We start from the raw sequence: 125,999 nt of genomic DNA on the forward strand, positions 1-125,999 counted from the left end.
AGCTTCTCTTGAGCCCAGCCCTGCTCTTTGTCTTCCTCTGCACTCCCTTCCATCACCAATATCTGGAGATGGAAGTTAATTGGGAGAGGCGAAGCAGGAGCAGAGGTAGGCAGAATTTCCCAGAGAGTGTGTGCTATAATTTGCAGCTGGTTCCTGCTGGGCTGCAGCTTGCAAGCTTTGTGCACGGTCTCCTTATTTTTATAGATTCAAGCTCTCTACCTGCTACCTGGAGGGGGCTAGGCAAACCTGCAGACTTCAAATCAGCCCTGGAAGTCCAGCAGCCCTTGCTGTATTACTGCAGAAGCAGTCAGGGTCCCAGGTACAAATCTGAGGCCTTATCTACACTATATATTTAAAGCATTAACAAACCACTTTAAAGAGTCATGGTTTCCACCCAAAAAATCCTGGGAATTATAGTTTGTTAAGGATGCTGAGAGTTGAGAGGAGACCCCTGCTCCTCTCACTTGGCCTGTTTTTGTTTTAGAGGAGCAGAGAGGAAATCAATTTTGTGGACAAGAAATACCATCCTTTTTGACAAATGCCTTATAATTTAGATACTTCTGTTTCATTCCCTGGCCTTTGAACCTCAGTCCTCCTTGCATGGGGGGGGGGGAGCAGGCTATTTTTCTGGTTTTCTTGAAGACATAATTGCTTCCTCTGTGACACAAAATCAGTACTTATCGAGTTGTCCTCAAAAAGCCAAGTATTAAATATTGGTTTAATAGCTGTGATAATGTTTTCATGGGAAACCTATCCTTAAAAAGCCACTTCTTTCCTTCCCCTCAACAACTGCAAAAACCAGGGGCCGAAAAAGTTCCCAAAATACACCTGACGTTTAGGCCTTCAGACAGCAAACATCGATTTCTGATTGGACTCAGCAGAGGTCCATGCGACAGAAGTGACAGAAAGGCTTCCAAAAATTCCATGTCAGAGCTAATCCATCAAAGCTGGTGCGTTGTTAAGAGGTTATTGTCTGCTTGGATCGATTGAGCCATTTTGCAAATGAAACTTTAATATTGATAGTAACTAGAATTTTAATACTGGCCCAGCATGACACTATTGATTGGGAGGCTGGGAGGAAAGTTTTTGGTTTTGCTGCAAAATAAATCCTGCTATTATCTCTGATGCCTTCCTCTTGGACAGGTAAATTACGGTACTTTCATCCCTGCAAAATGGGAAGAAGGCTGCAGTGATCTCCATCGTCCGATCTTCCACATGTCTTGATTCACCTGGCTGAGTTTTCTGTAGCAGTTTATTGCAGTGTCCAGTCTGAGCTCCTTTTAAATGCTCCTTGTTTACAGAGGACATTTTGGATGAAGTGGATTCTAGTCCATGAAAGTTTATGTAACAATAAATTTGTTAGTCTTTATGGTGCCACAAGACTCTCTGGGCCCCTGCGGACTGGCGTTTTATGGCAGGTGTTTTCTGCAAAATATTCTTGGCTCAATAATAGTGCATTGGTGGTGTATTTATTCTGCTTTAGTTTGTTTTGTGATGCTTCCCCAGTGCTACCACATTATTAATGTCCAAAAGTCCTATAGCACAACAAAAATGTAACCAGAACATTTGTTGTATAGTTACAAGATTTCAGTAGGACGTTACGGGGCATGCACTGATTGGAAATGAAACAGTGCAACCACCCAATAAAATGGATGTCTGGAGAGGTCCTCTGTTGATTTTGCTACAACAGACTAAGGCCACATTTGCACCATATGGTCACAGCACTATCATGACTTTCCCCAAGAATTCTGGGGGCTGTAGTTTGTTAAGAATTTTGAACGTTATTAAGAGACCTTCCATTCTCCCCACAGAGCTATGATTCCCAGAGTTCCCTGTGAATAGGGATTGATTGTAATAATAATAATATTTTTTATTATTTATACGCCGTCCATCTGGCTGGGTTTCCCCAGCCACTCTGGGCATCTCCCAACAGAAAATTAAAAGCACAATAAAACGTCAAACATTAAAAACTTCTCTAAACAGGGCTGCCTTCAGATGTCTTCTAAAAGTCAGAAAGTTGTTTACAGTGGTACCTCGGGTTAAGTACTTAATTCGGTCTGGAGGTCTGTTCTTAACCTGAAACTGTTCTTAACCTGAAGCACCACTTTAGCTAATGGGGCCTCCTGCTGCCGCCGGGCCACCAGAGCACGATTTCTGTTCTCATCCTGAAGCAAAGTTATTAACCTGAGGTACTATTTCTGGGTTAGCGGAGTCTGTAACCTGAAGTGTATGTGATCCGAGGTACCACTGTATTTCCTTGACATCTGATGGGAGGGCAATCCACAGGGTGGGTGCCACTACCAAGAAGGCACTCTGCCTGGTTTCCTGTAACCTCATTTCTTGCAGTGAGGGAACCATCAAAAGGCCCTCGGTGCTGGACCTCAGTGTCAGGGCTGAAAGATGGGGGTGGAGACGCTCCTTCGGGTATACTGGGCTGAGGCCTTTTAGGGCTTTAAAGATCAGCAGCAACACTTTGAATTGTGCTTGGAAACGTTCTGGGAGCCAATGTAGGTCTTTCAGGACCAGTATTATATGGCCTCAGTGACCACTCCCAGTTACCAGTCTAGCTGCTGCATTCTGGATTAGTTGTTCTACTACCCTGAGAATTGTAGCTCTGTGAGGAGAAATAGGGGTCCCCTAACAACTTTCAGCACCCTTAACAAACCACAGAATTCTTTGTGGAAACAGTTTAAAGTGGTTTCACAGTGCTTGAAATGTGTACTGTGAATGTGGCATAATACAGCTACAGAGCACAAAGAATAACCTCTGGAAATGGCTAGTTTTGTCTCTTAGGGATGCCTTGTTAAACGTTTATTAGTTCAAGTTGCTAGAGTTGCCACCTCAACTGACCCTTGTGAAGAACACCTGCAAGTAGTTCTGACCCCAGCTGGAGAATAAGGATGCCCTCTGAATGTTTTGGACTACAACTCCCATCAGCCGAATGATATAATGTCTTCTTGAGATCAGTGAACTGCCCACCAGCACAGGTGAAAAGTAATTAATCAGCAAAGTGCCTTGGTGTTGTGTTCCTTCTCTTGATATGTGTTGTGGCTGTGTGATTGTACTTGTTTACCTTTGGATAAAAGAATAAACTTGTTGTGGCATTCGTATGGAGCCCCTGGTCGTCTCATGGACTATTGACCCGTACACCACTAATCCGCTGCCACCAACCAGGTTCTCCCTGGTAAATCACTTAGCCTCAGTCAGGTTCTCAAGTTAACAATGAAGTTTGTAGTTTATTGCAAACACAAATAAACTTTAAATGCATTTGAAACGCTGTTACCCTTTACCCTCTTAGTCTTATTTTATCCTGTCTCTAACTCTTCTACCTCCCCTCACACAAGAACCAACTGCCCTGTCTCTCTATTTCCATCTGTCTTCCAACTGCTCTTTCCCCCAACTGCTTTTTCCCAACTGTCTAAACCTCTGGCTAAGCCTTTTAAAAACAGGTAGGCTCCGCCTCTGGTTTTCTATTGGTCTACCTATTAACTCATTCTCTCTCCCTGTACAGACATTTCCAAAAGAACAGGCAAACGCCACACTTGTATGCTGTATGCGGGGTTTGAGCAACATTGAGTTTGTTCCACAGAACCTTTGAGAACCAGATATTACCATTACTAGCCAGCACAGCTGTGCTGCCTGGAGCCGTTGGGAGTTTTAGCCAAGAAAATAATGGAAGGCAGCTTTGGGATTTACAAAACACAAGACGTTTTGCAGCCTTGGAGTGGGTGGTAAATGGCTTGCAGGGGTGGATAGTGGGGGAGGTGGACAATAGGGATAAAATACAACACTTTTTTTCAGCCACAATTCACCAGAACCCAGTTCTGGCACCTCTCAGAACATTTGGTGCCATTGCCATCCTAAGAGAATGAGGGAAGTGTTTTTGGTGAGTTCTGGCACCCCTTTTTCTAGAAAAACAGCACTGGTAAAAGAGAATTTGGTCTGATATGACTATTGAAATTGTAGTCTGCCTATATTTTCCTTTCAACCTATCCATATTTGGGGTTGGTTTAGAAGGCATCTCTTATCACTGGAAAGGTAAGTGTTTGGCTTATTGCACTGAACATACATAGCTTTGCCTTTCATTGCCAGAGTCCACATCTCTTCAATTTAGGTGAGGTGTGTGTTCTCTGGACAAGCAGCAACTGTGTTTTTTTTGGGGGGGGTAACGTGCAGCATGTTTTAACCCAGTCTTTCCCAACCTGGCAGCCTCCAGATGTTTGGAAATACAATGGAGATGCAGGTTGGCACTGATGGGGATTGTATTCCAAAACATCTGTAGGGCATGGAGAAAGCTGCCTTAAACCATGCCATATTACCTGTGTTGACAGGCCACACTTCAAGATTAAATAGTCTCAGTTCTAAACATACTTACACACACTTGTTTGCAGTCACTTTAAAATTAATGGGACTCACTTTCAAGCAAAGGTGGTTAGTCTTTCCGTTTACATTCTGTGGGAGTTTGTTTGCTGCTTGTTTTTAAGTGGAAGGAGGTGGAACAAACCAAGTGTGACATTTAACCAGCACTTCTGGACTCATCACTTCTGCAGGCCTCAGTTTTAAATAGCCTTGCATCATGCTGTTAAATGTTTAATTTCTCGTGGATAGGCAATCATGTTTGTTTGCCGTTGACTTCATTTCCCTGAAGGTGCTTTGTTGTTCTTTAAAAGCCCATCTCCAATATTAAAGATCTTTGTTTTCTTCATGTAGAACAGGCTTTCTGTACACTGAGAAGGATTTTAATGGCATCGGCTGAGCTGGCGTCCTCTGGAGGCAGCCTCAATGAAGGAAGTGTCTTTTGATGCTGGCTACCATCTTGGAGTAGGTTTGGTTATGTCAATGCTACAAAAGCAAGCAGGTGTACTTGTAGAAGGTCACCTGTGTAGCATCTGGCCCCACAGACATGGAATCTGTTGTTACCGTCTTGAAGAAAATGTACTGGGAGACTGTTGTCAAGACAAGCTGATAATATTGAACCAACTCAAGGTATGCTGATAAAAGAGTGTAAGAAGAGCCTTGCTAGCTATGAACAGGTTTCTTGGATCATACCAAAGGTCCATTTAGTGCAGCTCATAATGATCAATAAGATTCATCTGAGAAGCTCAAAAGCAGGGGACAGTGGGGGTTTTTTGTTTAAAAAAACCCAGAAGCTTTTTTATTAGGAATTGTAGGTACCAATATTCCAAAGGAGCAGAAAAGACTTGTTATGTATGTGACAACAGCCACACGGATGCTACTAACCCAGAGATGGAAAGAAGGCAAAGTCCCCACCAGAGAGGAATGACAAACAAAGCTGATGGACTACACCGAAATGGCAAAACTGACAAGAAAACTCAGGAACCAAGAAGTCAAAAGCTTCAAGAAAGAATGGGGAAAATGTGTAATTTGTTTAGGAGACCACTGTAAACAGATGAAAACTTTAGCAGGATTTTAATAACACTTGCAATGTAACAAACAATATGGACAATATGGACAGATACAAAATATAGATCATAAAATAATATGCAGTTGAAAATGTTGACAAAAAGACCCATGGAGGGGATGGTGGGAAGTCTCGAGAATTAGATAAATCTCTACATGGATATGTATTTGGTACTGTTATAACTTTGTAAAATGAAATAAAAATGATCCCCTCCCCTCCCAAAAAGCAGGGGACAGAGCTAACCGTCCTCCTGCTGGTATTCAGAGGCATTCTGCTTCTGAGGTTCCATATAACTGTTGTGGTTATTAAGAGTGTGGATGAATCACTCTGCTTTTTTTAAAAAAAATATTCAAAATTAAAACAAAACATATCATCCTTATCCCCCCCCATTTTTCCTTCCTCCCTCCCCCCACCCTCCCACACAAAACCCACCCACCCCCATCCCCCAGCTTCCCTCAGTTCCAGTCTTTGATTTCTCTAAGAATGCTGTTTTCTGCATGATACACAGTTGTATAGATCCTCAAACTATTTAGCCGATTATTATCAATAAAAAGTTTGTGAATGTTTATTCAAAGCCAGCCGAGTCCAGTTCGCTTTGTTGCATCTTCAAATACTTTGTATTGAAGGGTTCCCATTCATCTTTAAAGTCACAGTTATCCTTGTCTCGTGAATCACTCTGCTTTGAGCCCTTTTCCTATTTACATCTGTTCAGATATAAGTCCTTCTCCATATTAATCTGCTAAAAAGAAAATACGCGCAACTACTTCCATTTAAATACATACGTTTTAAAGCAGGATTCGGGATTTGACCTCCTTGAAGAATCATTGCGCTATCATTGGCCTCAGCACCTATGGAGTTGAAGATGGAACCTATGGAGATGGAGTTGTTACAGAAATTACGGGGGGGGGGCACATCTTTAAAGTTAAATATTACAAATATTATGCCTGAATGTATCCTTTCAACTTGACAGCTCAGGGAAGTTACCTAGCTTTAAAAATAATATAAAATCATCTCCTTTCCCAGTTTCCTCCATTCCAAAGCTATTTTCCCCTTGAAAAAGGACTCCAGGAAGTTCCCAGAGGTGACAATTGCTGGGCTCATTGTTAGCCAAAGGAAGCCAAATCTCATCACCTGACTCGCCTCAGGCTCCAGACATGCAAAGGAACTTCTATTGTACTTTTGGGTGGTGGGTACATAAGACATATTTGTCTATGCTAATCTTATACCTGAGTCTTGCCCTGCCATGTCTGCTTATGCTAATCTTGTACCAAGGACTTGTCTGGACATGTTTGCCAAGGTTAACCCCTCCCCTTTTGTGACATGTCAGTGATGTAGCAATGATACTGTACAAACTGTATTCTGGGATATGGTGGGAAAGTTTTAAAAGTCTTTGTCACCCCATCCTTGGGGTTCAAATTTGCTCTTTGAACCTATTGCGCAATAAACTTTGGTCTACAGCTCTTTGCTCCGGTTGGCTGGACTCCTTCCTTTATTCCACAGGGACCCGCGGGCTCTGCCCGACAAGCTGGGTGACTGAGCAGCCTCACACCTAGATTTTTCCTTAACAGAGTGGAACCTGGGAAATCCCCCAAGGAACACCATTCCAGGAGATGCCCCATTCAAGAATGCAAAGATGTGGTGCACCCTGACTCATCTCACCTCATTCCGGTGAAGGATACTTCTTCACACAGCACATAGTTAAACTTGGAACTCGCTCCCACAGGAGGCAGAAATGGCCTCCATCATTGAGGAGAAAGCTCTCAATAGCTACTAGCCATGCCTTGTGTTATGTATTCAGTGGTCTGTGTTTGCCCGAGGTTGAGTCTGGACTAATGATTCTGTGCTCCTGTGTTCTGATTTGATACATGATGTCCCATCACAGAACATTTCAGGATTTGGGCCTCTGCCATTGGCCCTTGAACTCTGATTCGCAGTTTGGAAGTTTAGACAGCCAATCACATTGGGATTGGGAGCAGCCCAGGCTTTCAGGAATGTATATAAGCAGTTGCTTTGCCCCTGTTTCCCAGTTCTGTAGTTCAATAAAGGTTCTTGCTCTTATCTCTGTGTCTTGCCTCATGGGAACCCACCTACACTTCACTTTGCCTCCATGATCAGAAGCAGTATGTCCAAGAGACTCAGTGGTTTAGACCACAAGGCCACCCACACCCTAGCTGCTGAAAACTACAAGTAGCAAGATTACTCTTGTGGTTAGATCCTGTTTGCAGGTTTCCCATGGGTATTTGGGTCATACTGTGAGAACAAGTTACTTGACTACATGGACAATATTGGTCTGATCCAGCAGGATCTTCTTATGCTCTTAATGAAGGGGACTCATCTTCTGCCGTATGATCTGACTCAGCAGAAACAATTCCCGGAGGGCGCTGAGTGCCAGTTTGTTCCCCTGGTTGCCTTTGATGTTCTGACTTAAGAAGTTTGTGGAAGCCAATAAAACTGGTCCTAAGCGATGGCAACAACACTTACCAAAGTGGGCTTGATTCCAAGCTATTGTCCTCTAGCTAAGCAGCTTATCTTAACTTTAGTGCCGCAATTAATCATTTGTGTTGCTCTTGTTAAAGTCCCTATTTAGTTTGTTCTTACAAGGACTCTGGTTAGCTCATTACCGTCCTTCCCATTTTTTATTTTTTATTTTTGCAATGTAGAGCTCAAGTTCAGACTCAGCATTTGCTGCCAAAAACCACTTGAAAAACATTGGGCACTTGCTACTTTTGCTTTCATGCCTAGTTCAGGGAACAAGTACATAAGAACATATGAACTACTACCCCTCCCCTAACACCCCATACAACATGACCATATCATTGGCTCTGGGTTGTATCCAACTAAAAAAAAAAAGGTAAATGACAACTGGACGGTTAAGTCCAGTCAATGGCGACTATGGGGTTGCGGCACTCATCTCGCTTCCACGGCAAGGGAGCTGACATTTGTCCACAGACAGCTTTCCAGGTCATGTGGCCAGCATGACTACACTGCTTCTAGCACAATGGAACACCATGGCAGGAACCAGCATGCACAGAAACGGTGTTTACCTTCCTGCCACAGCGGTACCTATTTATCTACTTGCACTGGCATGCTTTCGAACTGCTAGGTGGGCAGAAGCTGGGACAGAGCAACGGGAGCTCACCACCATCGCATGGATTCAAACCACCAACCTTCTGATTGGCAAGCCCAAGAGGTTCAGGGGTTTAGACCGCAGCGCCACCCGCATCCCTTTACCTGTATCCAACTAAGCTGTACTCAAGCAGACATACTGAAATGAATGCATCCAAGTGACACATGTTCATTCACTTCAATGGATTTACTTTGAGTAAGCAACATTGGCTACAACCCTCTTTTTTTTTCTAAGGCAAGGATGGAGGACCTGTGGCTTTCTAGATGTTGTTTGACTCCAGCTTCCATCATCCATGGGCAATACTGGCTGGGCCAGTGGGAGATAGAATCCAAGAGCGGTTCTCTCTCCCTGTTCTAGTGAATTTAAATCCATAATAATATTGATATTGTTTATAAGTCAAGAACATAAGAACGGCTCAGGGCCCTCCCTGTGGAACGCCCTCCCTTCTGATGTCAAGGAGATAAAGAATTACACAACTTTTAGAAGACATCTGAAGGCAGCCCTGTATTGGAAACTTTTTAATGCTTGAAGTTTTTATTATATTTTTTGATATGCTGTAAGCCACCCAGAGTGTCTGGGGAAACACAGCCAGATGGGTGGGGTATAATAATAAAATTATTATTATTATTATTATTATTATTATTATTATTATTATTAGCCTCAAGGACTGCCTCTCCCCATATGAACCAATGTAGACCCTGCAATCATCATCTGATGCCGTTCTGTGAGAGGTCTAAAGGGTGGCAGGATGAGAAAGGGCCTTTTCTGTGGTGGCTCCCTGCTTGTGGAATGCTCTCCCCAGGGAGCTTCACCTGGCACCTTCATTATACATCTTTAGGCACCAGGCAAAAACGTTCCTCTTCTCCCAGGCCTTTGGCTAATTATAAGATCTATGGCCTTTTAAACTGTGGGGAAGCATTGTTTTGTTTGTTACTATGGTGTGTATTTTTGTCTTTTTGTATTGTAAGTTGGTCGACATTGCCTCCTGTAGGAGTATGTTCCATAGTTTTGACTGCACCATCAGAGGTGAGTTAGTGGCTCCTGATCTTGCAAAGGATTTGCTAATTCTCCTTTGCCTGCTTTAACTTCTAATTTCTCCCTGGAATAAGTCAACAAATAAGAAGATGGAGTGGCTTCAGTTGTAGAGGGTATTATCCCAGGACCACTGGGATTGCATCAATAACTCTAGACAGGCAATGCTAAATATCCTGAAGATTCCTATTTATCATTACTAAGCATCCAGTTCTCCGACAGGGAGGAGGGGGAACCTATGAAAATGCTTTGGCAAGCCGCACAAAGGAGCTACAATTCAATTTTGTTTCCCTTTATTTCTTTTGATTCTCATCTAACGAGATATTAGATTAGCTGCTTTTGCAATTAGGAGAAGAAAAACGAAAAAAGAGAAATCTTATTACTAGGGGGGAAATTGTCCTTCTGTGGAGAGACAGCTCTGGTTTCTGGCAGCTGACCAACACATGTTACTGGGTCCTTCTTTCCCCCCCTTTTAGAAAGCTATCCTTTTGACATCTCATTGCAGCTGTTCTCCAAGTAGGCTTATGAAATTGCCCTAATATGGACACCTGTTCATGGGGCAGCTGTGCTGCCAAGCCTTAGGGTCAGCAATGACCAACATTTTCCAAGTAGTAGCTAACAGCAGAGGGCATAGAAGAACTTGTTAAGCTGATGTTGACACATCGTTCCACATTTGTAAGAAATCAGTCTTTCAGTGAGGCAGCACCATTCCTTGGGAACTCCCTCCCTATTGACATTAGGTCAGCGATTTCACTGTACCCATTTTGAGACCCACTAAAAACATTCTTTTTCTTTTGGCAGGCCTGTCCAGACAAATAGGATATTGACATGTGTTTTAATCCAGTTCATCATATATATATATATATATATATATATATATATATATATATTCGTTGATTTTAATTATTTTTGAACACCACTAGAGCATGAGACTCTTAATCACAGAGTCATAGGTTTGAGCCCCATCTTTGGCAAAACTAAACCCTGAATTGCAGGAAGTTGGAAATAATAATAATAAAAAAATGACGTATGTGGGCCCTTCCAATTCTATGATTCTATGAAATAGTTTTGTTGCTTTTTTGACAATCATTTTTATTAGTTTTCAATTACGATACAGTGGTACCTCGGGTTACAAATACCTCGGGTTACAAACATTTCGGGTTACAGACTCCACTAACCCAGAAGTAGTACCTCAGGTTAAGAACTTTACCTCAGGATGAGAACAGAAATCGTGCGGTGGCGGTGTGGTGGCAATGGGAGGCCCCATTAGCTAAAGTTGTACCTCAGGTTAAGAGCGGTTTCAGGTTAAGAACAGACCTCCAGAACGAATTAAGTTTGTAACGAGAGGTACCACTGTAATCCATTGGTAGCCTCATTATAACAGTGCCAAATTATATTACAATTACTAATCCCAATCATTCAAATGCCAAATTATATAATTTAGGTGGCCTCATGCATGCTAGAATTGATGGTTTACTTTGTTTCTGCATTTCAAAATCTTATTCATCCTCAATTACATTCCAGTCATAATAATAAACCCTTATACAACAACTGCAATATTAACGACATCCATTCATCTTGACATGTTGAATGATTTATAAACCCATAGCGAAGCATTCCTTATTCCTCCTGTGTGTGACAATTATTCTGTCCATGGTGTTTCTTCCTGTCCTTGTAAAATGTTACATCTATCTATTCCCAGCCGTTGCTGCTCTCCATCACGCCTTGGGAGGAGCTAATATCCCATTGTGGTTTCAGAAGTTCTCCATTGCTCTTAAATACCGTATTTTTCGCACGATTGGACGCACCGGACCATAGGACGCACGTAGTTTTCAGGGGGGGAAATCAAGGAAAAAATATGATTCCCCCCCCCAGCTCTGGGAGCAGTGGACAGGCTGCACGCAGCCTGTGCGCTACTCCAAGACCTTCTCCCTGCTTTTGCGGGAGGTGGCAGAATTCCCCCACCTCCCGCAAAAGCCCACAGGAGCCCCGCGTGACTCCTGCGGGCTTTTCGACCAGGAGGGAGAAGGGACTGAAACGGCCCGTCAGTCCCTTCTCCCTCCTTGGGGAAAAGCCCCCAAGAACCGCTCGCTCTTTAAAGGCTGTGCGGCTCCTGCGGGCTTTTCTAGGAGGTGGGGGAATTCCTAGAAAAGCCAGCAAAGCCGTGCAGCCCCTTTAAAGAGCGCACGGCTTTTGCCTGCTTTTGCGGGAGGTGGGGGAATCCCCCCATCTCCCGCAAAAGCCCGCAGGAGGGAGAAGGGACTGACTCGGCCAGTCAGTCCCTTCTCCCTCCTTGGGGAAAAGCCCCCAAGAGCCGCTCGCTCTTTAAAGGGTGCGCGGCTCCTGCGGGCTTTTCTAGGAGGTGGGGGAATTCCCCCACCTCCTAGAAAAGCCAGCAGAAGCCACCGAGCCCCTTTAAAGAGCGCCTGGCTTTTGCCTGCTTTTGCGGGAGGTGGGGGAATTCCCCCATCTCCCCCAAAAGCCCACAGGAGGGGTGGAGAGTAGCGGGAAGGCGTCGCACGCCTTCCCGCTGCCCCCCAATCTCTGGGGCTGGCGATGGGGGAAGCGCTTTTTCCCCCACCGCCAGCCTCGAAGCCGGGTTGGAGAGTAGCGGGAAGGCGTTGCACGCCTTCCTGCTGCCCCCCATCCTCTGGGGCTGGCGATGGGGGAAGCGCTGCTTTCCCCACCGCCAGCCTCCAACCCGGGTTGGAGAGTAGCGGGAAGGCATCGCTGCCTTCCCGCTGCCCCCCAATCTCTGGGGCTGGCGATGGGGGAAGCGCTGCTTTCCCCACCGCCAGCCTCCAACCCGGGTTGGAGAGTAGCGGGAAGGCATCGCTGCCTTCCCGCTGCCCCCCAATCTCTGGGGCTGGCGATGGGGGAAGCGCTGCTTTCCCCACCGCCAGCCTCCAACCCGGGTTGGAGAGTAGCGGGAAGGCATCGCTGCCTTCCCGCTGCCCCCCAATCTCTGGGGCTGGCGATGGGGGAAGCGCTGCTTTCCCCACCGCCAGCCTCAAACCCGGGTTGGAGAGTAGCGGGAAGGCGTCGCACGCCTTCCTGCTGCCCCCCATCCTCTGGGGCTGGCGATGGGGGAAGCGCTGCTTTCCCCACCGCCAGCCTCGAAGCCGGGTTGGAGAGTAGCGGGAAGGCGTTGCGCGCCTTCCTGCTGCCCCCCATCCTCTGGGGCTGGCGATGGGGGAAGCGCTGCTTTCCCCACCGCCAGCCTCGAAGAGCAGACTCTCCTGGCTTCAGCGGAAGCAACGCAAAGCCTCCGGAGCGCAGGCTTCGGAGGCTTTGCCTTGCTATCGCTGAAGCCAGGGAGCCTGCATTCGCTCCATAGGACGCACACACATTTCCCCTTCATTTTTGGAGGGGAAAAAGTGCGTCCTATAGAGCGAAAAATACGGTAGTTGTTTTTATCTGATTATTTCATTGCTTTGTTCTTTTTTGTATACAGCTTGGAGGTTTTTATTGCAGTCAAGTGGTATATAAATCTTGAGAGATAAAGTGAAAAATAAATAAATATTAATGTGGAAGAATCAGGGGTAGTAATCTTAACAACCTGGGCTCCACCCTTTCCGCCCACCTCTGTACCAGCAGCAACCTGTTTCCACCGCAAATCCAGTAGTCTGGCTTCTGTGCTTTGCAGATGCTGTTTAGGCTGCAATACCAACCCCATCACCTGAGTCAGCTGACGAGAAGAGCCGATCCCTGATCCTCAGACACTATAAAGTACCTTAAATGTCTACCTGTATTTCACTCTTGTGAAAGCAGTCTCAGTTGTGCTTCTTGAACTCGTCTTTGACCGTAATAATAAATTATTACTATTACTAAAGTACCACCAAAGTGTTTGGTTTGTTTGGGATGGCGATGAGTTTGACGCTTTTAACGAAATCTTTATGTTTGTCTCCAGTGTTAATCTTTCCCAGAGTAGGCCTATTGACGTCAATGGAAGCAACTGGTTTAGATCCATTGATTTCCACGGGTCCACAATGCATATGTTAGTTGGATGCAACCTTTTGCAAGCTCGGGAGGAAATGCTTTTGCACTGTAGGGTAGGAATTCATAAAACGAAGCAAACCAGGGGAAGCATATACATTGCTTTCAGTAGCCTGCATCTCAACCTGACTATAGTGGGTTCTGCCAAGGGATTTGTGGAAAAAGTCAGCACACATGGGATGTCAAATGTGTAAATGCATTTAATATATCCATTTTTGCCTTTTGTACAAGGAGGAGTCTTAACACCCTTGCCTTCCCACCTACCCCCATCCCACAATACTGTGGTCCCAATGAAAACTGCCCTACCATGTTGAAGTTGGTATTAGGCCCAGGATGGAAACTTCCATTAGCAGGGGTTTTTGGGGGGTGGAAGGATTTTCAGTGGCCTCAGTGGTGGTAAAAGTTGTTACGATATTGAAGCAATGCTGCTGCAAAGTCCTAGCATGAAAAGTAAACATGATGGGAATGTTGGGACTGTCCGTGGGAAACAGAGGGACAGTCAATTCACAGTGCGTAGCACCGGAATTAGCTCAGAGTGTAATATGAGCTCTTCCGTTTATTCCTGTCCTGGAAGTACAGGAAGTGTTTGTCACTACACTGCTGGAGTTTGAAGAGAGCAGTCATGTTTTTTGTAACGCTGCAAAGACAGAAATAAAGGCATGTAAATACATTTCTGTCTATCTCTTTCCCCTGCCTGGGGGGGGGGGCAGGAAAGAGGGGGGGTGTTCTTCCCACGTTTGAGAAGAATCGCCGATCGAGACCTTGCCTGCGCTTGCTGGGGAATGCAGCTAGGGAGGTCAACAGGGAATCAAGCCGGGTGCCTGGGATTGTTGCCAGTTTCTGCTGATATGGGCTTGAATTTCCCGACATAAGTTACCCCCTCCCATCCCTGTGTACCATGGTCCTGAACGGCCAAGCCCTCCACCACCCTTGGGCTCTTATTTTGAGAAAGTCAGAAAACAGGCATGCTAATTGCATTCCCACATACAGTCGTACTTTGGTTGTCGAAAGGAATCTGTTCCGGAAGTCCATTCGACTTCTGAAAACCTTCGAGAACCAAGGCATGTCTTCCAATTGGCTGCAGGAGTTTCCTGCACACAATCGGGAGCCGCGGGAGCTGCGTCGGATGTTCGGCTTCCAAAGAACGTTCGCAAACCAGAACACTCACTTCTGGGTTTGCGGTGTTCGGAAGCCAAAATGGAGCATGACTTCAATAAACAAAAACACCCACCGCAGATTTGTTTTCAGTGCATCCATTCCCAGAGCTTGTTGCCCAACAAGTTCCCTGGATGTCGGAAATCAATTGGCCCTCGGCCTCCCCTAAGGTGATATTTTATCAAAGCTCAGGGGGTTAAAAGCAACCGCTTCGTTTCCTGTTAAAGAGGCATGCCTTTCTCAGCCTGCCATCCAAAAGTTGCAATTTCACAGCGGAACATTAAATATTGATTTGAGGTAGGAATAGTGCAGAGCAGTGCCATAAGCGCAGAAAAGGGTTTCTCTGGAACAGATGCCAAGAAAGGCAATGGAGCCGCGATGCATATCCGGTGTCAAGAGAGGCTTTTAATCACCTGGTGTTGTGGGTTTATGACAGACCCCTCCAGGCGTTTCTGAACCCTCCACCTTTCTGTGGTTTCCTTGCGGTTTTATGAGCCTTTCTTACCAGACTGAAATGTGTACGACGGTTGACTTTGGGGTACTGTGATCTGTCAGGTGTCAAGCGAATCTGCAAAAGGGTGAAGTTGATATGCCAAGGGATTTCTACTGCTCTGAAGGAAAGGCTCCTTCTTGGGTTTCAAAGGCAAAGCCATCCCTTTTCCCAACTGGAGGGTATATGACATCCGCATATGGCATTAGCATCTCTTCCATTGTTTAAGCCAGGCATAGGCAACCTCGGCCCTCCAGGTGTTTTGAGACTACAGTTCCCATCATCCCTGACCACTGGTCCTGTTAGCTAGGGATCATGGGAGTTGTAGTCCCAAAACATCTGGAGGGCCAAGGTTGCCTATGTCTGATTTAAGCCATCAGAATACAGTGGTACCTCGGGTTAAGTACTTAATTCGTTCTGGAGGTCCGTTCTTAACCTGAAACTGTTCTTAACCTGAAGCACCACTTTAGCTAATGGGGTCTCCTGCTGCCACCACACCGCTGGAGCACGATTTCTGTTCTTATCCTGAAGCAAAGTTCTTAACCCAAGGTAATATTTCTGGGTTAGCAGAGTCTGTAACCTGAAGCGTATGTAACCCGAGGTACCACTGTAGCTCATATCCCTCCCCTCCACATAGTATTTTGCATTCATTTTTAGCCTAAATGTTAAAGCCCATTAACGAATAAAAGTTCTAATAAACATTGCAGCAGAGGAAGTAATTGCTCTTCCATTGTTTCAGCAGTATTTATACTCACTCTTTTCTTCCCAAATGACAGCCACGGAGGTTTTCTGACACTTTCTCATCAAGCCTTATTAGCATCTCATTATGCCAGCCCCTGAGTGATGGGAGACCATCGTAGCAAGGAGAATAGCCTAATCCAGCAAAGATTGGCTTGAGAAGACTGGGAGGCCAAGGGAAGGGGAGGGTCAGGTGTCTGTGGCATGGTGGGCATGCCGAACTTCCCCTGGATAATGACAGCCATAGCTGTCAAATCATCCTGCTGATCTACCCTTCACACCAGCTCATTACATTCTCCTAGGAAAATATGAGCGACGACTGGCAGGTGCTTAAAGGGAATCGATCAGAGGTTTGGCACTTGAGGTTCTCTTCTCGGATTGAACAGAATTCACCCGCCCCTCAAAGATCCGGAGGGTGGAGGGAAGGCAGAGAAGGTGCTGCTTTATTCATCAAGGGGAGGCAGGTTGCTCCCTTTGTGCAGGTTCAAAGTGGGTGCTCTCGGCCTCTTGTGCCGTCCTGTGCATTAGTTGACAGACAGCAGCCTTTCACTGTGAAATGTAAAAAGGCAACGGTAAATGAACCCTGGACAGTTAAGTCCAGTCAAAGGCGACTATGGGGTTATGGAGCTCATCTCGCTTTCAGGCCGAGGGAGCCAGCGTTTGTCCACAGACAGCTTTCTGGGTCATGTGGCCAGCATAACTAAACCGCTTCTGGAGCCACAGAACACCGTGTTGGAAAGCAGAGCAAGCTGATCGGGCACCTGGGGCGACATGCATTCCCTGCACCCAGGGGTGGGGCCAGCTGGGGCAGGATGCTCCATGGGGCCTCCAAGGAGTACGCCTGCCTCTTCCCACTCAGCTGCCCTATGGCTGAAGGGGAGGCAGTGGGAGGACTGTTTGGGGCAGCACAGAGCCTGCAGGCACCCAAGCCACAGTGTCACTCCCAGGAGAGACGCGTGGCTCAGGCGTGCTGCAGGCCCCGCAGTGAGTGCCACCCAGCATTTTGTTACCCTCCTCAGTGGTGACACCCTGGGCAGCCCACTCCCACTGCACCCCCTTCCTCTGCCCCTGCAGAGCACATGGAAATGCCTTTTACCTTCCTGCCATAGCGGCACCTGTTTATCTAGAGTGGAACCTCGGGTTGCGAACGTGATCTGTGCTGGAGGCACTTTTGCAACCCGCAGCATTCGCAACCTGCAGTGCCATGCCTGTGCATGCACGGGTCACAATTCGGCACTTCTGCGCATGTGCAAAGCATGATTTAGCGCTTCTGCGCATGAGCGAACGCAGAAACCAGAAGTAACCCGTTCTGGTACTTCCAGGTTCGGCGCAGTGCGCAACCCGAAAACACGTAACCTGAAGCGTCTGTACCCCGAGGTACCACTGTACTTGCACTGGTGTGCTTTCGAGCTGCTAGGTTGGCAGAAGCTGCGACAGAGCAATGGGAGCTCACCCTGTCGCAGGGATTTGAACCGCCAACCTTCTGATCGGCAATCCCGAGAGGCTCAGTGGTTTAGACTACAGCGCTACCTGCATCCCAAGTGAAATGTAATTGCCTCCATTTATTTGTTTCCAGGCAACACCCACAACGTGCCTTCACAAAGTAGAAGAGGACATAAGAGCCTGCTGCATCAGCCAAGGGGAAGTCATCTAGTCCAATATCATTTTTCTTATAGTGACCAATCACATGCGTCTGGGCATGCCCGAGGATTAAGGCTTTCTGGGAGATGATTTATAATGAAATGAAAAAGGTATTTAAGTATACTTTCGTGAAGAAACCAGAGGCCTTTCTCCTGGGCATAGTCGGCCAATTGGTGTTAAAGAAGGATAGAACTTTTTTTATGTATGCTACAGCAGCAGCAAGAATACTCATTGCAAAGTATTGGAAGACACAAGAATTACCCACCTTGGAAGAATGGCAGATGCAAGTAATCGACTATATGGAAATGGCTGAGATGACTGGCAGAATCCGAGACCAGGGAGAAGAGTTGATGGAAGAAGATTGGAGGAAATTTAAAATTTATTTACAGAAGTATTGTAAAATGTATGAATGCTGATGACATTGAAATAAAATGAAGGGGTTCTAGTAATAAGAGATAAAAATTTGAAATTTGGGAGGTAAAATATATAAGGATAAAGTAGTAGGATACGAATTTGCTGAACTAATTGTTAAAAAGGGATATAAAAAAGGGAGGCGTGAGGAAGTCAGGAAAATAAGTTAATTGAAGATGAATAATTAGAAAAGAGCGATTTGTGTTTTTCTTATTCTATTTTTTGTGTGTTGATTGTTCTTTTTTCCCTCTTCTTAAATGTTTGTATTTTATGTATTGTGAAAGTTTGTATTGTTGTGTTTTATATTTTTTTGTGTTTTTATTGTCCTATTTTTCTATTGTTAAACTTAATAAAATATTATTTAAAAAAAAAAGCAATCACATGCGTCTGGGAAGCCTGCAGCCAGGAACAGAGCACAACAGTACTCTCTCCTCTTGCAATTTCCAGCAATTAGTATTCAGAAGCATGTTGCCTTCAATGGGGTGTATGGGGTGTTAGGGGAGGGGTGATACCTCTGGTGTGGGACACGTCACGCTCCTTCTGAGGTAGTTGGCCCACCTTTGGTCCCCACCCTGCACTCACCTGTGGCTCCTAGAAGCTGTCACCTTGTGACAGTGACCACACCTCAGAAACAGCTTCGACTGGCTGGCTAAACCAGGTGAGGCTTGCAGGAAGTGCAATAAATAATTGGGGGGGGGGATATAGGGGGAGGAAGAACTCTAAAACTGCTCAAAGGGGCTTGAATATGGTCACATCCACCCCACACATTTCAAGCATTCTTATACCACTCTAGCAGTCATGACTTCCCTAAAATAAATCCTGGGAAATGTAGTTTGTTAAGGGTGCTGAGAATTGCAGTTCTGTGGAGGGGTCTCCTAACAACAAATGATTTCTTGGGGAAAACCATGAGTGTTAAAGTGGTAAAAGAATGCTTTAAATTTATGGGGGGGGGCTGACTTTAGTGGCTACAAAATGCTGACTCTGGGCAAGGGGGAATGGAAATCTGCAGCAAAATGCAATGGAATATCCTGCCTGAAGGCATAGCTGGCTGGAGCATGGAACAGAACAGAAGTCTTGCAAAGTGAAGCATTTTACTGCCAGTGCCATATGTCTTGACTATAACGTGAATCGGACTTCCAATCTCAGTCCAGTTTCCCTCTCAATCCAATCCAATTCCAACCTCAATCCAAAACAGTGCCTCTGTTTGGAAATACCTGGTTTCATTTTTGCAGGAACCTCACCTAAAGTTACCTAGTATTTTTCATGAGGTACTATCTATCCTGGTGCAGGAAAGTACAACTCCTGTTTCTGGTTGCAGAAGTGTTTTGACGTGGAAACCATATCCCTTTCTGTGTGCACTTGTGTGTATGTCCAGCCATCAGACTTTTGGTCCTGCTCTGCCATCAAATGGCAGTGGTACAGCAATTCACCCTGGGGGCCAGGACATCTTTCAGGACAGGAAGATATGGGAGTGTACTATTCCATCCAGAGACTGAAAGCTTTTCTTGCATTGCATTGCCTAACAGACCCGGGAGGATTCCTTGCATTTCAAGTGCCACTTTTCTGCATTGGCAAGGACTTCATAGCTGCATGAACAACAAAATGCACTGAAAAAACACCTCTGCAAATGAGGTGCTATTAATAGCAAAGCCATACCATCCAAAATAGGGACGTCCTATTCCGTTGTTGTTGTTGTTGTTGCTGCTGTTGCTGTTTACACCCCGTCCATCTGACTGGGTTTTCCCAGCCACTCTGGTCAGCTTCCAACATATATAAAAACATGATAAAACATTTAACAACTTCCCTAGACAGGGCTGCCTTCAGATGTCTTCTAAAGGTTGTATAGTTACTTATTTCCTTGGCTTGGTGGGTTGCACAACTCCATGCCTTCTAACGTTTCTCCAACAAAAATAGGGATATTCTAAGCAAAAGCAGGACATTCCGGAATCAAATTAAAACTGGGACAGCGACCATAAATCTGGGACTGTCCCTAGAAAATAGGGACACAGAGTCATAGGGACACTGAGTCATGATGGCTTTCCTGTTATAGCTTCTGGGCTTGATGTGGCATGTGAGCCTCCCCTGAGCCTTCTCCAGCTGAGGAATCACACACCTCCTCCCCAAACTAGCGAGCCCCACCTGGGCTGTGGGTCCTTGCCTGCCTTCCCTTAGAACTGACAGCTGGAGGTTCTGGAATCCTGAGATCAGGGAGGGTACGTCCTATTTCACCACTTAAGGCAAAACAGGAAGTGCCACCCTGCTCTGCCACACTACCACCACCAGTGGGGCACTCACCACCACTGAGCCACCTGCCAGTGCTACTGCGGCTGTACCGCCAGCTGTGCCACCACTGCCACTTGTGGAGAAGCAGTGGTGGCATTGGTCCTCGAAAAAGCTTGCAAGATCTCTCCCAAATCTCAAGAGATATTTTGCTCTTCTAGACATCTTGCAAGACTTTGATGAAAACTCACAAGATCTTGCAGGAAATCAGCAGGAAATCAGCAGGAAATCACCTATCTGTTTCCCTGCAAGCGCACACCTTTATTTATTTATAATACAAGTTTCTCAATCCACCAGATCTGCACAAAACAGCAGACTGTGTGTGTGTGTGTGTGTGTGTGTGTGTGTGTGTGTTGCTCCAAGCCAGGAAAGCTGAGATCCATGGGTATTTGTTTACATGTGCCCATACGCCTTTTGTGATCTACCATGCTTGCACAAAAGAGCAGTCCAAGAATAAAAATAAGTGATGTCTCACTCCAGACAAGGTAAGGATTTGGAGTTGCTCACATGAACAACCTTTTGCTTCATATTCTCACGCAGGCCTGGCCAGGATGCAGGCCATCTTGCAAGACTTTGATGAGATCTATCAAGATCTTGTAGGAAATCTGCAGGAAATCAGCACCTATCCTGGCACCACTTCTCGGCCAGGATGCAGGCCTGGTGTCAGGGTACTGTCAGCGGCTCCCAGCTGTTTGCCTAGGAAAGTATAAATACAAGGGGCAGTTTCTTAGTCCTTTTTTATTTCAAACTTTACAAAGAGAGACTATAGAACCCAGCCTCTTGGATAATGGTGTCGTCCCAAGTGAATCTCCACCCTCCCATCTCTTCCACATCCTCATTTGTCATCATCATCATCACCTCCTCTATGGGTGCCGCTAAGTGTCCTCTGACTTTGAGCTCTTTGCTCTCCTACTTTTAAGGCTCGCCGGGTTCTGGGAGATGGAGGGTCTGGAATGCTTTCTAGTGACAATGTGTCAGCCAGCTGCTGCTCCGGTTCTGTCTGCTCCTCCTCTCCCATTATTTCCCCACTTTCTCCCTCATTTGTCTCTGAGCTGTGACCTCCTGCAAACCACTGTTGTAGATCTATACTGTCTTCTTCTTCCTCCTCCCTGGAAGGGTCAGGATGAGGAGATGGTCTCCACAATTCCTCCTCCTCTGCCTAGCCCCTGACAACACAGTTTCATTGAAAACCCGTCATCATCCAGTGAAAACACTACGTTTCACTGCCTTTCCACAAAATGAGCTGAGCCTTTGGTGCCCTAAACTGCCGGGTTGTGGTTTTACCAAAAACCCAACATTGTCTGATTCTCTCCCAAGTGGCACCAAACACCAGCAAAAGGATTCCTACAACGTTTGCTGGTGAAAATGCTGCGTTTCACAGTGCCCGACAAAATCAGCCTTTGGCACCCTAATTCAAAGGTATCCCATACAAGGGTTGTTTGTGTCCATGGGGAGACAAAGTAGCTGAACTGCTGTGCCATGCCTTCTTTGAATGTGACCTTCAGAGAGAGGAACACAATAAATTGCTTTGTGCCCTTATGAGGAAATACCCTGGAAGGACACTGGAATGTTCCCTGGAATATTTATTGGCCGATACAAACAAGCTAATAGCAAATCTAGTGCCCATGTTCTCTGTTCAAAGGTGTTGCAAGATGATGATCTCATTTTTACCTTTTGCAGCATGTGATATTCTAAAGACATGTGTTATATCCTTTGTATTACAGTGGCATCTTGGGTTACAGACACTTCAGGTTGCAGACTCCACTAACCCAGAAATAGTACCTCGGGTTAAGAACTTTGCTTCAGGATGAGAACAGAAATTGTGCTCCGGTCATGGCGGCAGTGGGAGGCCGCATTAGCTAAAGTGGTACCTCAGGTTAAGAACAGTTTCAGGTTAAGAACAGACCTCCAGAATGAATTAAGTTCTTAACCCAAGGTATCACTGTATATTACCACTGTATATTGGATTTTAACCAAGCATATATTTTAATGCTCATGCTTTTATTCTTTGTATGCTGTGTTTTCGTGGTTCTGTGACCTTATAATAAGAGATTTGATTGATGCTTCTCAAATTTAAATTATCAGGCATCGGGGACAAATAACAGCAGAGACCCATTTTGTTCCTAGCTTGCTTCTGTTAAGCTGCTCAGCACTGCCTGGCTAATCACAAGGGTCCTTGGTGCAATCCAGCAGAACTCATCTTATGTTCTACCTGCTCTGTAGTTAGCTCATCCCAGGACTTTGACATAGGGCTGTCGTTCAGGGGCAAAGTGCCTGCCTTGGGTGCAGAAGGACCCAGGTTCAATCCTTGAATGTCTCCTGTGTAAAAAGCCTGGAGAGACATTGCAGGCCTGTGCAGACAACACTGAGTTAAATGATCTGGTGGTCTGACTTGATGTAAGCAGCTATGTATAATTGTTGCCTTGCATACTTAATGCACAAGCTGCTCACCCGAAACTTATGAGTGGAACCTGAACGCATCTAACCCAGCTACAATTTCTACAGCTGTTGTAAGGGGGGGGGGCTTTTGCAACCCACAATTGTTCTTAATTTTCCAACTAACTGAACCTGATCGAATGGAACTCTTGCCTTCTGCGAGTTCCTCCGCCTTGCAAAGGTTTGAAGGACTGTAAAGAGTCTAACAGGTTCCCCCAATTTCATACCACAATAGTTCACTTGCAGCTCTGGAGCTATAGAGGGGTTTCCACAATCCACAACCACTTTTCTGTAAAACAATTTGCTGGGAATTTGCCATAAACCTATTCCCAGAGGAATTACAGTGGGGTTCCTCAACAGTTCAGGTAAGACTACAGGTGATTTGAGAAAGGGGGATCTTGGTGCTTTTCAGCACCATCTTTTAAAGTTTGTGGCTTATTATACTTTCTATCACCTTCCCTTCATGCTCTCCAAATCAGCTAAATTCTATCCCTTTACTAAACTTTTTTTTTGAAATAGTAATAATCATAAATAAATAAGAATAAAAATGTGCACCCCACCACCAAGACCATTCCATTGTAACTATCCAACCTCCCAAAATTTCAACTCCTCTTGTGATGGTTTGACCCCTTTCCGTTTTAACAGTACAAATTCTACAAACACCCTCCATATCTCCTCAAAATCATTTTTCCTGCATATGCCCTGTCTTACCTTAATGACACATGTTAATTTATCATTAATAGCTATACCCCACACCTCTTTATACCATTCTTCTATTTTATGTTTTGCTTGCCCCTTCCAATTCCTAGCTATCATAATTCAGGCAGTAGTCAATAAATTTGTGAGCAAGTCCTTCATCGCCTGTGAACCTTCCACCCCATTGTAAATTGATAATAATGCTGCCTGTGGACTTTCGGTCAGCTTTAACCCCGTGATTTCTGATATCTCCTTAAACACCCTTTGCCAAAATGATTGTACGTATTTACACCCCCACCACATGTGAACATATACTAAACTTAAGATTTTTATGGGGAGACTTCCCTCTCCACAGTCTGTGTACACATCAGTATATACACTTTCACACAACCAGTTGTGCATGGGTAGAGTCAGCTTGTACCCATATTCAGTTAATGTGTGAACCAGCCTATAGCTAACCATTCTCGGTTCTGCCTTAAGTAAATGTTTTTGTGAAGGTGCATAAATCAACAACATGAAAAATGCTTTGTCCTTAGATGCTGTGAGCTTAGTTCCTCAGCCTTCTCACTCAGTACTCCCTCCTCCTCTTTAACTCCCTCTCTTTACCTATAATTAATCATGATAAAGTTACATTCGGTAGAGAAAACGTCCCTTTGAGAAATGGCAGTTCATAATCAGTATGATCGCAAATAATTAAAGGCACCTGTGGCGAAGCAAAGAAAGGATGGAGCAAAATTTGCCAGCTCGATATTAGTTTCCAAAATGAAGAAATACCTGCCCGTTTGCATTCAAAACTATTCCCAATTAAAATTGGTTAGTTTTGTTAAATCTGGCCCTAGCCAAAGTTTCCATTAGATTTCTATTTTTGTTGGACCGTCTGGTGTTTTCCCATCATCCTTCAATCTTCCCTCTTAGTGTTATTATATTTAAAATCCATTTGACATCTTCTTTAGCTCTCCCACATCCCAGCAATAAATGCAAAGGCTCCAGAGGGATATTGTATACAGTCATTATTAATGCCTGAGCCCCACCACCAGCAATATATAAAACCAGAGTTTAAATGTACCATATTACCAATAAGACCAAATTAGAATGATAAATCTTATTCAAGTATCATCTGTAATAGACTTTCAAAGAAGCTTATTTTACATTAGATGCTAATATAAAGATTTTATATTAGCAGTTATTTTTCTTTATAATCCTAAAACTCATTCTGAGTGAAATAAGAATAGAAACTGGGGGGCAGGAATTAACAGCATGTCATATATTTCTCTTAGAAGTTCTTTAGGTTGTTAGTTAGAACTACAACACAGTGCCTCTCTAGCCATGTGAGTAGTCCCTTAATATTTTATCTTTCTCACTGAACAAATCTCTATGGTAGTGGTGGGGAACCTCAGTGCCAAGCCTGGATGACCCTACTTCTCCAGAAGTTTCACCACATGAGCAACTCATCACCTCCATGGCCTGTGCAGCCATCTGGGGACTCCAGTCCAGAAACCACCAAGGAACCGCAGTCTCCTAAACAGCACAGGAACCAACATTTGCTAAATCAGCCAAGGTTCGTTTAACTACAAGAGACACTTCCCAGCCTGAGTGGCTGCTTTATTTAAGCGTGACTGCCTTATTTAAGTCTAGTGCTATCTGCTGCTGAAACAACATCCAAGCCTACTTGTGACAGAAGCCAGCCTGAGTGTCATTTGAAGCTGCCCAAGGTGCTGCCTTGAACTGGAACTCTTGCCTTGCCTCTATCCCTCAAAGCTGTGTTGTATTTATTCAGGGCTTCCAGCTTTTGTGGGCTGTAATCCACGAAAAAGATGTGCTTAGAATTAAATAATTCTTATCCAATAAATAATTTTTGAGCACCAGAATTAGACATATCTCACAGTCCTTCCATACATCAAAAACACACAAATGGTTACCACGACGTTGCTGTTAAACAATTGGGAGCTTGTGTTGATCTACTGCAAGCCACCCAGAGATCCACTAGTACAATGTTCTTGTGGGATGTAATCCATTGGAGTAGTCAAATACAACATTCCTTGTTTCCCTAGAGTGGGCACAAGCAGGGGGATGTTACTCCATTTTAATAAAATTTTTATTGGTTTTTCAACATATAATATAAAACAATACAGAAGACAAACACAAACAAACAAACATATAAACATGTATAATTTCATAAATTTTTTCATGTACCCAATTTCAGCGACTTCCCCATGCCTCCCTTTTCTGCATCCCTATTTTAAACTTTTTTTCAGCAACCCCTGGTCCAAATTAATTATTAATTCCTTTCTGTAACCTCTTTCTTTCCTCTTATCCAATCATTTATCGCTGCAAATCTGTTATGCTTTACCCATGACATTTTAACACTCAATAATTTTACATGAATTTTTAAGATAAAGTTTAAATTTCTTCCAATCTTCTTCCGCCGTCTCTTTCCCTTGGTCATGGATTCTGCTCGTCATCTCTGCTAGTCCCATATACTCGATCACCTTCGTCTGCCACTCTTCCAGTGTGGGTAGTTCTTGTGTCTTCCAATACTTTGCTAGTAGAACTCTTGCTGCTGTTGTAGCATACATAAAAAACATCCTATCTTTCTTTGACACCGATTGGCCTACCATGCCCAGGAGAAAAGCCTCTGGTTTTTTGTGAAAGGTACACTTAAGCACCTTCTTAATTTCATTATATATCATTTCCCAGAAGGCCTTAATCCTTGGGCACGTCCACCAAAGGTGATAGAAAGTACCTTCAGTTTCATTACATTTCCAACATTTATTATTGGGCAAATGATAAATTTTTGCAAGCTTGACTGGGGTCATGTACCACCTATAAATCATTTTCATAATATTCTCTCTTAAGGCATTACATGCCGTAAATTTTATACCGGTGGTCCATAACTGTTCCCAGTCAGCAAACATAATGTCATGACCAATGTCCTGTGCCCATTTAATCATAGCTGATTTAACCATTTCATCCTGTGTATTCCATTTCAGCAGCAAGTTATACATTCTAGACAGGTTCTTCGTATTGGGTTCTAACAATTCTGTTTCTAACTTTGACTTCTCCACCTGGAAGCCGATTTTCCTGTCCTGTTTGAAGACTTCATTTATCTGGTAATAATGTAGCCAATCTCTTACTTTAAACTTCAGTTTCTCATAACTCTGTAATTTCACATTTCCACCTTCTTGTTCTACAATTTCCCAATATTTTGGCCATTTAGATTCCATATTAAGTTTTTTAACTTCCTTAGCCTCCATTGGTGACAGCCACCTAGGGGTTTTATTTTCCAACAAATCTTTATAACGAATCCAAACATTATATAATGCTTTCCTAACAATATGGTTTTTGAAGCTTTTATGAATTTTTACCTTGTCATACCATATATATGCATGCCAACCAAATCTATTATTGAACCCTTCTAGGTCCAAAATGTCTGTGTTCTCAAGAAGTAGCCAGTCTTTCAACCAGCAAAAAGCTGCTGCTTCATAGTAAAGTTTTAAGTCCGGCAGGGCAAACCCCCCTCTTTCTTTTGCATCAGTTAATATCTTAAATTTTATTCTGGGCTTTTTGCCCTGCCAGACAAATTTCGATATATCTTTCTGCCACTTCTTGAAACAGTCCATTCTGTCCACAATCTGCAATGTTTGAAACAAAAACAACATTCTTGGCAAAACATTCATCTTAATAACAGCAATTCTGCCTAACAAGGAAAGTCTCAAATTTGACCATATTTCCAAATCTTTCTTAATTTCTGTCCAGCATTTCTCATAGTTGTCTTTAAATAAGTTCACATTCTTAGTTGTTAGATTAACCCCTAGATATTTCACCTTATTTGCTACCATTAATCCAGTTTCACTCTGAAACTTCTCTCTTTCTTCCACCGTTAAGTTCTTTCCCAATACCTTTGTTTTTTGTTTATTTAGCTTAAAACCTGCCACTCGACCAAAAACTTGTATTATCTCCAAAACTTTTTTCGTACTAGTGTCTGGCTCTTGCAAAGTTAAAACTAGGTCATCTGCAAACGCTTTCAACAGGGGGATGTTACTCCAGTCAGTATTACTTCCTCTTCCACTGGTCTGGAGTGTCCGCCCCCTGTATGTGACCAGGGAGATGGGTGTGACCCTGGCTGACTCCATAAAAGAGCCGAGTCATGCAACCATCTCTCTCTCTTGATGCCATGCTGCTCTCCTGCAGCCATTTTGTTTGCTTGATGCTGTTCTCTGAATGTATTTTGCTGTCTGCTGGCTCTCAGCCAGCAGCACATGGGCTCAATCCCCATAAGGGATGAACTCACACAATGTTCTGTAACTACAAGCTAAAGTCTGCCTTCAGAGATTGTACTGTGAACTGAATGTGAGTAAACTTTTTGTTACTTTTAAGGAAGGACTCTTGTGTCTTGATTCTTTTAAGAGGGATCAAAGGGGATGCCAGGAATAATCTTAACTAAAGAGATTCAAACAAATCTGCAAACTAGCTTCCTGCTATGTTGAGGGGGATCTGCTCTGCTACTGTACATGACTCACTAGCGTGAATGAAGGAAGGATAATCTTTAGTCAATATATCCTCTCCTACTATCCTTAACATTCCCACAGCATTTAGCAAATGCAAGCAGGGCAAGCAGGCAGGGATTTGCATCTGGTTTAATTGCAACCTGCTTTCATAGTTGCAATTCTTAATTATCTACTTTTTTGTTTTGGTTTTTTTGCAATTCATCTTTATTGATTTCTTCTAACAAACATTCATAAAATCACATTGTAACATTACAATTTTTCTTGTCATTAAACATGTGATTGTGAAACATAATAAAGAAAAAATATACTCTTAATCATTTAATTCATTTGTACTCCATTTGCGCTTGACGTCCCTCCCCTTCTTACTTGGGTCCTCTATTTTACTTAGTTGAAAGCCCGTCTATATATTTGGTAACCTACTTTTCCACTATATTTTAATATATCTCCTTACAAGATTTAAACTAGTAAAAAAAATTACTTCTCCATAATGGTCTTTCAGATACTGTTGAAATATATTCCAATCATTTCTAAATGTTTGTTTCGTTTGATCTCTTATCTGCCCTGTCAGCTTATCCATTTCAGTGTACTCCATCAATTTAATCAGCCACGCTTTCTTTGTTGGTAAGATCTCTGTTTTCCAATTCTGAGCATAATTATCTACTTTTAGTGTATTTGTTTACAAAAACATGTCCTGTGATTCCATTGACATTAAAAGGTGTCATTACATCTTAAGAGCTGTAAATGAATGGTACAATATTATTTTCCTTCACAAGTCTGTGTCGAATTCCCTGTAGTTGCTCCAGGTGGGTATGCATTCCTGCTTCTACAGTTCTCACTGCGGGTGGTGCTGTGGTCTAAACCACTCAGCCTCCTAGGCTTGCTGATCGGAAGGTCAGCAGTTCGAATCCCTGTGACGGAATGAGCTCCCATTGCTCTGTCCCAGCCCCTGCCAACCTACCAGTTCGAAGGCACACCAGTGCAAGTACATAAATAGGTACCACTGTGGCGGGAAGGTAAATGCCATTTCCTTGCACCCTGGCTTTCATCATGGTGTTCTGTTGCGCCAGAAACAGTTTAGTCATGCTGGCTACATGACCTGGAAAGTTGTCTGTAGACAAACATTGGCTCACTCAGCCTGAAAGTGAGATGAGCACTGCAGCCCCATAGTCACCTTTGACTGGACTTAACCATTCAGGGGTCCTTTACCTTTACCTTTACCTTACATCACTGTTTCTACAGTTCTCAATGCCCACCTGCCCCCAGTTTTGCACACCTTGGCAAAGCTAAGGAAGACCTATGAGCATCTTCTCTCTTCCAAGCAGTGGTCTGAGGTTAAGCAAAGTTCAAGTCCCAGCAAGGCAAGGTCATGGAAACCATAAGCTAAGTCCAGAAAAGCAAGCTCCACGTCTCAAAGGCAAACAAGCAATGTGAGTAGCACCCCGGACAGTTCCAAGTAGAACAAACACAGACTGAGTCTTGAATGGAACTGCAGCTTCTTTTGAACAGATAGCCCCAGCCCTGATGAGTGGGTCTTTTATTTATTGACTCCAAATATGTTTCTGAGCACAATTCAAAGTGTTGGTGCTGACCTTTAAAGCCCTAAACGGCCTCGGCCCAGTATACCTGGGAAGGAGCGTCTCCACACCCATCGTTCAGCCCTGACACTGAGGTCCAGCTCCGAGGGCCTTCAGGCAGTTCCCTCCCTGAGAGAAGTGAGGCTTCAAGGAACCAGGCAGAGGGCCTTTTCGGTAGTGGCACCAGCCCTGTGGAACGCCCTCCCATCAGATGACAAGGAAATAAACAACTACCTGATTTTTAGAAAGCATCTGAAGGTAGCCCTGTTTAAGGAAGTTTTTAATGTTTGATGGTTTATCTCTTCCAATTATTATTATTATTATTAGTAGTAGTAGTAGTAGTATTTTCAAAGGGGCCCAACCTCTTTTATGAGCCTTGGACTCTGGTGGTGCAGTGAAGGCCATAGTTCTACTATGGACCCCAAAGCTAGAGCCACTGGAGTCTGAAGACAGCCATGTACCCTCTTCAAGCCATAAAGGCACTGGAACCACCAGTTCTTCTAATGCTGAGACGTCTGAGGTAGTGGGTACATCAAAGGCTGGTTCTGAGAGCAAATGCTTCTGGTCACACACACACACAACACCCATATCATGTGATATTAAGGACAGAGGGAAAGTAAATGGTTTTGACATATAAAGTCTTAAATGGCTCAGGACCACAGTACCTGAGCCTCTTTCCATATGAGCCTACCCAGACCCTGAGATCATCTTCTGAGGCCCTCCTTTGTGTGCCCCCTCCTCGAGAGGTCAGGAGGGTGGGAACACAAGAATGGGCCTTCTCTGCAGTGGCTTCCCATCTATGGGATGCTCTCCCCAGGGAAGTTCACCTGGCGCCTTCATTATACACCTTCAGGCGCTAGGCTGATCTGATTTACATCCTATGCCCTTTTAAAATGTGGTTGGGGGGGGGCTATTGAGTTGTTTTTATTTTTATTAGGTATATTGTGGTTTTATACCTTGATTTTATTCTGTGAACCGCCCTGAGGCCCCCGGGTATAGGGCGGTATATAAATTCAGTCAATCAATCAATATTGAGTGTCAGTTCCTGTTCTTTTAAAAATATAACATTGCATACTCTACAAATTTAATGCAGAAATTAACAATGAGGCATAAGAGTACACCTTGGAAAGGGCCAGAAATTAAACACTCGTGTCTGAATGATGTCGAAGAGCATTCCTCTATATAAACTTTTCCAGCACTGTGCAGGAGTGCACGAGGCTTAATGGCAATTTCTATTCCCCTTTTGCCCATTTTCAGAGAGGACCACAGAGGCAGCATCTGCAGCTGCCTTTCTCCCCCAGAAGGGAACAGCCGAGCACAGCTAAAGTTTTCTGCTCAGAAGTTTCCTAAGGGATGCTTGAAATCCCCAAATGAGTCAGCAGCAGCATCTTGGCAGAAGCCCCAGGCGAGAGAGAGAAAGAGGGATAAGCAGGAAGTTGATCAAATTGTTCTCATTTCCCAAGATGGATGGCACACCATCAGCTTGTCAGGGAAACTGACGGGTTTTGACTTGCAGCAATTGAAACACATGCTGTTGAGCAGATAAGAAGCATTTAATGGAAACACATGTCTCAAAGAGTGAAATTCCCAGAAGATGCTATATAAATGAAGCCCTGTTTTCCTTGCACAAAAGCACACACACTTGGCAGGGGGAGTTCACAGGAAAGGTGGGGGGAGCTACTCGGAAGATAAAGCACTTCTCTACCTTCTGATGGTGGCTTCTGGGCATGTGACCATCTTTAGGGACCCCCCAGGGGTAACTAACATAGGATCCCTTTGAATGAGGAAGCACAAATCTGTGACAAGGGATCCAAATTCCTGGAGTCAGCAGGATTCAAGCCTGAAATGGAACAAATAGGCAAATCTTAGTGGCTGCCCCAGAAACCCAACTAGGAAGAGTAAACAACTTCTGGTCTCAGCATATATTAAAGTCTAAAGGAGTGCTCTCTTCCTCTTCCAACGATGTGTCATATGGCTCAGGAGTTGAGAACCCTCCACCACTTCCCCACTCAGTGCATGGGATGTTGTGAAGAGATGTTTGCTGAGATGACTCTCTCTCTCTCTCTCTCTCTCTCTCTCTCTCTCTCTCTCTCTCTCTCTCTCTGGCTCCAGAGGATGCAGAAAGTCCCAGAAGCCCTTCAAGCAACAAAGTTGCATCAGCTCCTTTAAAAGCTAGTTAATGTTCCTCCACTAAAATGGTGATAACTGATGTCCCAAAGAGTGGCACAAATGGTTTTTAATTAGGAGACTGTTGCAGCACATTAGGCTCAATGAGGCTTTAAAAGTCGATCTCTTGGCCAGCTTCACTTCATCACAAAAACCTATTCCTTGCCATGAGCATTGAGGGAAGGATGATTCGGGTGTCGTTTGATGGGTCACATTTTCCTGGAGCAATCCTCCTCCCAACCGTAGACCCCATTAAGTATGCAAATACTTCATCCTCTGAATTGTCTGGAGCTCTAGTGTGGTTCTGCATGATAACACCTTTGTAGCAGATCTCAGGAAAGCACAAAAAGGAACAGGGCTCTGATCCAGCACTCTATTCTGGGTGGAGGAAAGCCCAGATCTTGCACTGTGCTCCCTGTCTCCACAATGGCACCCACGTGCATTTCAGTGATGAAGTTGCCAGCTGTCAATCTATCTCCCTTTGAGAAGCATTGGGTTGCCTGTTGAGAGCCCCTCTTGTGTCTTTACCACAGAAGCCTGGCAGGCTGCAAAGCATTCTGGGCAAGAGTTCAAGGATGCACACACAGTTCATTCAAGGTGCTGCTGACCAAGCCTGTTGGCTCACCATCCCCACTGTGATTTTTTTTTGGGGGGGGGGATTTTAAAATACTGTAAGCTGCTTCAAGTACAGTGGTACCTTGGTTCTCAAACACCTTGGTACTCAAACAACTTGGAACCCAAACACTGCAAACCCGGAAGTGTATGTTCCAGTTTGCGAACTTTTTTCGGAAGCCGAACGTGCTCCATTTTGAGTGTTACACTTCCTTTTTTAAAAAAAATAGATTTTTATTAACTTTCTTTTCTGTCATTACAAACATCTCATATCACTAACATACATATTACACATCTTCACCCCTCCCCTCCCAGGCTTCCCTCAGCTTCCATTTCTGGTTTGTTACCCTCTTATTGCATACTGCTGTTTCTTACAATCCACTTTCTGAGTGTTACACTTCCAATTTGAGTGCCACACTTCCATTTTGAGTGTTACGCTGAGGTCTGACTGTTTCTGTCATTTACGGTATTTTGCGTTTTTGTTTTTGCAGCTCTTTTTTGTTTTGTTTTTGTGACTATGTGGAACCCAGTTCAGCTACTGATTGATTGATTGTGTGACTGCAGTACATTGTTTATTGCTTTCATTTTATGGATCAATTGTCTTGTTAGATAATAAAATTCATGTTAAATTGCTGTTTTAGGGGTTGTTTTTAAAAGTCTGGAATGGATTAATCCATTTTGCACTACTTTCTATGGGAAAGCGTGCCTTGGTTTTGGAACGCTTTGGTTTTGGAAAGGACTTCAGGAACGGATTAATTTTGAGAATCAAGGTACCACTGTACTTCAGTTAGTAGCCATTATATAAATATGTCAAATAAATAAATACCTCTTCTAGAGATGATTGATCTTCTCCCTGAAGAAACCTGAGGCAGAGAGATTGAGAGGTCTTGCATTGGAGCAATGGCACCCTGTCTGGTGCTGCTGCTGCTGGTGGTGGTGATGTGCTGTCATTTGATGCTGATTTACACCATCTCCTATGTCAGAGGGAGGGAACCTTCTTTGGCTCAGTGGACCAGAGCTTTATCTGCCTCTTCCCCACAGACCAAACTGACAAGTAGGCGAGGCTACCAATTTGTCAGTCACCTGACATCACAATGCCATAGGACCCATGCTCTATCATAATGCCATGGGCGAGCAGCTTCTGAAACTCTTTCCCCTCTCATCTTAGTATATAAATCCATGAATAAAGTTACATTCCATACACACAAAGCTGTGGGTCGGGGGATATCTATGGTGTTAAAGCGACTTTGCTCTGTTGCTAGGCCAGGTTCCAAAATGACAAAATTGTCTGCCTGTTGGCATCACTGCCTTTTTCAATCAGATACTTTTGGAACGGCTTACTAGGCAGAGGGAAAAGCATAAACGTGGAACTCTTACATGTGCTTGGGATTTTCCCTTTCTGCCTTTTACAATAATATGCCTCTTTGTGGAATGCTTGTTAAGGCAGGGACGAGGAGATTTGCTGTAGGGGTGGGGAATGTTGAAACAATATAAAGATCTCCCCCCGCCAATGTGTCCTCAAGTTTGGTGACCTTTTGCTAGTAAATCAATAATAAATTGCATATTTTTTATATGAGCATGGCAAGCTTAACTTTTCCCATCAAAAGAATGCTATCAAAAGGATAGTTTAGTTAGCTATTAATTTCCCAGCTACAAACCCATTATTGCTTAACATTACCCACAAAAGGCAATTCAAAGCTCCCCCCATAATCTATGAAAATGACACTGCTGTTAATTAATACATGCTTAAGTACTGCAAATGCAATTATGTGCACATCCTCAAACCTCCTAAATCCATATTGTGAAAATTTTGAAATATGAGCATTAAGATAAGTTTAAGTTTCCTGCAAATGAATTCAAGTCAAGAGAAGTTGCTTGGGAATGGTTGGTTGCTCCTAATCTGTTTAGCAAGCCTGGTACAATTTGTATTTTTTCCAGGATACTCTCTTCAAGGACGGGGTCCAAATTCTATTCTTGGCCTGCTCTCACCCTCATTCACTTCCCTTCTTCTGCCATTGTCACCCAGTTGACACTTCACAGGATGCCATTTTATGTCACCATTTCCACATCCATTTTCACAAGGGAGCTGTCACGGATGTGTGAAAAATGTACATACCAAGGCACTCCCCAGGGTGAAATAGTAGGAACTCAGGGATGGTGAGTGCTTCATCTTCTACAAAGGTCACCAAGATTCTGTGCCTGATATACTCCAGAGACCACCAACATTATTCCATCCATGTGATCGACTCAGAAACTCTTAACACCATATTAGTGTTTGCTCAATAAACAATGGTGAAGTGACCTAAGATTGGTTAGAAGAGTTCACCATTCAGAACGTCTTCAAAAAAATAAATTCAGAAATTGTACTTGAAGGAACTCTTAGTGATGATTTGACAAGGAACCTTGAGAGCTGTTTTCTGGGAGTGTTGAAGATCATCTCACTGCCAAGGGGATACGGATATGTCTCTGTCCTAAGGAAATATGAAAAATCCATTCTGGATCCCTGGCAGAGCATCATCAAAGCCAGTGACCATTCTGGTCTAGGTGATGGATGCAATAGATGGAGGGATGAGGGAAGGCATTTGGGATGGACAGCTCCATGTGGTGCTCAACTTGGAACAAGTTTGGGATGTTGCTTCAGCAACAAATAACCCTAGCTCAGAGTTTATCTGCATTTACCTTTTGTTCACTCTTTCCAGGCACAGCCTTTTCTTTAAAGTGAATCAATGCAAGTTTAGACCAGAGAGGTGTTGGCAGAATGACTTCCTATTGTGCTGGAACTTCTGGGTGCAGTGGAGTCCATTATGGCCAATTGTAAGGGACTGAGCAGAGGAGGAATGGTGGAGACCGCCTGCCCAGTCTGTCCCTTCCAGAAAAGAAGAAGACAGTTCAGAATTACAATAGGGGTTTGAGGAAGGTCACAGCTCAGAGGAAGATGAGAGGGAAAGCTGGAAAATAATGGGAGAGAAGGAGGAGGAGGAAGCACCAGGAGAGCAACAGCTGGTGGACACAGTGTCTTTAGAAAGCATACCAGATCACCCCTCTCCCAGAACCCGCCGAGCCTTGAAAGCAGTAGAGCAAAGGGTTCAAAGGCAGAGGGCCTTCAGTGCCACCCATAGAAGAGATGATGAATGAGGAAGTGGGAGGAAAAGGGGGTGGAGAGTCACTCAGGGAAATGCCATTATTCAAAGAGACTGCATTCCCAAGCCTCTCTCTGTGAATATTGAATAAAAGCAGATGGTAAGGACTTTTCCTTGTCTCATCCTTTCCTGGCAACCTACCAGGGGGGTTGGATCCTGTGCCGCCTGACACTGATGGTGTCAGAGCCTGAGGTCTTTAGAGTGGCATGGAAAACTGAACATTGATTCTGGAGAAGACTTTCAACGAGAGGCTGGCAGCTGAGACAGCATGTACAAGCCCATGGCTCCTTCTTCCCATACATCTTTCACTCCATCTGACCTGGGCTGAGTTCATTGTCACAAAGTTCCATCTTTGCAGCCTTGTTTCACTCTGAATAAGGAAGAGTTAAGTGAAAACTTCTTCAGAAAGCATTTGGAGGGCATGCAACTACTCTTCTCCCCCATACACCCTTCCTTTGTGTACAGTAATTATATAAGTCTGCCCAGAGATGAGATGAGCACTCTCCATTACCCGAGAAGGACCTGATTGGGAATGACATTTTGCCAATAAATTCGTTTTCTTAAGAAAGCCAGAACTCCTGAGCACCCAGCCTTGCTCATCTGCTTCTGTTTGCCTGTTTAGTCAACTGTCTAATCTTTTTTATGAGAAATGGGATGAGCAGGGAAGATCAGGGGGGAACTACTTTGGGAGTTGAAAACCAGATTTCTTGGACAACTTCTCTGTTATTTGCATTATTATATAGAAAGCTGATAAAGGGTGCCCCTAGACTGTCATTGTTTTGCAGGAAGGACTCAAACACTGCAATTAAAGTGGGTTAAGGAGCTCTGATGCCTTTTTGCACACAAAAAAATAAATCTACTTTTTAATATAAAAGCTGACTTTTTGCAGTTTGGAAAGCAATGATGAAAAGCATTGGAAAGTGTGTAATGAACAAATGGGGAAATGTAGAAAAAACATCCTGCAAACAGATCAGGAGGAATTCAAGATGAGAGCTCATTATTGTATCAGACTGAAGAGATTGTCTGGAGGGGCCCTGAGTGTGTGACCAGTATATTCTTACGTTCCTTTATGCAAAATGCTATTCTTGTTTCAGACAATTCCAGTGATCAGTGGGATAGGACAATTCAAAGAATGGCAGAGAGTATTGTCAAGCTTTATCTGGCAAGGGAAGAAACCTAGAATAAAGTATAAACTTCTTACAGATAAGAAAGAAAGAGGAGGATTCTCATTGCCAGATTTAAAGATATTTCATGAGGCGTCCTGTCTGACCTGGCTAAGAGATTGGATGAAACTAGAAAACACAGATATATTGTATTTGGAAGGTTATGGAAACAGGTTTGGGTGGCATGCATATTTGTGGTACAATAAAGTCAAAGTAGATAGAAGTTTCTTGAATCATGCTATAAGAAAGCCATTATACAAGATATGGTGTAGATATAAGGATTTTCTCGAGCACAAAACACCATGGTGGATTTCACCAGAAGAAGCAATATCAGTAAAAAGGTTAAATATGAAAACTGATTGGCCTACATATAGAGAGTTGCTAACAGAAAGTGACAAGGGGTTAAATTTGAAACCATATGATCAAATCTGTGAAAGGTTAATAGGATGGCTTCAGTACCACCAGATAAATGATATATTTAATAAAGATAAAGCCAAGAATGGCTTTGAGACTTCTAGAACGAAGCTGGAAACCGAATTGTTAGAAAGCAAAACAAAAACCTTATCAAAAATGTATGATGTACTTTTAGAATGGCATACAAAAGATGAGGAAATCAAAGAAGTAATGATAAAATGGGCAATAGACATCGGGCATAATATTCAATTTGATACATGGTCTCTATGGAATGGTGGTATGAAATTCACTGCATGCATGACACTAAAAGAAAAATTGTTGAAAATGATGTATAGATGGTATTTGACTCCAACTAAATTAGCAAAAATGTACAGAATAAGAAATAAGAGTTATTGGAAATGTAATGTCAAAGAAGGGGATTTCTACCACATGTGGTGGATGTGTGATAAAGTGAAAGGTTTTTGGGACTGTATTTATAATGAATTTTAAAAAAATGTTTAGATATACTTTCCCAAAGAAACCAGAAGCATTTCTGTTGGGAATGGTAGGAGTGGAAATACCAAGAATAGACCTATTAAACTGTTTATGCATGCGACGACAGCAGCCAGAATTTTATTAGCCCAAAAATGGAAACAGCAGGAGTTACCGACTATTGAAGAATGGCAGATGAAGATGATGGAGTATGCGGAAATGGCCAAGCTGACCAGGACAATCCAGAACCAGGCTGACCAAGTGTTCCAAAGAGAATGGAGTAAATTTATAACATATTTGGAGAATCACTGTCTGCATATAAAGACACTAGCAGGACTGAGATAAGACTCACAACGTTTAAAATTAAGGAGCGTTCTATTTGTGATTAAAGTGTACAATAAGTAAAGCGAGATATAGGGTGAGGACGATATAAATGTGCAGAAATAAAATGGAGATTTAAGGAAATCAGAAGAGGGAGGGAGGGAAGTTGAAAGCTCAGCAGAGCAGAAAGATATTATGATGTTATATTATGATGTAATATAATTGTTAAAATTCGGGAAATCATACACACACACACACACACACACACACACACATATATATTTATATATATATATATACACACATACAGTGGTACCTTGGGTTACATACGCTTCAAGTTACAGACACTTCAGGTTACAGACTCCCCTTACCCAGAAATATTACCTCGGGTTAAGAATTTTGCTTCAGGATGAGAACAGAAGTTGTGCTCCGGCGGCGCGGCAGCAGCAGGAGGCCCCATTAGCTAAAGTGGTGCTTCAGGTTAAGAACAGTTTCAGGTTAAGAACGGACCTCCAGACCGAATTAAGTACTTAACCTGAGGTACCACTGTGTATATATATCTACACACACACACACACACACACACACACACACACACACACTTAGGTTCCCTTGGAGGGATATGCATCAATCATGTTAGCAACCTTAGCAAGATGACTCCTTCACTTACTGGGAGGACAATCCATCATCTGCCTATTCCCCTAATTCCTTTCCAATCGCTCACAACATCTAGCCTGTATCTTCCCTTCTCCAGAGTACAACTCTTACCATCTTCATCTTATGCTTTCCCAGTGCTTAAGGAGAGCTATCTTCTAAGTTAGGAAGGAAATGGAACCAAAGTGGTTAGAACACACTTTTCTTAATTAAAAAAAAAAGTCACACTGAATTCAAAATCATGTTAACAACTCTACAGAATGGGAAGGAAGTGTCTGTGCTTATTAGGCAGCTGAGTCTAGCAGTTTGCATCCATAGGTGGAGACTTTCTAATTCTGACTCACAGCCTGCAATGAATCAGTAATAGGCGTCAGCTTATAGTTGATGGAGGGACCTATAATTCCTCTCATAACCATTCACTGAAAGGATGATCTGAAACAGGGATGGGCAGAGCTGGATCTATTAGTACAATGTTTTTCTGCCTGGGTCCCCAGGTGTTGTTGGACTACAATTCCCATCATTCATGGCAACTGGCTAAGCTGGCAGGAAATGATGGGAGCTGTAGTCCAACGGCATTGGGGGACCCAAGGTTGAAGAACTGTGGGGACGTTAAGGATAGTAGGAGAGGATATATTGATTAAATATTATCCTTCCTTCACTCATGCTAGTGAGCCATGTAGCAGAGCAGATTCCCCTCAATACAGCAGGAAGCTAGTTTGCAGATTCGTTTGAATCTCTTTAGTTAAGCAATCCAGTCTGGCTTGATCAGACTGCTGTCCCCTTTAATCCCTCTTAAAAGAATCAAGACACAAGAGCCTTTCCTTAAAAGTAACAAGAAGTTTACTCACATTCAGTTCACAGTACAATCTCTGAAGGCAGACTTTAGCTTGTAGTTTCGGAACATAGTGTGATTTCATCCCTTATGGGATTTGAGCCCATGTGCTGCTGGCTGAGAGCCAGCAGACAGCAAAATACATTCAGAGAACAGCATCAAGAGAACAAAATGGCTGCAGGAGTGCAGCATGGCATCAAGAGAGAGAGAGATGGTTGCATGACTCGGCTCTTTTATGGAGTCAGCCAGGGTCACACCCATCTCCCTAGTCACATACAGGGGGCGGACACTCCAGACCAGTGGAAGAGGAAGTTATACTGACTGGAGTAACATCCCCCTGCTTGTGCCCACTCTAGAGATACAAGGAATATTGTATTTGACTACTCCAATAGATTACGTCCCACAAGAACATTGTACTAGTGGATCTCTGGGTGGCTTGCAGTAGATCAACACAAGCTCTCAATTGTTTAACAACAACATCGTGGTAACCATTTGTGAGTCACTGGACTGTGAGATGTGTCCAGTTCTGGTGCTCAAAAATTATTTATTGGATAAGAATTATTTAATTCTAAGCACGTCTTTTTCACCAGGCTCATTTTGGTGGGTCTTGTTGTTTTAGTAAAAAAACAACAACAAAGTAGACCCCCCAAGACTAAAGCCTGATTACCCCTGATCTAAAAAAATCCATTCTTTTGGCAATCTTTAACTGTGAGCACAACAGGAGCTTTAAAAAGAGGGTAAGGATGGAGACAATCTACTAAAAAAAATCTTTTTGGTTTCTCTTTTTTTTCTATTCTTAAGTTCAGTTCTCCATGTTTCCAGATCAGTCTGAGATTTTTTTAAGTCCTCATGAAAAGCCATCATTATTCTAATATGAATTTATCCTAATATACATATGTTTGTATAAGTAAATTTGCTTAATATCTTTTTTTTTTGACAAAGCCATTTCCCTTAAAATAATTAATTTTTCTATGTTATTTACACCAATATGCAATATGCAAAAATGCATTTATAGGCATTTTTGTACAGATTGCTTGACATTGCACAGATTGATTGGCATTGCAAAAATCAGAGAAGTGCAAATTTTGAAGGATGGTTGTGTTTCAGTCTGCGTGTTGATTCAGAAAGCATGAATTAGGTAGAGTTGTCTTTGCATCACTGCTTTTTGACTATGGGAAGTCAATCAGATTTTTACACCCAGCCCCAGAAAAGAATCACTAATTTCCTCCAAGTACTTGCAGTTACATTTTCCCCCCTGGTGTGGAACCAGCCTCAAGATCCCAGCAAGAATGCAGTGAAAGTCTTTGCTGGGCTGACAGAAGAACCTCTCTGCATTTTTTGTTCTCCAGAAATGAGCTGAGTTTTGAAATAAATGGCTGTGATGGGTTAGTATGACAGCTCCAGCTTGCTCTCCAGAAGAAACTAGCTCCCTTGAAATTGCTTCCATAACAACTGCTACATAAATTCCCTCAATAATGAACCCCCCCTCCCCAAATAACAACAAAGAGAGTCTTGGAGATGATGGGAGAGAATTCGCTTGCCACAATCCATTTTGCTTTAATTAGAAGAGAAAGAAAAACGAGTGAGATGAGGGATGGACAGATCTATTTCTCTCCTGTTGCTGTCATTTTGATATGTGATCATTCTTGGGCCCCTTCTATCCTATTTCACATCAATCTATCATCCTGCCATTTCTAGAGGGATCTGATTGGCCACTGTGGGGAACAGAATGTTGGACTTGGTGAGTCTTCTGTCATTTGTTACAGGCGATGCTCAGCAAGACCTCAGAAGCCAGAAGTGGGTGGTGAATAATTCTCAGTGGTCAGAGGGTAGAACTTGGTTGCCCTGTAGAGGTCCTTCCTTCCTTTCTCCAGTCACTGTCAGGCTTCACAGAATCCGATCCCTCCCATGGTGGCAGCTAAGAAGTTGATAAACAAGAAGAGTTCTTACCAAGTCTTTTATTCAATATTCACAGAGAAATGCCGTCTCTCTTAGATAATGGCATTGCTCTGAGTAAAGTTCCACACGCTCCATCTCTCCTGTTCTACATCATCCTGATGCACACAGAAACCTATAAACTCAGCTAACTAGCCAGGCTAGAGGCCTTGTGCCTTATCTTGTGCTAGGAGCAGCTTTAGTCCCAAGGTTGTAAACAACATTCATAAGTGTCTACATTTGATGATGAGACGTGCTGTGCTCAAATGTCCTAACCCCCTCAGGTAGAAAGGAATGCAAAGAGACCACGTGCCATGGGGGCTGCTTAGAGAGAGAGTCCTTTGTTTCCTTACCTAATGAACAGGTAATGAAGGAAAGACCATACATGGTATAATTAGTATTGTGCTGTAACTTTAGATTGGAGGAAGTTTATGCATATGTATTGCTTTAACAGATAACACCCTTTTGGGCTTGCTGAGCTTTTGGAGAGTGATCCCACTGAGCCATTATTGCTAGCAATAAACACCCTTTGTTTTCTCACCGCTGCGTGGAGATTTCCTTCAGCCTCAAACGTTAATTTTGCTACAATCCCTGCGTCGGCTGATCTGAGCTTTCTGCCTCTGAGCTTTCTGTTCTCCTACTCTCAATGCCTGCCGGGTCCTGGGAGAGGGCGGTGTCAGGAATGCTTTCTAAAGACACTGAGTCTGTCGGCTGTCTCTCCCCTGGTGCTTCTTCTTCCTGCTGCTCCTCTCCCAATATTTCCCAGCTTCTCCCCTCTGCAGCCTCTGAACTATGACCTTCTGCAAGCCACCGTTCTAAATCTATACAGTCCTCCTCTTCTTAGGGGAGGTTCAAGAGAAGGGGGAGCATCCCCAGCATTCCTCCTCAGTCCAGTCCCTGACAGTGACTAGCAAAGGTTAGAGGAAACATGCAAAATAAGACAGACCATTGAAATTAATTTGTGTAGGTTGCAGGTTCCAGCTTTTCGCGTTGCAGAATGTGGGTTGGCAAAGGATTCTAATGGGTGTGTGTTTAAAGCATATATTCTGATATGTGAGGTCTTTTATTCTGGCATTGATTCAAAACAATTTTGGAACTCTTCCGTCTAACAGCCAAATAATATCTGAACTGCCTGGGGGCACTTTTTCACTAGCTGACATTAATTATATTTAAAGAAACACTCCTTCCGAAGCCTCAACCATTGTAATGTGTTAATTGCTCCCCAGGAACGGAACTCCTCAGCAAATGAGGCAAAAGGGGTTTCGATTCCCAAGACATTCCACTTTCATTTGGTTTGGGGAGGGCCTTTCCCACCCCAGCATGTTCTCAGAGCCCTCTCAATGGTGGAGATACATCAGAAAACACATGAGCCAAGTTTTCATTCCTCCCCAGCTTCATATTTATTCCTTTCCTCTTTTTGGATGCAGAAAAACTTCAAGTTAGCAGCATAGCAAGACTCTCTCTCTCCCCCCAACCCTGGTTGCTTCTTCTTCTAGGCAAATGTTGTAAAGAAAATGTGTATAAATAGAGCGGATTTGCACTTACGCAGTTGCCTATGAATAGCAGTTTTCTGCCAGATTAGACAGTGATATGAATAATGGGGATGAGCATCACATTGTTCTGAGGGAGGAGCACACACAGAAAGGAACAACAACCCAATGCAGCCAAATTCTCACTGCCTGCAGTGAGAGAACATCCCCGGGGTTATATGGCAGCAGACTTTCTCCTTTTCTGAGATCCCTGGGGGTGGAATGTCTTAAAACCTGGAGATCGATTTGGAAAAACCCGTCTTTGTCAAGATGGAGTTCCAGGAAAGAATATAAAATTGAAAAATCATTATTTCTGATTCCTCTTGTGCTTAATCCAAAGTTTTGGGGTGAGTAATGAGAGCAGAAAACCCACGAATTGAAAAATGCATTAAATGGAAACAGCCCCTGACTTCCCAGATGCTGCTGTGAATTGGGACTCACATTATTATTATTATTATTATTATTATTATTATTATTATTATTATACCCCACCCATCTGGCTGAGTTTCCCCAGCCATGCTGGGCGGCTCCCAACAGGATATTAAAAACACGATAAAACATCAAACATTAAAAACTTCCCTAAACAGGGCTCCCTTCAGATGTCTTCTAAAAGTCAGATAGTTGTTTATTTCCTTGACATCTGATAGGAGGGCATTCCACAACGACCGAGAAGGCCCTCTGCCTGGTTCCTTAGTTGGAGACAAGTTCTGTTGTGTCAGTCTCATCTTGGATAATTCCAGGCTGCACAAAAATACATTAAAGCCCCCTTTTTTAAAAAAAAAACACACCGAGAGCTGGAGGAATCAGAGTGGGTTTTGCTGTTGGAGAGGCTGAACAACTTCTCAGAACTGCAGCCTGGAAAGCCCGCTGAGCATTGCCAACAGACAGGTGAAACTCGGAAAATTAGAATAGAATAGTTTCACCTTTTAAGTTGAATTACTGAAATAAATGAACTTTTCCACGATATTCTAATTTTCCGAGTTTCACCTGTATCTCCTAAAGACCAGGGGAGAAAGAAACCAGGCAGCAGCAGGAAGGACCCCATTGCTGGGCCAGCCTTCCTGCAACCTCACACCCTCCAGATGTTGGACTCCAGTTCCCATCAGTCCCATGGTCTTTGCATGCAGAAGGTCCCATGTGCAAAGCCCAGGATCTCCAGGAAAGACTGGGAATGCCCTCTGCCTGAAATCCTGGAGAGCTTCTGCCAGGCAAGGTAGACAATACTGAGCTAGATGAACCAATGGCCTGGCTCAGTATAAGGCAGCTCCCTATGTTTGCTTGACAGAAGCTATAAAGCCAACAACATCTGGAAAGTACCAAATGGGAAGGGGTCTGCTCTGGATCCACACATGGGTTACTCTTTTTGGCATCTGGTTACAAGAGGGAAGGAGGGTTCTCAACCCTGCTTCATGGCTTCTTCTAAGGCTTTGGCTCTGTTCTGCCTCCCAGGAAGGGATTCTTCTGCAGCTGGGACAGGGCAAAAACCAACACCTGCCTGCCATGTTTACATTCGCATTGAGGAAGCACCAAGAAGCCACAATGGACAGAATGCCATAAGGTGTCAGGGACTGGGCAGAGGAGGAGTGGTGGAGACCGCCTCCCCATCCTGACCCTTCCAGGGAGGAGGAAGAGGAAGACGGTATAGATTTACGACCATGGTTTGTGGGAAGTCACAGCTCAGAGGTAGATGAGGGGGAAAGTTGGGAAATCATGGGAGAGGAAGAGGAGGAGGCAGACATCTGAAGGCAGCCCTGTTTAGGGAAGCTTTTAATGTTTAATAGGTTGTTGTATTTTAGTGTTTTCTTGGATGCCGCCCAGAGTGGCTGGGGAAACCCAGCCAGATGGCTGGGGTATAAATAATAAATTATTGTTATTATTATTGTTGTTATTATTGTTGTTGTTGTTGTTACCAGAGTGGCAGCTGGCTGACATAGTGTCATTAGAAAGCATCCCGGACCCTCCATCTCCCAGAATCTGGTGAGCCTTAAAAGTAGGAGAGCAAAGAGCTCAAAGACAGAGGGCGCATAGCAGCACCCATAGAAGTGATGAATGAGGATGTCGGAGAGACAGAGGGTGGAGATTCACTCGGGACAATGCCAAGAGACTGGGTTCTATAGTCTCTTTTTGTAAAAAAGGATGGTAAAGAAACTTTCCCTTGTCTTTATACTTTCCTAGAGTCGCTGACAGCATCCTGACATAAGGGGAGAGAAGTGAACTCCAGTTAAACTTGTTTGAAATATGCACCTGCTGCACCGCGAGGAGAATCTTGTTAAGTATAGTAATTTAATTCACTGAAATTGTAAGTGCTTGCATGCTTTACTATGTGTTTAAATTTGATTGGTTGATAACTAAATTCTAGATAGTTCTCTAGTAGTTTGCATGTGAAGGAGAGACTTCACATTTTATTTGAAGTGAGATGACTGTGTTTTAGAATCCACTGTGAACGCTGCTAAGTTGAATAGAGTGTTCGAGTGCTTCTTCTCTGCTTGAGGGAAAGGGAGCAAAGCTGAAGGAAAAGGTAAAAGTGGAAATCTCTCACAGCAGCTGCAAGACATGGCCTAATGGAGATACAGAAGGCTGAAATTGCTGAGCTCTGGAAAGGGAGGAAAATACAGTTGTTTAGAAGTTAGAAGAAGAGACTGTAAGCCCATGCTTGTATAAGCATGTGACTGTAAAGATTATGATTTAATTCATCTGTAAGTTTCTGCAAGTAAAGTTTTTGAATGTTAAAATATATTTATTTATTTGAAAACGTGTATTTAAATGTGTATCTAGATTTTCAAGCCGGCTTACAAAAGAGAACCATAAAACAGATCAAAAACATTAGAAATAAAAGCAATTATCATAGCAACAATAAAAATACAAAAATCAGTAGATATAAAATCAATTAAAAACCTGGGCAATTTTTTTGGGAAAATGTCTAAAACATGGCTCTCTGGGCAACCCAGTCAGGTAGGTGGTGGCATATAAATAATAATAATAATTATTAGGAAAGCCTTGACATTGACAAGTCTTGGCATTGGTTTAATTTCCAAAGCAGATTGTCAGTCATATATGAATAATAATAATAATAATAATAATAATAATAATAATTTATTTATACCCCACCCATCTGGCTGGATTTCCCCAGCTACTCTGGGCAACACCCAACCGAATATTAAAAACACAATACAGCATCAAACATTAAAAACTTCCCTAAATAGGGCTGCCTTCAGATGTCTTTTAAAAGTCGGATAGTTGCTTATTTCCTGGACAACTGATGGGAGGGCATTCCACAGGGCAGGTGCCACTACCAAAAAGGCCCTCTGCCTGGTCTGAGCTTCTTAACTGTGTTTTTGCTAATCTTACTTCAACAAATGTGCCTGCGATCAGAGCACTGACATTCTCAAAGGTATCTTTTTCAGCGTCTCTGGGACTTAAATCCAGCCTGAGAATGGGACCCAGTAAAGCCCCGGTGTTTTCTTCAATTACAGAATGGAATGAAGCTGGGTGGCATCAGATCCTGTGACTGGTAAGGAGGGTGAAGCCTTTGGGTTAACAAGGTAAAGGGGCCCCTGACCATTAGGTCCAGTCGTGACCGACTCTGGGGTTGCGGCACTCATCTCGCTTTATTGGCCAAGGGAGCCGACGTACAGCTTCTGGATCATGTGGCCAGCATGACTAAGCTGCTTCTCGCGAACCAGAGCAGTGAAAGGAAACGCCGTTTACCTTCCCGCTGGAGCAGTACCTATTTATCTACTTGCACTTTGATGTGCTTTCGAACTCCTAGGTTGGCAGGAGCAGGGACCGAGCAACAGGAGCTCACCCCGTTGCAGGGATTCAAACCTCCAACCTTCTGATCAGCAAGTCCTAGGCTCTGTGGTTTAACCCACAGCGCCAAAAATGTGACTTTCTGCTTCTCTCTGGTGGACAGAGCAGAACTGGCTGCTTTCTGCGTTTAAGCCCCAGCAACTCACCTGAAAAAATACTACAGGACCCCTGGCATGCTTATGGGTTGCTGGTGACCACTATGAGTATTTGTTAACCTTCACTTCAAATTGGATCTCAGGTCAAGGTCCCACCAGGCATTATTTCAGGCCAAGCAAGTCACCCGCACCATTAGCTCTCTCCGTAATGGGAAGGCGATTCCTCAGTGGACCATTGAGCTGCAATGCATGTCAAGGTAATTGCCAATTAAGGAGACCCTGAAATGCTGGCACCATAGTCTGCCAAGACGACTCACGGGGATCAACTAAGCAGTGTGATCTCATCCCATTTCACTGGTGCTCTGTCGTAGGCCTATGCCCCCCTGTTTTGTGTGGATTTTTTTTAAAAAAAGAAAGCACACAAGTGCACATTTAAGTTGCACACACACTTTTTACATAAAATATGCTTTTTTTCCCTTCAATGCACTTTTCCACAAAACGCACATTTTAAAATGTAATTTCTCTGTACGTTTTACACACCAAAACTGCATCAAAAAAATCTTGGAGGAACGTGCAATCTGAGTGGGTGTTGTTGCATCTGAATCTGCAAGCAAGTGTTGGGTCAGGTCAGTCTGCTGCAGAAAAACAAAAACAAAACAGAGAGATTAATTTCCTCTTCCACCTCTGCTGACAAGTGGGAATGACAGAGAATTCTGACGAAAATTGGAACAGGAGTGGAAATGGCGAGTGTTCACTTATTCATACCATGTCTGGTATAGAAATCAATCCAGTGAATTTTTTTGGTATTTACTGGTTGTCGTTGTTGTGAGGATTTGTGATGATCACAATTACAATTGTTGCCTTCACCCCAAAGTCTCAGGGTAGGTTACAGCGATTAAACACAATACAGTGGTACCTCGGGTTAAGAACTTAATTCGTTCTGGAGGTCCATTCTTTTTTTTTTCTTTTTTTTTAAAGATATTTATTAAAATTTTCAATTTTTATACAAACAAAAAACAAACAAACAAATTAAAAAGACATATAGTTCGTAATACTTAATTTTCAATAACATATTTCTCTGACGTCCTCATACCTCCCCTTCTTGTAGTCCAATTCTAATTATTTGTTTAGCAAATCCTTATCTCAAAGCATTACAGCTTATAAAAGCACCTTATTTTCTATCCAACATCTTAAGTTATTATAACCTTAAATTTTTACTTATAAAGAACCATTTTTTCATATTCCTTTATACCATTACAGCTAGAAACCACTTAATTTCAATCCAGCATCATTCAACATTCCTTAATTTTACAATATTTCTATAAGTAGTCCTTAAATTTTTTCCAATCTTCTTCTGTCGACTCTTCTCCCTGGTCACGGATTCTGCCAGTCATTTCTGCCAATCCCATACAGTCAATCAGCTTCATCTGCCATTCTTCCAGAGTGGGTAAATCTTGCGTCTTCCAATACTTTGCGATGAGTATTCTTGCTGCTGTCGTGGCATACATAAAAAACGTTCTATCCTTCTTCTGGAGGTCCATTCTTAACTTGAAACTGTTCTTAACCTGAGGTACCACTTTAGCTAATGGGGCCTCCCACTGCCGCCACACAATTTCTGTTCTCATCTTGAAGCAAAGTTCTTAACCCGAGGTACTATTTCTGGGTTAGTGGAGTCTGTAGCCTGAAGCGTCTGTAACCTGAAGCACCTGTAACCCCAGGTAAAGGTAAAGGGACCCCTGACCATTAGGTCCAGTCGTGACCGACTCTGGAGTTGCAGCGCTCATCTCGCTTTATTGGCCGAGGGAGCCAGTGTACAGCTTCTGGGTCATGTGGCCAGCATGACTAAGCCGCTTCTGGTGAACCAGAGCAACGCACAGAAACACCGTTTACCTTCCTGCAGGAGTGGTACCTACTTATCTACTTGCACTTTGACATGCTTTTGAACTGCTAGGTTGGCAGGAGTAGGGACTGAGCAACGGGAGCTCACCCTGTCGTGGGGATTCGAACCGCCAGCCTTCTGATCGTCAAGTCCTAGGCTCTGTGGTTTAACCCACAGCGCCACCCGTGTCCCCGTAACCCGAGGTATCACTGTACTAAAAACATTTGAAAACAAAATTCCAGAAATAAGGTTGGTCCTGAAAATATACTTCTCAAGTGTCAAAAGTTAGGGTAAAGTAGTGTGTCTTCCGCTTTTGCTGGAAACAATACAATGAAGGTGTAAGACACACCTTTACAGGGAGGGAGTCCCACAACTTAGGGCCTGCCACAGCGCAGGCTCTCTCCTGGGCTGCCACCCCACAAGCTTATGAGGACAGAGGAACTACATCTTAGCATCTGAGAGACTACATAGGGAAGGAAGTGGTCTATTAGGTATTTGGGGGCCTGAATCAAGGGTCTGGAAACTAAGTCTTACGAGAGCGCTTGAAGGAGCTGGGTACAGTTAGCCTGGAAAAGAGGAGGCTGTGAGGAGATATGATAGACGTCTGCAAATATTTCAAGGGCTGTCACATAGAAGATGGAGTAAGCTTGTTTGCTCCTGCTCTGGAGGGTAGGACTCAAACCAATGGCTTCAGGTTACAAGAAAGGAAATTTCAACGAAACAGTCGAAAAAGCTTTCTGACAGTAAGAGCTGTTTGGCAGTGGAAGAGACGCCCACAAGAAGTGTGGACTCTCCTTCCTTGGAGGTTTTTAGGCAGAGGTTGGATGGCCATCTGTCAGAGATACTTTAGCTGAGATTCCGGCATTACAGGGGGTTGGACTAGATGACCCTTGGGACCCTTCCAACTCTAAGATTTTACAATTCTGTGAGACATTTGGTGCACCAGCAATATGCATTTGATTACATTTTCGCCCATTTGCACTGTGCTTCCTTTGCACTGAGATGCATGGGATGGAATAATGTAATGACCAGGTAAGTTATGTAATTAGATAAGTTATGTAGTTTTGCCACAACAAGACATATACCGTATTGGCCTGAATATAAGCCTTGTTTTTTTTCCAAATTCTGACAGTGAAAAGTTAAAAGTGCTGCTTAAATTTGCGACCTTACAAAAATTGGCTTTTACGATATCGCTGCTAAAACAGACATACGGTAAAACGGAACGGGTGTGAGTACCTGCGGAATTTTATGGGAGCAGCTTATATTTGGGTATTCTCTTTTTTCTTTCTCCCCCTTGAGTTTTAAAGGTGTGGCTTATATTCGGGCCAATACAGTAATATAGGTTTTGGTGGAAGGTGAATTGCAGCTGAATGGAAGCAGTGCTGCATGCAGTGAATATGGAGCAGATTATCCGATTCAGAGTCCAGACTGTAGATGGAAGACACAGAGAGTGGCCAGATGTTCTCTCCTGCTGTGAACATGGTTTTTGGAGCTGCTGAGCTGTGTCTTTAGCTGCCCCTTTGACCACAAGAAAAGCTAGACCATCTCATAAGTGAGTGTTAAGGAAGGCAGGAAGGTAGGTTAAACAGAAATCTACAACAGAGAAGGATCAAAGGAGCGGGGAAGAACCCTAAGACTAGCAGCTAGTGTGTGTGTATGTATGTGTGTTTTCCAAGTCTTCTGCAAAATACAAACACAAACAGCTCTTCAGTTGTCATCTGTCAGCTTTCCAATTGTAGCTGCAGAGACAGGGCAATTTACTCCTGTGGGCTCACATGCATCAGGTCTCTAAAGTAGAAGTTAATTTCAGCTGTTCACAAAAAAAAAATATGAAGATTCTGGGAGTTCGTGGAGAGACGTGGTGTGGACAGTTGATAGTCTCTGACATTAACCTGAATATTTGATAGAGTAGCATTTGACCACATCAAGGGAGGACAGAAGAGTCTCTCCCCGAGCTCAATAAATAAGAAACACGGAAGGAAGCAGCTTGATCTCCCTGTGTCCACAGAGTAACAACACAGTGCTCATGGTTGAAAGCTGAGTTTTCTCTTGAGAAGATCAATCAAAAATCGCAAGAGCCCTGCAGGTGGATCAGACCAAAGACCGTCTAGTTCTGTATTCCCATGGTGACCAACCAGATGACTTTGGGTAATGGCTCTGCTATGGAAATACTTCAAGGCAGAAATCCAGAGACCTGCTCAGCAGAGAGAGAAGGAGGGGGAGACTAGCTTTCCATATGTGTGTGTGTGTGTGTGTGTGTGTTTTTATTGGTTTTCATACATATATCATCATTATTCAACTTAACCAAACAATTGTTTTATTAATTCCCCTTACCCCCTTGGCTTTCCTCCATTTACATTTCTGGTTTGTTAAACCACTTGTTGCATTCTGCTGCTTATATATAGTAGTATATTATCACATTACTGTCTTTCTTGTTCTGTCTAATTGCATTCTGTATGTTTATTTAAACCTTGCCAAAGAGTCCATACTTTTACATTGTTTCTGCAAATATGTTACAAAAGGTTCCCATTCTTTTCCAAAGTCACTATTTATCTTTTTCACACACTTTATCTGTCAATTTTGCTAATTCTGCATATTCCATCAACTTTTCATGCCATTGTTCTTTGGATGAAATATCTCCCATCTTCCAGTTTTGTGCTATTAAAATTCTTGCTGCTGTAGCTTTTCATATTTTTGAATTAAGGCCATTAAGTCCAGAGTCTCTAAAATTGCCTGACTGCCTTCACTGCCTCTGGGAAACCCACAAGCGGAACAAGGGAACAGCTCAGTGACAGAGCATATTCTGTGCATGCAGAAAGGCCCAGGTTTGCCACACACACCTCACATCTCCAGGTGAGAAAAAAGTAAAATAAAGGAGCCTTGGATGGTTAAGTCCAGTCAAAGGCAACTATGGAGTTGTGGCACTCATCTCGCTTTCAGGCCGAGGGGGCCAGTGTTTGTCCACAGACAGCTTTCCGGGTCATTTGGCCAGCATGACTAAACTGCTTCTGGCACAACAGAACACCATGCCGGAAACCAGAGCACAGGGGAACACCATTTACCTTTCCGCCACAGTGGTACCTATTTATCTACTTGCACTGGTGTGCTTTCCAGCTGCTAGATTGGCAAGAGCTGGGACAGACAATGGGAGCTCACTTGGTCATGGGGATTTGAACCACCACCTTCTGATCGGCAAGCCCAAGAGGCTCAGTGGTTTAGACCACAGTGCCACCCATTTCTCCAGGTAGGCCCACTTAGCTCAGACCAATTCCAGTAACAGCAGGTAAAAAGATGAAAAACCAACAGCACAGCTTTCCCCCATTAACTCACTTCTACAAAAAGAAACACGTTGCATGTGTACCATACATTTAAAGCACCCAGTTTTCCCCAGAGAACCCTGAGAAGTGTAAGGGGGCTGAAATCCCCCCCCCAGCTACAATTCTCTGAATCCTTTAGCAAGGTATTCCCCTTCCCAGGAAACTCTGCAAACTGTAGCTCTGAGAGGGGAGTAGTGGATCTCTTTAACAACTCTCAGGACCCAGAACAAACTCAACATCCCAGGATTCTTTGGAGGAATCCATGTCTGTTTAAAGTGGCATGATTTTGCTTTAAATGTGTAGTGCAGATGGGGCCTTTAACTCTTAATTTTTTAAAAATTTGTAGCCTGCTCAGTTTTAATTTGCAATATGTAGCTGTGTTTTTAGGTAGTTTTTACAAACCATTACTGAATGTTGCTGGGTTTTTATTGTTTTCATGTAACTCAAGAGATTATTATTGTGTGAAGCAACAGATAGATAGATGATAGATGATAGATGATAGATAGATAGATAGATAGATAGATAGATAGATAGATAGATAGATAGATGATAGACAGATAGACAGATATTTAAAATAAAGAAACGGCAACAACTCTCTGGGTGACTGGGAGCTATAGCTCCCTACTGCCATCTGCTGACTACTTTAGATGAGACCAAAAAAAATATCTCCCAAAGGGGCTGGGAGGCTGTGGGGAGAAATATTGGTGCTAATTAGGGACTGGAAGGAGAAGCAGAGCTACCCCGAAACTGGCAAAACAAAGCTGCTTGTTGTTTGCTAAGAAAATAGCTTCTTCTTTTTCAAAGAAAATAAATACTCTCCCTCAGGTCATATCTTCACAGTCCTCATGAAACCAAAGAACTCCACCAAAGTCCTGAGTCTTTATAGGGCCTGGATAAATCCTATTGGACCTTGAAAATCACCTGACAATTGCCCAATCCCTTAAGTGCAGCTCCTCAAGAGGGAGCAAATCAACCATCTCCTTGTTTCTAGGGTGATTTCCTTGTTGTCATGGGGATGCAGAGTGATGGGGACTCCTGGGATGGGCTGCTAGAGGCTGATTTTAGATCTCCAAACCCACGGCTTTGGAGGAGGAGTGTACAGTGGTACCATGGGTTACAGACGCTTCAGGTTACAGACTCCGCTAACCCAGAAATAGTACCTTGGGTTAAGAACTTTGCTTCAGGATGAGAACAGAAATCGTGTTCCGGCGGTGGTGCGGCAGCAGGAGGCCCCATTAGCTAAAGTGGTGCTTCAGGTTAAGAACAGTTTCAGGTTAAGAACGGACCTCCAGAACGAATTAAGTTCTTAACCCGAGGTACCATTGTATTGTCTCCAGAGATATACAGCTGGAGGAAATTCATAATCATCCCATGCAGAACAGCAGTCCTGATCCAATTCGCCCCTCCCTACGAAATAAAACCCCACATACACTTGCTTTTCAGGCTAAAACAGGTCTCAGCAAACTTTTTCAGCAGGGGACCAGTCCACTGTCCCTCAGACCTTGAGGCGGGCCGGGCTATATTTTGAAAAATATAAATACCCTGCAAGCCGGTCCCACAGCTGCCTCCGGACCTGGAGAAGGAACGCTCTCTGCACGTGCTCAGGAGCACTTCTCGGCGTCGCCTGCTCAGTGGCGTTGTTGATAAGCAGCAGCCGCTCCATTGGCCCATCCCTGTGGAGCTCCCAGGTGGCATGCACCACACACTGCGGCCTGTTGTCCGAGGCCAAGTCAGCGGGCAGGCTGCGCACACGGAGCGCTGGGCAGGCCCCTCACAGCTCACCCTCCAGCTGCTCCAGTGCAGCCACCAAGCACACCAGCAGTGCAGAGCCGGGCACCAGGTGCGGGGCCAGCAGGGGCACCAAGCTCTGGCTGAAGCCCCGCAACGTGCCCGTCATGATGCCCATGGCACGGCCCAGACCTGCCGCCCACCAGCGTCTCTGTCCATGGCCACGCCAGGTTTACCTCAGCACATGGGCAACGAGGCTTCAGATTGGCTGCAGGAGCGTCAGCGTCGCAGCCCACCCAGAGGCATCTACGGCTTTGGATAGGCTGCAGGAACCGTGCCAGTGTCACGGAAGTCAGTCCCTGTGAGGCAAGGCATCCGCGGCAGTGCCAGTTTACCTCAGTGCGCAGGGACTGACCGAGCGGGCGGCAGGGTCCGCGGGCTGGATCTACAAGCCTGGTGGGCCACATCTGGCCCCCCGGGCCTTAGTTTGCTGACACCTGGGCTAAAAGGTATCTCAGGCGATCTGACCGTGGATGGTTCACATCACATTTAGTTTGGCCGTAAAATATTAGAATAATTGGCACCCACCCCAGTGACGGAGCAGGGTGTGGGGACCATAGCTGTCAACTTTTCCCTTTTCTTGCAAGGAATCCTGTTAGGAATAAGGGAATTTCCCTTTAAAAAAGGGAAACATTGACAGCTGTGGTGGGGATGATCCACCCAAGGGGCGGGGCGATCCACCCACAGGGCCGATGGACGCGGCTGCGCAATCCTCCCCAGGGAGCAATCTCGGCACAGGGGGGCTGAACATCACCCCTCTTCAGGCTGAAGGGGGTTGACATTTGGCGCCCCCCCCACGACTCCCAAGCCTACAGCAAGGCGGGGAAAGGGGGAGATCCGCAGCAGCTGCTTTGCCCCTTTCTGGGCTTGGGGGAGTCACAGGAGGTGGGGGCTGTGCCAAATGTCACCCCCCTTCAGGATGACACCCAGGGCGGCCCGCGCTCCCCCCCTCACACACACACACCTTCCTACGTCCCTGACCCACCCACCAGAAGATGTGTCCCTGTCTCTCTGTGTGTTTGAAGTTCTCTTTTTTAATCTATCAGAAGCCAGGGTACAAAAAGAAAGGCTTTGTTATTGGCAGCCGTTTGAGAGAATGAGAGCATTGAGTGGCAACCACAAAGGAGGGCTGTCTTTGTCCTGGTGAGAAAGTCATGAAGGTTGAGGAAAGTTGGCTTTGAAATGTCACAGCCAGCAGGCAGAGAACAATGAGGCTGGCTGAGATGGCAGCTGTTGAACAGGTATTCTGCATTGCCTCTCTCTGCAGCCAGGACAAATCTTGGCTAAGGCATTGTTAAACAAGTTCTCTGAATGCCAATGAGCTTGCCTTAATATACACTAGTGGCCAAAATTGTGGAAACCTTTTTGGGAAAAGTGTATTTCTGAGGTTTGATGACTCATAACACCACTTTTTTAGAGTAATACCACAGAATTATATATCAATGGAAAGATAATTTAATGAAGAATGTAATGCAATAACTTTTATGAAGGATTATTTATTACAACAGCAGTCATAAAGAAGAAACGTGTAACACATAGAAAAAATGAGATACATAGAAATTCTCACCATGTCAGTTAATAGTTGGACTAAATAAAAAAATTAAAAACTGTCCAGTAGCACCTTAGAGACCAACTAAGTTTGTTTATACTTAGTTGGGTAACCTTTAACTTTAATTACGGCCTTACAACGCCTTCCCATGGAATAAACCAAGTTTTTTAGTTCTGCAGCTGTAATAATGTGAAACCAAGGTTGAATTATTGCCTGTATTAATTGGGTTTTATTGCTGGGTTGCTTCTGACTAGCAAGTGTATTTAGTCAACTCCACAGATTTTCAATTGAGTTAAGGTCTGGGTTATTCCCAGGTCATTCCAGCAATGGAAAATGATTCTCAGGAAACCACCTTTTGCACACAGCAGCAACATGATATGGAGCTGAATTCTGTTGACATAGAAGTGCTTCCTTATCTTGGAAAATATGTATTATATATATTAATATAACATTTTATTTTGAATTGTTTTCGATATTGCCCGTTTTGAGCACTCTTGCAATTAGGGAGTTTTAAAAAAAGAAATCTGACAAAGAATAATGCCCACTCCGAAATTAAGCATATGCAAGAAAACCCATTGATTTCATTCAAGGCTACCTCTTTGAAGGGCAGAAATTGTATTGCATTGGTACAGGATGAAACAACTTTGCTAGCAGGCACAGAGTTTTGAAATATGCAATTTTTAACATAAATTTTACAGGCAGAAGGCATGTTTTCTAGGTGGTACAGCGTATATTGTTGGACTCCAACTCCCAGCAGCCAGCATGGGCAATGGTCAGGGATGATGGGAGTTGTAGTCCATCTATATCATGGGTAGGCAAACTAAGCCCGGGGGCCGGATTGGGCCCAATCACCTTCTAAATCCAGCCCACATTCGGTCCGGGAATCAGCATGTTTTTACATGAGTAGAATGTGTGCTTTTATTTAAAATGCATCTCTGGGTTATTTGTGGGGCATAGGAATTCGTTCATATTCCCCCCCAATATATATATATATATATATATATATATATATATATATATATATATATATATATATAGTCCGGCCCCCCACAAGGTCTGAGGGACAGTGGACTGGCTCCCTGCTGAAAAAGTTTGCTCACCCCTGAATATCTAGAGGGCCACAGATGTTCCACAGATTTCTTACAGTCTTTGAAAGCTCTGGGGGATTTAAATCATTTTCCCCTGACCGGGTTCCTTTAAAAGCTGGCGCTTCTGGTTCCCACCAATCCCAGCCAGCAGAATGAATGGTCAGAAATGAGACCAACAATAACTGGAGGGCCACACACTTTCCACCCATGTACTAAAGATACAAAACCCCTTTCAAATAGAATAAACAACCTTCGGTGGGGTTCCCCACCAGACACCATGATCTGGATCACTGTCGTAGTCGTTCACTTAAAAACTGGTACCTCTTTTCCTCTCCATCAAATGTGGGTGACTATACGTCACACAAAGGAGCCATGTGTTAGAGGGACAGCTGTGGAACTTTGGTGATGACGACATGGCTTGTGACCTTTAGAGAGATGAGAATAGGAGTCCATTTCCTTCAATAATAACAGTGATTTCTCACTTCCCCCAATAACATTTTGACTCCAGCCAGAGAAAGCTCCAGCCAGAGAAAGCCCTTGTCCTGTGCTCCTGCTTTCGACACCGTTTCATCAACTGCAAACATCGCTCAGCCTTCTTGCTCTGAGCAAGCACCCGGGAAGGTTGTCCTGCACCATGCGGGTTGGGGCATCTTTCCCGGTTTGGGAGAGAGAGGCGGGGTTGCTAAGCAACCACATGCTTGTCTCTCTTTCCAGGTGTCCCATCAGCTAGTTGGAGATAAAGGGGAAATCAACCAACCAGCCACCTGACCTCCTGGCTAAAACAATGGCTCTATTCACTGTTGGGGTAGGAGGTGCATGGATTGTGCATGCACAAGGAGAGGAATCTGAGCCAGTGGCCTATTTAATGATGGGTCATCAGCTTGGCCCTATTCAGCCTCCATCTCCTACACCTTGAAGCAATGAACTGAAGCTCCAGACATCATTTTGACCTACTGGCATTCCCTGCAATGGTAAGATACCCCTGTTAAATTCTTCTCCGCTGGCTACATGAGCTGCAGAATATCTCAAGCATCTCAAGCGTGACTCTGGCATCCTACAGTTGTGGAGATAAGAGAGCAAGGGGCAATCTGGAAATAAAATGACTGATGATGTATCTATCACTCATCCTCCAACTTTCCCTGCCAATTCAAAGTCAGAAACATTGGTAAATCACTCTGCCTATTTTTTGTCTTTTGCAGGGGTGGTTTCTTCAAACATTCTTGGCGTGTGTCACTAGATTTGTCATGAAATATAATTAGATTTTTTTGACCAAATTTGATTCAGATTCCATTGTGGCCCAAGCCACACACCCCCTTCAGGTAATGCCCCTTCTGCAGTGTACTAACAGGCTAGTCTCTATGCAAAAGAACAAATGGAAACAAAATTTCTGACATCAGAAATAGCAGCATTCAGAAACCAGAAGTGGGATCATTTCAATCTCTCCAGACACTTCTGACTTAAGAGTTTCCTTTCTCAAACAGAGGGATTTCAGAGGGAGACTCCAGGATGAAACTGTCTGGTTAGAACCAATCAAGAAGTCTGAATCTATAAGCTTAGCCTTGAATTGAGACTATGGCTTCCTGTTCCCACTGCTGGGGGTAATTTACACAGCAAAACCTGAATGATGGGGTAATCACCAGTTTTTGTTGCTGTGAATTGGTTGCTTTGCTTATCTACAATTGCTGTACTTTTTGAACTTTCATTCCCATACAGCCCCATTTTTTTCCTCTCTCTTTCTAGCTATGGGTGTGGGTTGTGTGCGTATTAACAATGACTAACAAAGCAAAAATATTACCGTATTGCATTTTCTGAAGCTAAGTGCTGTCAGTATTACTATGCCCCAAAATGGGATCATATGGTCTCAAAGTTAAAAGTCTGTAAATCCAGACATTTTATCTTGTTTCCAGTGTTCCTGGAACAAGGTAGTTTCTCTCTTGCAGGACCTGATAAATCAGATGGTCTGTGATTTTCCAGACCAAAGTGCTTTGCAAGTGGTTGTTCTGATAGATATATTTTTGTCAAGTTTGCAGTATGATTCCTAAAACATGTCTGTGGGTCAGTTGATGTTCTTACACACAAACTGACTGTGGCATCCTGGGCTCTCACACTCAGTATGATAAATCACACTGGAGACCTGCAGGGAATGTTTTGTTTCATTTAGTAAGTCCTGACAGTCCTTGTGCTCTTGAAGGGAACTGTCTCCATAAGATAAATACTGATAAAAGTCCAGTGGTTGGGTTTGTCAGGATGTGATCCAGAATGACTGATGGGTGGCTTACATACAGCTCTCGCTTTCATAAACTTGGAGGCTGGCAGAAAGGTATTTAACAGTATATAACACTTTTGAAATGGACTTCAGACTTTGAAAACTTATGCTGTAAGACCATACTAGCCTTTAAGTTGCCACAAAACTGCTGTCTCCACCCACCCAAATGGGGATGACCTTCAGCCGTCTCCCTCTGTGAATAAATGTCATGTGTGGTTTGACCCTCAGGTTCAAAGCCACAATCCTGGTCCCTCCTCAGAGGCAAAGGGGGAAGAGAGATCACGGACGTCGGAAGGGAATGGTGAGCTATTTGATGGGATTGGACCTGGGAGTTATAAAAGCTGGGTGGGCAGTAGACAGGGCCAGCCCAAGACATTTTGGCACCCCGAAATTTCATCCCCCTCCCCACCAGGGGAGAAGAGGTGAGGGACGATTTACATCAGGAACAAGTGGGGAAGGAAGACTGACATTGGGATCTGCTGCCTTGATGAATCCTGGACACCTCACCTTGCCTCATGAATGGGCTGGCCCTGAATACAGGTTTATACAGTGGTACCTCAGTTTAAGAACAGTCTGGTTTAAGAACGATTTGGTTTACAAACTCGTCAAAACCAGAAATAGTGTCCTGGTTTGAGAACTTTACCTTGGTCTAAGAACAGAATCCGAATGGTGGAAGGGCACCAGCGGCGGGAGGCCTCATTGGGGAAAGCACACCTCAGTTTAAGAACGGTTTTGGTTTAAGAATGGACTTCCGGTTCACTGCAGGGGCAATGGTGGCACGCTCTGTGTCGTCCGCTTTAAAGGACGGCACGGTTCTGGCAGCTAGAGCTTTGGGGGTGAGCACCAGGGCTAGGTGCCCCCCCCCAAAAAAAAACCCCACGGAGGAGTGGGGATCCTAGGGGAGGCCTCATTGGGGAAAGCGCACCTCAGTTTAAAAACAGTTTTGGTTTAAGAACGGACTTCCCCAACGGATTAAGTTCATAAACCAAGGTACCACTGTATTGGGATCTGCTGCCCCGTCATCTTCTTCTTCCTCCTCCTCCTCCTGCTTTCCACCTCCTGCCATCAAGATTTTCTCAAGATGAATCCCAGAGCACTAACAGGATTATAGGAACAAGGAGGACGCTTCCTTATACCAAGGTCTGTCTAGCTCAGTACCGGCATCAACTCTCTGGGGCTTCAGGGAGTGGAGATCCTCAAGCCTACCTGGCAATGCTATTGGGGACCTTCTGCATGCAAAGCAGGTGCTCTGCCACTGAGCTACAGCCCTTGTCTGATATTTCAGTTTCCCACCCCATAATCTAATCTCTCTCTCCTTTTGTATCAAGTGCCTTCAAAAACATTTCTTGCAAACTCCTGCACAGCCCAGAGGTGCCTCTTGTTCCTAGGATCCTTTGGCTTGCTGATTGGAACAACCATTGGGGTTTGGTTTCTGGGTAAGTACAGGCCAGCTAGGAGGTTGTGCATAGCCAGGCTTAGGTGGGCACATGGAGAGAAGTTGCTTCTTCGATAGGCCAGCTCTGGTGGTTGCTATGTGGGGCGCAGTATCTAGGCTGCTGTTCCACCCTCCTTCTGCCATTGTCCTCTTAGTGAAACAACTGCAGAAGCCCCTTCCCCTTCAGGGGTCGTTCCCCCTCCAGGACCCAGAGGCTGCTCTAACAAGGTGCAGGGAAACGATGGAAGAAGGGGAGAAGGACCAAGACACCCTCGCTGGAGACGCCGGGAGCAAAAAAGGTTTGGAATCTCCAATGCAGCACTAAGTTAAAGGCACTAAAGAGGTATACTCGTTTTGCCTGTGAAATGGGTGTTGGTGCGCAAAAGAACGCATAACCACGTTGTTGGTAGCTTTGTTGTGCAATGCGTTGCGCAATGGGTTGCACAAGTTTCCATTATTGCAGCTAGGGTTGCCGGACCTCTGGGGCGGCAGGGGAAGGGCTTGAATCTCCAGGTGGGCAAGAGTGCTTTTGATTGATTGATTGATTGATTGATTGATACTACAAATATGCATGCTGTTCCCGAGCTTCAGTTACCAGGAACTGGCTGCAAAATTGCATAGACTCTCCACCGTGAGCTGCTCATCCCTGTCCCAATGAACCTCTATCTTCAGGGCTCAGTGGATGGAGGGTGCGCAGAGGAAGAATCATCAGGGTCCGCCTCTGTGACACCACCAGGGTCTCAGGTTTGGGCCCTGAAATCTCAGGGTCTGGGATGTTTCTGATCTGGCAACCCTAACTGCAACTGTTGCATTGGATTCCTCTGTTGCGCAACATTAAAACTCACCTGTCTGCTACTGCAGAAGCCCTAGCGCTAGCAGACAGAGAATGCGGGATACAGCTGATATATATTACAGTGACTAACACAACATTTTTTAAATGAACTCTTTTAAAAAATGGCAAACTCTAACGAACCGAAGACTGGAAAAATGAGAAAGTGAGAGAACTCAAAACTGACAAGTTCATCCACATGTGCTTAGAAGAAAGGTGGAATGTGTTTTTGGGGTGCTGACTGTATGGATAACAGATCTTTTGAGGAGCACAACTCATCTGAGTGAAAGATCCCTAGTGAGGCTCACAGAAGGAATCTAGCTATTGCAAACAACCAGGTAAAAGCTGAAAGAAGTAGACACAGCTGCAAACTCCTTACACCACTATGCTGCCACTATCTCCCCCTCCCCTTATAAATAATGCCTTGTGAAGGCCTGATTGCCCCAAAATGATGGATAATACAGAATTCCTTCCCAGCAGAAGCAGATCAAGCCCAGCAGGATGAGGTTTTTAATCCACCCCATTTTAGTATTTTTCAGAATAAACAGAAGCAACTTCTTATTGGAAGTGCAGGCTGAGGGTCAATCCAACTGGTTTCTGGTATGCCATGAAAACTGGGATGTCTCCCTGGGGATGCAAATCTGCAGGTGGTTGGGTCACGCCCGGTAAGTGCAGCAAGATGAGGTGTCAAATCTTCCCAATCCCCCACGCTTTGTTGTCTTGTCTGCGAAAGGCAGTTGCATAAATCAGTTCCGTCAGCTCACAAGATATGGAACCTGTCCTGGATATCTACAGAACCCCTCCAGAGGTTTCATTATTTCGCATCACTGAAGTTGTAGTCTTCCAGGTCTGGTTGTAGCACACTCTTACATGCACACAAACTCACACATTTTGCTAGTTTTCGGGGTGACATTTTTATTTTCGGTACCATGTCTGCCTCTCAAACTTTCCACTCAGAGACACTCTCCCATACCACTTATCATTCATTCATTCATTCAAATGTATTTAAATCATTCCCACACCATTTCACATTTCCAAAGGAATCTGCAAATGGTTTACAACCTGTCTTTAAATGACAAAATGTTGAACTGAATAACACATTGCAAACTAGAATCTGATACAAATCACTTATAAGATCTTGCTGCTATCCAGGCTTCAGCCAGTCACAGATCAACATCTCCCAGGCTTTTAAAAAGGCATATATATATATATATATATATATATATATATATATATATACAACTTTCAGATTTGATTGTTAATATGTATTTCAGAAAATACTAGCTTTGATTATTTTGAACATTTTTAAAAAATTGAGGTGGTCTTTATCATTTTATTTGCAAACTGACATGAAAATTCATGTTGAAGCATTGTGTAGGTATCCCAGCTAACTCCAGTTAAAATGAGCAGCCAATGGGCAGCCAATGTTTGGCCTTCCAGATGTGTTCTGGACTACAAGTCCCATCATCCCTTGCCATTGGCCATGCTGGATGGGGCTGATGGGAGCTGCAGTCCAACCGCATCTGGAGGGCATCCCTGGAGAAGTCCATACCAATGTAGGAAGAGCTAGTGGCTCCATAGATTCATGAACACACACACACACACACACACTGGTGTGATTTTTTCCAAAGTGATGACTCCTGTCTGTCGCTCCTGCAGGCTCACCCACCACAAAGGGGTAAACCTAACAGATGTGAAGCTAAACACCACCCAAGAGTTTGCTCAGATTTTGCCCAACTGGAAACGAAACATCAACGATAAGTGGCAAAGGAGGTGGGTCCCCTGCTTAAGCTGAACTCCCATTTTCTTTTGTTTTCTTTTGTTTAATGTCAAAACATGATTTCAGACTTTTTGGGTGGCATCCAATTTCTTTCTTTAAAAAAATATAGATTTTTCAACCATACAAAAGTAAAAATCACCATAACAGAAACAATAGTAACAAACACACACAACTGTATGCCAAAACAATTTCAAATCCGAAAATAGGGATTCTCCGAATCCCGTGACTCCCCTCCCCTGTAAATTTTAATTCACACACCCCTGCAACCACTTGTTAAAGATTTTTGCTGCAGTCATATCTCCTGAGCAGGATGAATAAAATATTGGGGGGGGGCAGATAAGCCCCTCCCCACATAATCGATCACAAAACACAGTGCACACACACCATTTGAATGGCACTGTCCATCAACTTGGGGGAGGGAGGCCCCCTGCAAATATTTTATTGGGGGGGGGCAAAGGGACCTTGGCCCCTGTGCTCCTGAGGCAGGCAGATGCCAGCCTATTATTGCCTCTTTGTAATCTGCCTTAGGATATACTTGTCTGGAAAATGCCACAGAAATTTGATCAGTCAAGAGAATTCTATCAGCTTACCAATTTCCTCAGACTTAAATATCCAGAAATTGTCGTGGCTGTGCATAACGGGTCTGTTTGGGCTTCACAGCATTTAACCACCGATTTGTTTTATTCAGGAGTAGATGCCCTTCGGGTCGCATTGTGGCCCTCAAATGTTCTGGTAAGTAATCCAAACTCACCTTATGGTACTTCAGAAACCATCATACATTGGTGCCCTGATTTGCCCTGAAAAAAGCACCTTCCCACCAATAGCCAAATCCAATGTTGTTAACATCCAGCCATCTTTCATAAACAGACAAACATCTAAGGCAGGCACAGGCAACTTTCGGCCCTCCAGAAGTTTTGGCCTACAACTCCCATGATCCCTAGCTAACAGGACCAGTGGTCAGGGATGATGGGAATTGTAGTCCAAAACATCTGGAGGACTGAAGGTTGCCTATGCCTGATCTAAGGCAATGCAGACTCTGGGTGAAAAATGAAATGTGTGCAGCCATTTGCACGTTGAGAGCCTTTATCTGCATTAAATACACATGCTTTATTCCCATCCTTTGCTGTGACTGAGGTCCAATCTGCACAAAACTGAGATGTGCCTCAGGAACCTTCTTAAAGGATGCTGGGATGTGGCTCTTCACCCTAGGAATACCTCAACACTCTTCCAAGCAAAGGTTGTTTTTCTCTCAGAATGTGAATTTTATTATTTCGGTCACAGACCAGTTCCAGCCCACATACAATATCAAGGAAGCCATAAAACACGATAGGGATGCATTTGAATTTGCAATTAGGTATACCAGGGACAATACAGATATAGCAACAATTTAAAAATATATTAATTAAAATTTAGCTACTAACATATAACCTAAAATTATCATTTAAAACCTTAATCATTATGATAGCACAGCTTGTTCCCTAATTTTTATGGCAGTCGCACAGAATTTGGCTACCCTTAATGTGATCTCAGGATCCTTGTCCTCTACTACGGATTTTAGACACTGAAGTTTGGATTCATTTGGAGATTTTTGCATAGCAGGGGTAATAAATACCGAGCATATATCCCCATAGAAATGGCAGCGTAACAAGGCATGAGAGACAGTTTCTACCTCCATCAAGCCGCAAGGGCAGACTCGTTCCGCATATAGTTTATCCTCAAATCTGCCCTGCAATAAGGCAGATGGCAGCACGTTGAATCTAGCAAGGGTAAATGATCGTGTGTATTTAGGTATTTGTAATTGTGACAAATAAATTGCTGGGGCAAATCCTCTCCCATTATCTTTTATTGCTGGGTGTTTATTCATCTTGCTCGCGTGGCATTGCAGTTCCACATCCCAAATTCGTTGGCGGATTATTGCTCTAGCTTTCTCATAACCTACAGCTATCAGGGCCTGTGGGGAAAACCCCAAGCCTCTTAGCTTTTCATGCAGTGTAGCTTTCCATTTGGATTGGTAGGAATCCAGCAGGGTTAAGGGTGCCAACCCAGCAGGGAAAAAGATAAGTTTTTTCTCTCTCAGATTCCTTGAGAGCTAATCTGAGGAGTGAGCCCCCCCACCTTTCATCTTCCCCACAGAGTGTATCTCCAAGGCTCCACAGGCAATGGAGAGAAAGGACCCATCTCCGGGGCACTGGCCATGGCAGGTCACCCTTTATCACGAGGCCAACCATTTCTGCGCAGGCTCTATGGTGTCACAGGAATGGATCGTCACAGCTGCTCACTGCATGCACAAGTAAGTATGGGAGAATCTGACTCCAACAGCAGGAAAGAAGGTGCAGATCTGGCCAAACCTTGGTCGGTTTTTCATAGAATTGTAGGGACCACAAGGGTCATCTTGTCCAACCCCCTTTTCACCCAATGTGGTGCTCAGTTCCATGACTCTAAGATTAAGAGTTTCATGCACTGTCGACTGAGCTGTCCCAGCTCTTCTGGACAGTTTTGTGTAGAGATAAAAATTTGTAATTGCATAGACAAGTCCTCCTGGTGCATACTGTAGCTCGTAAGTAAGTCATTGGCTACCTACCATCTTACTTAGTAGATAATTGGCTGAGCCTTGAGACACCATTTTTTATCTGGATGGAGGGCCATGCATGGAGTAAAAAAGGGAAGGTTGCCCTCTGCTAATGGCCCCCATCAATTGGTAGCCACAGAAGCTGGTAGCCACAGAAGCAACTCAGTAAAACCTTAGAGGGGCCTTATGTTTCTTGCAGAGGGAAGCCAATGAAGGTCACTGGGTGTCATTTGCGTTGAGGAGGGAACAGAATGGGTGGTATTGTCCCCAGAAGATGTCACTGTTGGGGGAACGTGCAACAACTTCATACTGAGCCAGAACATCAAGGTCCATCCAGCTCAGTATTACCCACCATGGCTGGCAGAACCTCTCCGGGGACTGAAATGGGATATGCTGGGGATAGAACCCGATACCTCTTGCATGAAGAACAGATGCTGTACCAGCAAGCTATGGTCCTTACCTGTGGATGGCACTTGATGCAGTCCCATCTCCAGGTTTTTTGGGGTGTTGGGTAATGAACTCTTCAGGCAAGGTCTTAGTATATAGGAGACAGGGTATGCAAACAAGTTTTCTCACCTCTCCCCACTGTTTCCAAACATGTTGGGCTTTTCCATGCAAAATGAGACAGGTGGACCGCTTGGACTACTGCAATGTGCTCTATGTGAGGCTACCTTTGAAGGTGACCTGGAAACTGAGACCATATAACACCGGTCCTGAAAGACCTACATTGGCTCCCAGTACGTTTCCGAGCACAATTCAAAGTGTTGGTGATGACCTTTAAAGCCCTAAACGGCCTCGGCCCAGTATACCTGAAGGAGCATCTCCACTCCCATCGTTCAACCCAGACACTGAGGTCCAACTCTGAGGGCCTTCTGGCAGTTCCCTCACTGCGAGAAGTGAGGTTACATGGAACCAGGCAGAGGGCCTTCTCGGTAGTGGCGCCCACCCTGTGGAATGCCCTCCCAATCCGATGTCAAGGAAATAAACGAATCTGACTTTTAGAAGACATCTGAAGGCAGCCTTGTTTAGGGCAGTTTTTAATGTTTGATGTTTTATCACATTTTTAACGCAGCCAGATAGGTGGGGTATAAATAATAGATTATTATTATTATTACTATCATCGTTGTTATTCGGTCTTGAAACCTTTTCTGGATATCTGGCACATTCATCCTCTGGAGCTGGAAGCGAAAAAGCCCAGTGAGGCAGAACTGGAAAGCCAAGCATGCTCAGGATTTTTGTTTCGTTCCAGGCTTTCCGGCTGGGTGGCCTTTGCTGGGCTTGAAGACCACACCAGTGTCAAAGAGCAGGTGGAAGTGGCAGTGGAGAAGGCGGTTCCCCACCCCAACTACAGCAGCAGGAGCCCCAACTATGACATTGCAATGCTGAAGCTGAAGGAACCTCTGCGTTTCTCAGGTGAGCCGTGCCAGCAGCCGACGACGGTGGGCCATTTACCCATAACAAAGGATCCAGATTTGCAAAGGGAGCTTTATACATGTAAGTGCACATTTATAAATAATTGCTATAATTCAAACGGAAATGCAATTAATTGCACCATGGTGTGCTTCCTCAGTCTGTTGTCCAGGTTTTGCTGACTGTTGATGGGCAACTTAGTATAGTGCTTAATGTTTAAACCAGACTTGGGTTGGGCATCCTTTTAAAGAAAGGAGTGGCCACTGCAAAGCAGGACACACGGCCACCTACCACCCCACTTTGAGAAGGACTCTCACGCCATAAGCTTTGGTCTTGGCACAAAGGCTAAAGGTGGGAACTGCAACTCCTACACCAGGGGTCAGCAAGGCTTACTGGGCATGGGACGGATCACTCCCGCGGAGAACCTCCATGGGCTGGACCGGTGCAACACGATGCCAGAAATCGTATCTGCGCACATCCACAGTGCCGGAAATCGCTTCTGCGCATGCGCAGACACCAAAAATTGTGCCTGCGCAAAAGCGATTTCCGGCGTCTAGGCATGTGCAGAAGCAATTTCTGGAGCTGCGGAAGAGAATCCCCACGCCACACTGCGCTTAGTGCAGCACGCAGGGACTCGCCGAGCAGGCAGCTCGGTTTGGGGGCAGCTCATGGGCTGGTTAAAAGGCCTCCATGGGCCGCAGGTTGGGGACCCCTGTCCTACACCATCAGTTCAATGGCTATAAGATATATCCTTCCTTCCAAGATACTGTTGGAGCTGTGTGTTTGCCCCAGTACCATCAAGACATCCCTAGTGGAAGCACATGCTGGATTTCGGGTCAGGACACCACAAGATTAGAAAATGGTAAGTAACAAACCTAGGGAGATTTTATTTAAAAAATGTTTATGTATATAGAGACACCATTGTTGCAAGGAACAGGATGTTGCTGCTTGTTTTGCAGCCACAGGCGACCCTGCTGAGACACTGACGGAAGTGCCAGTGACCCTGCTCAGCACCCAGAAGTGCAACAGCTCATGTAGGATGGCAGGGGAGCTCAGCCCTAGAATGCTCTGTGCCCATTACTTGGATGGAAACACTGAGGCCTGCAAGGTAATAGCTGGGAAGTGTGTTGCTTTGCAGTTGCAGTAGGATAGGAGACACATGGGGTCAGAAATTCCGGGGTGAGAGCAAATGCGGACTTCGGTCTTGCAAATTTCAGCGGCATAGTGTGCGAGACCAAAAATTGGCACTCCCACCATCTCTTGCCTTCCATTCTGCTCAGTTCACAGTGTCAAAGTTGCAGCACCCCCTAGTCTCAGCGCCCATTGCAGCAGAATCGTCTGCACTGCCTAAATCTGTCTCTGGTGAGAGGAGTCCCTAAGGGGTGAGGGAATCCCCACAGAATGGCCAGAATCCAAGGAAAAGTAGTTTAAAATACTTGATTGTTTTCAAATTGTATTACATATTAGTGAAATAATCATTTGAGAAAAGTTAAGTTTTATTAAAAAATAAAATCAGAGCCTAGTGTTCTGATAGCTTTCCAAATTGCCTTTGCATTCAGGAAGGAGCAGGTTTTAATTTGAGCAACAGAATACAGTATTTCCTGCGTTACTGTTCCTTACATCAGCTCAAGTCAAAGGGCTCAGAGACTTCATTTTTAAAACTGCATACACATATTCACAGAGAGAGAAAATGGAACACAGCTGACAGTGCCTCAGTTTTAGCAAATAAGGTCTATAGACAACTTGTCTAAGTTGCTTTCCTGTACAAAATGGATATTTCCCAAGAAAAATAGAAAATGTTTATCAATCATTCTCTACTCCATGGATGGTAAATTCTTTCCCTTTCTGTTTAAACATGATAAAGCAGCTCTCTCTTCTGGTGGTTTCATTTATGTCTTCTCTTCTTCTGCCTTTTTAATGCTAGAATTTGTTTACCGTTCCTCTACCCCTGGCTATTACTGGATTTTAATGTTTTATTGTTCATAAGCCACCCAGAGAACACTGTCATGGGAAGGGACACTGTAGATGTTCTAAACAAGCAAACTTGGTGGAAATAAGTCTCCTCCCTGAATTAAGAATAGCTTGGTAAATAGGAGAGTGACTAGGTTACAGGAGAGGGCCAGATAAAAATAAAATTAAAAATCCTATTTCCCCCTGGATTGAGAGATCAGGACATCTACACATATCAGAGACCATCTCCTTGCTTTTTGCAGGCCAAGTGGGGAGGACCTCTGGTTTGTCTGCTTGAGCACGTCTGGCGTCTGGTGGGGATTGGGAGCCAGAGCACCAGGTGCAAGGAGCCTGGACAACCTGGTGTTTATACAGAAGTGGCAGAGTTCCTGGACTGGATCCATCATGTCATGGAGGTGAGCGGGGGGCGAGGCTGGGAGCTGGAGCCAGTTCATGCAACCATCATTGCAGTGGGACACTTGGCTACAATGATGTACCTGCCACCTACGCAAATATTCACCATGTGAGAACACACATTTGGAGCATCCTGAGGACCACATAATCCACAGGGATGCTGCAGGAAAGAGGATGCTGGACTAGGACGGCTTTGGTCTGCTCCAGCTGCAGGGCTCTTATGTTTACAGAGCCCTTTAACAGTGCAGGAGAGACTCACACAGGCTCTTGCACTTCTGGGACAAATGGGGTGTGAGGACACGAAACAAGGAACTATGTTCACATGTGGTGGGGGTGTAAATATGTACATTTTTCTTCCAGCAAAGGGTGTTTGAGATAGCAGAAATCACAGGGTTAAAGCTGACCAAAAGTCCAGAGGTAGCACTATTATCAATTTAAAATCCGGTGGAAGGTTTGCAAGCTATGAAGGACTTGCTCACAAATTTATTGACAGCCACACGAATTACAATAGCTAGCGAGTGGAAGGGGCAAGCAGAATATAAAATGGAAGAATGGTGCAAACAGGTTTGAGATATAGCCATTAATGATAAATTAAAGTGTGCCACTAAGGCAGGGGTCACCAACTTAAGGCCCATGGGCTGGAAGCGGGCTGTGGAGGTCGTTTGACCGGCCCACAAACCACCCCCGAACCGAGCTGCCTGCTTGCGTGTTGCGCTAAACCAGCACAGCAGGGCATGGGGCCTCACTTCCGAGGCGCTGGAAATCGCATCTGCCCACGTGCAGATGCTGGAAATCGTGGGCGCACACGCGATCCAGCCCATGGAGGGATTTCTGCGGGACCGATCCAGCCCAGGCAAGATAAAGCTTGCTGACCCCTTCACTAAGGTAAGATTGGGAATACGTAGGAGCAATGGTTTTGAAGATATGGTGTTTGTAGAATTTGTATTGTTAAAACAGAAAGGGGTTAAACCAGTGCAAGAGGTGTCAAAATTTTGGGAGGTTGGAGTTATAATGGAATGGTCTCGGTAGTGGGGTGCACATTTTTATGATTATTTATGTATAATTAATAATTTAATAAAATGCAAAAAAAGGAGTGAAGCAAAAAGGCCACTTACCCCTCCCCTCCCCATAAAAGATGCTACTATTTCTACTTCATTTTAATATAAAAAAATGCCCTCCAAGAGCCATGCTGGTGCCAGGTTTTCCCAAGGCAGAACCAGCACAGAACTCTTAATAACCAAGAGCCTTTCAGAATGTTTTCTCTTCCTGCTTTGCCCCAACCAACCCTGCACCCAGCTTTAGGAGCAGCCCAACCATTAGGCAGAAGGAAGCAGCTGCCTTGGGTGTGCTGCAGGGCAGGGAGCCAGCGTGGTGTAGTGGTTAAGAGAAGTGGACTCGTAATCTGCTGAACCGGGTTCGCTTCCCCGCTCCTCCACATGCAGCTCCTGGGTGCCTTGGGCCAGTCACACTTCTCTGAAGTCTCTCAGCCCCACTCACCTCACAAAGTGTTTGTTGTGGGGGAGGAAGGGAAAGGAGATTGTTAGCAGCTTTGAGACTCCTTAGGGTAGTGATAAAGCAGGATATCAAATCCAAACTCCTCCTCTTCAGAAGTCAGCCTGCCCTGTACTCCCTAAGATAGACTGCTGAGTAGGTGGAGGACTTTCTCCTATCACTAAAGAGGCAACTGCCTGTCCAGTTGGCTTCAGTACACTGAAAGGGAGGGGTGCCATCTTGCCCTTTCCCCAACATGTGTTGAGCCACTATCGCTGGGGACAATGACTTGAAAGACATAGGATTAGCCTACTAGACAGACACAAACCCAGCAGCTTTCATTTTAGAAATTCAGGGTTCAGTTAAGCAATGGCTCAAAAGCCTTCCTGTTGCCTTCCAGAGTTACTAGTCGCCAGTGGGTGAGCACAGAAGAGCCTCTGCATGCCCCACATCCAGAGTCCATCGTCCCACCTTGCAACAGCACAGAATCCAGAACTCAAACCAGGAAGTTTCTCCTGCCCATTCAACATTGCCACTTCTGAGCACATGAGGCTGAGAACCTGTCATTGTAGAACGTTCTGTTCCAAGGATGAAATCTTACGCAACTGCTCAATAGCACATTCTGCTGGGTGAACAAGCACATATCTGCCTTGCAAAAACAAAACAAAAAAACACCACCTTCCTAAGCCCTGCACCTGTGCTAATATCATTAGCAGCTTTTAGCTGAAAGAGGGTGCAACAAGCACACCATCAGACAGCCACTGGATGAATGGGCAAATGTGGTTCCAAGTGAGTGTAAAGTGATGCACATTGAAGCAATACAGTAAAATCACAACTTCACATATACGCTGGTGGCCTCGGAGCTGGCAATGAATGACTTGGAAAGAAACCTTAGGGGCTGTGATGGATTGCTCAAGGAAAATGGCATCTGCAAAAAAAAAAAAAAAGTTAATTCTGTTCTAGAGATCAATAGGGAATGGACTGCAAAAAATCTAATGATGCCATTATATGAATCTATTGTGTGAACAAACTGGGAATGTTGTGCACAGTTCAGATCACCCCATCTCAAAAAACTAGAAAGGGGCAACCAAAATGACCAAGGCCATAGGCACTGGCCATATTTCACAGTAAAGGAGACAGTGACATTGAGGCTAGTTTTTTATATGTCTATTTAATGGCTCCCAAAAAGAAATAAGTATGAGAATACAAAATAATTTGTAAGTAATGATTAATCCAGTAACATTTTTTCCCCACAGTCTTGGATTTTATCTTCTTAATGAATGCTAGACAAGACAAGGTGACTGAATTTTAGCCTCTGTGAATGGAGGTTTAAATGCTTGGGGGGGCGGGGAGAGACACAAGAAAAAGGGAGTGTTCAACCAAAAGCCCCACCTCTCCCCCAAATAACCAGAAGACCAAGGTTTCCATATTAACAAATGCTCAATCTCAAATTCTGTAGATGGAGCTGGGGTATGTGGGAGAGAACATCTGCCTAACCTGATAAGCGAAAGAGGAGAAAGCTTATGAGCAGCCAGTTTTGATTAACTATGTAGTTATTAAGTCAAGGAAAGAATACTGCAGTTGTCAAAAAGACAAGTAGGCCTCTTCTGTTGTTCTCCATGAACGTCAGCAAGGAACAGCGGGACTAAGCCTCTGGCCCCACCCTCAATATCAAACATACCACTGGCTTGCCCCCTGAACATCTGTAGCAGTGGCACCAATCCATACTCTGCTGTTTGTGCATAGTTCCCTGAACAAATATAGGCTTCCATGCTGTAGATGCCACAGGATGCATGTGATGTACCTCCAAGTCAGGAGGGTGTGACTGGCAGCATGGCCGGCCTTTCCCACCCGTAGACCCTATATGGGAAGAACAAAAAAAGAGGACTCGGGGTAAAAAGACAACTTCTGAGGCGTGCTGCATGGGGTACGCTAAAGGCAGCAGCTGGTAAAACTACGACGTTTTGGCACTTTGAGGCCCTTCAAAGGGCACAGAGAGATTTTTCAAGTCTTGAGTGCTTCAGAAGCCATTTGCAAAACAGATGAGGTAAGATGCACAAAGGGGAGGTACCACCCCCCTCAAAAAACAAAAATACGCTGCATAGATGCTCTGCCACAAGGAATCAGATTACCCCGGGCCATTGAGAGCCCCACATCTCTCAGTCAGATGTGCTGCAGGGGCGCGTTTGCCATGAGTTCCACCGGACCCAAACTGGTTTTACCAAACACCCAAAGCAGAGGGAAAGGGTTGGCAAGACCTGCAGGTGTGCACGTCAGGAGTTAACATCCGACAAGCCAGGATTCCCTCTGGACCACAGGGGCCAGGTCATGTTAGGCGATCATCTTCGGAGGCCTGGGAAGGCAACACAATCGCTGTGCTGGCTTGAATGCCTCAGGTGATGCTCCTCTGAGAAACTCAACCTGGTCTGCAGGAAGATCCTGCTCACAAAAGCCAGGAAGTCATTTTCAAGAGATACAGTCAAAGTGGATGAGTGTGTGTGTGCAGGTGGGGGGTGAGAAGACACCGGCTCTGCCAACTGCAGCGTGTCCAGGAAGACAACATTTTAGGAACAGCAGAGGCACTGAAGCTACTTGATCTTTGCCAGGGCAGCTGCCCTACGCTCTGTGTTCTGGAACAAGGCTCTGATTAGGTTCTTCACCTCGCTTGCGGAGAATGCGGCTGCAAGAGGCCCTTTCCCATCTGCCCACCTGGGAGAGTCAAAGACAAAAGAAATGGAAAGAGCAAGAGTGGTTATTTAAACAGCTGAGGGAGGGAGGAGAGAAGGGCAGGGAGAGTGAGGGAGGCATTTTGTAAACCTCTCTGCCCATGGCTTTCTATGGTCAGTGGGGTGGGATCTGGGATCCTTGTACCAATGCCTGTTCTTTGCACATTGCTACAGGACCCTGATCCATCCCCACCTCAATTCCTGCCCTTTCCTTCCTTCTCCAGCATCTTTTTAAGCAAAGATGTCACATTCTTTAAAGAAACACACCTGGATCTTGGAAGATTAAATTTTTATTATTATTATTATTATTATTATTATTATTATTATTATTATTATTATTATTATTTCAATTTATACACGCCCTATACCTGGAGGTCTCAGGGTGGTTCACAAGACAACATATAAAATCAAACCAAAACCAGTAACCCAATACCCACCCCCCAAAAAACCATTCTAAAGGGTGTTGGATGTCAATACAGTTGTACCTCGGGTTACATACGCTTCAGGTTACAGACTCAGCTAACCCAGAAATAGTACCTCGGGGTAAGAACTTTGCTTCAGGATGAGAACAGAAATCGCACGGCAGCAGTGGGAGGCTCCATTAGCTAAAGTGGTGCTACAGGTTAAGAACAGTTTCAGGTTAAGAACGGACCTCCGGAATGGATTAAGTACTTAACCCGAGGTACCACTGTAAAATCAACCAAAGGCCTGGTTAAAAAGGAGCATTTTTGCCTGGCACCTAAAGGTGTATAATGAAGGCGCCAGGCGAACTTCCCTGGGGAGAGCATTCTATAGAAGGGGAGCCAATGCAGAGAAGGCCTGTTCTCGTGTTGCCACCTTCCAGACCTCTTGAGGAGGGGGCACACAAAGAAGGGCCTCAGAAGATGATCTCAGGGACCAGGAAAAAGGCAGTCCTTGAGGTATTGCAGTCCTGAGCCGTTATAGGTCAAAAGCAGCACTTTGCATTGGGCCTGGAAACTAATTGGTAGCCAGTGCAGTTGGACCAGGATTGGTGTAATATGCTCAAACTTTCCTGCTCCAGTGAGCAACATGACCACTGAATTCTGCACTAGCTGAAGTTTCCGAACCGTTTTCAGAGGCAGAACAACCAAAAATGTGTACTGCTACAATAGTCAAAATGTGGGTTTCTCTGGTGAAAACCACCTCTTGAGTGGGGCAGGGAGCAGGCACAGAACAAGCATCCAAGTCAGGCTATATCATGCCCCTGTCTGGTGCTTTCAACTTCTCCAAGACAATCCTTACTGGTCTGGGAGGGCTAACAGGAATAGGGAGGATTCAGAGCAGACTGTATGGAACACCCACCGGTCCACAATTACTTGCAGGCTGGCCTGTAGCACCAACATGAGCTCCTTGAACGTCATCCATTTCAGCACGTAGACGGGGACCTCCTCCTGGAAGGGTCTGTTCTGTTTTTCTTCTGGCAGGGGCATGAACACCAGGGGTCCCTCGTCCACCATCGTCTGACAAAGCATGTGCAACCTGTCTGCGTTCTCAGCAGAGATATCCTGCAATATGGCAGAGAGCAAGAGTAAATGGGACAGGGAGATTGGGTGGTGTCAAACAACAGGCTCTCTGTGATGTGATTCATTTTCCTCTAGGTGAATCAGAAAGAACGTACTTTTTTTGTTACATGATTTATATACCACTTAATTGAAAAGAACTCTAGAGTTTACATAAAATATAAAATAGTCATTTAAAAAACCAATAAAATCAAATGTTAAAAAGAAATTGGCATGAGATTTATCTGAACATTTGCACATCCCAGCCCACTTTCCAGAAACCAACAAGGCTTTCTTCATCAGTCTATTATCAGATTAGAAAGAAAAGTGTTTCAAGTAGCACACTTAGATCGCTTTTACAAGAGATGAAGAAACTGGAGGTTTAAATTTTGCATGTCTCAGAAGACATCAACGCTTGATGCGTACAAGCAGACTTATTCTTATAGTTTTAACTTCTGCTGTCACCTTATGTTGAGAATAGTCCCCCCCCCCCCCGCCCCCAGAGGAGAACCCAAATATTTCCCTTGAAGTAACAGTGCAAGATGAGGTCTTTTCAACCAAGACGGAAATTACGTGCCCATCAGGACATTCAGAATAATCTCCTGCATAGGAAGTGTGTAACACTTGACTTCTCTCTCTCTTTTAAAAGAAGCCAATTCCCATGCAAGCAGCATATTCACAAGTTCAAAAGCAGCTGTATTAAACTTAAAAGATGTAGATCCTGACAGAGATGAAATTGTCATTGTGGTTTTGTTGTTGTTGTTTTTAGTGGAGTGATTCCATGCTACGGAAATTGGAAACATCAGGCTTGCAGAGCCTGAGAAGCTGCATGGGGAGGCTTTTCCATCATTGTAAGAATTGGCTCTAACTTTCTAAAACATGAACCAGATCCACAGAAGAAAGGCTGCTCACACTAAGAGAAGCAACTGTGTTTGCAGGGAGGAGTGGACCTCAACTACATTGAGAAACCACCTGTGGCCCACACGGTTCTCACCTCCAAGGCAGCAATTCTGCTGATGATCTCAGCAAGAGCGGTGTTAAGCAGAGTCCCCATGGCCTTGCAGTAGATATTCACTGGAAGGACGTCCTGCCAGACCATGCCAAGCCTCTTCAGCTGGTGCAAGACCTTGAAAGAAACTGCACCTTCTTAATACATACAAACCCAAGACGACTCACAATGTGACTGGTAGGAGTGGGGAGGAACAGGCAGTGGCAGGATGCAGCTTAGAAAAGTAGGCATGTTGGTGGAGGGATTCTTGGTTCTCGAACTTAATCCCGGAGTCCGTTCAACTCCCAAAACTGTTTGAAAACCAAGGCATGGCTTTCAATCGCCTGCAGGACCTTCCTGCACTCAATTGGAAGCCGTGGAAGCCAAGTCGGACGTTTGGCTTCCAAAAAATATTTGCAAACCGGAACACAGCTCATAGCCAATTTATGGGTGTCTCTGCAGCAAGATGTGTTGATGTTCAGCGGCAGAGATGGCTGTGAAAGGGAGAGCTTTGATGATTAAGTAGAACCTCCAGGTTCAGAGATAATATACCATTCAATACCAGTTGCTGAGGGAGGTGTGGGGAGAAATGACAACAGGGGGAAGGCTGTTGCTCTCATGACTTGCTTAGAGGTTTCCTGGTGGAATCTACATGGCCAGGGCTGGGAACAGGAGAACAGACTAAACAGCCCCAGTAGGGCTCTCCTGATCTTCCTTCATTGTTCAGAACAGTACCTGCCTTTCAGTGTCAGTGTAACGTACAGACTGCAAATGATGGGCGCTGTAAAAGCTTGCAGCCGATCCCTCGAAAGCTTCACCTCCACTCACCTGCCGCACAGCTTTGTTTGCCGCTGAATAGTTGTCATCATCATCCACGCTGGAGAGATCCCTGGCGCTTGAGAGCCTCTCCAGGAGTTCCTCCTTTTGCACTCGCATCTGGGCCAGGAAACACTCTGTCCCTGTGGGGAAGAAGGAGAAGTCTCAACTCTGGCCTCGAGTTTCAGGAACCATAACACCACCAGGCAAGTTTCTGACCTACCCAAAGATCTACCTCTTCATAAGAAGCAGGTCCCTGCAAAGTACACCAGGAGAATTTTCAAGGGACTTCAGGGGAATGTTCCTCTGCACTTGTGGTGAGTCCCACAGAAATACAATACAAAAGAAGATTGGGCAGAGGGATTGCTACTGTGGATTGGCAAATTTACTAGTTTTCAGGGTCACCTGTGGTTCCGTCCCCCACCCCTTTCCCGCTAGAACAATCTTCCCCCACCATGCCTCCTCCAGATGCTGTTGGACTACAACTCTTCCTTAAACATTGTCCATGCTGGCTGGGGTTGATGGGAGCTGGAATCCAAATGTCTGGAGAGCATCAGGTTGGTATAACAAGAAGAAGAACCTGGACTGTACCACAATGCCACACACACACCACATATCCCCGTTGTAATTGAATCTCTGTTTGCATTTGAAAGGTACGCTCTTTGAGAATCCAGCTAGGTTGGAAAGCAGGGTGTAAATATCCATAAACATGAACAAGTAAGTTTCCTCCAGGCTCACCAAGTTTCCTGAAACCAGGCACGAGGTCAACAAATGTGGCTATTCCATCCATTAGGTGGCCCCGGAACTGGTGGCCCAGGGTCAGAAGGTGGTGTGCAATGTACATGCAGTTGTTGTGATGTATAGCAGCCAGCTGGGGAAGTTTCTGAAGGTTTTCTCTAGGGAGGAGAAAAGAAGGGGGAGAGCAGATATTCCCAGATGGTCATGAGACAGTTTTTGATCATTTTCCTCTGCAACCATCTAAAGAAAATAAAGCCACTAGGTTTCCCAGGGCAGGAATGTCGTTCTGTCTATATGCTTAGAACAGATATGTGGTCCCCTTGGATGCTTTTGGGGACCAACTCCCAACATTTGTGATCATTGGCCCTGCTAGCTGAGGCTGATGGGTTTCAGAGCCCAACACTTTATGAAGGACTACGTGTCTCCCATCCTTGGGGTAGAAAACCCCTAATGGAGGAAGGGCGAGAGGCGAAGGCAGAGGGAAGGCAGTCCCTTTGGGATCATGCAGTGCCCATTTGGAGTTGGCATAGCAATGAGATATGTTAGCTGCCAGTGGAGGAGCCTGCTGTTGCATCTTACTTCAGACTGCATGGGTAAAGGGAAGCTGTTCTCTGGCACCTGCATGGAATGTAAAGCTGCTGTTGCTCAAACATTTCTGAAATTTCCAAAGGATCACTGTCCAAAGACATTAAGCCATGTCTTCATAAAGGGTTTTTGTTTGTTTTTTAAGAGAGAACAAAAAGAGGAAAGGGGGACTGAAGAAACAAAGATTTTTCACCTCCCTGGAGAGGTTTTTCATGCCACTCACTTGTGATACATCGGCACCACATCACAGAACAGATGAAAGATGTTCCGCACGGAGTAGAAGAGCTGGATGCAGCTGGGGATGGGGGGCGCAGGGAGAAGAAAGGAAAAGCAGAAACATTATCTGGGTTGTGTGGCTAAAAGAATCACAGCTACAGCACAAAAATGCTTTTGTTGGCTGCATGGCAGGCCTACATTCATACCCACTCAACACCCCCCAAACAATTCACTCAGAGTCCTCACCACTGATCCGTGCTGGCTGAGGCTTCCTGGAGCGTCTGATAAGCCAAAACCATCAACTTCTGTACAGATTCACTGATGCGGCAGGCAGGAAACGAAAAGGTGTGGCGGCTCAGCCTTTTCTCATTCTCCAAATTTGCCGCCTGCTTGTCAAGAGCCTCAGATACTTTTTGCACCTTTAACTGGTCACCTGCTCCGGGTTCAGGCATTTTGGGCAGAATTACAGAGGAGTCTGGGGTAACCTAGGAAGGGGAAATAAAGATGTACACTGGAGGGGAGGGATGGGAGTGGAACTGCAGCAGAAGCAAAATACCAACTTAGGGAACAACTGAACTAACTTAAGAAATTCCAGAGGTGTGGCAAGTGTTAGTATCTTGTAGCAAAAGCAAAGAGCGGTGTGGCAGCTTTAGCACTATAAAGGGTTATGCCACAATAAAATTGTTAGCTGTTAAGGTGCAACAAGACTGTTTTAGACTAGTCTGACTTTCATGGCTACTTCTGAGGAATTCTAATGATATTAGGAAGACTGAATAGCTCCTAACACTGTATTCAATTAATACCCCAGGCCACCCTACAAAGAGTTCAGATTGATATACATACGGTTCTTTTCTCTCCTGCCTCTGTCTGATCTCTCAACAACCCTATGAGGTAGGCCTGAGTGAAAAAGAATGACTGGCCCAAGGTCAAGTGTTTGTGTTGGGACTGGAAAGCAGGACTTTTAACGTGTCTGGAAGGAAGACCACTAAAAGTTAAGTGATCTTCTGTTTTTCCAGAAAGAGCAGAATACAAGTCCAATTAGGAAGAGGGGAAAAGCTTACTACAAGAGTGCCAGGAAGACCACAGAAACAACCCAGGTTAGGTTTACTGCACAGCTCAGCAGGCCCCAAACATACCGTACTGGCCTGAATACAAGCCTCACTTTTGCCCCAAATTCTGACCGTTAAAAGTTAAAATGCAGCTAAAATTCGCGACTGTACAAAAATTGGCTTTTACAATATCGCTGCTGGAACAGACATACAGTAAAACGGAACAGGTGTGAACGGCTGCGGAATTTTAAAGGAGAGGCTTATATTCAGGTGTTGTCTTTTTTTCTTTCCCCCCCTTGAATTTTAAAGATGTGGCTTATATTCGGGTGCGGCTTATATTCAGGCCAATACGGTACTAAACTGATCTATGCAGAGCAGCACAACTCTGCATGGGGATCTTGCATTTCCTGTTTCAAAAACTGGACTTTGCTCAAAATAAAGAGCTATCCCAGAGCACTGCCTGATTCACATACTTTGGAATAACTAAAAAAGACAAAAAAAATATGCTTATCACTAAAATGTAAGCATGGTTAACAACACACAGGATTACGCAATCCACCTGGAAAAATACTCAAACACTGAGGAAATAAGCAGAGGTTCTATTGGCTCAGCTACCTTTATGGTGTTGTGTATTTCCGATGTCATCAGATTTCTGGCTGCCACTATCACATCCTGGCATTTCTTATTAGCAAAGTGGCAGTTGACGTTACGGGCATAGGTCAGCAAGTCGGTGGCATCCTCCTTTAGGAACCGCATGTCCTTTAAGGCTTTTTCAAACTCCTCAGTAGCTTTAATAACCTAAACCAGGGGGTGGGGGAGAGAGGAGGAACAGTGAGCCCCGTAAATGCTACCTATGGGTGGAACAGAAGGCCCAGCATTGGGAATGAATTTGCCTGTCTCCAGTTTTCAGGCTTTGAATCCCCACAAAATAAGGAAATTATGGATCATTTGGTTTAGTAGCAGGCCATGGGAAGCTGACGCATTAGAATTTATCAGATGCTATAGCGGCCTACTAACAACAGTGAAAAAAGGAAGACACTCAGGAAAAGACTAGTTATTTTAGTATGTGCATATTTTGAACTTTTGCCTTCATCCGCTAAGCAAACCTTTACAACTACAACTCAAGGGCTAACTTTGAAGGCAAAGGGAAGAGGGTTTAGGGAACTGTTCCACAGGCCTTTCCCATCCTTCAGTCCCTCAGCTGCTGCAACGCTCACCTCAATATACTGCCCCAGTTTGCTGCTGTTGTTTGGGATCGAATGCACCAAGCAGTCACGAATGAGACAGTCCGAAATGTCCTTCCAGATTGTGTCGCCCAACACCTCTGCCAGGACAAGATTGGAGCTGTTCTCCTCCTCTGCACAGTGCTCAAGTGGAACACCTGGGAAAACAGATACAGAGTTCAGAATGTAAGAATAATCATGGCCCCCTCGATGCCCTGGCACAAAATACCAGCATGCACAATAGGGGCAGCTCCCCTCGGCAGATTTCCTCTGCATTTGGAAAACAGTGGCATAATTTTTAGAAGCCTCAATGGCTAGGCTGATGAACCCTTGTCCCTCCAGATGTTGTTGAACTACAACTCTTATCATTCCTACCACTGGCCATGCTGGATGAGGCTGATGGGAGTTGGAGTACAACATCTGGTAGGCCACAAGTTCCCCGGTCAAGTTCTGTGGCATCTTCTTCAGCAACACACAAGAAGTTCTCCTGACCCACTCTGACTGCCACCTCCTATGGTTCCGGCTAGCAAGGAGCTCCGTACCTAAATGATACTTGTGAAGAACCTCGAGTACCAGCTTGATCCTGGCAAACACCTCCACGGGGGACGGGTGGCCAAGATTGGAGCCCACAGACCTAAACCTCAGCGTGACGGCATCAGGGTGCTCCTCAGGCAAGGGCTGCAATGACGGGTGGGAGATGAGCGGCTTGAGGATGTACTTCAGCAGCAACTGTCCTGGCACAAGGAACAGGGAAGGAGGGAGCCATTAACAGCCGGGGATGAAAGACAAAGTAGAAGAAGCATGCTGGGCGGCATTTCCACTTGGGCTGCTGCAACATTCCTTGAATTGGTCTAGCTTAACTTAAGAGTGAAGATAGTACAAGGGGATGGGCAAGGAAGAAGAGGGTAGTAGATTCTTCTGGAGCAAGCAAGAGGAATTCCAAAATACTGCTCTTAATGAAGAAAAGATAAAACTGTAGCAATTTGTCTCTGTATATTTAATTAAACTCTTTCCCACATCTCCATGAATGTTTCAGCTACTGAGCTACAACCCTTCCATGCTTACAAGAGCACCACCCCGTCCAATGTTATTCCTGACTGACTAGGCAAAATAATAATAATAAAGAGGTGGAAAAGAAAATATTAACTGAGCTATACTGAAGATAGAAGAAGGATGCCTCCTCACTGTTTTAGGAGCTGATTAAGAGCAGACTGCTGTGAGGAAAGAGGGAAGCAAGTCTCTGATTTTAATCCAGAAAAACAGCTGTGCTTCAGGTATCTAAAATTTGGAAACCTGATCCAATTCAAATGACATATGGTTTTAACTACAGCCAAATTTTGGTTGTCACCAGTGAAAGTCACTTACCGAAGTGCCTGAACTTCAAACGCAGCTCATCCAGGATAGCAAATGCCTGCAGCACAGACGCTACTGTTGGGCCTGGGACCACATCCTCCTTGGACAGCACCTTGCACAAATGCAGTTCTGTCTCCATGGCTGACTCCAGGCTGCCCGCTTCTAAGCAAGAAGTACACAGGAAGAGCCCCCGTTACAGCAAAACATTGGCTTCAAAACCAAAGCAAACACAGAGGATGGGTTTTGCATGGCCTGCCTTTCCAGACTTCAATATCAATTCACAGACAATTCCACAAATAGGGCTGCTTGCATGTGTTCAATAGCAGCCAATGAGATGCATGTCCCATGTTGGTATGGATATTTACAAATAGCAACAGACCATTGCTCAATGGTAGAGCACATGCTTTGCATATAGGAGGTCTCAGGTTCATTGCATGGCAGCTCGGGGGGCGGGGGCGGTCAGGTAGCATGCAATGGAAAAGACCTGCCCATGCAAATCATTAGTACTAAACTAAATGGGCAAATAATCTGTCAGTATAAAGCAGCATTCCATATATCAACCATATAAATGCGATCATGGTTTTGTATTTATTAACAAACTGTAAATCTTAATAAACAGCAGCAGAAATAATAAGGCAGCTTCCCATGTTATTAGCTTTAACTTCTTGGGATAGATTCCTCTATAAAACAGGATGCATATAAAACACAAAACATTAGATAGGACAGAGTAAGCTCATCCTTCCTGAATCCAAATTGCTTTCCTTCCCCTGTTACACTCTGCCACAATCCTGCCAGAAACATGTAAAGTGCAGAGTGCCAGGAGACATAAAATCTTCAAGATGTAACCTGCAGAGCATGCTTGACCTGTTTCAAATCTGCAAACCCAAACAGTTCCTTGTCAGCATTCAGAAAAAGGCAGGCAGGATGGCAGGCTTTGAGAGAGGATTCAGCAGAAAGAAAAGGAAGCTTATCAGCACCAACCACCCAAAAAATTTCGAGGCACTCTGAAATTTGATGCCAGTTCCTACAAGTTTCAGCCAAGACTTCCAAGTGCTCTTCAAAATTTCCCAACTCTTCCAAGTTTGTCAACACAGACAATAATATTACAATACATTGCTAACCATAAAATTCTAGGCATTTCAATTACTTTGGTTGCACTACCCAAGGACAAAAGGAACAATTACTTTTTTGTATAGAACTTCCAGCACTTGTGAATTTATTTGTATCTCTTTGCTTGCTTGTTGTTTTCAACAGTGCCATAAGGTACATTACTAATATTCCCATTGCCCCCACCAGACAGGGAACAGTGGTTGAGAAAGAGTAGACTATGTATAGTCAAGAATAAGTCCACAGGAAAGCAAGAAAGCAATTCTTGATCCAAGCCCAATAATTGAACCACAATAACTCTGGAGGGGAAATTTGCCTATAAGCCCTCTTAGATTCTATTATGTGATCAAACATGACAATAAAGCCCAACAGAACCACATATACTCTCTGTACTAACATTTAATTGTGCAAAGACTACTAACGTCTTAATCTTATAAAGGCCTACACATATATGAATATGTATTTGCAGGACCATTTTTCCAATTTGCAACAAGGCTGGGCCACAATAACTTAAGACACAACTTTTTACTAAGTGATACTATTTGTCCAACCAACTAAGTACCATTCACTCTGACTGGCAATGGCTCCAGCACCTGCTACCTCACTTTCTTAAAAACCTGGAGATGCCAGAGCTTAAATCTGGAACTTTCTGAATGCAGAACACATGCTCTACCACTGAGATATCCTTCCTTCCAACATAGATAAGCCAAAGTCAAATTGTCTGCCGTTTCATCTCTGCCCTCCAAAAAAGTACACATTCACAACCCCCAAACAACGCCCCCTGCCAAACCTTTTGCTTGAGGAACCTTCCACACAGCCATTTGCTGCCACTCCTGACCCAAGAGGTAGATAATGTTTTGGGTCTGCATTGTGAGCTCCCTGCGGAGCGCCTTCAGAATCTTCAGCTCAAAGCCTCGACGTGACTCCAGCGTTTTCAGAATCCTCCGGGCCTGACAGGAAGGAGGAAAAAGAGACAAAGAGTAAGAAACTGCACAAACAGGAGCCAAGCAAGTCCGTTCTCAGAGGGACACAAAAGTCCACAGCAGCCACAGAAGTCCACCAGTCCCCAAAACAATTGGAATTACCTTGTTCAGGTGGCATGCTGCTGACACATACTTCTTTTGTGGCAGAAAGGCATTGAACTGTTTGAGAGCAGTTTCGAACTTTAAAATAAAAAGAAGGAAAAATCACTGTTGACTATATTCAGAATGAGGTCTGAAAAAACAAAGAAATAGATTGGCATTGCAACTGGGGAAGAGAGGCCCCCTCTCACCTCCTGCAGCTGTTTCAGCCCAGTCAGAACTAGCGTGTCTCTCTCCAGTTGCTGTTTCAGCTCAGAAAATTCTGCAATGGCCACGTTCAGGTCATGCTGAACCTGGGAAGGAGCCACAAAACCAAAGCATTTGTACAAGTCTGGGTTGCAAACATTATTTAGCTGTTTTTTTATTACATGTTGTCTGTATCAAACATGAGTCTGACCAAACTGCGGGAGGCGGTGGAAAACAGGAGTGCCTGGCGTGCTCTGGTCCATGGGTTCACGAAGAGTCGGACATGACTAAACGACTAAACAACAACATTACATGTTGTACCTCCTTTTTGTAGGGCTAGGGCACAGAAAGCATACTCCTTAGGCCCATGGAAGCTTCTTAGCATCTAGTGAGGTCTAGATACAGTATTATTTGAGGGGGGGGAACCCTGTGCTGTGGTGTTCAGGCAGCAAGGTCACACAAAAAAGTTACTTTCCAATTTGCAGTTATTTTATGATCTTATAATTTTATGGGGCTTTTTTGTCAGACGTTTGGATTGGCAATATCAAACTTCTTAGTCCTTCTAACTAGCGGAAGACTCAGTTCTAGCAAAGGCCCATTATTTTTCTTTGCATCACCTCCATCTCAATCCTGGACTTCAGCTGGTCAATGCTGCCAGAAAGTTCCTCCACTTGGGACTCCAAATCCTTGGCACTCTGCATACTGGGCAGAAACTCTATGTACCTCTTGTTGACCATGCTGCAAACTTCATCCTGGAAGAGTGGAAGGAAAAGTCACTTCAAACTTACATAAAATCACAGAAGTGCAATAACTCATGGAACCCAATCAGTTGCCCAAAAGCATGATTCTCCATCTGCCAGTTCCTCAGAGATTGCAAGCAATCCAATTTAACACAAGTAGATAAAAGGTGTAACAAACAAGGTCCCTGCACAGCAAATTATCTTTAGAGGCCTCAAGTAAGCAACACATGTTGTGTGCTGCAGCGGAAGGCAAATAACCCCCAAGGGCACAGTAGTCATATTGATCCAGAGAGAACTTCTCTCTGGTCCAACTGTCAGTAGTTGCAGTAAGCAGTGGATTCGTTATTATTTAACCCTGGGACGCCATATGTTGCTAGAATACTCCCATCACCCCTGCCAGCTCAGCCAACAGTTAAGAGATCCTAAGAGTGGCACTCCAACAACATCTGGTTGAAGAACATGGGAGGACTAGATGACCAACTCTATGGGAAAGGGCCATAGCTCAGTGGCAGAGCATCAACTTTGGATGCCGAAGGTCTCAGGTTCAATTTCCAATGGCAACTCCAGGTGGACCTGTAGCTGTCCCCTGGAGAAGCTGCTGCCAGTTTGTGCGTAGACAATACTGAGCTGGAAGAACCAAAGGTGTGACTCAGCATAAGGAAACATCTTACATTGCTATGCTACGGCAGGAGAAATCCTTTAACAAATAAAACAAAAAGCATTACACACACCAGTGTCAAACTCTAAAAAAACTACCTACCGGGTGAAAAAATTAACCTGTCATCTCATCACAGCATGGAATAGTGGTTAGTGTTGCACTAGGGCCTAGCACAGTGTTTCTCAAACTTGGGCCTCCAGCTGTTTTTTTGGACCACAACTCCTAGCTAGCACCGCTAGCTAGCAAGACCAGCGGTCAGGGATGGTGGCAATTGTGGTCCCAAAACAGCTGGAGCCTTAAGTTTGGGAAACTTTACTGGCCTAGCAGATCAGGATTCAAATTTCTACCCAGCCATGAAGCTCAGCAGGTGGCCCTTGAGCCAGTCACTGTCTCTCCCAGCCTAACCTACCTCGCAAGGTTGTTGTGGGGGTAAAATGGGGAGAATTGCAGAAGCCATCTTGAGCTCCTTGGAAGAAAGGTGAAATATATTGAATGGTCTCTTTAAATGTGAAGGTTCATTATTGTTCCACAAGATGTGTATGTCTTTAAGGGCCAGAGCAAATAACATGACCTAGTTTTACAGCTATGAAACAGTATAGCAGGTGCTGCTAAGTTGTGTTAATTAAGCTGTGTCAGCAATTGGGTATAGTATATAAAGAGCAGCACCTAGCTCTCTCAGTACCCTGGGGGATGGGTTGGTGGTTGGGTCAAGCTTGTTGATATAGTTAGTGTAAAAGGAGTTATTGTTATTAAAACCTAGCTAAAGTTATTTTGCAAGGGTGGCGCTGTGGGTTAAACCACAGAGCCTACGACTTGCGGATGAGAAGGTTGGCTGTTTGAATCCCTGTGATGGGGTGAGCTCCTGTTGCTCGGTCCCTGCTCCTGCCATCCTAGCAGTTCGAAAGCATATCAAAGTGCAAGTAGATAAATAGGTACCGCTCCGGCGGGAAGGTAAATGGAGTTTCTGTGCGCTGCTCTGGTTCGCCAGAAGCAGCTTGGTCATGCTGGCCACATGACCCGGAAGCTGTCTGCGGACAAACGCCGGCTCCCTCGGCCAATAAAGTGAGATGAGCGCCGCAACCCTAGAGTCGGTCACGACTGGACCTAATGGTCAGGGGTCCCTTTACCTTTACCTTAAAGCTATTCTGCATTTCATCGTAATGTGTGGTCTCCCCAGCGCGCTTTCTGCAGCACAACTAATCTGCAAATAGCCAACATATGGTGATGAATAAATAGAAGAATACATAATCCGCACGGGCTCAGAAACACTCTCACTTAGATCACTCCATTAAAGGGTTTCAGGGGGTAAAAGGAAGGCTTCGAAAGGGGCGGAGCCCATGTAAGCCGCGCCCCTCTGCGGCCAAGGCCCCGCCCACTGGGTGACAGGTCCCTCCTCTCGGAGGCCCCGCCCACCTCTCTCCCCCTTCCCCCCTCCCCTTCATCGCACCTTGAGCTCCTCCACCCGGCAAGAGAGGCGGGAGATGCGGCCGCTGAGGCCCTCCTTCTCCAGGCGGCCCGAGCAGGCCAGCACGGCTTCCACTAGCGAGGCGCTCCTCGCTTCCGCCTCGGCCTTCTCCGCCATGAGGGAGCCGGTGCCTTCGTCAGCAGCCGCCGCCAGCACTTCTTCTCCTCAGCCGCGCGAAAGGCATCACGGGAAAGGGAACGCGCGTCAGCCTTTCCCGCCGGGAGACACCTTACATTCCCAGAGTGCCCTGCGCCCGCCCCGGGAGGACCGCCCGTGGAGTTGGGGCGCTGGGGAAGGGTAGAGCGGCACGCGCTGCATACGGGCTTCCGGTCTCACGCGGAAAGTCGTTTCTCAAGCCGGAAATGCGGGCCTCTCGAGAGTGAACGTGTGCGTTTGTTAAGTAATAAAACGTGGCGTGCTTTCGCAAAGCTTACATAGGAAATGAGGACGGGGAGCCATAGAGGTGCCGAGGGGTAGAGCGCCGCAGCTCGGTTCCCTTAAGAAAATCCAAACGAGGCCCAATGGCGGCTGAGCATCTGTGGCCATAGATATAGAAATATAGAGCAGCTTCTGCTTTGGATTCCTTTTTGGGCCGCTTGGCGAGCCTCGCCTGCCGGCATGGGGTGGAAAATGCGCCTTGCGGGGGACAGGATTTATTTTTAAATATAGAAATGCAAACCAGCCAGACAGGGAGGCGGTGCTGCATAGGGACCTCAAAGGAACATGTATATGGGGTGTTCATCTGCTGCTGTAATTCAGCATAGTACTGAAAATTTAGTTGTTTTAGTTGTGCGTTTTCTTAATTGTTAATGAGCAGAAATAAGCACTTAACAAACACATCGGTGGGTTTTCTTTCGCCTCGCGTCAAAAAGGATATCGCAGAGCTGAAAAAGGATCGGAAAGGTGCAATCAAAATGAGGAAAGGGATGAAGCGACTCCACTAGGAGGAAAGGTTGCAAGCGTCTGTGCCTTTTTAGTTTAGGGAAAAGGCGAGTAAGAGGCAACATGAAAATAGTTCCCCCCCCCCTCTTCTCTCAGCACACTAGAACTCGGGGGCATCCAATGAAACTGAATGTTGAAAATCTCAGGACAGATACAAGGAAGTTATTCACACAGCACGTAAGTTAAGCTGTGGAACTCACTCCCACAGGATGCAGTAATGACCAGCACCAACCTATATGGCTTTAAAAGAGAATTAAACAAATTCGTGAAGGAGGAAAATACTATCAGTAGCTACTAGCATGATAGCTGCGCTGTGCCTCCACAGTTGGAGGCAGTAATGCATCTGAATACCAGTTTCTGGAAGCCACAGGAGGGGAGAATGGCTCTTGTGATCATCTTCGGTTTGTGGGTTTCCTGCAGATGGCCGCTGTGGGAACAGGTGGCTGGACTAGATCATAGAGTCGGAAGGGACCCCAAGGGCCATTTAGTCCAACCCCCCACAATGCATGAAGGGCCATTGGCCTCACCCAGCAGGGCTGTTGTGTTTTGTCCACTGCAGAATTTGGATGCTTCCTTTGGGGGTCTGTATAGAAGTGGGGCTGGGGTTACTTTAAAGCTGCTTTGTAGTTGTGATGGCCCTAGGAAATTCTCCACACACAGACTGCAATCCTATCCATATTTACTTGGGAGTAAGCCCCATTGAAATCAGTGTGGTTTGCTTCTGTGTAATGTATAAGATTTCACTGTTTGCTGCTCTCCCTTTGAAAATCTGTGAGGTTAAATGCACTTAGAATCGGCCTTCAGAGGAGCCTAGATTTGCTCATTTGTTGGTTCTTAATACAAAAGAGCTGTTCAACAGTGGACTTCTTGGAAGGGGATGTACAATCCTTCATTGGAGATATTTAAGAAGAGATTGAATGGCCATCATTCATGGATGCTTCAGTTGAGATTCCTGCGTTGCCGGGGGGGTGGATTAGAAGACCCTCAAACCCCCTTCCAACTCTGCAATTCTGTGATTTATAAATGTACAAATAAGTAATAGTCAGCTTTTCTTTACATTTCAGGTTACAAATACAGTGGTACCTCAGGTTACATACGCTTCAGGTTACATATGCTTCAGGTTACAGACCCTGCTAACCCAGAAATAGTACCTCGGGTTAAGAACTTTGCTTCAGGATGAGAACAGAAATTGTGCAGCAGCAGTGGGAGGCCCCATTAGCTACAGTGGTACCTGAGGTTAAGAACAGTTTCAGGTTACGAACGGACCTCCAGAACGAATTAAGTTCTTAACCGAAGGTACCACTGTATTGTGTTTAATCGCTGTAACCTACCCTGGGACTTTGGGGTGAAGGCAACAATTGTAATTGTGATCATCACAAATCCTCATAACAACAACCAGTCAACATCAAAAGAAGCAGCAAAGATTCACAGTTACATCAGGGAATACCCAAACCTTTATATTTTAAATAAATAAATGGCATTTCCTTGTGAAGCACCCCAGAGGTTTCTTGCAATCACAAGATATAAACTTAGTAAGTGAATGAGACTGCAAATACCTCAAAACACTGATGCAAGTAATTGGCATCAAACCTCCAGGGTTTCATGCAGGGTTCTTTCCTGAACCAGGGACACTTCTGCCTGCAAAGCTTTACCACTGAGCAACAGCCCTTCAAATGAGTGGTGCTGGAGTAAGCCCTATCAGGCTGAAGCATACAGAGCCTCTAATTGCTCCTGGAGCAGCTGCTGGCTTAGGAGAGGATGATTCGTTGTCTGAGTCTGCTGTGACCTACTAAATAAATAACAAGGTAACTATTAATTACCTCCTCACCAGTCTTTCTCTTCCCATAGAGTTGAAGTTCACAGAGGCTAAATGTGTTTGGACAGCTTCTTTATATAGCAGAGTAACTAATAAAATATGCAAGTATATTCAGGATTAGATGTCATTCCTCCCAAAGTGACATGTTTTGCACAGTTCTCTCCATTTCCCTTGCCCCTGTTTTTCAGTTTTTGCCCTCTGTTTCCTAAATGCATAGCCTAGAGCATTGCATTTAATGTCATACAGTGGTACCTCTAGTTACGAACTTAATTTGTTCCAGACGTCCATTCTTAACCTGAAACTGTTCTTAACTAGAGGCATGCTTTCACTAATGGGGCCTCTTGTTGCCAATGTGCCACCAGCACGCTGTTATGTACTCAAGTTCTCACATTGGGCCAGCAGGGGGATACTGTAGATAGTTATGCAAATAAGGAATCAAAAGTGACGTTCAGTGATTGGATAGTTTTAGAAAGTTGTTACAGTAACGTTGTACTGGAGCTCTATATAAGCAGGCTGACTGAACCCTTCAGTTCAGTTCTGTCCTGGCCTGTGAATAAACAAGAGCTGTTTGAAGAATCGCTGTGTCGTCTGATATGTTCACCCACAACTTAATACACACGATTTCCGTTCTCATCCTGGGACAAAGTTCTCAACTTGAGGTAACTCTTCCAGGTTAGCGGTATTTGTAACCTGCAGCGTTTGTAACTCGAAGTACCACTGTATTACAACTTTCCCCCCTACTTGGTCTCATTGGAAAACAAGCTCATTTAATCCTACATCAGCCTTCCCAGACCTGATGCCCTTGTGAAGTTTTGGGTGACATCTCTTTTAGAAATTGTAATTCAAAGCATCAGCAGGGCACCAGTTTGGGGCTGTCTTACATATTTGCTGAAGCAAGTTGCTTCATTGGAGACCAAGCCAACAAATCTTCTGCATGAAACTACTGAGCAGTTTTGTTTAATTTTAATAGCTCAGAGTAAATTCAAGACAAGTGTGGATTGTTCAGGGTTGGTAATCTGTTTATGAACGCAGCACTGCTACAACTCTAGCCTTGTCAATAACGGCTTTGACACACCATGTTGAACTCACACATATGTAGAGCCTACACAGGAACATAGGAAAGCTGTCAGTACTATACAAAGTCAGAGTATCCGGCCATCTAGGTCAGTATTGCTGGCATAGACTTGAGTTCTTCTGCATGCAAGGCAGACGCTCTCCCACTGAGCCATGGCCCTTGCATGCACAAGAGTAGGCTAAATAAGACCATCATTTGGAGGCTGCATGCAAGGTTCCTTTGATCTCCCTTTGAAGCTTAGAGCTACTTATGCATATTTGAAAAGAGGAACAGCACGGTATAGCATGTACACTTTCCATGGGGCAGCTGGTTTACCTATTATTTTAATTGTATTTTAATTTGTCTTTATTATTAAACACCATATTAGGTTAAGGTCTGCTTAACTACTATTTCCCCCCTTTTTGTAATGTACACAATATCTTTTGCTGTTGTTGTTCTGTTTTGCTTCCTACACAGGTACTGTCTCTCGTTCTTTTTTGAGTGTCTTATTTTTACTCTGTGCACTTGAAATTTTGTACCTTTTTGTTTTTCAATAAAGAATAAAACTGAAATGCAAGCTTTGTAGTAGGTGGGGGAATCTGTGGCCCTTTAGATGTTGCTGGACTCTCTCTTTCCCCCAGAAATAATTTTTATTTGATTTTACAAGAAAAAAATTATAAAGATAACACAGCACATACCCACAATTATGAGATTCCAATGAATTTCTGGCCTTCCCACCTTCCCCTCCATGGGTTCTATTATTAAATCTTTTCTACTGCATCCTTTTCAATACTCCCATTTTTTAAAAAAAACAAATTTCATGATCTCCATAATACCCATTATATTACAAGTGTTATTGCAATTCTGCTAATGTTTTCATCTGTTTACAGTGGTCTCCAAGATAAATTATAACCCCCCCCCCAATTCCTTATTAAAGTTTTGGTCTTCCTGACTCCTGTGCTTTCCAGTCAATTTTGCCATTTCGGCATAGTCCAACAAATTACTTTGCCATTCTTCTCTGGTAAGATGTTGATGGACTTTTCAATTTATATCCCATCCTTCCTCCCAAAGGAGTGCAATGCGGCAAGCACGTCATTAAAACAACACAATCAAAAACATTTTCAAACCAAAAACAGCTTCAAACCAACCACATCCTCTCAGCCAATGGTTTCAGTATTAGAGTGTTGGTCTAAGGTTGCAAACACCTTGCATCGAATGCCCACCTAGGGCTGAAGCTCACTGTGTGACCTTGGCGCGGTTCTTCTCTCTTTATTAACCCTACCTTTTAAGATTGTTGTGAGGACAAAATGGGGACAGCTGAACCTTGTATGCCCCTCTCAGGGGCGGAGGAAGGGGGGGCAGTGGGGGCGGTTCACCCCGGGTGTCACCAGTGAGGGGGGGTGACAAAATGCCGGGTGGCACTCATTGTGCGGCCTGCAGCGTGCCCAAGCCACGCGTCTCTCCTGGGAATGACCCGGTGGCTTGGGCACTCACAGGCTCTGCGCTGCCCCAAACAGTCTGCCCCCTGTCTCCCCCTCAGCTGTAGGGTGGCTGACCCAGTGGTCAATTACTATGGGGGTTGTAGTTCAGCAACATCCGAATGCTAGCATAGGAATAGCCACCCCTGCTCTGTAGACAGGAGGGCATTCGCAGTACAAGTTAATGTGAGATTGAGATTGAGTTTAAGAGATACAGGCACAGCCCATGTAACCTTTCTCATTATTGCAGGACAGGCTCTTCTTCCCAAATTATCTTCTTTTCCTCACCTCTCCCACCCCGTTTCACTCTAAATATCATGGGGAAAGTCCCATTCACAGACACCCGCAATGCTTTCAACATTTCCAGATCATGTCTACAGTTGATACTTGCCTCACAGCACCCATCTGCAAAGCATGAAGGCACACAATATATCCTTGTTCAAAGAATAAACTTTATTCGCTTTCCTGTTTCCCCTCCCCGTGTCCTTGTTGGAAAAGGGTGTGTGGCTTTGTGTAAAAAATAATTCCATTTAGCAGCAGCCACAGCAAAAGAGGGACTGTAAGACTGGTGAGTCCAGGAGCTAAAGGCTTCCGTTAGGCAAAGAAGGAGAGAAATGGGGCCAGCTAAATGCACATGGGCAATGAGGGAGGGATAGGACAAGACATCCACCAAGAAAGAGTTCTGTATGGCACTGTGACAAGATGAGACACTTTCGCATTTGCGCCTGGAGGGAGCTGCAGTTGGGGGTGCTGCCTGCAGCCCAGGCACCTACTGCATGTGGCATAGAAAAGGGGGGAGCCAGAGAACTGGACAGACCCCAGAACACCCAACGCAAAGCTTTTTCCAAAGTAGTTAAACTCAAAGCAAAGAAAGATTCCGGTCAACCCTTGCAAGCTATCCAGCTTTGACAGCGATAGCTATGCCAATAAATGTAGTCAAAAGGGTTTTGGGTGGTTGTTTTTAAAGGGACAGATTCAGCGTTGAACTTCTGCTTGCAGAAACCAGAACCCCCAATCGGACACTGATTCAGGAACACAAAGTTGCTCTTTGTAAGGGATCCGGCCCCAAGAGCTGTCCTGTAGTGCAATTTTATTTCAGGGCATCATCTTAACTCGGCAAACCCAGAGAGAGCTGATGGGAAGAGTCCCCTGAAGTCAACAATGGCTGGAGAGGGGGACATGTTTGAGGACTTGCTGAAACAGGACCAGCCTTCTTTCCATACAGCTCCACCTGGGAGTGCAACAAGCACAACATGATGTGAAAAAAATGGCAGATACCCTCCTGCGAATCTGAAGGGCATCGCTTTATTCTTGGTTCCTGTTGGTTGAAAGAGAAGCCCTGAATGCCTGAGGTTGCTTAAACACTGGCCTCTGGGTTTTTGTATTCGCTGCTTCTCTCCTCTTCTGTGATGTTGGAGAAGCCCAGTTTGGAGAGGCCTTCCTCACTGGGACCATCGTTGTTGAGGTCTGTTGACAGACAGGGGTGCAGCAGATGGTCCCAGTACAAGCTGAGAGTCGACTGGTCCTGGTTTTCCATCTCCCGCTGTTCATACATCTCTCGTGCACTAATCACTGGCGTCTGGACTTCGAAGGTCTTCTCAAAGCGGGTGTAATCTACACGGAAGGCGCCTTTCTCCAACGTCATGCAGGGCTCAAAGCGGTGGCCCCACAGGATCTCGTCCTCCACGTAGGAAGTCCGGGCTTGACACGTCATTCCTGGGGGGAAAGGAATGTCAGTGGGTGGTAGGAAATGTGGAAGACACCATACAGTCTAATAATAATAATAATAATTAATAATATTTTATTTATACCCCGCCCTCCCCAGCCAAAACCGGGCTCAGGGCGGCTAACAACCAATAATAAAAACAAGTTGATTAAAATACAATTTAAAAGATTAAGATACAACATTAAAACATTAGGATGCAGCCTCTTCACAACTCTATTGGGTTCAATGGGACTTACTCCTGGGGAAGCATGTATAGCATCACAGATTAAGTTATACATCTAAGTTATGTTGTTTGCAGGAAAAAAAATGGAGGGCAAAGAGTGGAAATTGAAACATTGGCATTTTCTGAATTTGGCAATCCCCATATTTTTGTGTAGGGATTGCCATATAGGTCAAGAGTTGTTTTACTTTAAGAAGAAGAGTTTGGATTTGATATCCCGCCTTTCACTCCCTTTAAGGAGTCTCAAAGCGGCTAACATTCTCCTTTCCCTTCCTCCCCCACAACAAACACTCTGTGAGGTGAGTGAGGCTGAGAGACTTCAAAGAAGTGTGACTGTCCCAAGGTCACCCAGCAGCTGCATGTGGAGGAGCGGAGACGCGAACCCGGTTCCCCAGATTACGAGACTAGTGCTCTTAACCACTACACCACACTGGCTCACTGCAAGGGGGTGCAAGAGGGAGAGTGTGGGGTTCAAGTAGAAAAAAGAGGGGAACAAAGGCCCCCAGAAACCTGGAACTGGCATTGTGACTTAGAGTGTTGCATGAAATGAGGACTTTGGGGTTGTTTCTGGAAGACACATGTGCCCAACTACAGTCATACCTTGGTTCTCAAACTTAATCCATTCCAGAAGTCCATTTGACTTCCAAAACCATTCAAAAACCAAGGTGCGGCTTCCAATTGGCTGCAGGAGCTTCCTGCACTCAAGCGGAAGCCGCGTCGGATGTTCAGCTTTCAAAAAACGTTCAAAAACAGGAACACCTCCGGGTTTTCTGCGTTCCGGAGTCGATTTGTTCATCAGCCAAGCTATTTGAGAACCAAGGTATGATTGTATCTTGAACTTCCCACATTTAGGAACGTGAGATACATCTCTTTAATTTCATCAGGCCATTGGTCTATCCAGCACAATACTGTCCACTGTGACTGACAAAGGGCCTCTGTAATTTCAAACAAGTCTCCCAGCCCTATCAAAGATTTTGGAGATGGTACATGAGACCTCCCTCTCTCCTGTACAACCACGAACTCAACCCACCAAAGTTATCAAGCTGCTTTGTGTTGACAGGACAACTTATCCCAGGAAATAAGGAGCTGAGTCAAGACACCTGAGCTTGCCAGGCATTGATGATACTGTTCCATCTTTCGCTCTCAGGGTGATCAAGTGTGGTGCTTCAGTGGGCAAAACCCACCAGGAAACTGACCTCAGGCATTTCTACATTTCTCTCTTTGAAGTTTGTGTTACAGGCAGTGCTTTTCTTCTAGAAAAAAAGGTGCCAGTACTGTGTACCCTTGAGCAATGCCCCCTCCTGGGGGGGGGGGGGAGTACTGGCTACAACTACAGCTTTTAAAATGTTGATGCCCATTTTGTTTCACTCAGTGCTACTTTTACTTTTTATTTTATTGTTTTTACTCTGTTATGCCCATCTGGATGTGTTCAATGTGCATCTTATCTTGGTGTGTGTTTTTATGATGCTCACTGACTGTGATAAATATTGGATTGGATTTGACTCTTCCATAGGAAGAGCCTTATACCAGGTCAAACTCTGCTCATTTTGCCCATTCTGGTTTTTTGTGGTGGTCCAGGGACTTGAGTGGTGGCGAAGGGGATTCTTTCCCATCACCTGACCCCTTTAACCAGAGTTGCTGGGGACTGAACCCCAGAGATGCTGGGGACTGAACCACCTTCTGCATGCAAAGAGAGTGAGGCCCTAACACATAGCTGTCAACTTACAGATTTGAAAATAAGGGACCAGCAGCCTCGAAAATAAGGGATCAGCAGCCAAAATAAGGGATTTTGGCTTAGCTTATACAGAAATCCGGCACTCATGGAGCCATGCTGCTTTTGCTGCAACTGTGTTTTGCAGGACTAGATGATCGACCAAAGAAAAGTGGCAAACAAAACTGATGAACGACATCAAGATGGCAAAGCTTACAGGCAGAATTAGAAACCAGGAAGAGGACCTCTTTAATAAATAATGGGGAAAGTTTATAATTTAGTTGAAAAGCTATTGTAAAGACATATATCGGTAGGATTGACAGAAAACTTGTAATAAAAATTTGAACTATGGATGGACAAATGATTTATAAAAATAGAGTTATGAAAGGGATGCAGAGGGGGAAATCACTACATTAAGATGCTGCACTGGTTGGAGGGGATGCTAAGCAGCACGTCGGGGCTGATGTCATCCTGACGTGAGGAGTTCCATTGGCCTTTCCCCGCCCGAGAGATAAGGAAGGGAGGAAGAGAGACTCTCGCCCACGCCACCCGCGAGCCCAGTATGAGGCGGTTGCGGAGCTGCCCTTCTGCGTCCCTCCCCATCCCCTCCTCTTCCTCCTCCCTCAGGCCGCCTCCTCACGCTGCCTCCTCAGCTGCCGCCGGCTTCCCCTGGCAGCACAGCAGAAGTCTCGCAAGAGAGGGGCTGCCTGCCCGCCCGTCGCCACCCGTCTCCTCACAATGCACCCTTGAGGGGGGAAAGGGAGAGACAGAGACACGGCAGCTCATGCGCACGCTGTCTCTTGCGGCGGAGGACCCTGAGCCGCTGCTTCCCTCCCAAGCCGGGTGAGCATGAAACCCAGGAAATTTAAGGGACATCATCAATAAGGGACAGCAGTGGGACACGGCGCTGGGATAAGGGAGTTTCCTGCCAAATAAGGGATGGTTGACAGCTATGCTAAAACATCTTCCACTGTGCCTTCGGTCCACCTAGATCAGTATTTTCTGACTGGTACCTGTCCTCCAGGATCCCTAGGAGAGGATCCTTCCTATCTATTATCTAATCCTTTTCACTGGCCACATCAGGAATTGAAACTGGGGCTTTCTGCAGGCAAAGCATTTGCTCTGCCGCTCAGCTATGATCACTTCACTCACTTCTACTTGTTTTGACCTCCAATTTGCTTTTTGAACAGAGGCTAAGTGGTTGCCATATCAGGGCTTCCAATTGCACAAACAAGCTGCTAGTCACCAGGGATATCGGCTTCATAGAATCAGAACTGGGAGGAATCTCATTCTGTGCTAGGGCAGTGATATCTGTCATATTCCGTGTTTGTTCCAATCAACTCCTGCTCCCGTTCCACCACCGTATGGGCTTCTGCTAAAACCTACGTTGTTTGTCTCACTATCTGCTGTGACTAAGACCAATTTCGGTGCATTTCAATGGAAAGGGAATGCCAAAAACAATTCAGAAAACAACCAATTTGTGTAACATTCATAGATTTGAAAAATCACAATAGTGAATACTGCTTATATTTACATGCTTTCCCTTCCCCATGTCGGTCAAATGTGCAAATAATGGCAATTTCTGCTCCCATTTCTGTTACTGATTGAATTATCTGACCTTATTCTGTGCATGTATTATAGGGGGAGAAGGGTAGGGGACCATCTTAAGGGGAAAACCAGTGCCACCTCGACTCTCCCCAATTTTAGCCTGTAACGTTCTACACACAGTAACCAGAATTCTTTGGGGGACACAGCGTGCTTTAAATACATGGTATGGAAGCCAGTGTACAAAATTCACAAAACTGTCACAGTTCATGTTCTGACTTCAAGGGACAGTATTTATATGTGAACAAAATTTGAGCACCCAAGCATCTGGGGCTCAGATGCTGGCCTGAGAAAGCAGCCCCATTTATCAGGCCATGCTGCCCAAGTTGGGCATTCCCTCCCCAGCAAGGAGACCGACCAGACTCCAAACTCTTGAATTCCACCAGGAAACAGGTGAAGACACTTCAGGCAGGCTTGAAGAGGGGATGATATGAAAAGAGCTTTTGCTGGAACATGGCCAGCTGTTTAATGAGCTCTTTTATGTGGATTCAAGTTGTTATTTTTAACCCCCATTAGATGCTTTCAGTTGTTCATGTTGGTGGCTTTTTGTTTGTTTTTTAAGCAGGGAATTAAATAATACTTTTTAAAAAAGGAATTGTCCAAGCTGCTGCTCCCTCTTCCAACAATTTTGCCAATATCTGAGAAAGGGCACTTCTAGGATTTTGCTATTTTGAGGTGGGATTCAGTCACAGACCAGCAAATTCAGACTTTGCAATTAAAGTGTAGTTTCGCTCTATAGGACGCACCGGACCATAGGACACACCTTTTTTTAGAGGGGGAGAACAAGAAAAAAAAATTCTCCCCCTCTCTGCTCAGCGCCCCTTCAGCGAAGTGACAGGAGAAATGGAGCCCCTTCCATTTCTCCTCCCGCTTTGCTGAAGGGGTGCTGCGCAGCTCTCCCTCTCTGCTGAAGCCGGGAGAGTCTTGCTCTCCCGGCTTCAAGCAAAAGAACCCGAAGCCTTTGGAGCGCAGCGCGACGTCCTGCTGTGCTCCGGAGGCTTCAGGTTCCTTTCACTGAAGCCAGGAGAGTCGGCGTGCACCGACCCCTCTCGCACTCAGCGAAAGCAACGCGAAGCCTCTGGAGCATGGAGGGAGCGCTCCCTCTGCGCTTCGGAGGCTTCGTGTTGCTATCGCTGAAGCCAAGGAGCCTGCATTCAGTCCATAGGACGCACACACATTTCCCCTTAATTTTTGGAGGGGAAAAAGTGCGTCCTATAGAGCGAAAAATACGGCAGTTCTGGAGTTCTTGCACAACAAACTGACTTCCCCTGCCCCAGCAGACATTTTGTGATCTTTGGGGATCACGCTTGCTTGATGCAGTACTTTATAACCTTCCCACGAACAAATCAGAATGAATGCTCAGTAAGTGCTTGTTGTCATCTAACCTCCCCACGAACTTTGTGCAAACTAATCATGCTGAGTGCTTAATAAGCAGGCCCTCTGGAAATGACAAGACAGAGAGGAATGACCACCAGGTGGCACAGGGCACAGCCATCCCGCATTGCAAAGAATTATGTTTTGATTTGATTTGTCTCTGTGATGTTTATTCTGTGTGCATTTAATTAGGGCTGCCATATATCCAGAATTTCCCAGATATGTCCATGATTCAGACATTGAAAATAGCTTCCAGAATTTTCAGAAATCAGTCAAAATGTCCAGGAAAATCCAGGCATATTGCAGTTCATATCGGAAGTGTTGATTTTTTTGGCCAGTGTCCTTAAAAATACAGTGGTACCTAGGTTCTCGGGTGATTTGGCTCTCAAACAAATCAGCTCCCAAACGCCGCAAACCCAGAAGTAACTGTTCTGGTTTGCGAATGTTTTTCAGAAGCCGAAAGTCCGACGCAGCTTCTGCTTGAGTTGAGGAAGCTCCTGCAGCCAATCAGAAGCCACGCCTTGGTTTTCAAATAGTTTCAGGAGTCGAACGGACCCCTGGAATGGATTACGTTCGAGAACCAAGGTACCACTGTAGGTGCACAATTTTTGTGTCCGGATTTTCAGCTTTTGAAATATGGCAACCCTAATTTAATACGTGTTCACATTTTTTTCACTTGAGAGTGTGGATTCCACTTTAAAAACAAACTAACCAAAAATCCTAATTGATATGCTCAGAGACAGCAGTGCTTATACATGCATTTGCACACAGAAATTATTGGCTGAATTAAATATGCTAGTTTGTTGTGTTGCATAATGCTCCCTCCCGCAAATAAATGTTACTTTTGTTTAACAGCAATTCCTTTGTTCTTGAATTGCTTATAAACTACTCTGATTATGTCTCTCAGCTTGGATACTTAAGCACAAAGTGATGGTAAAAGTAAAGGGACCCCTGACCATTAGGTCCAGTCGTGGCCAACTCTGGGGTTGTGGCGCTCATCTCGCTTTATTGGCCGAGGGAGCCGGTGTACAGCTTCCGGGTCATGTGGCCAGCATGACTAAGCCACTTCTGGCGAACCAGAGCAGCACATGGAAATGCTGTTTACCTCCCCGCCTATTTATCTACTTGCACTTTGACGTGCTTTTGAACTGCTAGGTTGGCAGGAGCAGGGACCAAGCAACGGGAGCTCACCCCATTGCGGGGATTCGAACCGCCAACCTTCCGATCAGCAAGTCCTAGGCTCTGTGGTTGAACCCACAGTGCCACCCGCATCCCCTCAAATTCCTTCATGTTGTTGAACCCAGGGAAGGAGGAAGCACACCCACATCAGCCTGCCCAAAGTCTGATTTTCTTCTGAGTTGCTCCTCTGGAAACTCCAGCCATAAGACTTAGATTGTCTGGAGACTGAGGAGAGGCCCTTTTCAGTTGCGGTCCTCCATTTATGGAATTCTCTTCCTGGGAATGCTTGCCTGGCACCAGTACTGATTGCCTAGAGGTGTCAGGTTAAATATCTTTTTTAAAAAATAACTACCAGATTTTTAAGCTTTGATGAATTTTGACTGAGATGGTTTTGATTACAGTGGTACCTCGGGTTAAAAACTTAATTCGTTCTAGAGGTCAGTTCTTAACCTGAAATCGTTCTTAACCTGAGGTACCACTTTAGCTAATGGGGCCTCCCGCTATCTCTGTGCGATTTCTATTCTCATCCTGAAGCCAAGTTCTTAACCCGAGGTACTATTTCAGGGTTAGCGGAGTCTGTAACCTGAAGTGTATGTAACCTGAAGCGTCTCTTACCCGAGATACCACTGTATTGTTTGTTATATTGTAAATGACATAGATTTTTTTCCTAACTGAAAGATGACATATGAACCTACCCAGACCCTGAGATCATCTTATGAGACCCTCCTTCGCATGCCCCCTCCTTGAAAGGTTCGGAGGGTGGCAACACAAGAACGGACTTTCTCTGCAGTGGAATGCTCTCCCCAGGGAAGTTTGCCTGGCATGAGGTTGCAGAAAGGTTGGGACAGACATTTGAAGCATGCTATGTACAGAACAGTAGAACGAGGTGAGTGTAAGTAGCAAGAAAGGTGTGCAGAGACACATATATTCTGGCTCTCCTATAGATCCCAGGAATCTCTACTCTCTACTCTCCAGAGAAAGAAGAGGTGAGGTGGTTTCTGGCCACACCAATGAGTCAATGGCGGATGTTTGTTGTAGCTCACTGGTGGCTGTGGAGAAGTTCAGGCAAGGGAAAGAGAGGAGATGAGGCATAAACCATGGGTAGGCAAACTAAGGCCGGGGGCCAGGGCTGGCCCAATCACCTTCTAAATCCGGCCCACAGACGATCCAGGAATCAGCGTGTTTTTACATTAGTAGAATGTGTCCTTTGAATTAAAATGCATCTCTGGGTTATTTGTGGGGCCTGCCTGGTGTTTTTACACGAGTAGAAGGTGTGCTTTTATTTAAAATGGATCTCTGGGTTATTTGTGGGGCATAGGAATTCGTTCATATTCCCCCCCAAAAAAATATAGTCCGGCCCCCCCACAAGGTCTGAGGGATAGTGGACCGGCCCCCTGCTGAAAAAGTTTGCTGACCTCTGGCATAAACCCTCTCAATGCCTCTCAGTGGGGAGTTCATTGCACCCCGCAGTGTCACGCAATCCTGTGTCGGCCAACTTGAAAGGCAGAATGGGAGCGATCTGGGATTGTGCCCCTGCCATGGGCGAGCCATCATTACAGGCATGATTTGTGGACGGTTCTTCCTCAATCTGGATAACTGACAATAATCAAAAGGTGCTCTCGAAGCATCATATGCTAATAAGCTGCAGTCAATCAGCCACCGAAAGAACCGGGACTGGTTTTCTGAAGGTATTTGAATGTTTTCTTAAGCTTGAGAATTCTTACAACAGCCTGGAAGGAAAGGGTGGGGGCAGAAGGAGTTTTGTGCTTTATTATTGGTTTTTAATGGTCTTTCTTTTCCTTGTCCTCTGCTACAATGAAGAGACGTGTGTAGTTGCTAATTTGTTTGACGCTTCGAAAAAGAGGGAGGGAAGCTTTTGATTTATGTTCTACAAGGAATTTAATAAGGTTTTGCTCTCCCCCCCCCCACCTTGACTGAAGTTGAAAGGACTTTAATTATGATACAGCTGTTGCTAGAGAAATGCAGTGAGGGGGGAAAGGAAAAACGATCCACAGCTGGATAAATGCTGAAATGAGGTGGAATCTTAGGAAAGACATTGCTGTGTACTGTGTGCAGAGAAAGAACTCCAGAGGGGAATTTAATGGTAGATGTCTGGAAAGTTCACTCTGTGAGATATCTATGGCTGCCGTTCACTTGTCAGCTTGATAACAGTGGAATGATATGGAATGTGACCTTGTGCCACTCAGATAAACACTACAAAGGATTGAACAACGAGAAAAAGAGCTGAACTCTTTCAACACTCCAGGTCTGGAATAAAATTGTACGTGAAGGGCTACACACTTGAAATTGATTACAGTGGCACCTCGGGTTAAGTACCTAATTTGTTTCGGAGGTCCGTTCTTAATTTGAAGCACCACTTTAGCTAATGGGGCCTGCTGCTGCTGCCGCTCCGCCGGAGCACAATTTCTGTTCTCATCTTGAAGCAAAGTTCTTAACCTGAGGTACTATTTCTTGGTTAGTGGAGTCTGAAGCGTCTGTAACCTGAAGCGTATGTAACCCAAGGTACCACTGTATATATTTACAAGATGAAACTGAGGTGCTGTTTTGTAAGGTGAAAAAGCAGGCAGCTGGAAGAATGGTTTGATGGCAAGTGAAGGATGTCAACTGGAGACTAAATAAGAAATGAAGGAGCTATGGGGGGGAAATCTTCGTCATAAGATTGCAAGGAGAGTGGGGAACTTGATTTTAAGAAATTGTATTACAGCAATTTGGTTTGATCTGTATTAATTTGGAAAATCAATTAAAAAAAAAAATATTAAAAAGAAGAAGAAAAGAAAGAAGAGGTGAGGTAGGGCCAGCCGCCAGAACTGCATCGCAGAGTGAAAACTGGATCATTTCTCCAAAGCTCACTCATGTTGAGTTTGTAGGGTCTCTAGAATGTGTCCCCTTCTTTGATGTTCTACTCTACAGTGCACCCACCTGTGGCTTCCACAATGCCTTCAAGGATGATGATGATTTCAAACTGTTCCTTCTTCAATGTGTCCGCGGACATCTCCCAGAAGGGGCTGACCTCATTGATGACATGACAAATTATCTGTGGCTCCACCAGGAACAGTCGGTCCTCCCCCGTGTCATAGCCCAGGTTCAGTTCTGACTGCTCCAGTGGGATGAACTCCCCCTCCTTTGTTTGCCTGGACTTGATTAGCTTGGCTCTTATTTTTGCATCTACCATGTGACTGTCCCGGAGATCTCCGATGCGGAACATGAGGCAGAGCTTCTCATCCCGGTGGGAGATGACACACTTCTTGCTGAATATTAAGGTCTGGGCACGCTTCTTGGGTCTGGAGATCTTGACAAACATGCAGCCCACCATGAGGGCATCAATCATAGAACCAATGATGGACTGGGCCATTAGCAAGATGACCCCTTCGGAGCAATTGGCCGTCACAATCCGAGATCCATAGCCAATTGTCCGCTGACTTTCTACAGAGAACAGTAAGGCAGAGATGAAGTTATCGATGTTCTCAATGCAAGCCTTCCACTCGGGGTCACCTATGTGGTTGACATCATCTCGGACCCAGGCATCAAAGTAATATATGATTCCAAAGACCACCCAGGTGATGATGTAGCACATGCTGAAGACAAAGAGGAACCAGCGGTACTTGAGATCCACAATAGTGGTAAAGATATCTGAGAGGAACCTCTTCTTTTCCTGAATGTTGCCCAGGTTCACCTGGCATTTGCCCACCTTGGTCACATAGCGCTGTCGCTGCTGCTTGTTCCCCCAGCCAAACTGCCGGTCATCGTCTATGAGTTTACAGCGCCGGCTCTGCCCTTTGTCCGAGGAGGGCACGGAAATGATGCTACGGGTTGGGGTTTTGTTCCGCGACGAGTTGATGATGTTGGGCGCACTGAAAGCGTGCTGCGGATAAAGCCGGGCATTGAGGTCCCGCAACAGAGAAGGTGGTGGCGGGTCAGTCCTGGAGGACCGGTGGTATCTGGGCAACTCATCTGTATCGATTGAGACTCTGGGACGATGCTTGATAGGCACAACCTGCTCCGCCGTGCTGAGCCTCCGCTGGAGAAGGACTGTCCTGTCATTGGGGATGTTTGAGCTGCAGGGTACCGACACGTAGTTGCATGTCAGGGCACTTTTCTTGGTGGCTGCAGTTTCCATTTGCTGGGGGCTCCTGTCTGAAGGACCCATCGAAACAGCTATCATTTCAGGCTGGAAAAGAAAACAAACTTAGTAAGCTCTCCATCTCTGTCTTCCAAAATAGTGAGTCGTTAGTTAAGGCTTGATCATGGAAGCTCTTCACTGAAGCACAACCCCATATTGCAAGCTGAAGGACAAAAAAAAACCCTCCACAAGATAAGGATAGAAACTTGGAAACTATCTTATATCACTTTTGTCCCTTGGTCCATCTAGCTCAGCATTGCCAACAATGGCTGGCAGTGGCATTCTAGGGTTTCAGGCAGAGAACATTCCCAGTCCTACCTGAAGATCAAACTTGGGGTGCTCTGCTGGCAAAGCACATGTTCTACCACTGAGCTGCAGCCCTCCCCCAACAGTATTTTGTTTGGCAAGGATGTATTTCTCCTGTTGCTACTTTTCTAGAAAAAGAGGTGCTGGAACTCGCCATGAACGCCTCCCTTGTTCTCTTATAATGGCAATGGCACCTACCAAAGAGGTGATGAAACTGAATTTCAGTGAATTCCCGCTGGAAAAAAAAAGCCCTGCAAACATTCTGAAATCCCTTCTAGAAATTGCCAACAGGTCACCAGGGCAACTGGATCTGTCCCACCATTTATTTATTTATTTATTTATTTATTCATTCATTCATTCATTCATTCATTCATTCATTCATTAAATTTGTATCCCAGGATGGCAAAGAACACGAGATAAAGCATCTTAAAAACAATTCCTGTACAGATTCAGACTGGGGAAAATATCTGAAAAGGCTTGTTGGAAGAGGGAGATCTTAAGTAGGTGCCAAAAAGACATCAGAGACAGCACATCTCTGATGTTCAGATGGAATTGCTCTATCCTAGTTTTGTTCAAGGTAAGACAATTCACTCAAACTTAAGAGAAGGAAGCAGTAGTCAAGTCAAGCCCACCTTTTAAAGTAAGGGGCCTGTATTCTCCTGTTCCCAGCCAACCCTCCAGGGCCCACATGCCCACATCCTTAATTTTTTTTATTTTTGACAAATTAATAATCATAAATAAATAAGAATAAAAATGTGCACCCCACCACCAAGACCATTCCATTGTAACTATCCAACCTTCCAAAATTTCAACACCTCTTGCAGTCATTTGACCCCTTTCCGTTTTAATAGTACGAATTCTACAACCACCCTCCATATCTCCTCAAAATCATTTCTCCTGCATATTCCCCGTCCCACCTTAATGACACATGTTCATTTATCATTAATAGCTATATCCCACACCTCTTTATACCATTCTTCCATTTTATGTTTTGCTTGCCGCTTCCACTTCCTAGCTATCATAATTCGTGCAGCTGTCAATAAATTTGTGAGCAAGTCCTTCATAGCGTGCGAACCTTTCACCCCATCGTAAATTGATGCCCACATCCTTGTATATACACAAGCAGGCTTCCCCTTGAAGAATTTTGGAAACTGTAGTTTGTTAAGGGAGAGTTGTGAGGAGACCTTCTGCTCCCATCGGAGAGGTCCGATTCCCCAGAGTGTTTCAACCAGCAAGGGAACTATAGGTCCCCTAGCCACGTACCTTCTGAGGAAAGGTCCCATATTGGCTTGTTTCTGTGGGGGGCCGAGGCAGGTAAGCCAACATGTGCTTGGCAATTGGAGCCTTCGCTGGGGGGATGGAGTTTCTGCGGCTTCGCGACTCTTCAGACTTCAGCCTCCAGTCGCCAGTGTTGTTGCGGACACAGAGCCCGTTGTCTGGCTGCAACTCCATGCTGCTGCTAGCCAGGGGCAGAACCATCATTTGTTTCAGGCCAAGGTGGGGGCCTAACCCAGGGCCTTTCGCTTCCTCCGGTGAAGGATCCTTCCATAGGAAAAGAGAGAGAGAGAGAGCAAAGTCAGAAGGAGGAAAATAAAAGGAGAAATCTAGAGGAGAAAACAAGAGAAAGGGGAAAGAAAGAAAACCAAAGCAAGACAGAGTAAAATAAAAGAACTTCCTGCTCTCTGCAGCTACATATGGTATTCTTTAAGGCCCAACCATTCTATCTTCTGTAAACCAGTATTTTTTCGATCGTCAAATCCAGATATTACAAGCTCATTTTCTCTTTCACACCAAAAGTCCATAAGAAATTTCCAATTTTAGATGAAGTAGCTGTTTTAGTATATTATAAAAAATATTCTTTGTAATGGGTATGTAATTCTGTATATCTTTGAATGAATAAGTATCAATAAATAAAATTTTAAAAAAGAAAGAGACAGAAAGAGAAAGAGCAGGGGAAATCCCTGGATAATCACTCTCAAAGTCATTTCGTGTATACAGTGGGGTAGGAGAGCTGGAAAAAGAATTAATATCTGGCAACCTATGAGCCCCTTTGGTTTCAAAGAGCACTTGGGTAGACGAATCTAAAAAGTCTGGGACACAAAATTTTGCTGGCCCCTGCTAGCTACGGTGGCTCATTTACCAGACGTAATGTATTTAGCGTTAACTCTGGAAGTGTGTACTTGATTTTGATCAAACTAAGCCTCCTAAAGCATCAGGAAGTTTAGTTTGCTCTGAATGAAGTAGGCACTTCCAGAGTTAACTCTAAACACATTATTTCTGGTAAATGAGCCACTATAGCTGCTAGAAGGCCATGAAAATCTGTGTCCCGGGCTTTTTAGACTTGTCTGCCCATGTACTATTTGAAACCAAAGGGGCGCATTGGTTGCCAGATGTGAAATATATTGACATTCTTTTCAGCTCTCCTACCCCGCCAATAGGGAGGGGTCACCGCTCAGTGGAAGAGCACTGCTTTTGCATGCAAAAGACACGATGTTCAATCGTCAGCATCAGCAGGCAGCGTTGGGAATGTCCCCCATCTGAAACCCTGGACAGCCACTGATACTGGACAGTACTGAGCTAGGTGGTGGACCCATGCTCTGACTCAGTAGAAAGCAGCTCCCTATGTTCATTCCTCTGGGTGGTGCTGTGGTCTAACCGACCACCGACCAGAATGTTGGCAGTTCAAATCTATGTGAAAGCGGTGAGCTCTGTCCCAGCTCCTGCCAACTCAGCAGTTCGAAAGCACACCAGTGCAAGTAGATAAATAAGTAACACTGCAGCAGGAAGGTAAACGGTGTTTCCGTGCACTCTGGCTTCCATCATGGTGTCCCATTGCACCAGAAGTAGTTTAGTTATGCTAGCCAGATGACTCAGAAAGCTGTCTGTGGACAAACGCCGGCTCCCTTGGCCTGAAAGTGAGATGAGTGCCACAACCCCACAGTTGCCTTTGATTGGACTTAACCATCCAGGGGTCCTTTACCGTTTACCATACCTGTGAGGGACAATCTATCCACCTGGGTCTTGTACCCCTTGAGGTTCTAAATGGCCTCAGCTCAATATACCTGAAGGAGTGTCTCCACCTCCACTGTTCTGCCCGGACACTGCGGTCCAGCTCCAAGGGTCTTCTGGCGGTTCCCTCACCGCGAGAACTGAGGTTACAGGGAACCGGGCAGAGGGCCTTCTCGGTGGTGGCGCCTGCCCTGTGGAACGCCCTCCCATCAGATGTCGAGGAACAGCTACCTGACTTTTAGATGATATCCATCAATCAATCAATTTCCTTTATTCGACCGATAGTCAGAAATAAAACATTACACAATAATTATAAACTATAACATCATAGGGGTACATAAATAAGGTAGGGCCACAGTACTAGACCTCTCACAGATAACCCACATCAAAGCATTCAGTTATACGTTTCCGACACTTGAGTGCCAGGAAAAGGAATTTAGCCACTGACAAAGTTGTTTTCCCAGAAGACTTATTTAGCAGATATGCTGTCTGCTTTCCTCTTTGTCGGGAACTGAGCTGGGTAAGTGTGGAGTTATAAGGTACTGTCTTAAATCGTTGTAAATGGGACAGCTCAGTAAAATGTGCTCTGTGGATTCTACCTCACCCAATGCACAGTAGCATAATCTCTGGTCATATGGGACTCCTCCATATCTTCCCTTCAGAACTGCCGAGTCAAGAACATTCAGCCTAGCCGCAGTAAATAGTCTGCGGTATTCCACGTAGTGGATATCCGCCAGGTAGCAAGCTGGAGCAGCCTAGATGATATCCAAAGGCAGCCCTGTTTAGGGAAGTTTTTAATATTTGATATTTTAATCTGTTGGGAGCCACCCAGAGTGTCTGGGGAAACCTAGCCAGATGGGCGGGGTATAAATAAGAAATTATTATAATTATTATTATTATTAGCTCTCACGAGATTCTCTTGGACAACCTTCCATACCCAGACCAGTTCAAAACCTCATTCTTCAGAGTATTATGTAAGCTGCACAGAGGAGATTCCCCGTTACAACATGATTACAAGAGTTGAACTGGCTTCCTGGGTCAGGAAGGGGCTCCTGCCAAGCGAATCCGCAGGAGAAATATGCAAGCTTTCCATTTTTACCCGCCTTTGCTCAGAATACACCTGATTTAGGCTGAGGTCCTCTTAAGCACCAGATCCTATTAGAGTCTGGCAAAGGTCATTTCAAAAGGTTAGCTGGGCTGCCCTGTTTGTGAGCGAGCACCAGAGGCCTCTGTCCTCAAAGCGAGAGATATATCAGTCCCCAAAACGTCTATCCAAACAGACACTTTCTTAAAGATAGGGAAGGGGGGAATTAGATTCAGTTTGCATTAAAAAGTGAATTTCCTTAATTCACGCTTTCCAAAACAATTTGTGAACAACAACACAGCCATCTTTTGAAATCTACGCTTCTCTGAATTTTCCAATGCATACAAAATTGTGTGCACTAAAGTGTGCCCAAAAGGGCATTTATGAGGGAAAATATTAGGGGAAATTACAAAAACGTGTATATTAGGAGAAATTTGCACTAAAAGGCTGATGAATTTTCAAGAGGATTAAAAAAACACCCACCCACAAATTGATGTTAGAATGTGAGGAACTGAATTTGAGAAATGGAGAGTCACAGATTCACCCACCCTTACCTCAATGCTCTGAGATTTCGTAATCCCAGATTGTTACGTTTGGATTATTAAAGCCTCCCATGTTTCACAGATGGAGGTAGCAGGATTGCAGCAGGACCTCAGGGAAAGAGAGGGCTACTCTACACTGTAATCCTGATGAAAATCCTGCTGCCACTGCTTCTAACTGCATTGGGAGAGAAGCCTTCATTAAAAGCATGGGAAGATTCCTTGTGCTGAGTTAGGCCAATGGTATATCTTGCTTAGCATTGCCTTTGCCCTAAGTGGCAGCAGATCTTCAAGGTTTCAGATAGGAAAGGTTCCAGTCCAACTTTATGCCTTGCCATTGGCTTTGCAGCCTCTGAGCACATACCACAGTGCAACTAGCACCCTCTTGCAGTCAGGGGCAGAACAACTGGGGTTCTCCCGATGCTGGATTTATGCACAAGCTAAATAAACTACAGTTTATTTAAACCTCAGGTTATACAGGGCCTCTAAATACAAACAAGTTACTAAATTTAAAGGTATTTCATATGCAAATACAGACGTACCTTGGAAGTCGAACGGAATCCGTTCCGGAAGTCGGTTCAACTTCCAAAACATTCAGGAACCAAGGCACGGCTTCCGATTGGCTGCAGGAAGCTCCTGCAGCCAATCGGAAGCTGCGGAAGTCATGTCGGACATTTGAAAACCAGAACAAACACTTCCAGTATTCGATCGTTCGGGAGACAAAACGTTTGACTCCCAAGACGTTTGAAAACCAAGGTACGACTGTAGGCTTATTGCAAGATACATGTTTTAGTTTGATGGTTAGCTTTTAGTTACATCCTTGTCTATGTACTGGTATATGTGCAAATAGAAAAGTTTATTGTTTCTGTTAGAATAAGACACCTTTCATTTTTATTTTGGCAATGCTCTAGGGCAGGCATAGGCAAACTCGGCCCTCCAGATGTTTTGAGACTACAATTCCCATCATACCTGACCACTGGTCCTGTTAGCTAGAGATGATGGGAGTTGTAGGCCAAAAACATCTGGAGGGCCGAGTTTGCCTATGCCTGCTCTAGGGCCTTGATGTAATTTAGGGGATCAGCACATCGTAAAGCAGCCTGGGAATCTTCCCATCCTTCTGGGAATCTTCTCTGCAATTATGGATCTTCTCATTAAAGAAAAACCTCTGACAAGCTACAAAGAAACCTCCAAGTTTCCATGGAAACAGTTTGAAAATTTATTTTTCTAGCTTTTCATTAAGATATAATCAAGGCACACACATCAAAAAGAACAAAATGATAAATCTACAGGTGTTTGAAACTGTAAAATGGGTCTTCTCCAACTCAGCTAAAATTGAATATATAAGAATCTGACACTGGCTGTATGGGTCAATTATTAAACATATATGCATTTCATAGAATTGTAGAGATAGAAGGGACCCCAAGGCTCAAGGCCCTGCCATTGGCTCAGGTCCTACCCTCCAGAGCTGGAGAAAACAAGCATGCTCCCTCCTCCATGTGACAGCCCTTAAGACATTTGAAGATGGCTATCATATCTCCTCTCAGCCGCCTCTTTTCCAGGCTAAACATACCCAGCTCCCTCAACCATTCCTCATAAGGCTTGCCTTCAGACCCTTGACCATCTTGATCCTCCTCTACACTGGATTCACCATGCAGGAAACTTGCAACTGAGGCCAGCCAACCACGACTTTAAAAACCCCAGCCAAAGACAGCCCACCCTACCGCAAGGCAGGCTGCTCCCCTATCAAACAGCTCTTACTTTTAGGAAGTCCTTCCTAAAGTTTAGCTGAAGCTAAAGTGTCGCTTGATTAACCAGTATTTTTGATAATCACTTTATATTGCTTTTGTATGCTTGCCTATAATCATGCACATCACCCTGGTGTTTTGTGAGAGGACAGTATATAAATAATTTTATAAACAAACAAAAACTCATCCACTCATTCTATTCCTGCATCAATGGAGAAAAAGTATCTTCCATCACGCAGAGCCCTTTAGATATTTGAAAAATGCTCTCATGTGGCCCTCCCTCCCCTTAATAATAATAATACCTTTAATGTCATTGTGTACAATGTGTACACAAAGATGGAGGGCACAAGGAGAAGGGGGCGACAGAGGACGAGATGGTTGGATAGTGTTTTCGAGGTTACCAGCATGAGTTTGACCAAACTGCGGGAGGCAGTGGAGGACAGAAGTGCCTGGCGTTCTCTGGTCTATGGGGTCACGAAGAGTCGGACACGACTAAACGACTAAACAACAACAACAACACAATGTGTACATTGTGTACAACATGTGTACAATGAAATTAAATGAGCTTCCTTCTCTTAACCTTCTTCTTTTCAGGTTAAGCACACCCAGCTCCCTCAACCACCCCTTACAGGACTTGGTTTCCAGACTTTTCAGCATTCACCATACATGATCCAGTTTGTCAGGGTCCCTTCTGAAAACTGGTGCCCACATTGGCCTGAGCAGTGCAGAATAGAGCAGAACTTCCTTCTGCTTCCTGTCATCTGGACACTAGGGCTGATCGATATATCGTCCAAAATCTGTTTGAAATCCAGATTGTGATATCGGTTTAATAAGTTTTGACCTGGTAATATATCATGAATCGTGTGTGTGTGTGTGTGTACTGTGCAAAAATCAGAACACGGGAAAAACAGTGAAGCCAGCCAATGCCTCTACATATTTCAGACATGGTGATATATCAGTATATTGTGATGTTTAGCTGGTGATGTATCGCAATATTGAAATGCAGATATCACCCAGCCCTGCTGGACACTATAACTATGTTAGGACAGCCTAAGATTGCAGTAGCCTTTAAAACAGCTGCATCACGCGCCTCACCAGTGTTCAGCTTATGCTATTCTAAAAGCAATATACAGTGGTACCTCGGGTTACAGACGCTTCAGGTTACAGACTCCACTAACCCAGAAATAGTACCTCAGGTTAAGAACTTTGCTTCAGGGTGAGAACAGAAATCGCGCAGCAGCAGTGGGAGGCCGCATTAGCTAAAGTGGTACCTCAGGTTAAGAACAGTTTCAGGTTAAGAACGGACCTCTAGAACGAATTAAGTTCTTAACCCGAGGTACCACTGTACAGCATACATGCTAAAGGTAGGATTCAGCTAAGTTGTTTCATGTGTGGAACAAGGTCCACTCATGCTACAATTTCCCCTTCTCATCCTGCACCTTCTAAATTTGAACTGGGGGATTGAGGGGAAACCCAGAACAGGTTTAGGGGGCACACACAGGGAGGAGAGGGAGGAATTATAGCACTGTAGTGTTGGAAGGGACACAGGAATTGCAGCTATACAATCCCTGACAGATACTAATTGGAAAAGCTTGCAAATATCAGATAGGCTTAGGATTTAAATATGTAATGTGATAAATCAATATGTTGAAATTTAGATTAGGAAAGTAAGAAAGTTGTTAAGTGATTAAGTTAATTTTAGGATAATATAGGTTTTGGAAAACCGTTAAAATGATATACACTGAAATTTAAGCAGGGGGATACGAGGAAGTCACTTAACAATGTTAATAAGATTAGTCTTAATAAGGTTATGATTTATGTTTATTTGTTTATTTGTTGGTGTGTTCCAAAATTTGTGGAAAACCAATAAAAAAATTTTGATTAAAAAAAAGAAAGAATCCCTGACAGATGACCACCCAAAGGCTGTTTAAAAACCTCCAGTGAAGAAGAGTCCACCTGATTCTGAGGAAATCCATTCACCCGTCAAACAGTTTTACTGTCAGAAAGTTATTCCTAATGTTTACTCGGAATCGCCTTTATTTCAGTTTGAATCCTCTGGAGCAGCAGAAAACAGGCTTACTCTATCCTCTACATGACAGCCCTTCGGGTATTTAAAGATGGCCATCCTATCACCTCGCAGTCTTCCCAATTAGCACGACATAGAATGCCATCCTAAGGGCGATGGTAATGATGATGATTATATATGGCAGGGGTAACCAACATGGTGCCCTCCAATTGTTGATGCACTCCAGCTCCCAGTAATAGGCCCTGATAGGGGGGGACCCCTGACCATTAGGTCCAGTCGTGACCGACTCTGGGGTTGCGGCGCTTATCTCGCTTTATTGGCCGAGGGAGCCGGCGTACAGCTTCCGGGTCATGTGGCCAGCATGACTAAGCCGCTTCTGGTGAACCAGAGCAGCGCATGGAAACGCCGTTTACCTTCCCGCTGGAGCAGTACCTATTTATCTACTTGCACTTTGCCGTGCTTTCGAACTGCTAGGTTGGCAGGAGCAGGGACCGAGCAACGGGAGCTCACCCCGTCGCGGGGATTCGAACTGCCGACCTTCTGATCGGCAAGTCCTAGGCTCAGTGGTTTAACCCACAGCGCCACCCGCGTCCCAATAGGCCCTGATAAATGAGGACAAATGTATTCCATAGTGTCTCCTGATGGTGAGTGGACAGGGAAAACCAGGACTTCTAGGAACACAAGGCTGGAATTAGTGGGGTCTGCATATTAATAGCACAGTCCAAAATTACTTGTGTACACTGGGTGTGTCCAGCCATATCTGAAACAGCTATGGTCCCTTTTCTCCAGCTGGGACCAGTCACAGTTCCTCATTCCAAGATTTAGAAATAACATGGACCCTTCTAATATTAAGAAGTACAAAGCAAGCGCTTTAGAGTGCATTTTGAGTCCAAATGAGCTAGAAGCAGCAAAGGCTGTCATTTGCATCTCAGTCTTCAGAAGATATCCATGAAGATTTGAAAAAGTGCAGGCTAAGAAAGACAGAGATGCAAGAATTTAGTACGAAGTGACCTTCAAAACCAGGGATCTGCCACTCAGGCTGGCAAGAGGGATGGATGATATGTCGATTTCATTTTTCCAATCTTAAATTAGGTTCTCCACATTTCTGCAGCAATTTGAGATCCCTTTAAAATCCCCATGAAAATTCATCAGCATTGTAGTGTGAATTTCTCCTAATGAACACACCCTAGCATGCAATGGTGACTAATATACACCTATTTGCAAGCAATTTCCCCCTAAGGCAATGCATTTTTTGTATGTCACTTGCTCTAATATATGCATTTTTTTGTACACATTGCCTTGCGTCCAATACTCATTCTATTCAGAGTAAACCCATTAAAGTTAATGGATGCATCTAACTTAGATCTCAATGGATCTACTCTTAGTACAACTTAGCTGATACAGCCTAATGTTTGGGTGGAAAATTGCATTGCAAAATGCAAAGGTTTGCTTTCTTTCAATTCAAGAAGTGCAAACTTGATAGTTTCTCGTTAAACATGCACAAAACCAAATTTCTCCCCCATTCCTATTGACTGCTCTGCAAGAAATGCTTGAACCCATAGCATTGCCAAAACTGCAAAAGAAAAAAAAGGGGGGGACCCACCAGGGAATCTATACTGCAGATGGGCATTAGTTTTTTTTTTATCTTCTCTCCCAAGAACATTTGGTGAGGGCGCTAAGAATGATCCATTAGAAGACCTCTTGCTACTCACAACATATATAATCCACAGAAGTAATCTGCATGCCTCTCTGTGGGAAGAGGATGCCTGTATTTGCACAGACCCCCACAGGGCAACCCTAATGCTCCCAGCTGGAACTAGCTGGGGCAAAAGAGGACAAAAGCTAAGCAGTCTAAAGTCTAGCGAGAAAAACAGCCTTTCCTTTAGCTGGTCATTTGCTGTGATTTGCCTTCCCATCACGCCCCTGTCCATGCCAGATGGCAAGTGGTGGCAGATTAGAGGTTGGGTTTGACCGCTCTGGTGAGGGATCTCCCGTCTCAGTCACTGGTGTGTCAAAATAATGGGTTTACAGCCAAGTCCAGTTGCACATCCATGTTTGGTTAGGGTGTGGGGGCTGACAGTGTAATAGCAGATGGCTAAGCCAATTATGTGACATAATAGCATTGCCCAGGCTGAAGAGGCAGCAAGCATCTCTTAGCCCTTCCCTCCAGGTTCAAAGCAGTCTGAGCAGGTGCCAGGTGGGAGGAGGAGGAGGAGGAGGTTGGATGGGCGAAGCCTGAGAACCTTCTGCCCCGTGACCCTGGCAGCATTTCACAACACTTAGTCAGGGAACTGGTTTCATCCAGCATTCATGCAAATAGATGCACACTTTCACGTACATATTTGCACATTTTCTTCAGCATGCTGGTCCTGTGCTTCACTCCCCCTCCTTTTCGGGTGAGAATTTTATCGCTGGAAAATTTTTAAACCCTATGATTCTGCAAGTGTTCGCATCGTGCAAGAGTAGAAAACTGCAACAGAAAGCCAGCTAGTTCGAATTAAGGGACAATATACACATTGATCCTTCATGAGAATTGGATGCTGGACTAGATGAGCCTTTGGGTATGATCCAAAACAGCATAAGCACTGCTGCCAGGCAAGAGATCCACTCCCCAACATCACCAAAGTCCTCATCTCACTCTTACCTGTATCTCTTGTCCCACAAAATGCACATTTTATTTGCCCTTCATACTTTACATCAGTCCCCCCGTTTAGCAGGTCACCTTCTCAAAGCTCTGATGGCTAATTCTTGCAAGAGTGACCTCTTCCAACTACTAGCTCATGGGCAGGCAAACTAAGGCCCAGGGGCTGGATGCGGCCCAATTGCCTTCTCAATCCAGCCCGCAGATGGTCCGGGAATCAGCGTGTTTTTACATGAGTAGAATGTGTCCTTTATTTAAAATGCATCTCTGGGTTATTTGTGGGGCATAGGAATTCATTCATCCCCCCCCCCAAAAAAAATATAGTCCAGCCCCCCCACAAGGTCTGAGGGACAGTGGACAGGCTCCCTGCTGAAAAAGTTTGCTGACCCCTGTCTAGCTTCTGAGAAAACATCAGCCACCCACTATGGGCCATTAGCAAGCAATTTCCCAATCAAAGGAATGACTAGCTAGCAACCACGATGGATTCCTTAGAGCAAATACGGGGAACCTGTAGCCCTCCATATCTTGCTGGATTCCCAATGAACTGGCTATCCTGGGGGGAGTTGGCCACATATTTCCTACCCTTTACAAGTGCCTTGTGACTGTAGTACAAAAGCTCCTGCGATGCTCTGCTTCTAATACATCTCATCCTAAATGCTCACAATACATGCCAGCAGTTCAGAGTACCCACAGGCACACCTGTCCAAGCCACCTTTCTGTTCCTTCTTGATCAGGTGTATGTGAAAAGACATCTGGAGACATGGCAGCTGGGAAAGGGATATGAACACAGTGGTTCAGTGGCCCGGTTGTGAAACTGGGGAATTGGAATGGTCTGGGGAATTGAATGGGGTAATCGCTCAACTGAAGAACCAAGGAAGTCTTCCGGTTAGATCCCCCGTGTCTCCACCTAAAAGGGTATTGGACTCCAATGGACCAGTTGCCTGTCTCAGTCAACATAAGGCAGCTGCCTATGTTCGTATGAACAGGACTTCATGGTCCAAGAGTGTGGCATCACAGCTATTTGTATTGGTTCTCCCCTCCATGCCCCGACATCAGTTGGAACATTAGTTTGGAACACTCAAACAACAGGACCTTAGGAATGTTGAGTCTTGTCAAGGAAGAAGTCAGAAGCAGAGGAGAAAGGCAATACATTTAGAGCAGCGGCTGGGAAACATCTGTAGATCTCCAGATGTTGGACCCCAACATGACTGCCAATTAGCTATTGGGCTAAGTCCAAGGTGCTGGTTTTGGTTTATAAAGTCCTATACACCTTAGGACCAAGATACAGGTATATATGGGTTCTCTCCACCAGCAAGAATTTCACTTCTGGCATCTTTCTGTATATGCATCCTGAGAATGAACTAAATGTGTTCTTGGAATTAAACATGCAGGGGAGGAACTCTAAGAAGAATCAGGATTATAGCAGCTGGGGAGGGGGGATGTAACCCTCCCCTGCTACCGTCCTGAGCAAAATCCTGTTCTCTGCACAAGGGCGGGGGATTTCCCACTTTGCACCTCCCAAAGCAAATGTCAGTTTCAGAGGAGAGATTTTCATCAGAACTATGTCAGGGCAGGAAAGAATGACATATATTCTTCATGGTAGTTATGACGCCAAGAATTATCACACTCACATGCACAGCCAGCTAATACTATTTGCATTTAGAAAAAAAAAGAAAAGAAATATGCATGTTAACTGCAAACACATTAATGTCAAGTTTAGACTCTGAAGGTGCCTATTGGAGTGAGGGTGGCATTATGGAATCAGGACAGACACCAAAAACCTCGGGTGGCATCAGGCAAGCCCTTCCCTGTCAGCCTACCCTACCCTGCAGGGTTACTGGGAGGGCCAAATGGAGCAAGCCCATTCATGCACTCCTTGACAAAGCCCTTGAAGGGACAGAAAATGCCAAGTGACATCTATGTTCACACTGAGGTGTGGATTTTAAGGCAAGCATGTGTAAAAAGGTAAGAAACCAAAGGTAAGTCTGACAGTCCAACCAGACAAGGCAAGGGGCGCCTTGACTGAAACTACAATGTCTTACATTTTAGCAAGTATGTCTGTGGAGACAGAGGGGGGATTCTCAAGCACCATTTTGCCCCACTGCCATTTTCCTAATGAAAATCTCTACGCATACACACAAGTTCCATGGCCCCATAAGGATTAAAACTAGCAGAGGGTGGTCCATTAAGGAAAATGGGGCACTTCGCCACCAACCTCCATCTGCCTCAGCGAGCCCCCAGCTGCCTGCCTTCTTATTTTATTATGATTATTATTACACTTATATTCCACCTTTCATCCAAGGAGCTCAATGTGGCTTACATAATTCTCCCTGTTTTATTCCTATTATTATTATTATTATTATTACTACAGTGGTACCTCGGGTTACATACGCTTCAGGTTACATATGCTTCAGGTTACAGACTCCACTAACCCAGAAATAGTACCTCGGGTTAAGAACTTTGCTTCAGGATGAGAACAGAAATTGTGCTGTGGCGGCACAGCGGCAGCAGGAGGCTCCATTAGCTAAAGTGGTGCTTCAGGTTAAGAACAGTTTCAGGTTAAGAACAGACCTCCGGAATGAATTAAGTACTTAACCCAAGGTACCACTGTACTGGTATTATATCCCTAGCAGGACTCAAGGTGGCTTGCAGATAAAAATGGGAACCATTAAAATAAAACATAGAATTCAAACTATATACATAAATAAAATCTGTATAAAAGCATACAAATGATTACAATGAAATCAGCATGGCCCCAGTCCTTTCAATAAATCAGTCAATCCCCCCAAAGCCTGTTGGAACAAGAAAGTCTTCACCTGCCGGCATAAGGACAACAAAGAGGGAGCCTGTCTAGATTCTCCAAGGAGACCATTCCAGTGTCTGGGAGCAGCCACTGAGAAGGCCCTCTCCTGTGAGCCTGCAAGCATGGCGAAATTAAGAGACAGGCCTCCCCTGAAAATCTCAAAGCCCAGGCAGGTGGTCTTTCAGATAGCTTGGGCCTAAGCTATGTAGGGCTTTAGAGGTCATATGCAACCACGGCTGCACAGATGTTATTGGCCCAGAGATGGAAAGAAGATAAAGTTCCTACCAGAGAAGAATAGCAGATGAAGTTGATGGACTAGTCTGAAATGGCTAAAATGACCAGAAGTATAAGAAATCAGGAAAACCAAAATCTTAATAAGGAATGGGGAAAATGTATAACTTATCTTAAAGACCATTGTAAACAGTTAAAATCGTTAGGAGGATTGGAATATCACTTGTAGTTTAAGGGTGAATTCCGGACACAACAGAAATGTAAAAGATTTGGATCATCATAAAAGTTGCAGGAGGAAGTGATTAATAATAGGACCCACAAAGGGGAGGGTGGAAGTCCAGGAGATTCCTCAGAATCTTGTTTTAATGATTTACCGTATGTTTGATATATCTCTGTAAAAATTTAATTTGAAAAACCAAATAAATACATTTTTAAAAAGAGGTCATAACCTGCACTTTGAATTGTGCTGGGAAACAGCCAGTGGAGCTGTTGCAGCAAAGGAGTCACATGCTCACTATAACCAGCTCTGGTTAACAATCTGGCCGCAGTTATTTGAGCCGTTTGAAGTTTCTGAGCTATTTTCAAAGGCAGTCCCCATGCAGAGCATGCTACAGGAATCCAAACGGGATCTAACTAAGGCATGTGTCACTGTGGCCAAATCAGACATCTCAAGGAACAGGCGCAACTGGTGCACTAGATTTAACTGTGCAAATGCAATTCTGGCCACTGCAGAGACCTGGGCATCCATACTTGGGGCTGAGCCCAACAGCATACCTAAACTATGAACCTGTGTCTTCAGGAGGAGTATTAACCCACCCAGCACAGACTCAATCCCTCTTCACTGCTCTAAAGGTAAAGGGACCCCTGACAATTAAGTCCAGTCGTGATTGACTCTGGGGTTGCGGCGCTCATCTCACTTTACAGGCCGAGGGAGCCGGCGTTTGTCCACTTCTGCAGACAGTTTTTCTGGGTCATGTGGCCAGCATGACTAAGGGGCTTCTGGCGAAACCAGAGCAGCGCATGGAAATGCTGTTTACCTTCCCGCCGGAGTGGTACCTATTTATCTACTTGCACTGTGTGCTTTCAAACTGCTAGGTTGGCAGGAGCTAGGATGAACAATGAGAGCTCATCCTGTTGCGGGGATTCGAACCACCAACCTTTTGATCGGCAAGCCCAAGCGGCACAGTGGTTTAACCCACAGCACCACCACTGTCCCTTCCTCCATCTGACCAAGGGCATCCCTGCATTGTCTTGTTTTGTCTGCCTGGATAATGATGCTGCTGCTGATTATTATTATACTACCCTTCACCCAGAGATCTCAGGGCAGTTGACAAAATATAAACACAGCATAAAACCACAAAATAAATTGTTAAAAAAGGCAAAACAATACTCCCCACGCTCTCCCATAAACACATTTAAAAGGGTATAGGATGTTAGCCAAAGCCTGGTTGAAAAGGAACATTTTCGCCTGGCGCCTAAAGATGTACAGTGGTACCTCTGGTTAAGTACTTAATTCGTTCCGGAGGCCCGTTCTTAACATGAAACTGTTTTTAACCTGAAGCACCACTTTAGCTAATGGGGCCTCCTGCTGCTGCCGCACCACCGGAGCACGATTTCTGTTCTCATCCTGAAGCAAAGTTCTTAACCCGAGGTACTATTTCTGGGTTAGCAGAGTCTGTAACCTGAAGCGTCTGTAACCCAAGGTACCACTGTATAATGAAGGTGCCAGACAAAACGCCCTGGGGAGAGCACTCCACAAATGGGGAACTGCGGCAGAAAAGGCCCGTTCTCGTGTTGCCACCCTCCGGACCTCTTGTGGAGGAGGCACAGACACTGACAGACAGAGACAGCTTCCTTGGATTCAGGTGGAAAGGAGAAATAAAGCTGGGTGTTGTCAGCATACTGGAAACCTCGAAACTCCGGACAACTTCTCCCAGTGGTTTCATGAAAGTGTTAAATAGCATATGAGGTAGGTTAGGCTGAGGCAGACAGTGATTGATCTAAAGTTCCGCAGTGTGAGCCTCATGGCTAAGTGGGGATTTGAACTCCAGTCTCCCAGGTCCTAGTCCAGCAGTCTAAACACACTGGCAACCAGTCAAGGGGTGGCTTTGCCAGTCATTAGCTCAGGCCCCAAAGACAGCTGGTCTCCCTGCCTTCTGCCCCACCAGTTTTACTGATCACCGGCTACCACTGATAAAAAGCCTATCTGTGCACACAGGCTGTGTATGTCTGACTTAGCTTACCCCATCTGCCTTTTGCAGATCTCAGCGGCTCACAAGGAAATCCTCCTTGGTCCAGACAGAAGTTGATGGAGTAAGGATCCCCCCCCTTACCACTCACAAAATATACCATGTGCCTAGGCTGCTCGTGCATGCATAGTCCCTCCAAAACAAGAAAGGTGAACACGCCTGGCAAAGATTGCCAATTGACCCACCACCTCCTCCTTATGAACATATTGAGTCGGGGTTATGTTTCAAACCCAGGAGGAGGAGGAGGAGGAGGGAGAAGGGAAACCCAGCTACTCTGCACCAATCGGATTTGTGGTGTTCCTAGCCGTTATCGCTGTAATCCTCGCTGGCGCACATATTATGAAATGCCAAGTTCCTGGAAATCCTTCAGCGGTGAAAGAGCTGGCAGGCAACACCGCGGGGAGAAACCCTGATTGGCAACACAGGCAGTGCCTGCATCCCATGCTGCGGTGGAGCAAGAGGGATGAGGGTGGTGCCCCTGTCACCCAGGGGGATATTTGCCAACCTTCTGCAGACCAGGTGAATGAGATTTCTCAAAGAGAAACCCACCAAAACCTAAGCGGAGGGAGAGAGGTGGTTTCCCTTAGTCTTGCATGCTGTCGTAACATAAGAAGCTGCCTTATACAGCAGTCAGACCATTGGTCCACCTAGCTGGGTTGTGTCCACACTGCCAGAGGGTACTACCAGTCCTACCTAGATATGCCAGGCATTGAACCTGGGACCTTCTGTGTGCACAGCAGATGCCCTACCACTGATCAGTGGCTCTTCTCCTAAAACCTGGCATTTTTCTCTTTTGAAAATCCATTTATTATGACCAGGGTTTCCCAAACTTGGGTCTCCAGCTGTTTTTGCACTCCCTTGATCCCTAGCTAGCAGGACCAGTGGTCAGGGGTGATGGGAACAGTAGTCCAAACAGAACTGGAGACCCAAGTTTGGGAAACCATGATTTTGATGAACCAAAATGTCACAAAACAGCAAGCAAGTTTCTGGGTCCACCAGAACTCTTCATCAGGCTGGACACTGAGCAGGTCAACAATGTTTAGGCAACACGATGACCATATATATATACGTAATAGACAATCTTTATAGAATTCCTTCAAACAATAACGAGTTCAAAATGAAATCTTAGACTCAAAGTCTCTGAAAGTCTTTGAATGAAGCAAGGTACCAAACTTTGTAAGATGAAAGATAAGCTGTGAAGCTTTGTGTATTCAGCAATTATACGTCCAACACTGAACAGAGATTCTGGATATTGACTGCTGTTTTGTAGATCTTCGTTAGCGGGGTGAGAGAATATAGAATTGTTTCATAAACCCATCTTATTTCGAATGAATATATGTGAATGAAAATATCAAATGCTGTGGAGCAGTGCTCATGTAATAATTATTACATGAGCACTGCTCCACAGCATTTGATATTTTCATTCACATATATTCATCTCTTGGCAGATGGCACCCCATTGCATCAGTGCTGTCATGACCATAACATAGGTGCCCAATTGAGGCCTCAAACAAGTGGCTTATTTGGGGCTACTTGGCAAATGCATGCAGTGGCTAGATATAAACAGAGGACAGCCTGGTTCAGAATTTGACTCTCAAGAGCGAGTCTTGGGAGGCCCAGCAGATGACCTCAGGCCACTGTTTGTTCACCCTTGGTCTAAACCAGCCTTCCCCAATTCAGTGCCCACCAGATATTTTAGCCTATAACTCCTATCAGCCCCAACCAGCACAGCAATCATGGTCAGGGATGATGGGTGCTGAAGTCCAAAACATCTGGAGGGCATGAGGTTGCAGAAGGCTGGTCTGCATCACACACAATATGTGACTATCAGAAGAGATCTGTAGCTGGATGGGAACACAGGTCCGTCTAGCCCAGCTTCTTACATCCCACCATAGGCCTCTAGGAACCCAGCAAGGAGAGTTTGAAGGCAACAGGTCTCTGCTGCTCTCTCACGTCCTCTGATATTCACTGTGTGAATGAGCAACAATTCATGAACGAAAATTCATCAAAATCTGTACTTCGATGAATTTTGCAATGCAGTTCTCTAGCCAAGCTTTGTGTTTGAAAATGCATATAGGGTTTGCATAAAAATGCACATATTAGTGAAAATGGTGTAAAAATGCATTATACTGGGAACATTGTGTTGCAGAAATGTGTATATTAGGCAAAATTGCATACCAAAACGATTGAGTGGTATCCAGTTAAAGTGTCAATGACATAACAAAGACTTCCACTCATGCAGTGGGATTTCCCCCTTACCTCTCTTCCCTCTGCACCCCCCCAATCTGCTCCAGAGAGTTGGGGAGACCTTTAGAGCAGATTTAGGGGGTGTATGGTGGGGAAAAGGAGGAGAGAAAGTTCCTTTGGGAAAGTGGAAATCCTTGCACCAACAGAATGAGTTGCTCAGCACAACTTTTGAGACAACCATACACTGGAAGAACTTGGCACTAAAATGCTGATGAATTTCCAGTATGGCTTTTTAAATAAGAATAATACTAACAATTGCAAGCTGGTGTGGAAATGTGGAGAACCAAAGTTAAGCCTGAAAAAAATGGGGAATAGCGAGGAACCGAAATTGACAGATGCTTCCATTGACAGATGCCTTTGGTCTCACTTCCCGGAAATGATGCAAGATTCCAAGACCCACCCCTCTCTGGATCCCTCCCTCCAAATTGTCATCTAGGCAGCAGGGATTGGGAATGGCTTGCAAAAGCTGGTTGGAAATTCATCCGGCTGCTTCCAGGCAGTTTTGGAAAGACAATGCCTAAGAAGAGACGGTGGGCCCGATCAGGAAAAGAATAAAGGTGTTCACAAGGGAATCAGGTGCTGCAAGAAACAACCAGGACGAGTGTCCAAGCCTGTGCCCACCAAAGGTTTTGGACTATCAACTTTATCAGCTCAGCCAGGGCTGGAGGGGACTAGGCTGGGAAAGGCTGGCCTAGCAAAATGCAGGCAGAAAGCAGAAATAGTTCCTTCCCACTCCTGACAGCATTTCAGGTTCTCCCTGACTCCTGCTCTCTCTCTTTGACCTGACAAAATGCAAGCCACTTGCTATATCCTATGCACCCAACTAGCCCATTTTGGGGGGACATTGTCAATCCCTGTTCCTGACAAAACCCTGCCCCTATTTTTTTGCCATTTTGAAAGCTGCTCTATTCTGTTAGTGGGTGCAAAGATGCACACACTATAATTCTTCGGGTTTCAAATATCTCCTGCATCTATTGTTTTAATACATCAGATGGGAGGTATCTGAATGCCAGCAGTGGGGTGGTGAGAGCGTCAGACCAGGGTCACCAAAACACCAGCTGGAATCCCCACTCGGACCTTCTCTTAGCTTTATCTTTCTGAGAGTTCTGCCATGAAGATAAAACGGGAGGGGGGCATGAAACTCCTTGGAGGTAAAGAGGAGTATATACCTAGTGAGCAAAAAAATTGTGCACCAGTCACACACATGTGTGGATGCAAAAATCCCCACGACCATTTCCCCCTTCACTGCCTGCACCTGGGTAGCAAATACTGGCTGTGTTTTGCGTAACACCTACTCTCAACAAATACAAGAATTCTCTAGCAAAACCCTGTAGGCGTATTTAGTTGGAAACAGCAGTACAGTCCTGGGCATGTTTACTCAGAAGCAAGTCCCACTGTATTCAGTGATGCTTAGTTTAAGGCAAGTGGGTAATGGATCGCAGCCTATCTCCCCTTAAGTTCAATGGGGTTTACTCCCTGCAAGAACTAAGTGTGTGTGTGTGTGTGTGTGTGTGAGGAATCCAACCCAAATTTCCTACCAAAATAATCACACAGAGCAATTCCATTTGTATTTATTGGCAACTGAGTCTCAGTAGGCTTGGTGGAATTTACTCCTGTGTAAGTGTGCATAGGACAGCAAGCTTAATTATTATTTTAAGTCAACTGCTATGGTCAGGTTAATGGGCAGCAAGCAACAGTGGGCAGTGGAAGAATGTACAGTACCTCGGGCAATGACGCCTGGGGAAAGCAGAGGCCTGTTACAAGCAGTACCCAAGAATGTTCCAGTTTTCATCTGTGAAATGTCAGTGGGGACATTAAATGGCTACTTGCACAAAGACAGGGATTTTTTTATTATTAAGTCATCCAGGAGGGCCTTCAAGTTAAGCGTGCTCACAGGATAATTTCCTTTTCCTTTCTGGATTCATGAGCTGGGTTTGGGAGGGGGGCAGTGATCCCACTAAAGCAGAGGTGTGTGTGTGATGGGGAAAGGTAAGATCCACAGAGAGGCTCAAGGGAGCTTCCTTTAAGATAAATGTAAAATCGCATTGCAAAATAGCATCGGATTTAAAGATGTTTAGCTATGAACCAGGATATATCAGTATACCTATTATAAGATATAGGTAACCGCAAGAAAATAGGATGTGGTCTGAAACACTGGGATGGGGGGTGCCACCCCATCACCCCCACCCTAAACAACACCCAGAAAGGAGCCAGCTGCCATGCTAAATTCTGAGGGACACAGACATACATTGAATTACCAGTCCACGTATAGACAGGGAAGGAGACTGGGGGAACCCCTCTTCATTGGGAGAGGAAGGAACCTGATCATATATCTATGTCTGATTATATAACCAACTTTTTGGGAGAATCAAAGGTATTGGGGGCGTGTGGGGAAGCCATATATACTATACATTCACTTATCCACTGTAGAACTGTTGCTTTCCTCCAAGAGTTTCCCCGGGTTGACTTCAGCCAAAGCGAGAGACCCAACCACCATCCCTTTCCAGCCGCTCAGTGTTCAGAGTTGGTGGCAAGCAGTACACCTACCTCATCTCTCCAGCGGAGTGTGCTGCGGGGGCCGGATCCAGCGAGCCCCAAAGGCACAGCAAATTCCCGTCCTTTCTGCTGTCGCTCCTACCGGATTGTTAATCTAGAGCCCCTTGCTAGGTCTTCAGCTCCGGGGTCATTGCACTCCCCAACGCGTTCCCATCCATTCTGGAAGAGGCAAAAAAAAAGCCAACCAAAAAAACCCCTTTTTTCTTCCCCAGTTTGTGCGTTCAGAGCTGGTGGGGGAGATGGAGAGAGCCGGGCGGCAGCCTTCCAATCCTGTTCTGGGAGAAGAAGGTCACCCGTTAATCTGTCTCAATGACACGCAGAATTACCTCAAGATGATTTAATCAGAGAGGCCTGGGCAAGGAGGAGAGACGCTGGCTGGGAGACTCCAGGCCCCACAGGGTTAATCTCTTGGAGACTGAGGCACATGGGGGGTCCATGTTGCCCCCTGCCCC

The 125,999-nt window shown here is 44.9% G+C and overlaps 4 protein-coding genes and 2 long non-coding RNA genes across 8 annotated transcripts; 2 read left to right on the top strand and 4 right to left on the bottom strand.

Annotated features, from left to right (window-relative positions):
• The first annotated feature begins 2,314 nt into the window (after positions 1-2,314).
• On the top strand, positions 2,315-5,664 carry LOC128402917 (uncharacterized). Its single transcript, XR_008327805.1, has 3 exons — positions 2,315-3,184; positions 3,512-4,038; positions 4,711-5,664. It is a non-coding gene; the product is annotated as an uncharacterized LOC128402917 (long non-coding RNA).
• Positions 5,665-20,637: 14,973 nt separating this feature from the next.
• LOC128403003 (uncharacterized) lies at positions 20,638-33,353 on the bottom strand. Its single transcript, XR_008327836.1, has 3 exons — positions 33,111-33,353; positions 24,056-24,127; positions 20,638-20,988 (listed from the first exon to the last, which is right to left on the bottom strand). It is a non-coding gene; the product is annotated as an uncharacterized LOC128403003 (long non-coding RNA).
• A 23,757-nt stretch (positions 33,354-57,110) lies between these two features.
• Positions 57,111-71,074, top strand: TMPRSS5 (transmembrane serine protease 5). Of its 2 annotated transcripts, XM_053366700.1 has the most exons (13): positions 57,111-57,240; positions 58,764-58,836; positions 59,864-59,971; positions 60,126-60,269; positions 61,329-61,464; positions 62,459-62,572; positions 63,268-63,311; positions 64,713-64,869; positions 66,398-66,561; positions 67,322-67,420; positions 67,518-67,666; positions 68,772-68,924; positions 70,814-71,074. In XM_053366700.1, exons 1-13 carry the CDS (start codon positions 57,238-57,240, stop codon positions 70,820-70,822), a joined length of 1,353 nt encoding a protein of 450 aa, XP_053222675.1. In that variant the 5' UTR covers positions 57,111-57,237; the 3' UTR covers positions 70,823-71,074. The 2 variants fall into 2 exon arrangements, with proteins under 2 accessions (XP_053222675.1, XP_053222674.1); XM_053366699.1 differs by lacking the exon at positions 70,814-71,074 and having other exon boundaries at positions 68,772-69,050.
• Positions 71,075-71,565: 491 nt separating this feature from the next.
• On the bottom strand, positions 71,566-87,219 carry ZW10 (zw10 kinetochore protein). 2 transcript variants are annotated; one of them, XM_053366697.1, is made up of 16 exons: positions 86,848-87,218; positions 84,620-84,754; positions 84,008-84,109; positions 83,820-83,897; positions 83,525-83,684; positions 81,640-81,789; positions 80,817-81,008; positions 80,269-80,432; positions 79,667-79,849; positions 78,249-78,487; positions 78,010-78,081; positions 77,202-77,359; positions 76,476-76,606; positions 75,654-75,785; positions 74,463-74,665; positions 71,566-73,122 (listed from the first exon to the last, which is right to left on the bottom strand). In XM_053366697.1, exons 1-16 carry the CDS (start codon positions 86,980-86,982, stop codon positions 73,002-73,004), a joined length of 2,355 nt encoding a protein of 784 aa, XP_053222672.1. In that variant the 5' UTR covers positions 86,983-87,218; the 3' UTR covers positions 71,566-73,001. The 2 variants fall into 2 exon arrangements, with proteins under 2 accessions (XP_053222672.1, XP_053222673.1); XM_053366698.1 differs by lacking the exon at positions 75,654-75,785 and having other exon boundaries at positions 86,848-87,219.
• A 5,368-nt stretch (positions 87,220-92,587) lies between these two features.
• LOC128402857 (G protein-activated inward rectifier potassium channel 1-like) lies at positions 92,588-93,877 on the bottom strand. The gene has a single exon (XM_053367260.1). It carries the CDS (start codon positions 93,867-93,869, stop codon positions 93,513-93,515), a length of 357 nt encoding a protein of 118 aa, XP_053223235.1. The 5' UTR covers positions 93,870-93,877; the 3' UTR covers positions 92,588-93,512.
• Positions 93,878-102,884: 9,007 nt separating this feature from the next.
• On the bottom strand, positions 102,885-120,814 carry LOC128402856 (G protein-activated inward rectifier potassium channel 4-like). The gene is made up of 3 exons (XM_053367259.1): positions 120,739-120,814; positions 105,681-105,959; positions 102,885-104,159 (listed from the first exon to the last, which is right to left on the bottom strand). The coding sequence occupies exons 2-3, from the start codon at positions 105,897-105,899 to the stop codon at positions 102,891-102,893; spliced, it is 1,488 nt and encodes a 495-aa protein (XP_053223234.1). The 5' UTR covers positions 105,900-105,959; positions 120,739-120,814; the 3' UTR covers positions 102,885-102,890.
• Between the last annotated feature and the right edge of the window lie 5,185 nt (positions 120,815-125,999).

Source organism: Podarcis raffonei, chromosome 15 (genome assembly GCF_027172205.1).
Source record: "Podarcis raffonei isolate rPodRaf1 chromosome 15, rPodRaf1.pri, whole genome shotgun sequence".
NCBI classification, from domain to species: domain Eukaryota; kingdom Metazoa; phylum Chordata; class Lepidosauria; order Squamata; family Lacertidae; genus Podarcis; species Podarcis raffonei.

Bases quoted from the DNA above. Each gene is read 5' to 3' on its own strand.
- LOC128402856 (XM_053367259.1), bottom strand. From the start codon at position 105,899: ATGATGGTTCTGCCCCTGGCTAGCAGCAGCATGGAGTTGCAGCCAGAC. The intron at 104,160-105,680 runs GTACGTGGCTAG...TTTCTTTTCCAG, and splicing joins ATGGGACCTTTCCTCAGAAG to CCTGAAATGATAGCTGTTTC.
- TMPRSS5 (XM_053366699.1), top strand. The intron at 58,837-59,863 runs GTGAGCTATTTG...TTTTGTATCAAG, and splicing joins ACGGACGTCGGAAGGGAATG to TGCCTTCAAAAACATTTCTT. The intron at 63,312-64,712 runs GTAAGTAATCCA...TCTTCCCCACAG, and splicing joins TGTGGCCCTCAAATGTTCTG to AGTGTATCTCCAAGGCTCCA.
- ZW10 (XM_053366697.1), bottom strand. From the start codon at position 86,982: ATGGCGGAGAAGGCCGAGGCGGAAGCGAGGAGCGCCTCGCTAGTGGAA. The intron at 83,898-84,007 runs GTGAGAGGGGGC...TTTATTTTAAAG, and splicing joins GGCTGAAACAGCTGCAGGAG to TTCGAAACTGCTCTCAAACA. The intron at 80,433-80,816 runs GTACGGAGCTCC...CTGTTTTCCCAG, and splicing joins TCTTCACAAGTATCATTTAG to GTGTTCCACTTGAGCACTGT.
- LOC128402857 (XM_053367260.1), bottom strand. From the start codon at position 93,869: ATGACGTGTCAAGCCCGGACTTCCTACGTGGAGGACGAGATCCTGTGG.